At 51.0% G+C, this 107,683-nt stretch overlaps 5 protein-coding genes across 12 annotated transcripts; 1 reads left to right on the plus strand and 4 right to left on the minus strand.

The window, feature by feature from the left end:
* The first annotated feature begins 12,988 nt into the window (after positions 1-12,988).
* On the plus strand, positions 12,989-35,557 carry ZBTB47 (zinc finger and BTB domain containing 47). Its single transcript, XM_050309718.1, has 6 exons — positions 12,989-13,469; positions 23,717-25,090; positions 28,371-28,518; positions 29,174-29,289; positions 29,702-29,846; positions 30,699-35,557. Exons 1-6 carry the CDS (start codon positions 13,467-13,469, stop codon positions 31,064-31,066), a joined length of 2,154 nt encoding a protein of 717 aa, XP_050165675.1. The 5' UTR covers positions 12,989-13,466; the 3' UTR covers positions 31,067-35,557.
* A 2,545-nt stretch (positions 35,558-38,102) lies between these two features.
* On the minus strand, positions 38,103-47,175 carry KLHL40 (kelch like family member 40). The gene is made up of 6 exons (XM_050309761.1): positions 46,030-47,175; positions 42,734-42,894; positions 40,982-41,089; positions 39,758-39,943; positions 39,040-39,186; positions 38,103-38,214 (listed from the first exon to the last, which is right to left on the minus strand). The coding sequence occupies exons 1-6, from the start codon at positions 47,173-47,175 to the stop codon at positions 38,103-38,105; spliced, it is 1,860 nt and encodes a 619-aa protein (XP_050165718.1).
* Positions 47,176-51,439: 4,264 nt separating this feature from the next.
* On the minus strand, positions 51,440-67,025 carry HHATL (hedgehog acyltransferase like). Of its 4 annotated transcripts, none has more exons than XM_050309801.1 (12): positions 66,792-67,025; positions 65,028-65,174; positions 64,438-64,505; positions 63,988-64,101; positions 63,652-63,846; positions 62,435-62,644; positions 59,244-59,415; positions 57,637-57,781; positions 57,299-57,334; positions 56,398-56,599; positions 54,332-54,473; positions 51,440-53,097 (listed from the first exon to the last, which is right to left on the minus strand). In XM_050309801.1, the coding sequence occupies exons 2-12, from the start codon at positions 65,131-65,133 to the stop codon at positions 52,970-52,972; spliced, it is 1,518 nt and encodes a 505-aa protein (XP_050165758.1). In that variant the 5' UTR covers positions 65,134-65,174; positions 66,792-67,025; the 3' UTR covers positions 51,440-52,969. The 4 variants fall into 4 exon arrangements, with proteins under 4 accessions (XP_050165758.1, XP_050165787.1, XP_050165778.1 ...); XM_050309830.1 differs by lacking the exon at positions 66,792-67,025 and adding an exon at positions 65,641-65,704; XM_050309821.1 differs by lacking the exon at positions 66,792-67,025 and adding an exon at positions 65,341-65,623.
* A 3,600-nt stretch (positions 67,026-70,625) lies between these two features.
* CCDC13 (coiled-coil domain containing 13) lies at positions 70,626-100,178 on the minus strand. Of its 3 annotated transcripts, XM_050309732.1 has the most exons (16): positions 100,078-100,178; positions 97,982-98,202; positions 93,837-93,985; positions 91,781-91,923; positions 89,208-89,297; positions 88,832-88,948; positions 88,189-88,293; positions 86,825-86,989; positions 84,883-85,059; positions 83,202-83,405; positions 82,300-82,415; positions 80,309-80,392; positions 79,388-79,516; positions 76,924-77,078; positions 74,011-74,113; positions 70,626-73,817 (listed from the first exon to the last, which is right to left on the minus strand). In XM_050309732.1, exons 2-16 carry the CDS (start codon positions 98,194-98,196, stop codon positions 73,658-73,660), a joined length of 2,112 nt encoding a protein of 703 aa, XP_050165689.1. In that variant the 5' UTR covers positions 98,197-98,202; positions 100,078-100,178; the 3' UTR covers positions 70,626-73,657. The 3 variants fall into 3 exon arrangements, with proteins under 3 accessions (XP_050165689.1, XP_050165698.1, XP_050165705.1); XM_050309741.1 differs by lacking the exon at positions 100,078-100,178 and having other exon boundaries at positions 82,300-82,412; positions 97,982-98,517; XM_050309748.1 differs by lacking the exons at positions 79,388-79,516; positions 100,078-100,178 and having other exon boundaries at positions 97,982-98,517.
* Positions 100,179-101,040: 862 nt separating this feature from the next.
* Positions 101,041-106,846, minus strand: HIGD1A (HIG1 hypoxia inducible domain family member 1A). Of its 3 annotated transcripts, none has more exons than XM_050310030.1 (4): positions 106,762-106,846; positions 104,684-104,791; positions 102,684-102,818; positions 101,041-101,762 (listed from the first exon to the last, which is right to left on the minus strand). In XM_050310030.1, exons 2-4 carry the CDS (start codon positions 104,784-104,786, stop codon positions 101,713-101,715), a joined length of 288 nt encoding a protein of 95 aa, XP_050165987.1. In that variant the 5' UTR covers positions 104,787-104,791; positions 106,762-106,846; the 3' UTR covers positions 101,041-101,712. The 3 variants fall into 3 exon arrangements, with proteins under 3 accessions (XP_050165987.1, XP_050166002.1, XP_050165996.1); XM_050310045.1 differs by having other exon boundaries at positions 106,807-106,830; XM_050310039.1 differs by having other exon boundaries at positions 106,751-106,806.
* Positions 106,847-107,683: the final 837 nt, after the last annotated feature.

The raw sequence follows: 107,683 nt of genomic DNA on the forward strand, positions 1-107,683 counted from the left end.
AGAGATCAGCTGAAATAGGGGTGAGAAATGTTAGATGAGCTCTTGTGTCTCACTGCAGCACAAACCTGTTGGTTTTCATAGGGTGGTTTGGGTTGGAAGGGACCTTAAAAAGCATCTCATTCCAGCCCCTGCCATGGGCAGGGACACCTTCCACTATCCCAGGTCGCTCCAAACCCTGTCCAACCTGGCCTTGGACACTTCCAGGGATCCAGGGGCAGCCACAGCTTCTCTGGGCAACCTGTGCCAGGGCCTGCCCACCCTCCCAGCCAAGAATTCTTTCCCACTATCCCATCTATCCCTGCCCTCTGGCAGTGGGAAGCCACTCCCTGTGTCCTGTCCCTCCATGCCTTGTTCCCAGTCCCTCTCCAGCTCTCCTGGAGCCCCTTTAGGCCCTGCAAGGGGCTCTGAGATGTCCCTGGAGCCTTCTCAACCAAACAGGTTGTTAGAAGTGTTTATCAACCTTTCTTTTAAGAGCTTTTTATGCTTCCAGAGCCGTATTCCCTGCAGAAGCCAAACTCTGGGATCGTGGGGCCGTGCTCAGGAGCTGCCGCCGTGGAGGGTCACGGTGTCTCCTGGAGCCTCACGGTGGCTGATGGTCAGCTGCCTGTGCCCTGCTCATCAGTGACAGTTTCTGATTAAAACAAGCCTTAAATCCTGCAATGGAGTAAAATTATTACTCAAGGGTAAGTGATTTCTGCTAAAAAAGGGAGTTGAAAATGAGATTGGTCTGTAGGCCCTGGGTTGTTTTGGGAACAGTTTATCCACTGCACAGCACAGGGGACACTGTGGAGTAGCTCTGTAGGAGCAAGTGTTCGTCTCCAGTTGCAGGTGAGTGACTCGTCCCCGGTAAGACTATTAAATGAACCATCTGCCTCTCAAACAGCCACTTATAAATCACAGATTTACAAACCCACAGCATAAATACACTTTTCCTACGAGATCCCTGCCCATTCCTTCCCAAACAAGGGCAGTTTGCGTCCTTGCAGCTCGAGGGGAAGCAGCATTTAAAGTGGTTTGGTTTTTTTTTATTTTATTTCTGAAGATCCCTCAGTGTCTGACAGCGTATTAAATGTCTGTTGTGTCTTTGTGTGCTTGTGGCGATCACACTCCCGGCTCAGAGTGGGGCAGAGCTGTTTGGATGACCTTGAGCTGCACCCTGGAATCCCATCTGGTGTCATTTCCAAAGGGAACACTGCCTGGGATTTAAATCACCAGGAGATAAAGCTTTTGCACGCTCCACCCCTGCCTCGCAGCCATGTAAGTCATTCTTTTTTGGGTGGTTGGGAAACAGGAAGGATTTTCCACCTGGTTTTAAAAACACTCCGCTGTGGTGCTTTAAAACTGTTTACAAATTTATCTAAACAGTTAAAGGGGCCCACGCTCGAATTCCATAATGTCCGTGTAATCCCTCTGAAGTGGATGGGATTGCATGCGTGAAATCAGAGGGCCCGTGGCAGTTTTGGGGAGGTTTTTTTAATGAAGGTGATAATTCAGAGCCACAGTGGATGCACAGAGAGGGGGTGGGCAGTAATTGGGTATTAATTGATATTTCTGTTGTATCTGTCCTTGCAGGAGCAGGACAGCCCATGGAAGTTGATGTTCTAACCCTCAGGGTGTTCTAACGTTGCACAGGGGAATTTTGTGTTAATTTTGGGCCCCTCACTGCAAGAAAATCGTGGAGGGGCTGGAGCAGCAGGAGCAGCTGAGGGAGCTGGGGGGGCTCAGCCTGGAGAAAAGGAGGCTCAGGGGGGACCTTCTGGCTCTGCAATCCCTGACAGGATGGGGGAGCCAGGAGGGGGGTCGGGCTCTGCTCCCAGGGAACAGGGACAGAGGAGAGGGAATGGCCTCAAGTTGCACCAGGGGAGGTTTAAGTTGGATAACAGGAAAAATTTCTTCATGGAAAGGGTTGTCAGGCACTGGAACAGGCTGCCCAGGGCAGTGGTGGTGTCAGTCCCTGGAGGTGTTCAGAAACTGTGTGGATGTGTCACCTGAGGACGTGGTTTGGTGGTGGACACGGGAGTGTTGGGTTAACAGTTGGACTCAGGGATCTGGGAGCTCTTTCCCAACCTTAACAACTCAAACACGGAGAGAGAGCTCTGAGCTCAGCACAGCTTGTGAACACTTGGAGCTCCCACCCTGCCATTATATCCTAGTCCTGGCCTCAGGCTGCAAAATTCCTTAATTAATTCCCTCATTCAGCCTGGAAGGGGCTGCCCTCCCTCTGGGGCTTTCCTTTTCTTCTTCCTGCACCCTGGGAGGGAGGACAAGGAAAGGTCCTTCCCCTCTCCCACCGCCTTGGCCACCCACTGTGTAACTTCACCCCAGGTGAATTTTGGCAAATAAGCCATGAAAAGCACGAGGAGGATTGGGAAGGGGAGAAGGTGAGGGTTTCTGCACTTCCAGGAGAAACATCTGGCTCTTTTGGGAATGTACCAAGTGAGATGAATCGATCAGTGGAGGCTCCTGGGTCTTCAGAAGAAGTAACCTTAAGGAAGAATGAAAAGGTAAATACATCCTTTCGAGAGGGCTAAACATCCTGTCCCTCCATCCCTTGTCCCCAGTCCCTCTCCAGCTCTCCTGGAGCTCCTTTAGGCCCTGCAAGGGGCTCTCAGGTGTCCCTGGAGCCTTCTCTTCTCCAGGTGAACATTCCCAGCTCTCCCAGCCTGGCTCCAGAGAGGCTCCTGCCCTTGGAGCAACTCCGTGGCCTCCTCTGGGCTTACTCCAGCAGCTCCACGTCCTTCTGATGTCGAGGGCCCCAGAGCTGGACCCAGCACTCCAGGTGGGATCTCCTGAGAGCAGAATAGAGGGCTGGAATCACCTCCCAACCTGCTGGTCACGCTGCTTTGTTTTGCACCATCCTCTAGTGATGGTTTTAAAGAAATAACACTGAGAGTGGAGAATTCTCTCTTTTCCAAAGATTAAACCTCTCCCTTGTGACACACAACTGTTCATTTTAAGGAGTCAGAAAGCCAAGGGAAGGTTGGATATCAGGCACTTGGTGTTCTCCTCCGTGGTGAGGTCTCTGGCGAGCGGGGAGCGCAGCCCAAGGCGCTGAGAGATGGACCTTGGTTTGTCTGTGCCACCAAAGCCACCACCGTGTGTCACCTGGGGCCATTCCCTGCTCCCCAGAGTGCTGGGAAGATGTGATTCCCTGCTGGGCTTGGCAGGATTGGATATTGCAGAAGTGAGGGCTGTCTAAGGGGTAATTTGGTCAACAGTAGTGAATTTGGGAATATGAGCTCTTAACATCTCCAAGCCAGGCTGCCTCCCGTGCCTCTGTGACCTGGTGTGATTTTAGATTTCAATACACCTCTTCTTTTTTTTATCCCATTAAACCAGGAGGAACATAAAGCCAAAATATATATATATATATATTTTTTTTTTTTTTAATTAAAACCACTCTATGTAGCAAAAACCCACACATTGCTGGAGAAATCCAGCTTTAGTGATGGATTTCCTATCGACTCCCTGCAGGAAACTGCACAGATTCCATGCTCATCTTGCACTTCTATCAATAGCTTCGAACTGACACCTTTCACAAGGAGTTTGTGCCAGAGAACATGGCAAAAAGGGACCTTTCCAGCTCTGCAGTTTCCTCCTTTGCAGAGTCAGGATCAACTCCAGCTGTATAAATCACAGTAGTTCTTATCCAACCTCTCTGTTAAAGAATTGTCAGTGCTGAGAGGGAGCAGCTGAAGTGCCAAAACCAAAATTGCTGAACTGTTCACATTATATAAATATATATATAAAAATATATTTTTTTCCTGGTATCTAAACTAAAGGACCTTTTCTGCCACAGAAACCCATCACTACTTCTGACCAGTTGGAGAGGAAGAGAATGACCTTTTTCCTTCTACTTAAGTCATAGAATCCCAGAATGGTTTGGCTTGCAAGGAATCTTAAAAACCATCCTGTTCCACCCCCTGCCATGGGCAGGGGCACCTCCCACTATCCCAAAGTTGCTCCAAGCCCCATCCAACCTGGCCTTGGACACTTCCAGGGATGGGGCAACCACAGCTTCTCTGGGCAACCTGTGCCAGGGCCTGCCCATCCTCATGGTCAAGAATTCCTTCCCAATATCCCACCTAACCCTTTCCCCTGGCAGTGGGAAGCCAATCCCCCTCATCCTGACCCAACATACTGTAAATATTTAAGTAGAAGGAAAAAGACCACCTTAAATATTTGTAAAAGGGCTGGGGAGGCTCTTGCCCAAACCTGGTCTCTCTCTGGACTAAATAGCTCCGAGTTCTTCAGTTATTTTGAGGGGGTTTGGGATTTTTGGGTTTTTTTTCCTTAAAACTTCTTAGCTCTGACCATCTCCTGGACTCCCCCACCAGCCCTTACCCTCCCCAACTCACCACACCCACATGGGCAACGTTCTCCACATGAGGATTCACAGGGCCATGGGGATTTAAAGCATCACTCCACGTGTCCTGCAGGCGACAACATTCATTCACCTGCCCTTGCCTGAGCTTTGCTGCTTCTGCCCCAGAATGAGGATTTCCAGCACCCAGGCGGGGATGCAAACCCCTCTGCCTTTCCCTGCTCCCCCATTCCCTGCCCAGGCCATGCTCTGCAGCTCCACTCCTCTTACACAAGCAGCATTCTCCCTTTGTTTCTGCTAAATTGCAGCCTGGGTTGGTTGTTTTTTGTTGTTTGTTTTGTTTTGTGTTTTTTTCCAGGCCATTTCTCTACTGCGTCAAGATTGTTTTGAAGTTCCAGCCCATCCTCCGAAGCGCTTCAAGTCCCTCCCGGCTTGGTATCATTTGCAGCTGGGAGGAAGCAAATTCTCTATTCATGCAAGTAATTATTTAAAAAAAAAATATTTTGAGCAGTCCCAGGCCTGGGACAGATCCCCAGGGAGTCCCAGGGCTGTGTATCTCCTCATAAATAACTCCTCCAAGCGACGTTCCCTCCTTCCAGCACCGCTCTCCTCCGGCTTCGTGTCATCTGTGCCTGCCATCTTCCCTCTCCCAGCCCTGCTGGAGCTGCAGGGACGTGAGCAGGGCTTGGCATCTTCATTTAATGTGAACTTCAGCTTGTTTGACCTGAGCTTCTGGATGGTGGGTCTCACAAAACCCGGGCTGAAGGTGCCCAGGTTGCTGCTTTTCTGTAGTTGCCCTCAGAGACTGGGTTTCTAAACCCCCTCTACATTTATCTGTGGAAAAGCTGAGCTGTCCACCCTAAAACATCTCTTTTAGGCCTTCACGCCTTGGAATCGTGGAATAGTTTGGGTTGGAAGGGACCCTCCAAGGTCATCTACTCCAACTCCCCTGCCATGGGCAGGGAACCTTCTCTGCTGAATATACCAGCACAAATATCAGTATTTAGTGTTTTTCTCCAGCTCTGATATAAATCAGACGACTTCTGATCTTCACCCTGGATTTTCTTGTTTGTTTGGGGGATTACTTAACAAGACTTTGTCAGTGGAGGAAAATTCTCTGTATGTTTTCTGTGTGTGAATATTTACTGAATAAGATGTTTTTTTTGGGTTTCCCATCACCAATTTCATGGGAGCACGGAATGGTTTGGGTTGGAAGGGATCTTAAAGCTCATCTCATTCCACCCCCTGCCATGGGCAGGGACACCTTCCACTAGCCCAGGTTGCTCCAAGCCCTGTCCAACCTGACCTTGGACACTTCCACGGATGGGGAATCCACAGCTTCTCTGGATACCCCTTTTATGATGGAAAGGTGGATTCCAGGGGCTTAAAATGCAGGGAGGAGCGAAGGGGCTCTGAAATTATTGCAGTTCACATGTATGTGCTTTGCAACTCCAGCATCTCCCCAGCAGTCTTGAAAATCACTCCCTACCCAAGATTATCTAAGGAAAAAAAAGTAGGAATCTGGTTTGTTCTAAGAAAAGAGGTGAAAGGCAGGACTGATATGGAGGGGGAGGGGGTTGAAAGGTGGGACTTCACTTTGCAGTGCTGCATCCCTGAGCAGCAGCTCCTATTTGGGGCGAAGTTCCCCTTTCTCCCCGAAGACTCTCTCGAATGTAAATGCATCTCCGGGTATTTCCTGTAATTCCCGATAATTATTTCAATCAAGATATCAATTTATAACTTCCTGGCTAATGAAATGCTGCTCCTTGCTGCATTATCCTTTGATATGCAAAGATGCCTTTGAGCTGCAGGCCCCGTGCTGGGAAGGGCTGTGCAGCTTTTCACACCTGGCAGAGCCGGTGCTGCCAACGTGACTCGGGATGGGGGGTGACACCAGAGCCCTTCGGAGCTGCTGCAGGAATTCTGTCCTCAGCTTTGCAGGAGACAGGGCAGGAACTGTTTAATGTGTGCATTGGGTAAGGGCTGCAGTGTGGAGGTGAGAAGCAGGAAGTGCACACCTGGCTGGGTCTGGGAGAGCCTGGTCCAGTAAACTGGCCTGTTTTCCTCAAAGTTTATCAAATCTATAAACCTTCTCCAGCAGCAGCAGGAGGTAACACTCCAAAACCAGGCTGGATGGAGCTTGGAGCAAGCTGGGCTAGTGGAAGGTGTCCCTGCCTTCCAACCCAAACCGTTCTGGGATCCCTGGATCTGCTCTGAGCAATAATCTCGCTTTTACTGAACTCGTGGCCTTCACCATTTGCTGCCCCTTCCTCCTGAGCTCCCACGAGCCTCCCCTGCTCCAGGTCCAAGGGGGCTGAGTTTGTCACCTCCCCTCATGAAGCAGCTGCCCCCACCCCACTGGTCATTTGATTTGTTCTTTCTGCTTTTCCATCAGCACCCTGGGGGAGACCAGGGTATTTCCTGTAATTCCCCATAATTGGAATTATCGGGAATTTGTGCCATTTGTACCACGGCAAAGGGATGCCTTGAGCGCTGGATGTGCTCAGGGAAAGCTGAGAAATAACAATTTCTTGGCTCTTTTTTGGCTCCCACCTTTGGCCACACATTGAGCCAGTGATTTCAGAGAGCAATCCAAGCTCTCAGCTCCAGGTGCCGCTTCCAACCTCAGCACAGCGTGAGCCTGGTCTAGACCTCCTTCCTCCAGATGCTTTCCTGCACGCATTCCTAAACCAAAGCTCATCTGGAACTTTCTTCTCTTGCTTTTCTGGGTTCTTCTGAGAGCCTTTTGGGGTTTCTTGCCATCAGTGTGACACTTGATGACCTTCCAAAAGCTCACCTGCAAGCAGATGTGCTCTTACTCCTCCAGATTGAGGATGAGGATGTTGAAAAACCCTGGACTCAGTCTCTGCTGAATCACACCATGGACTTATTCCCACCCTGAAAAATGGCCACTGAAGCACCACCTCTTGCTTTCTGTCTTTTCCCCAGTTTTTGAGCAGCAGAAGGACCTTTTCTCCAATCCTGGGGCAACTCAGTTTCTTTAATGGTCTTGTGAAGGGCTTCAAAAAAAAAATTAAAAAAAAATATTCTAGAACATGGAATCCATGTGCTTGATCATGGAAAAAGGTTAAATTTTACTGAATCTACACTCATCCAGCGCCCTGAGCACGAGGAGTTAAACTGTTCCTGCAGGGAAGCAGTAGCCAATAAAGGCTGGAGAAAGGCCTGGTGGGAGAACAAAAATATTTCTTTCCCCAAAATGTCGAAGCTGCCAAGTCAAGTTGTTAATAGAGATTATTTCTCCAGTGCAACAGCAGTGAGGACAATTTGGCTGGGGCTGCTTGGCTTGGCTCGGCTTGGCCCGCTTGGTGCACGCACTGCTCAGGCCTCGGTCGTAAAACCTGCCCTGAAGTAACACTCCAAGCAAGCCCCTTTTCCACCCAAAAAGAGGACCTGGAAATGCTCTGCTTCTCTTCTATAATTAATCCCAGGGACAAGCAGGACCAGCTGAAAGATCAGGGTCATGTCAGCTGCCCCATCATCCTTCTAACACATGGACTCCTGCCCCATCCCTGGAAGTGTCCAAGGCCAGGCTGGATGAGTCTTGGAGCAACCTGGGTTAGGGGAAGGTGTCCCTGCTCGTGGCAGGGGGGTTGGACTAGATGTTCTCTAAGGCCCCTTCCAACCCAACCCACCCTGTGATTCCCTGAAAAAATCCTCCCAAGGTGCCAGTTCTAATGAGTCCCACTGCTAATGAGCTGATGATGTCTGTCACCATCAGCACCACACCAGGGCTGTGCAGACACTAAGGCCACTCGGAGTCAGAGTGGGAGACACATCACAGCCTCACCTCCCCCAGGATTTTGATACCCAGAAGGGTTTCCTGATGTTCAGCAGCTGGGCAGATGTTTGGGCTGTGAAGGTACAGCTCCAGCGTGGGTCCCTGCTTGCAAACCTGCTCCAGAGTGGGCTTCCCATGGGGATCAGAGCCTGTTTTGGGCATCCCCCTGCTCCACGTGGGCTCTTCCATGTGCTGCAGGTGGATCTCTGCTCCACATGGACCCCCGTGGGATGCAGGGGAACCTCAGCTCTGGCACCTGGAGCACCTCCTGCCCCTCCTCCTGCACTGCCCTGGGGTCTGCAGGGCTGTTCCAAAACCTGGCCACTGAATCAATTGACTCCTCCAGTCAATTTTTCGTTGCCACTTGGATCTTATCATCACTGCTCTGTAGCTCAGGGGTTGGTGGGAAACTTCCTAGTGTTGGCACTACCAGGTATAAAATAAAACCTGATCGTTGCAAAGTGAGAAGAAAATAAGATCTGGAATCCAATATGAGCTCCTCTGAAAATTAAAACCTGGCTGCTGCCAAATCCAGCAGATACCTGTGGGTGGGCAAAGTATTGGAAGCAGGAAAAAGAAGGAAATACAGAAAAAATACAGAAAACACAAATCCAGGAGCTTCTCTGGGCTTTCTGACGGGTCAGGGTCTTACTTGTGGTGTGGATTCCCCTCCCTGCCTCAGCCAAGCAGAGGGAAGTTATTCCCAGTGAAACTGTGGTCCCTCAGAAGGAAGATCCCACCTGACATGGGGTATTTTTCAGCTCTGTGAGGTGCCTGGGGTAGGATGGCCTTGGCATGGGATGTTGTGCTTAAGAGTAGAGTAAGGACATCTTCTCCAGCTTGGATCACAGCCCTTCCAGGCCCCAGGGAGGGATAAACACCAGCACAGCCTCTGCTCCACTGCTGGGAGAACAGAGAGCATCCTCTCCACGGTGCTCTGGCAGCTGGGGGTGCTTCACCTGCATCCTCAGGCAACCTTTCTGAAGGAGGGTGTCACCTGAAACCAGCCAGCCCTGCCTGAAGAATCGCTCTTCCTTTTAAATTTATTAATTTTTTTTTTCCCTCCCCATTTTGGAGGCTGAAGTGAGAAATCAAAGAGGGGAAAAGGAAGAATTACGAGAAGAAGAGCGAAGAGGAATCGGGGTCACCACGAAGCAGCAGCATTTCAGTCGCCCTTTGAGAGCCCGTCTGTGCTCACACCGTGGGTGTTCTCGCTGCAGACACCAAGAGGGAGACGCTTTCCCTTAGTAGGGCAGGCTCTGGCACCACAGCCCTCCTTGCCTGGCCATAAAAGGGCAGTGTTTTCTGCAGGACCCCCGGATCCTCGGGAAGCTGGCGGGTTTTTGGGAAGGGGCCTGCCCCGCTGCTTGCTTTGGACCTCGTGTTAATTTTGCTTTGGCTCGTTCTTTCCTTGTGCCTTTTGTTTTGTCTCTCTCCTCCTCCTGCTCCTCTCAGGAGGTTGGAGGGAGAGAGGCCAGAGAGCCTCCAGGAATGTTCTTGCTTTCCCTATTTTTCATTCTTTCTCTCTCTCTCTCTCTCTTGGCCTGATTTGATCCCTTCTTTTCCATGACCCATACTCCTGCTCAGAAAAGCAGCTGCTGAGTGCAAACCGGCTGTGAGACGTCCCTGAAGGGCTGATCATGTCCCCAACTTCTGTCCTCTCTTCTCATGGGAGTCTGGAGGGCCCTTCCACCTCCTGCTCTGCCCAAGCCCTGACGTGCTGGGGGCTCAGGAAGGATGGGCACTAAGGGAGCTCATCCCTCCCTTTGGAATTCCAGCCCGGGGGAGATGCCCAGCAGGGCACTTGGTGCACTTGGAGCAGTGAATCCCAGGCAGGCAGAGCCACTGAGAGGAGGTTGTACCTGCCCAGGGAGACCCTTCCAGGCCTTCACAGGATCATTTAGGTTGGAAAAGACCCTTTAAGATCATCAAGTCCAACCATTCCCCCAGCACTGCCAAGGCCACCACCAAACCACGTTTCCTGGCTCCACACCTCACACATCTTAAGTCCCTCCAGGTTCTTGTGAGGGTCCTCACAAACTCAAAGCTGTCTGGGCTGTTACAGGGTGTCAGCTTTCTTTTCCTCCAGTCTCTGTATTGTTGTGGCTGATGTTTCATTTGAGACCTCCTGTGTGACCTTGTGGAGTCCCTGGGTTGCCATTTCATGGCCTAGGGAAGGAAAGGAAGAGCTAAAGCTACAGGAGATGTCCCTTTTGTGGGCACCACACTGCTGGGAAGTGTCAGGGAGGAGACCCAGCACTTCTCCCACGTCAACAAAGCTCCCTCCACATGCTCCTTCTTTACCAGTCTCTGCAGAACTTCATCTTGCTGGAGAACCTGCTCCTTAACTGAGTGAAGTCTGACCAGCCCTCCACGTGAGGGGTGGGCTCAGCATCCTCCAAAAGGCAAGGACCTCACGGTGAGCCCACCAGAGTGGCATCAGGGCCTTGGCCATCCCTGAATGCTCCCTGAGCTACGAGGGCTCCAAGCTCTGGAGCTCCCTGGTCCCCTGTGCTGCGTCCGTGAAGGTGCCACAGGGATTTGGGCTGCGGAGCAGAGCTCAAATCCCCAGCTCCCACCTCCAGCCTCATCTCCCCCTCACCCCCCAGCGCTGGCTGTGTGTCAGCCAAGTGTTTTCCAGGAGCTTAGGCAGCTTTTGGAAAAGTTTCCAGCGTAGCAGACGTGTTGGAAGGGCCGAACACTCATCTCACGGAAAGCCTCCTGATAGGGGAGAGGTGCTGGTGGCACCGGCCAGGAATTTTTCCTATGGAGCAGAGCAGGGCTGGGAGCAAGAAAAGGCATTAAAAAAAAAAAAAACAACAAACCACCCCCAAAATACACTGAAGGAGCCCAGAGCAGGCAGGACGTGGCCACAGAGATGTTATGCAAAGCACATCTGGAAGGAGTTACCAACAAGGCAGAGTCCAAACAAGTGCAAGACGTTACCACAGGGATGTCTGCGGGAGGGAGTGGCCTGGGAAAAGGGGGACAGCTGGGAAGGTGGGATGAAGATGGAGAAGCTCTGAGGGTGCCCCCAGCCCCGCTGTGGTGTGGCCAATGCCCTTCAGAGCCGCTGTGTTTCTCTGCTTTTCGGGGTGGTAGGAGGGGATCCGTGTGCCTTTGGACGGTGCCTGCGGGAATTGGGGGGACAGAAATGGGTTTTGGAGGTGGTCACCATCCCAGAGAGCCTTGGCTGGGCTGCCTTCTCCTTCCCTGGCGGAGCCCAGAGCTGAGGGCAGAGCCTGTCCTGGTGTTGGAGGTGTGGGAGCGCCGTGGGATTGGGTGTGATCCCTCCCCAGACACCCTGGAGCTGCTCCAGATTTGCCCCCTCGGTCCCCAGCAGGAGGATTTTTGGGGATTCCCAGCTGCTGGCTGAGGCTGGGGGATGCTGGGATGATAAAACCCACCCCTCACTTGTCATCCAAGCAGAGCTGGGGGCAAAATAAAGTTTTACTTTATTTTTGGGGGGTATTTGGGACCACTTGTGCCTCACAGATGCCATCCCAGGCCCTCAGGGGGTTTTGGGGGGCCCCTCTCCTAGAACCAAGTGTGCCTTAAACACCCTTCCAGTGGAGGAATCCCCATTTCCTCCAGAGAGTGTGAGAAAAGTCCCCAAATACCATTTTTAAATAAATGGATGTTAAGCCACAAGACCCCAAATTGGGGGGTTTATACCCCAAAAGCTTTGGGATCTTTTTGTGGGGTCAAGGAGGGGAAGGGTCTCTGTGTGCCTCAGTTTCCCTCCTCCACCAGCACCCAGAGGATGCTCCCAATAACCAAATATGCCTTAAACACCCTCCCAGTGGGGGATCCCCATTTCCTCCAAACAGTGGGAGGAAAAATCTCATTTTTAAATGAATCAACATTATGAGATGACAGCCCAAATCAGGGGTTTATACCCCAAAAAACCTTGAGGTGTTTGATGCCTCACTCCCTCCACCAGTGGGATCCAGAGGATGCTCCCAATAACCAAATGTGCCTTAAACACCCTCCCCTCATCTGTCTCTGGTAGGGGGATCCCCATTTCCTCCAAAAATCCTATTTTTAAATAAATTGGTGTTATGCCACAACACCCCAAACTGGGGAGTTATGCCCTAAAAAGCTTTGGGGTTTTTTAATCAGATTTGGGAGGGGGAGAAGGGGCTCAGTGTGCCTCAGTTTCCCTCCTCCAGCACCACCCAGAGGATGCTCCCAACAACCAAATGTGCCTTAAACACCGTCCCACTGGGGGATCCCCATTTCCTCCAAACAGGGGCAGAACACCCATAAATAAAATCCTCATAATGAATAATTTTGTAAATAATTTTTTTTACCCTCCTCCCCCACCACCACCAGTGGGATGCAGAGGATGCTCCCAATAACCAAATGTGCCTTAAACATCCCCCTCCTCCTAGTCTGTCTCTGGCAGGGGGGGACCCCCATTTCCCCCCAAAAAATCCCATATTTATACAAACCAACATTATACCACAACACCCCAAACTGAGGGGGAAGGCGAGGGGGGATTAAAATAAACCCTCGCTACTCCTCAAGACCCCAAATCGAGCTTTTACGCCCTCAAAAAGCCTCGGGGTGTTTTTATCGAGTTTGGGGGGGGGGTGTGTTGCTCCTCGTGCCTCAGTTTCCCCGGCCCAGCGGGATGCAGAGGATGCTCCCGGGGGGATGCCCGCGCTGCGGAGGGGAGGGTTGGGGTGCGGGCAGAGGGGGACACGGGGGTGTCCCGAGTGGGGGGGTGGCGGTGGCTGCTGTCGCTTTAAAGGGGCAGCCTCGGCCCCAGCTGATGCGGAGGCTCCAATCAGCGGCCCCGGGGCTCTTGGCAGCCGGAGCCGCCGCCGCTCCGCATTCCTCCGGCTTCCGAAAAGGGGCGAACATGGCGATGGGCAGGATGAGGTGAAGAGGACGAGGAGGAGGAGGAGGAGAAGAAGAAAAAAAACAGGGAAACAAAAAAAAAAAAAAAAAAAAAAAAAAAGAAAGAGGAGAGGACAAAAAAGAAAGAAAGAAAGAAAGAAGGAAAATATAGGGGGAAAAAAATAGGAAAAGAGGGACGGGGATGCAAGCGGCGCTGGCGCGGTGATTTCCTCCCCCCCCTCCACCACCACCCCCTTCCCTCCTCCTCCTCCTCCTCCAAAAGGAAAAAAAAAAAAAAAAGAAGAAAAGCAGAAATCAGACAGCCAAAAAAAAAAAAAAGAACGAAAAAAAAGGAAAAAAAAAAAAAAAAAAGAAAAAGCCACCAACCCAGCAACCCACCCAACCCACCAATTCCTTGTTTTTTCATGGAGAGCACAAACCCCAGGCCAGCGGAGGAGGACCGGGACTCCTCAGCGCGGAGACCTTTGCATCAAAATGGTAGAGCCTGAAACCCACCCCCCCCACACCTCCCCAAACCTCCTTCCCTTTTCCCTTTTCTCCTCGCTTTTATTTCTCCTTTGCCTTCCCCTTCCTTTCCCCCGTCTCTTCCTCGCGCTCCCGGGGCTTTGCCGACTTCCCAAAGGCCTCGAAACTTGCCCAAATCCCGGCCAGGGCGGTGGAGGTGGATGCGGGAAGGGGGTGGGGGGGTTGGTGTTGCATGGGCGATGCTGCATCCACGCGTGGGGGGGAGCACGGAGGGTGTGTGGGGTGGACCGTGTGTTTTTTAGGGGGCACAAAGAGCGCAGCCCACCCGGGGATGCATTGCCAGCAGCTTCGGGGGTGGGAGGGATTGCATGGGTCCCCCTTGTGCAGGGGAAAACGTGTTGTATTTGGTTTAAAATGGCATTAAACGCGCCCCCCCCATCCGCTTTGGGGTGGCTTTAGGGGGGATGGGGGGGTTTTGGGGGGCGCAGAAGGGGCGTGCGGAGGGGTCTGACCCCCTCCCTCCCCGAGGGGTCCCAGCCCGTCTCAGCGCTCCCACCCGGGGGTCTCCGGGAGGATTTGGGGGACACACACACACTTTTGGGGCCCCCAGGCCGGGGGATTCGCTGAGGGGAGGAGCGGGGGTGCAGGAGATGCCGCTTCCTCGGCCATTCCCATTCCCCGGATGACTCCATCATTTTGCCAATTCCTGCCCCCTCCCCTCCCCCCCCTCGCCATGGCTGGCTCCAGTCGTGGCCCCCCCTTTTCCCGGGGGTCTGGGGGAATTTGGGAGCACCCCGACATCCCAGAGGAGCGAGGCCGCAGGGAGGGGGCAGCATCCCACCCCGCTGCGGGCAGGGAAAGGGATTTTCCATCCCTGCACTTAAAAAAATAACGATAATAATAATAATAATAATAATAACATCCGAGCCGGGGCTCTCGCCTGCGGCAGTGACCTATTTTATCGGCCGGCGGAGTTTTGGGGGGGTCACTCCGAGTTGCAGAGGGCAGGCCTGAGCTGGGAGGATCCACGGGAAATCCCCTGGGATGCGCCGTGACCACAGACCGCGGTTCCCGGTACCCTGGTGCCTCCCCATCCCTAAAAGTGCGGGGCTGTGATTGCCCCAGCGCTGGCTCCGTGCCCGTCATAACACCCCGGGAAGCGTCCGAGAGGCTTTTCGGGAAGGGGAAGAAAGTGCAAGCTTGGAAAAAATAAGGAAACGACGTTGGCTCAGCGCAGGAGAGGATGGACGGGATGGTGGGATGGGGCTCGGCACCCCCCGGCTGCGATACTGGGGGTAAACCGGCTGGGATTGGGATTGGGATTGGGTTCGGGATTGGGATTGGGACTGGGTTCGTGCTGGTCAGTCACACTCGACCTGCAAAATTCCTGCTGGCATGGAATCAGCTGCTGGAACTGCCCCTGCATCCCATCTCCCAGAGGAGATGCTGGTGGACCAGGGGACACACCGGGGTGGTTTTGGGAGTGTTTCACTCCCTGAGGTGGGGAGGGAGATGCCCGGAGCCCACTCAAGCGAGCAGCCCCGCGAGGAAGACAGGGAAAAGTTGGGAATTCAGCCTTTCCTTCCACACCTGGCCTCAGCAGGGAGCAGAGGAAGATTTGCCTTACAGAGCAAAAATTCCTCCTTGGAAAAGATAAAGGGATTTATTATTTTTTATTATTTTATATTTTTTTAATTATTTTTTTTCCCCTGGATCTGTGGTGAAATCTCGCTGGGTGCAAACATTCCGGCTCTGACCACGGAGTTTCCCTGAGGATGCAGGTTGGGATAAGCGCCGCTCCGGGGCTTTTGCCGGGGTCCCCTTGGCTCCGCGGCGGAGCTTTGTTCTCCCTGCGAGGAATTAACGGCGTGTTGGGTTGTTACCAGGAGAGATAAACGGCCTTGTGTTCCCGTCTCCCGTCTGAGGGAGAAGCTTGACACCCTCTCCACAAAAATAACCCTCTGGAACGGGCTCCTTTGGAAAAGGGAGGGAGAAGCGGGAGGCTGCCTGCGAGTTGGTTAAATATTGGTTATTTTTAAGATGCAGGTTTTTCTGCCGGAGGAAAAATGGGGAGGGGGGGAAGGGTGGAGAGGAGGGAGGGGGGAAACCAACCTTTTGTAGGTGAACTGAATGTGTCAAAACATCAGAGGGTCTTTGAAGGTTTTGGGGGAATTGCTGATTTTCCCGTCCTCCCTCCGTGTGCTCCGGCTGGAGGAGGAAACCGAGGGCTCTCCCACACTGCTGCATTTAAGCCTTTATAGGTGGGGATGTGCCGATGGCCGGGGCAAAGTGCTCTGGGAAGGGCAAGAGGTGAAGTTTTTAATCTGCTACCGCGTTTGACGGGCCCTAAAAATGGGGGTACCCGGGATCCTCCTCGTAGTTTGCATCCTGGATGTCCCCTGGCATCCCACGGGTCCCTGTAAGGATGGAGGAGCTGGTGGGGAGGATGAGCTGAGGGTCAGGCTCTGCACCTCCTGATTTTTCCTGTCTTATTTCTAAGGGAACACGTTGTGTTGTGTTGCTGGAGTGGTTTGGGCAGGGCAGGGGTGGCCCTGTTGGGTTTCCCACATGGGGACACTGAGGACTTGTCCCTGTATCCTTCAGGGCTGCTGCCCCCTCTTCAACCAACCTCGGTGTTCATCCGCCTCTCCTGAGGGGGAATCCTGGGATGGCTTTGGAAGAGGGGGAAAGACTGGCCATGGCAGTGCAGACATGATGGGTAAAGGGCTTAATTACAATAAAATACCATTTTTATTATTATTATTTTTATGATTTTATATTTTGCCTGGAGCCAGGGCCGCTGACACCCTGTCTGAGTCAAAGCTCTGCTCCCTGAGGTGCTGGATTTGCTAGAAAAAAACCATGATAAAAATGAGGCATTTTAATACATGTTCATAAAAAAACATTTAAAGTGTGAGGTAGGAAGCAACTGGTGGAACCAGATCCTTGATCTGGGCAACTGGATCTAATGGAATGTGTCCCTGCCCACGGCAAGGGGGTTGGAACAAGATAATCTTTATGCTCCATCCAACCCAAACCGTTCTATGACTGGACCAGAGGAGCACAATTGGTGCTTCCCAAAGAGCTCCAGTCAAGGCTGGGTTTAGGATAGAACTGGAGATGGGACCATCCCTGGAGTCAGTGCCAGTGTTTGGAGAGGATGCTCTGGGATGGAAAGCCCTGCCTGGGATGCTGGGAGAGGTTCAAGGCTGAACAATTTTGTGGTCTGGATTTGGGTTGGGTTGGAAAACTGGATGCTGGTGGTTGTAGGTTTGCTTGGGGGCTGGGTGTGAGGCAAACCTTGGAAGTGGCATATCCCATCTTCCTGTTGATCCATCTGGAAGGTGATGGAAACACCCAAGGGATGGGAACTGTGGTGCTGGGCAGGGGATGCTGCTGTCTGAGGAAAACCTTATTGAGCAGTGCTTGGGAGGAGGCTCCATCCATCCTTCCATCCATCCCTCCATCCATCCACTCCATCCATCCACCCATCTACCCATCCACCCATCCAGCAATCCATCCACCCATCCACCCATCCATCCATCCATCCACCCATCCATCCAGCAATCCATCCAGCAATCCATCCAGCAATCCATCCATCCATCCATCCATCCATCCATCCACCCATCCATCCATCCATCCATCCATCCATCCATTCATCCATCCATCCATCCATCCATCCATCCATCCATCCATCCACCCATCCACCCATCCACCCTTCCACCTTGCTTCCCGGGGATCTCACCGTCTTCCCAGCCATCGTGTGGCAGCACATGGAAGTGGCTCTGGCTCAGGGCTGTGATGCCTCCAGGCTCTGCACAAGGGACACGGTGGCTGCCCCGCTGCACCCTCCATGCTCCTGGCACCGAATTTGGGGGGCTCCTGGGGGGGGGGATCCTATGACCCGCGGGGGATTCGAGCACCGCCTGCCCTGCTGCATCCTCCCCCTCCCTCGGTGGCAGTGGGACATCCACGGGGGCTGGGGGTGTGGGTGATGCCCCTCCCCGGCTCCCCCCGGGCTGGGCAGCGCTCGGAGCCGGCCCCTGGCGCAGCCGCTTGGCCGCCAGCCCGGCTGGGGAGGTCAGCGCTGGGTTTTGTCCTCGTTTCCTCCCTCGATCTTCCCTCCGCCTGTTTTTGCCGGGCAAGGGAGGGAGGGGGGACAGTGGCTTTGCGTGTCTGCGGATCCCCCGGGCTCGTCCACCCGGGCAGTGGCTCCGCGGGAGGTCCTGCATCCCGCAGGCAGGAGGGCAGCATCCCATCCCATCCCATCCCATCCTGCCGCCTGCTCCCGTGCCAGGGTGGCGGCTCGGGGACATCTCCATCAGCCGGGTGTCACTGGCTGTGCCAGGCGCTGGCGGGGACCCCGCGGCTGGGCTGTCCTGCCTGTGTTTGCCAGGAGGACGCCGGCTCTGCCCCAGTCCAGCAGCATCTCCTCGGGGTTTAACTCCAGACCCGGCTCCGGGCTTGGCGCAGCTCTGGAATTACCTGCAGGGCTTCTGCACCACGTGCTGGGTCTGGCTGAGCTGCCCAAAGAAACCCCTTTCAGCCCTGACTGAGGGGACAGGGACAGACAGATGGGTGCATCCAGCCTGCTTTGGTGCCTTCCCAAGGGATTGGGATTTGTTCTGAGCTGGAAATAACGTGGCATTGCTGAAGCCTCAATATTTTTGCAGCAGAGGCCGTGCTTGCAAAGGGGATGGTGCTCGACTTCACATGTGCTGGGATGGACTCCCAGGGCTTGGCATTGTCCTTGCTGTCGCCCTTGGAGGGACGGAGGGATGGTGGCATCCTCCAGGAGCTGTGTCATCTCACTGGACCAGTTTGGGGATGGGGGATGACGGCAGGGTTGGTGTCCATCCATCCTTGGAAGTATCATTGTGACTTTGCAGCTCTGTGTGTGAAAGGAAAGGAGAAAACCATCCAGAGAGGCTGGTGGGGTTTAAAAATGTAAAAAAACCCCATAAAATAAATGAGAAAGCCCCAAGCCATTAACCCTCTGTGGGCTGTGCTGTCAGAAGCCAGTGCCTGCCCCCAGGGGAACAAAGCCTGGTGTTGCTCATCCCACCTCACCCCTCTGCTGAGAGGGAAACACAAACGAACCTTTCCCTCATTTGCAGAGGGAAATGTCCCCTTGGATGCAGGGAGACAGGGATTGGAGAGGGGAAAAAAAAAAGCCTGGGAAGCATTTGACTGTCCCACAGCTGGGTTAATGCTCTTCTTCACTTGTGCAGAGGCTGAGGCTGGGAGGTGTTTTTTGGGATGTCTGACACCCTGGGGTGGGAGAGGCTCTGGGAGCGTCGCTGAGCCCCTTCCCCACATTGCTATAACCGGTTTATGGCTCTATTTTAGACAGACGGGGGGAAATCACCTCTTTACGTGGTGTCACCACCATCCCAAAGGTCATCCCTGGCCTCCGGAGGTGGGATGGGACCATCCCCGCTGAGCGCGCGGTGCAGCATCCCGGTGATCCCGGTGATCCCGGTGATCCCAAGGGCGGGATACCGGCGGTGGGCACTCGGGGCCGTGCCGGGGCCGGCGCCTCGCCAGGCGGGGCTGTGGCCGAGCTATTGTTTTCCCTTCCTGCTTGTTTTTCCGGACAACCCTCTCCTAATTAAACGAAAACACCCGTCGGTCGGAGGAGAAGCGAACAAACCCCACCCCCGGCACTGCCCCGTGCCGGGAGCACCCACGGGAGACATCCCCGGGGAGGGAGGCGGCAGCAGGGCAGAGCAGTGAAGGTAGGGTGTGTTGGGATGTGGTTTATCCCTCTGCCGTGTTTTCCGTGCGTGGCCACGGTCCCAAAATGGGTGGTTTGGCAGCGGGACGTGCACGGGCAGCGCTGCTCGTTCTGGGACCGCTTCGTCTCGGTGTATCCTGGGTTTGGGAGTCGTGGGAAGACACGGGCGTCACGTTGTCCTTAAAAAACCCCTCTGGGCGGCCTCAGAACTCTGGAGAAAGGGCTGAAGGTTTCATCCAAGGGTCTGGAAAGCAGAGGGCAGATTGTAGGAGAGGGAGGATTAAAACAGAAAGCGCGAGTGTTTGGGATTTCTGATGGTACCCCTTTGTATCATTTGAATTAATCTGTAAAAATAGGTTTATTAACATTATTTCGTTCTTCAGCAGAAGTCAGGCTTTGGCATTAAGTAGTCTCAGCCAAGCTCTTTCACCCTGAATTGCAGCCATGTCCAAATCGAGAGGAGGACACGGGGTTTTTTTGAGGATCAAGTGCTGACATCGTATTCAGCTCCTTATTAAAGCACTTTTCCTTAATGCAATTTAATACTGAAGGTCAACGGTGAATGTTTTGGGCGGTTGGAAATGATACAGAAAAGCAGATTGCCTTTTTTCCATGGGCGTTCTGAGGGTGAAAAACTTAAAGAAATCCCCCAAATTTTGTGCTGGGTGGAAACTGGTTCGTGGGCAGTTGGTCTTAACTGCTCTGCCTGGGGGTGAAGCAGGGGCTTGTCACCACCTAAATGTGCGTTTTTTGCCCCAAAATCCCCCATCCTGTGGTAATTCAGGAGAGAGTTACTCATGGTCCTTGATGCTCTGGTCATGAGGGCAATAGACAAGGAAAGAAGGAAAGAGAGAAGGAAAGAGAGAAAGGAGGATGGAAAGGAAGAAAGGAAAGAAAGAAAGGCAAGAGAAATGAGTGGCTGGTGAAGGTTGTAGATTTTTGGGGGGCTGAGGATTTGGATATTTAAATATGGGAGAGTGGCCTGACCTGCTGGTCCCTTGGGGAGGTTTGGAGCTGCAGGAACATTTAGGGATCTGACTCTCAATACATGCCAAGAGAAATAGCATTTTACCATGGTACACTGATTTAAATCCAGCAACACCTTTCAGGGGAGGTGATCAGGTGTTGTTGGGATTGTTTAGGGAAACTGAGGCACGTGTGGGGATGTGAGTGGAAATGGAACTTGGGCTCCACCTCCTGTAGCAGGGTTTTTGGTGGACTTGCTGGAGCGAGGCTGCCCTGGCTGATCCCGGGAGCTCAGCATCTGCTTTGATCACCATTCCTGTATCACTCAGCCTTTCTTTGCATCCCCCACCGTTTGGGCTCATCCAACCTCTCCTCCCTCCCCCTCAAGCGTCCTCCCCATCCTCCATCCGCCCTCCTGCCCCGGTGGCCGCTTTGGGACGGGGCTTTGGCAGCATCACTTGAAAACACTTAAAATAGAGCTGGAGGGCAGGGTCAGGCGGGGAGGGCTGGCTGGAGGCGCCGCCGGCCCCTCGGGGTGGGGAGTTCATGAACATCAACTCCTGAACACGCTGCTTTCTAATAATTTTTAAGGGGTTGTTTTTGGTGCCAAGACCCCGCTCAGAGCTTGGCTCTGCGGTGGTTTTAGGGTTCACTCCAGTTTCATGCACCCTACCAGCACTGGGGAGGGAGCAGGGATGGGTGACCTTCCCCTGTGTTCCTCCTGTTGTCATGGCACTAAACCATCCGAGGTGGCAAAGAGCAAAACTCTGATTTATTTATTTTTTTTTAATATACCTATATATATTTAATAAAAGCACTTTTTTAATATGAAAAAATACACATACGCTAAAAATATTTGCGTTTTCCCAGAGGCAGAGTACCGGATTTAACCCTCCCGTTAATCCCCATCAGCCGGGGCTCCTCCGCTCCAGGGCCGGGAGCTGCCGGAGCGGGTGGGGGGTGTTTTTTTGGGGGGCAAGCCGGGGTCTTTTCTCGGGATCTCGCCCCGGCAGGCGCCTCTCGTCTTGGCTGGGGCTCTGCCTGCGGGCGAGCTCACGGAAAGCATCTGAGAGCAATAAAGAGCAAAAGCCTCCCGCTGACAAGCCCGGGCTGAAGTCACCGGCGGGACGCGGCCAAGACACGCATTGTCCTCGCCGCTGCTGGGACTGATTAGAGCCGCCTGGCAAAGCCCGGCTCTGGGTGAGGGATCAGCCCCTTTTGCCAAAAAAACTCGATCCGGAGGAAAAAAAAAAAAAAATTAAAAAGCACACCCGGCTTTTGTTTTCCAGGCTGGGCCGTGCAGAGGCAGACCCAATCCCCCTTATTTTGCACCCATTTCTCCCCGGGCCGTTGTTCTGCCTCTCCCCATCCTGTACAGGGTGAATCCCAGCAGGAAAACCCTTGAATTTATTGAAATTACTTTTTTTCAGGAGAGAACCTGGCCAACTGCTCCTCTGAATTCTCGCTGCCTCTTCGGCGTTCGATATTTATTGTATCTTTATTTATTTTCTACGTGTCTTGAGGTGTTGGGGGGGGGGAGCTGAGCCATCCAAGATCTCATCAAAATGTCCTTGGCAGTCATTAGACTCGGGAAAGGGGAGGGGGTGGGTGGATGTTCCAGCTGGGATGCAGCATTTTGTAACAAATATACACGTAAAAATTTATGTATTTATGTATTTTTAGATATAAACAGTTTAAATGTGTATAAACATAAATGCATAGAGCATTGAAAATATAAAAAAAAATATAAATATATATAAAATCTATATAACCCCCCCTCTTTTCATACCTCTTTACCCTGCTCCAGGCTGCAGAGCCAAGAATTTGGAGCAGAATTGTTTTTTTTTTTTCCTTGGGCTTTCCAGAGCTGTCAGGACCAAGCAAAGCTGACATCCCTGTTGGTTGGACAGGGTTGGTGGTGGAGCAGAAATCCAGTGAAAATGAAACATTTTGGCAGGGAGGAGGAAGGTTTTGTTTTTTTTTTTTGCTTGACGAGAAAACAGAGAAGAAAACACTCTTTTTTATTATTTAAACATTTTCGTCTGTGTGTGCTTTTGCCTTTGGCTCACAAAAAAAAAATCCCCAAAAAAACAAACCAGAAGACAAACAAAATGTGTCTTGCTGGAATTCGTGTGTTGATCAAGAGCTGCCATTTGCCCCAGAAAAAGTGGGAGCTGAGAAACTCTTCGTGGGGCAGGAGGGGCAGGATAAACCTGGCAGGTTGAACCCTCCATCTCTGTGCCTGTTCTGCACCACGTCCTTTGTCACATCCCACAGTGCTGGGGAAAGAGGGAATTAACACCTCCAGGTCCATCTCCATCCATAAATTGGGTGTTCATCGAGGGAAGCAGAAGGGGAGAGATATATCCCATCTGCTTTTAACACAGGACAAAGGATTTAGGGCGTGGGATATCCCTTGGATTTGGGATGAAGCTGTTAAACCCCTCCTGGGGCTCAGGTATGACCAGGAAAGGTGATTGAACACCCAGGGGGTCTGGGCTGTGCAAAATTCAATTCCCAGCAAAGACAACCTGGGGAGGGTTGGCAGTCCCGTCATTTCCCAGCCTGGGGATGCTGCTCCCTGATTTGAATTTTTCCAGGTAGTGCCTTTCCCCAGGCGATTGAAAACAGGGATAAAAAAGCACACAGATCACCCCGGTGGATATTCAGCAAATATCAGAGGATTGTGGGTTTCATGTAATTATCTGTTCAAACAGGGAGGTGTGAAATCCGAATTTCCTTCTATTTAGGGGGTTAAATCTCAGTTGGCGCTTGAAACTCTCTTCCTGCGTGGGGCAAATGTCCCCCTGGGGTCTCCAGCTGGTTCAGGAGGTCAAGGCACCCCCTCTCCTGTGTGACATTTGCTCTGTGTGAGTGTGGGCAGCTGAGCCTGGCTTTGCACCCGTGTTGAAGGGATATCAGTGCCTGCTTGTATGGCCATGACCTGCCCTTTCATTGGGGTTTCCTGCTTAGTTGAGTCTTCTGGACTCCAGCTGGTGGTGGAACTTCTCATTTGGTATCTCCAAGCTGGGCCTGCTGGTAGAGCTTCTTGGTGTTCCGAAGCTGGGTCTGGTGGTAGAACATTTTGGTTGGAATCCTGAAGCTGGGACGGGTGGTGGAGTGTTTGGGTTGGCATTTCCAAGCTGGGGTTGGTGGTAGATCTTCTTCTTTGGTATCTTCCAAGCTGGGGGCTGGTGGTGGAGCTTCATGATTGGTGTCTCCAAGCTGGGGCTGGGGATGGAGTGTTTTGTTCAGCATCTCCAAGCTGGAAACAGGGATGGAGTGTTTTTGTTGGCATCTCCAAGCTGGGGATGGAGTGTTTTGGTTGGCATCTCCAAGCTGGGGATGGGGATGGAGTGTTTTGTTCAGCATCTCCAAGCTGGGGATGGGGATGGAGTGTTTTGGTTGGCATTTCCAAGCTGGGGATGGCAGCAGAGCTTCTCAGTCGGCATCTCTGTCTCGGGTGGCACGGCCAGGGATGGGTGGCACGGCCAGGCGGGCGATTCTGGGTGGGAAAGATCCTCATTGAACAGTTTTATTTCCTTCCTCCCCACAGCTGATAGTCGAAAAGACGACTGACTACCCTTCTGCTGAGTACTCCCTGGTGGAGGATGTAGCCCTCCACTTCACGTGTTTGATGGACAGACTGAACGAGCAGCGCCTCTTTCAGCCGGACCTGTGCGACGTGGACATCGTGCTGGTGCAGCACAAGAGCATCTTCCCGGCGCACAAGGGGGTCCTGGCCGCCTACAGCCAGTTCTTCCACTCGCTCTTCACCCAGAACAAGCAGCTGCAGCGCGTGGAGCTCTCCCTGGAGGCCCTCACCTCGCAGGGCCTCCAGCAGATCCTCAACTTCATCTACACCTCCAAGCTGCTCGTCAACTCCTGCAATGTGCAGGACGTGCTGAACGCGGCCGCCGTGCTGCAGATGAACAACATCGCGTCGTCCTGCCAGGACCTGCTGGACACGCGCTCGCTCAGCCTGGCCACCGACATGGCCCTGCCCGCCGAGGGCTGCGCGGGGCCCCCGCCCTACTACTGCGAGATCAAGCAGGAGGTGGACGCCCCCACACACCCCAAAATCTACGCCCGGGAGGGCAACGACCCCTTCTCGGTGCGGGTGGAGGACGGCACGGGCGGCGGGACGCTCCCGGCTGGCCCCGCCAAGCAGTACTACAAGGAGGAGAAGGATGGCGGGGCCAGCGCCGTGTGCAAGATGGAGGGAGAGGAGTCCGAGGAGGACCTGGACAGCCAGGGCTCCTACAACCGCGAGCAGATCATCGTGGAGGTGAACCTCAACAACCAGACCCTCAACGTCTCCAAGGGCACGGAGGGCAAGGCGGCCGCCAGCGAGGCGGCCGTGATGGGGCGGCCGGACGGCGACGGGCGCGACACGGAGGAGGACGGGGAGGAGGAGAACGAGGAGGGGGAGGAGGAGGAGGAAGAGGAGGAGGACGCGGAGGTGGGCGAGGAGGAGGAGGAGGAGCGCAGCGAGGAGGAAGACCTGGAGGAGACGACGGAAGAAGAGGACGATGACGACGACGACGAAGACGCGTCGGAGATGAAAAGGGAAAAGGGTGGGCAGCCCCGCCGGGGCGGCCGGGCGTCCAGGGCCACCAAACCCACCATGGCCACCCGCTCCCAGGAGATGGCCAAGGCGGAAGAGGAGGAGGAGGAGGAAGAAGAAGGCCAGCGAGGGAGGAAAAGGAAAAAGGAACAGGATGGTTTGGGGCAGAAGGTGAAGCTGGAGGAGAAGCAGCATTACCCGTGCAAGAAGTGCCCCCGGATCTTCAACAACCGCTGGTACCTGGAGAAGCACATGAACGTCACCCACAGCCGGATGCAGATCTGCGACAAGTGCGGGAAGCGCTTCCTGCTGGAGAGTGAGCTGCTCCTGCACCACCAGACCGACTGCGAGAAGAACATCCAGGTGAGCCAGCCCCATCCCCAGGGCAGGGACATGAACATCCCACCGGCAGGGAAACGTCCCACCAAGGGGTGGAGCATCCCACTGGGGATGGACATCCCACCAAGGGGGAAATACGTTACCATAAGGTGGAGCATTACACTGGGGATGGACGTCCCACCAAGGTGGGACCATCTCACCAAAGGAGGAACATCCTACCATGATGGGACATCCCGGTGGGGGAGGGACACCCCAAACACCATGGAGATCAGCCCACCCTGCTACACCATGAGATGGGCTCATGCTCAGGTTATCCTGATGGGAAGGAACCTTCCTTCTCCCATGACTCGTATTCAGGCTCAGGAGGGTGCCATGGGATTTGTGCCAGGAGACTGTTCATTCCTCCTTGGCTGGTTGGGTAGAAACATGGAGTTAATTTCGGAGGAGTCATTTTGCTTTTGAGTTGATTCAGTTAATCTGGATAAAACACTGCAAGCCCCTGATAGAGACACTTTCCAGCCGTTCCCACCCGGGCTGAACCCAGTTCAGCTTAATGTGAAGATTTGCTGACAGGAGTCAAAATGGTTTTAATCTGCCTTTTGTGCTGGTTTTTGGTGTGTATTAGCAAATTTCTGAAAGCATTTGACATCCCTGAGTGGCTCAGGCTTGGTGTGTCCTTCCCCCCTGTGCTAAAGAGATCCTGTGTTTCAAATTGTCTCCGTTCAGTCCGTGTGGTTTTGGGGGGATAGGGAGGTGCCCCATCAGAGCAGCAAATGTGTGTTCCTGAAGGTCTCTCCATCCCTCCTCCTAATCCACAATGAGCTGTTTTCCATGATGCTGCTGCTGCTGCTAATTAAAAATATCCCAATTTCTGGAGGGTTCATCCATCATCCTTCCAGCCAGTGACCAGATTTTAAGTGATCTCCCAGCTCTCCTGGAGGAAGGGAACACAACCCAAGTGCTACCGGAGTCCTTGGCCAATGGCATCCCAAATAAAATAAGGAATGAGGCCAATTTTGGCATTAGGGCAGGCAGGGAACAGGGAGGCAGGAACAGTCTCAGCTCCAGCACTGCCTGCATTGACCCTTTGGTGCAGATTCCTGGCCAATTCACGGGGCTGAAGTTGCTTCTTTGGGAGGGTTTTTCCCAGGATGGATGAGAGCAGCTCCAACACCCGAGCGGTGGTGGCTGTTTCAGAGCCTGCCATAAAGCCTGGGAAATTAAAAAAGAGTTTTCCCAGGGTGTTTCCTCAGCCTCATCTGCTGCTTTCCAGGTGGATGACATGGGGCTGTCACCTCATTGCCTTTTTTCCCCCCTTCTTCTTTTAATGCCTTTTCCAGGTCATTTCTGAGCAGGATGAGCCACAACTGCCCGAGCGGTGACCTCCTTCTGTGGAAAAAGGGATCATTATCTCTCACTTAATTGAGCATTTTTAATTTGACAAATCGCCAAATTCACTCCCTTTGCTCTGATAATATTGAATGACTTTATCAATATACCATGGAATTATGTCTGCATTGAAAAGGGATTCTTTTACTGACTTTATATGTATAATAGACAGACTTTATTTCTTGGTTTTTAACCAGATCCATAGAGGAACCATCCCTCTTATCCCAGTCAGCTCTGCTGCTTTCTTTCCCTGTTTTGTCCCCAAATTTCATCCACAATGCTTTAGGTTTTAGGCATCATCTCACTCCCTGTGATCATTTCCCATCTCCCCAACCTGCGTCCTGCCTCCACCACCTGAAAAGTGATTCATCCTTTGCTTTGTTGGGTTGTTCCTCAAACTCTCTTTTGGTCAGCTTCAGTATGGTTTTCCTCTTAACCTGAAAGTATTATATTCTCATTTTTTTCCCCCTCATTTGGATGTAAATTCCACATTTTTGAGTGATGATTTTCTGCAGTAACTGAGGACACAGAGCTCAGCCCTCCGGGGGGTTTGGTCTCAGCCTGAGGTTTTTCCTACCTCTGCTGCTTTCCCTCTACCTTTCATTTCAAAATTCCCCTGCAGCCTTTTTCATTTGAAGTGGAGAAAATGGATATTGATGTGCCTTTGATATCAGGCTCTAGTCCTGAATTTGCCCTGAAATACCTCTTAAAGCAGAGATAAAACTGCAATCCATGGAAATACATACTCAGGAACAGCAAAACTCGGAGGATTACCAGTGATGGGGTCTGGGAATGGCTCTGGGACCCTAATTTTTCCCCTTGGGCACCCACATATAAATATATATGGAGAGATACTGTGACTTCACAGCCTAATGGTGTGTCTTCAAAGTTATCACAGCAAAATTTGGTTGAAGTCCATCAATGAGCATCTGTTCCTCTGGGTTGGAGGGGAAGGTGGAGAAATCCCTCCCTGGGCTCACTGGTACCTCTCAGCTCTGTTGTTCTGAGGTGCCTCCAAGGCTTGAATTATTTTCTCAACACATCTGTGAGGAGAAGGAATGGTTTTTTATCCCTGTCGGCCAAGAGGAAGATGAGTTGTGGAAAGATGAAGTGGAAAGAGTTGACCCTTGGAGGAAAGAGAGACCCTGGGCTCCTGGCAGGCTCCTTGCCTGCCATCCCTGTGCTCCAGCAGTGGTTTCTTGTGTGGACATCAGTGTTTCCCTGAGCACTGAACTGCCCTCACATGCTTCAAACAGATCTCACCCAAAAGCTGCAGCTTTTCCCTAGAACTTCCAGAGAAACATTGAACTTGTTGGAGCTGAAGCAAATCCCAACCAGCACTTCTTGGCAAAGACTTTGTGTGGTTCTTCTTGTGCTGATAGACTGGGTTTTTTGGGTCCATTTTGGTCCATTTGGATATCACAGGGTCATAGAAATGTTTGGAAAACTCATTTAGCAGTGAAATATCTGTAACATCTGCTGAAGACTGAAGTTGGGCTGCCCTGGCTGGGGGGAGGATTCCCTTGTTTCTCTATTCTTTGCAGCCTTCTAAGGCACAGAGGGCTGGGATTATTTATGTGATGGCTTCATTTAGGAATAGAATTCCCAGTTGGGAATAGGGCCTTGCTGCATGAGCTGCTGTTTGTGCAAGTCCTAAAACAGCCACCGATGGAGACGCCACGTCCTTCTCTGGAAGGACATTGTCCCTTCCTCATCCCATGGACAGAAATTTGAGGTTTGGAGGTTCTGGAGCGACAAGGTCTGTGTCAGACTTGCTGGTCATTCTGATTGTTGGTATCCCAGCTGTAGGTTTCACCCTTTCAAGGGATGAAGGTGACTGCCCAGCGAGACGAAAATGCTGGCAGTGTTCGGGCACGTTCCCCTGGTTCCCTCACCACCCCCTCTCTCCTTGCAGTGTGTGACGTGTGGGAAGGGCTTCAAGAAGCTCTGGTCTCTCCACGAGCACAACAAGATCGTCCATGGCTACGCAGAGAAGAAGTTCTCCTGCGAGATCTGCGAGAAGAAGTTCTACACCATGGCCCACGTGCGCAAACACATGGTTGGTGAGTGTGGGGGGCTCCGGTGCCACGGGGACACTTCATTAGGGGTCTTCATCCAGCAGTTTGGCTGTGAAAGCCATTTTTTTGTTGCTGTTTGGGTGTTTAGGGCTGGGCTTAATCCTGTGTGAGCTTTCTCACATCAACACCTCAAAATTTGGTGTTTAATGCTGAACCTGTGTCTGCTCGCTGCTGGGTTTGGAGCAAGCGGGTGTGATGATGGGGAACTCCTTTTATTTCATTTAACCAGAAAAAAATAGACCTCAGAAGTGCTCAAAGGAGGGTTTGAACTGTGACCATGCTTCTCTTGTAAAATAGGACCAGGCCACGCCAGTGCTGGGCTTTGAAAAGCAAATTGCACACAGCAAGGGCGGGTCAAGTCCCTGGGCCTTGCAGGGACCAGACAATCCCCCCCCAACAAAGGAGGTTTTGGCAAGAAATTAGGGAAGAACTTAAAATGTTGATGCTGTGCATCTTCCCAAGATGACTTTGGGTGTGCTGGGGTTGGGCACTGGCGTTGGGAGCAATGGCTGGGAAGTGGGAGAGAGATGCTGGAGGTGTGGGGAGAGGGATGCTGAAGGTGAGGGGAGAGGGATGGTGGAGGTGTGGGGAGAGGGATGCTGGAGGTGTGGGGACCTGACCCTGCCCCTCTCCCCCTCAGCACACACCAAGGACATGCCATTCACCTGTGAGACCTGCGGGAAGTCCTTCAAGCGCAGCATGTCCCTCAAGGTCCACTCGCTCCAGCACTCCGGGGAAAAGCCTTTTAAATGTGAGGTAAGGTCCTGGGTGTGGCCCCACTTCATGTCCTCTCAAATGAGGACAAAAACGCTGATTTGGGGAAAGATCTTCCACTTCTTGAGGCTTCCCCCCTGCTTGGTGCCAGTGCAGCTGTAGGGATGCTCCCATGCTCTTCCAAACTTTGCATCCCCTCCTGGTTTGAGGGTTCCACCAACCATATGGTGAAACTTGTCCACTGCCAGGATCTCTCCCCCCAGTACCTGGATCTTACATCCCACCCCAAACCCATCCAGCCTGCAAACCTGGTTGACTGTGGCCCCAAAAAGCCATTTATTTGGGTTCTCTTTTGGGAGAAAAAAAGGGAATTTCTTCACTGCTGGTGACTCGGGGGGAATGTGGGGTTGTTCTGGGTGCTGGTCAGGAGCTCATGCCCGTCTCGCCCCCTCAGAACTGCAATGAGCGCTTCCAGTACAAGTACCAGCTGCGCTCCCACATGAGCATCCACATCGGCCACAAGCAGTTCATGTGCCAGTGGTGTGGCAAGGACTTCAACATGAAGCAGTACTTCGATGAGCACATGAAAACACACACAGGTAACAGCCCCTCACCTTGCCCCAAACTCCTGCTGTCAGGAACTCTGGGGAAAGAGCGATGGGATGGGAGCAGCATCTCTGTGTGGATGGAAGGATGAACACAGTGCCAGGTCCTGCCCTTTGGCCACAACAAGTCCCGGTAGCCCCATGGGCTGGGGACAGAGTGGCTGGACAGGACCAGGCAGGAGTGTGGAGTGACAGGAGCTGAACATGAGCCAGAGTGTGCCCAGGGGGCCAAGAGGGCCAAGGGATCCTGGCCTGGCTCAGGATCAGTGGCAGCAGGAGCAGGGAAGGGATTCTGTCCCTGTGAGGCCACCCCTGCAGTGCCGTGTCCAGCTCTGGGCCCTCAGCTCAGGAAGGACATGGAGGGGCTGGAGCAGGGACAGGGAAGAGCAACGAGGCTGGGGAAGGGACTGGAGCACAAGTGCTGTGAGGAGAGGCTGAGGGAGCGGGGGGGGCTCAGCCTGGACAGGAGGAGGCTCAGGGGAGACTCAGCACTCTCTGCAACTCCCTGACAGGAGGGGGAGCTGGGTGGGGGTCGGTCTCTTCTCCCAGGAACCAGCAGTAGGACAAGAGGGCTTGGTCTGGAGCTGTGCCAGGGGAGGTTTAGGAAAAAGTTCCTTACACAGAGAGTGCTCAACTGTTGCAATGGACTGCCAGGGTGGAGTCACCATCCCTGGAGGTGTTTAAGGACAGGCTGGATGTGGCATCAGTGCCATGGGCTGGGAACCACAGCAGGGTTGGAGCAAGGGTTGGACTGGATGATCTCGGAGGTCTTTTCCAGCCTGGTTGATTCTGTGACGGGGTTTTGGCCCAATCCCCAGCTTCTCATCCACGTTCTCCCACCCTCAGGCGAGAAGCCCTACATCTGTGAGATCTGCGGCAAGAGCTTCACCAGCCGCCCCAACATGAAGCGGCACCGCCGGACCCACACGGGGGAGAAGCCGTACCCCTGCGACGTGTGCGGCCAGCGCTTCCGCTTCTCCAACATGCTCAAGGCCCACAAGGAGAAATGTTTCCGCGTCAGCAACCCCCTGGCCTCGGACACGGCTGCCCCCCAAACCGCCACCAGCCCCGCCCCGCTGCCCCCCGGCCCCGGCGTGTCCCCCCTGCCCCTGCCGCTGCTCCATCCTCTCCCACAGACCCTCCCTCCTCCTCCTCACCTACCGCCGCCCCCTCCCCTGTTCCCCGCGGGGAGGATAAATTCCAACAACAACTAGGTGCCCCCCACCCCGGCCACGCGCCTGCACGGACTGCTCTGCCCTTCGGGAATGCCTCCCCCGCCAGGGGAGACAAGGCTTTGCTTGCTCTCTACCCCCCCACCCCCACCTTCCTCCTCGTTTTGGGGTTGTTTTGGGGTTTTTATTCCTTTTTCTCATTCTCCGCAGAGAGGGGGAGCAGGAGGAGGCCCCTCCGGAGGAGTGTGGGTGTTGGGGGGGAACCGCCGTCCGTCCGTAAGGGTGTAGGTAAAAGCTGTCACTCTCCGCTTCATCTGCAGCTCCATCTTTGTCCCGGGATGCTGGTGGGGCTGGGAAGAGCAGGATGCCCTGACATCCGGTGCTGAGCGAACGAGTTCCTGCCGGTGCATCGATATTTCTGAGCTGAAATCTAGTTAGTGGTGCTTGAATCCCTGTACTGTAAAGCTGGTCTTTCAATTCAGGCTCTCCTCCCACTGGGCTGAGGGGTGGGCTCCATGGAGGAGCCCCGATGTCCCCACTGGGAAGCCATCAGCACGCTCTCCTTAGCAGGCCTCGCCACATCTTCCTTCCCTGTGCCGGGTTTTCCTCCTCCGCAGGCAAAAGCACAAACACCCACGTCGCATTTCGGGGTGTCTGCAGCTCACTGCCGGTTCATTTTTGGGGTGCCCTAAGTGTGCCGGGCTCTGGTGTGCCCTTTCTGCTGATCCCAGTGGGAGCTGTGCTCCTGGGGATGGTCTGGAGTGGACGAGCTGTCCCCTGGGAGAGCTCAGATGGCTTTGGGACTGGCAGGAGGGTGGCCTGGGACAGAGGAGCAGGACGTTGCTGTTCCTTGACAGCACCGGCCTGGAATAGTGCCTTAACAGTTCGAAGAACCCCTGAGTGGTGGGTGAGCTCCAGGCTGGGGCCCGTTGCAAGGTCTGGAGCCAAAGCAAGACCTCGTTCAGCCGGGTGACAATGTCCCATCCTCCAGCTTGTTGCCTGCGTTGCTCTCCTAAGATTGGCCTCTCCTTGTGGGTTTGGTATCCATTGCCCTGCCCTGGTCTGGGGGGACCAGAGGGGACCAGTGAGGGCTGTGGGTGTTTTGGCAATGCCCTGAAGTGTTGGTTAGTTGAAATTGTTAATGTTGGGCCGGTCTTTAGTTTCACTTAGGAATAATATGCCTGGCTTCATGCTGGCAGAGAAGAGGAAGGCTTTCCTGTCATCTTCTTGTTGGACACTGAGGTCCCAGCTGGGTTTCTCACTGCTTTTCTCTGCTCCAGGGTGTCATGCATTGGCCTGACCATGGCTGTGTGGTCTCCTTGACTGGGGAGGTGTCCCCTTTGGGGTCAGAGAGCATCCAGCACAGGCAGAGAGGTGGAGTGTGTGGCAGCTGACTCCTTGCTCCCAAGGCCAGTGTTGGAGTCAAATGAGGACATGGATCATGTCATGGAGGAGGTGATGAGCAGAGCTCTTGGTAGATAAGAAGAACAGAGGTCCCTGAGTGGGCTGCAGGAGCCCTGTCTCATTTGCACCTTGCTCTGGGTGCCAGCAGAGCGCTGGGGACAGTGAGCCACACCGGGCTCTGTGAAAGGTCTTGGTGCTTCACCTCCTGGAACAAATCAGCACAGCACTTGGGCAGGGCTGAGGCTGCCCCTGCACACATGGGAGGAGTCATCCCCCTGCTCAGGGGCTTTGCTGACCAGGGACATGCAGGAGCCTGACAGGGACAGGACAGGAGAGCTTCTGCCGTGGTGCTGAGTGCTCTTTGAGGTGAGGGGTCAGCTGAGTGCTGTCCCCTCGTGCTGAGTGGTGCCCCCCATGCCTGGCATCTCGGGAGAGCTGGCTGCTCTTGTGGATGTTGGCGTTTTGGAGCAACAGATTGCTTTTAATCCCCATGTTGGCTGGGATCCCGTGGATCCCCGGGACCACACTCGGTACCAGTGAGCTCACTCCCATCTCGGTCTGCTTCGAGCAAAAGGAGGTTGCTGTGGCAGAGCTGCTTCTCCATATGGACCTTCTCAGTGGGTACCAGAGGTTTCCTTGTTGTGCTCCATGACCTGGGGCTCCTTAGGATGGTGCAAAGCCTTCCCAAACACAGACCCATGAGGGGTGGGGGCACTCAGCTCTTGGGGCCATTGGCTTTCTGAAGGGACCATGATCCAGACTGGAAGGTGGTTGTTTTAGAGAAGCATTCAGCGATACCCGTGGAGGTGTTGGAGTGGTCCATGCTGTCTCCTCCTCTTCTGCCTCGCAAATTCCCCTCGGGCTTCCCTGTGCCTCTTTCCCCTCATGCTCAGCCCAGAGGCAGGATGGGAGCACTCTGGCCTGAGGGCTTGTATGGTCTTTTGTGATGGAGCCCCTCAGCCTGCTTGGCTGACAGACTCCTCCCCCCAAGTAAACACCCACACCAACACCTGCTCCCTGTTACCGCTCACCTGGAGGTGGCTTTCCCCGTTCCTGCCCCAGTCCATCCTCTCCCAGTGAGGACCTGCCCCCCTTGGACATCTCTGTGAGATGAGAGCCCTTCACTGCGGGTGGAAGCGCAGCGGAGAGCCCGGTGACTGATCCCCTTCGAGAGCCACTTGGAGACGTCGAGATGTGACCATGCACACAGCACTTTGGAGAACCAGATCCCTGCTGCTCCCTCCCCTCTCCAAGGCCTGGGCAGTTCCCAGGAGTCCCACAAGGCCTCCGAGCCCTTTTGTCTACACCCTTACTCGGCCCCAGTGTGTCTCCATGTCTGGTTTTCATTAGAGTACTAAGAGCTCAGACGAGTCGCTCCTGCAGTGCCTCGTCCATCCCGGATCCATCCCAGATCCATCCCGGATCCATCCCAGTGGCACCCGCTGGGCTTGGACGGGGCAGGAGGGTGGAGGAGTCGGGTCCGTTGCTTTCAAGCTTTTTATGTCTTACTTTAATTTTTTTTTTTAATTTTTTTTTTTTTTTAATTGTTAACTCTTGCACCTTAATCTCTCACACCCCTTCTCCGACAGGCCGCGAGGGTGGAGAGGGGCTTGATTTCCACGGCGCAGCTCACGGATAACGCCGCAAACGCAACGTCCCACTCACCTACACCCCACACCCGTCTGGCTTGGGATTTTCTCTTTTTTTTATTTTCCCCCCACCCCTCACATTTGAACTTTTGGGGAGGTTGGGAGGGAGGGAGTTGTGTGGGGAGGATCCTTTTTTTTTTTTTTTTTTTGGTTTGATGTATCCCAGGAGCCCGGTAGCACAGCCCAGCTGGCCTCACCCACCCCGTGAGGCACGGCTGGCCCTACGGACCACAGCCATAACCCCGGCGCGGTGGGACAGACAGACAGACAGACTGATGGACGGGTGGGAATGGCTGTGACAGTGCAATAGAGATGAGCATCCGCTGCTAAGACAACTCCACGGAGTGAACTCTTGGTTTGCCCGAAGCTGGGAGGGAAGGACGGACGGACAGACGGACGGACAGACGCCCTTTGTTCACACGGACGGCGAGAGCTTCCCCACGCGCGGCCCTACCCGGTGACACGGAACCAACCGCCACGGGAGCTGGGTCGGACTCGCAGAGGAAGAAAATAATAATCAAAAAAAAAAATAAAGAAAGAAAAGAAAAAAAAAAAGGGAAAAAAAAAAAGGAAAAAAATAGGAATGAGAACAACCTCAGTAGCATGGAACTTGAAGGAAACGAAATGAAACCCCCAAGCACTTGCCTCAAAACTGGTTTCTCATGCCTGGTGTTCGGCTCTGTATTATTTTCCGGCATTCAGTATCGGTTGCCCAAACATGCCAAGTTAAGAGTGTATTGGTGGCTCTACTAGTGTGAACAAACTAAATGAAGCACTTTATTCTGTATAGATAAGGGAAGGCGGGGAGGGGAGGGGAAGCTCGGATGCTTTTCGGAAGCGTCTTAAGTAATGTTCTAGGAAATGTATTATTATTATTATTATTATTATTATTATTATTATTACTTTTTTTTTTTTATGACCATGTGTAATCAATATATGTTTATCTTTAACTCCAAGTACAGCAATTACTCTCTTTGGGATGGTGTGAGGAGGGGGAGGCTGAGATGGTCGGATCAGTCCATCACCACGGGGCCAGCTGAGGCAAGTCGTTGTCTACCGCAGGAACGGGTGAGCCTTGCTTCGTTGAGAGCTCTACTGGCCAATGTCCAGGAGGTCCCAAGAGGTTCATCAAAGCCACCTTGCAGGGCACAGCTCACAGCCAGCCACCCCCATCCTGAGCCATCTCCTGCCTGGGGGTGCCGGGGTTGCTCTCCGGGCGTCCCACGAGCACGACGAGTCACGGCATGGGGGGCTGGTCTGGGCTGTCCCTCGAGGCCACGTCCTTGGCCACGCTTTGAAACCTGCTTCTGGCCTCTCACCAAGGCACATCTCAGGGCTTGCTGGGCCCTGGAACTGGTGAGAGGTCAGAACTGGGCCTTTCCACTGCGTTCTCCCAGTCTGGAAGTGTTATGACTGTTACCAAAGAGGTTGCAAGTGGAAGGACTGAATCAATAAACGATTTGTCTTTTATAAAAGAAAACCTAAAGCTGCACCCCTTTCTTTGTTACCTTCCTTTTTTTTTTTTTTAACTTTTTTTTTTTCTCTTGAAAGCCTTTTTTTTCAGGCAGTTGTGTGAGGAGTTGGAGACAGGCAGGATGGGCTTCCTATGGAATGTTGACCACTGCCACCTGCTTCCCATGTGTAGACTATGTTGGGCTTGCTGGGAGTTGTGTGTGAGACAACTAAACTGCTGTGGGGCCAACAAAAAAATAGCTTTTCAGGGAAGGGTGGTGAGGGGGCAGTGGAAGGGATTCAGGGATTACAGCCCCTTGGGGTGTTGGAGGGCTGAGCTCCCGTGTCCTGCTGGCTCCACGAGGTTTGTGTGAACTCTGAGCTGGGGCTCTCTGAGCTCCCCTGTTGGCAGTGGAGAAACCAAGGAGCCCATCCAAGAGCACCCAGTGCCTTTATTAGTTTAAATTGGAGCCGTGGGAACCTCACCAGCAACACCAGCACTGATATTGGGAAACTGATGGAAGAGGAGATGATTTTCCCTCACCCTTTGGATGTAGCTACTCCTTTGCTGCTGAAGATACCCACGGGGGACCTGTGCCACTGGAGCTGCTGCATCTGAGCCTGGAAAACACCAGACAGCACCTCTCTGAGCACTCCTGGTGGCATTTCTTCTCTGTGGTTGCCTTTTGACTATTGAAGCTTCTTGGAGAGGTAGAGGAACATCTCTAGGTCAAACTTTTGCTTGGTGATTTTTACGGGGATTATTTTTTTAAAGTTCTTCTTAATTTTTCTTTTCTGCCACAAGCTATTTGGAAGATTCATCTTTAATTAGCTTGGGAGTTGTCCACAGGAATTTCTACAGAACAGGGCAGAAGGTGTTTAATTTTTTTTTCTTTTGCAGTGCATTTTTCACACATTTGATTGTTTCAAAGGGTTTTGTTCCTTTTTTTTTTTTTTACCCTTTAAAGCTATTTTGTGACAGCCAGTCACCTTGGATTTTGTTTTCTTGTGAAAAGACTTCATTACTGTTCTGATGTGATTTTTTTGTCCTCTAAGGAGCTTATCCTGTAACTTTTTAAATCCTTAAAATGAAACCAGGACAAGGCTCTCTCTGGTTGCTTTACTTCTCTTTCCTTCCAAACATGTTTTAGTTTCTCCATGCCTACATTTTGAGGCAGATGAATCAGCCAGGTATGATTTGTAGCACCAGAATCTGGTCCCTATAGATATCCAACTTCCTTCTAGTCCTAGGTAAGCTACTAATCCCTGTATCCATGGAGAAGATCTTTATGGATACAAAGCTAAAGTTTCAGCTCTCAAAGGGGGGAAAATGAGCACAATAAAAGATGGGGCTGGGTGTGTTCATCACAACTTTTGCTTGGTCTTTGGTTGCTGTGAATGTTCCAGCTCTCCCAACATGAAGACACAGGGGATTTCTTTTGAAACAACCACATTTATTTTTAAAAGAACCACTGGTCAGAGGTTTTGGGCATCAGGAGATCTTTGCTCTAGCAGATCTTTGTCCTGCTGCCACTACAGTCGTGTTCCTATCAAAACATCATCACGGATAACTTTAAAATAAATACGCATTTTTCACTTGTAGGAAGCTCTCTTTGAGCCAAACACATCTGAAAAGTAAAATACTCTTAAAAAAAAAAAAAAAAAAAGGGTTGACCGTTAAAAAGAAGAGAGAAACAGCAAAAATATAAAACCTTTCCCTAAAAAAACCAGCACTTGTCCATCCACAGGTGAGGACATTGTTATCTGGGATTGAAGATGAGGAACCCAAAAGGCTGGAGATGAGCACTCAGGGCCTCCCCTGACCATCTCTCCCCCTCTCCCACCCTACTACTTGCCCGACTCCTCCCCTCCTGCAGACTCAAATCCTGGCCTCTCCTCACTCCAAAGTCCAGGTGGAGGCAAGGAACGAAGATTAGTTTATCATTTTCTTCTCATTGCAACTCTCAAGAGCATTTCTGCTGCTCACATGCTGATTTTTTCTGTCTCATCCCAACAATCTTCATCACTCGGGAACTCATCAAATTCCAACCTGGGTCTCTCCTGCACCACTTGACTTTGACCTTTCCTTCTCCTCTCCAAGGGGGGCTCTAGCACCGTGCTCACAGCCTAGGTGGGGAATTATTTTATAGACCCTTTTCCCTGGGGAATGTCGATTTAGTCCATTGGGACCCACTTTGGGCCTCTACTCTTGGTAAGGGAGATGTAACAGCACTGGAAAAGATTGGGAAAAACACAAAGAAGGAATTGAAAATTCTGTTTGTCCTGTCTACTGAGACAGGACTAACTCATTGCTCTGCTTTTCTCAGCCTCTCCCAGCTCCTTCCAGGCTCCAGACCCCTCCTCTAATTACCCTTGAGAGCATCTTCAAATTCCCACAGAGCTTCAAGACCATTTTTCCCCGTTTCCCACCGAAGTAAAAAAGTCCCAATCACAGATGCAATGTCCTTACACAGTATCCAGATGCCACATCCCCGACAAACATCACCTCTCTCCCCCCATCCCTCCTTTCCCCAGACCACCCACCCCCTCCCCGTGGAAAAATGCCCAGTTTTTCACATCTTTGTGAGACGCAGGACGTTGAGGCGCACGGGGAGGAAGGTGGCACCGGAGGCGTACTGGATCTCCCGGAGAACCCCTTCCCACTTCTTCTGCTCCTCATCATACCTGGGGGGAGCGAGACAGACAGACAGAGAGAGAGTGTTACAGCAAGGAAAGTGTCTCCTCTCCCCTCTTCCAGCTGCTCCCTGCAGTGGTGGGAGCCCCCGTGCAGGGTGGGATGTCCCACGGGCGTTATTTGGCCACAGGAACCCGTGGGAGCTGCGTGGGGACTTTTGGCCCTGGTGTGCTGTGGTTTGTGATGCCAGGCTGGGGGTGTGGATGTCAGCACCTGGCCTCACAGGGGAGGGGGTGTTTTTTTCATTGGGAAACGTTTGGGTGGCACCAAGAGGGAACATCCACCCAAGAGGGAAGGACAGCGGGTTCCTGCTGAGGGTGCTGCAGCACCGGCGTGAGGGACAGGAGCAGCTAATGCTGTGTGAGCAGCTGTCACAGAGTGCTTCCTGCCCACTTCTCTGCTCACATGTAAGACTATCTGCTTCCCAGCCAGGACTATCTGCTTCCCATCCAGGACTCTCTGCTTCCCAGCCCGAGCACTGGCTGTTCCCAGGGAGAGGATGCATCGCACAGATGCTGCTCCACACCAAAGGGGAGGCTGGAACCAGCTCCAGGCAAAATGTCAACTCAGCAACAAAGCCAAAGGAACAGTTTTCCCTGGTGTGTTGCTGTTTGAGGCTGGGAGAGATCACTGAACCCCCCAGTGTGCCCTCCAGCACAGCACAGGGTAAAGTCCCCCCCCAGAGACCCTGTGCTGAGCCTGCAGCCTCGGGCTGGGGTCACAACCTCCGTCTCACACTGACGGCACCCAGAAAGGCAGAAACCATCTGTTTCATCACTAACATCCCTCCCATGCTCCCTGGGGAAGACCATCACCTCCAAACGTCGTTGAGCTCCGTTGGCACCAGCTCTCCCGACTCCGTCTCCACCGTGGCGAACCCTCCGAGCAGGTAGAGCACCCCGGACAGGCTGACCAGGCTGACTGAGCTGCGCTCCTGGGGGAACTCTGTGAACGTGTCCCACCTGCCACATTAGGAGAGAGGATGTGTTAGAGCACCCTGGCTATCCCCACCAACCAGGAATCAACAGCTGAGTTCACAGGTTGACTTGGGCAGGTCCACGTGGGATGGGATCATAACCCTGGCTGGTTTTAGGGACAGCTGTTTCCAACATCACTGTTCAGCTTCATTGTGCACTGAGTACATGGCCTGTGAAGCACATTGGGTATGGACCAGAATGTCCCAGTGCTGGGACTGCAGCTGCAAGAGCCACCCAAAATCAGAGGGTTTACTGGGTCGGGTGAAGCTGCCAGAAGGAAGGTACAGCCCTGCAGGGATGGTGAAACCACTTTAAAGACGAGCCTGAGATGATCCACAGCCCAACCACAGTGACACCGGTGATGCCCAGCTCTCTGAGGAATCCCAGCCCCTGGTTTGGTTTGGAGGGGACCTTGAAGATTATCTAGTTCCACCTCCCTGGAGGAACCGGAATCAGGAGTCACAGGCGAACTCCAGAATGGCTGTGAGTTGGTCAGCGTGACACCTGCAGCTGCTCCTGGTGCAACCCCACCCCAGGGTGTGCTCAGTCAACCTACTTGTTGGTGGCAATGTCATAGACCTCCACCGAGCTGGTCAGGCCGGAGTCGGTCACACCGGCGGCCACGTAGATCTTGTCCTTGTGCACGGTGGCCCCGAACAAGGAGCGGGCAGTTTTCATGGGGGCCACGTCCTTCCACTCGAACTTGGAGGGGTTGTAGACACACATCTTCTTCAGGCACTTCCTGGGGAGAGATGGGAGGGGAAAAGGAGCCTCAATCGCCCGCCAAGGGGGTGGTTTTTGCGCTGCAGGGGTTCGGGGGTGTCTGCTGGGAAAGAACGGGGGGGCTCTCGGGAGGATTTTGCTCCACGTCAGCACAAATGGAGGACACTTGGGGTGTCCATGCCTGGCCATGTGGGTGTGACAAATCCCCTCCTGCTGTGCCCACTGAAAGCTCCACCTGTGCTCACCACCCTGGATGTGGGTCCCTGTAGCCAACAGCCTCTCAGGAGCTCACACACAGCCACCCAGGCAGTGCTCCAGAGCTCCTGACCCACCCTGGTGCTGTGAAATATCGTAAGGAACGTCCCCGTCCCCAGACTGGTGCTGTGAGGTGTGAGTGGAGGCACGTTCACAGCTTTCAGATCACAATCCTTCCTACCTTTCCTGGATTATGGCATGTTTGCTCTGCAAACAGTCACCCTCCTGCCCTGCAGCACTCCCCAAGAGAGGCTGCCCCTGCTTGAGCCTGTCTCCTGCAGGAGGGCAGGCTGGATGAGGGTTTTCACTCCTGCTGCAAAAACACCTCTGGATTTGACTCCTGGGACCACTCCGCTCCACAGGCCCAAGACAGGAGAACACCCTGAATGTGAAAGGGTTTCTTGCTCTCCAGTGTGACATTTGTGTTTTTGTGAGCAAAGAGGACTGGAGATCATAAACCAGTTTAAATTGGGAGCATCTTTAGAGCTCATCTCATTCCAAACCCCCCCAGCCATGAGAAGGGACACCTCCCACCAGACCAGGTTGGCTTAAAGCACCATCCAGCCTGGCCAGGGATGGGGCAATGCATTCCCTCTCCTGCAAGGACACTGCCATCTCCCTGATGTCCCTGTGGGGCTTGTGAAGGGCTGCAGGCACAGAGGTGAGCTGGGAGTGAAAGATCCATGTCTCACACCCCACCCAGCCCTCCTTAACCCGTGCTGGGGAGGTACCAGCTCCTGCTCTGCACTCCCACTCCTCTGGGAGGTGACTCCTTGAATTTCTCCTGCTTTTTTTGACTCACTTGTCACTTCCTTTGCCCCCGATGACGTAGACAAGGTCCTTGTGTGACACCACGGCGTGGCCATAGACCGCGTAGGGGAGGGGATCGGCTTCACCCCACTTGAAGGACCTGGATCAGAGAAAGGTGGGAAGCAGAAGGATTTGTGGCTTGCTGGGTGACACTAAATATGAGGTTTCCATAGAATCGTGGAATATCCTGAGTTGGAAGGGGCCCACACAAAGATCGTCAGGTCTGACTTCTGGCTCTGCACAGAACAACTCCCCTCCCAAAAAACCACATCATGAGGTAGAATTCAGTGAGATAAGGCTCATCCAGTAAATTTCCCAGGACCTCACCTCATTTACAAGCATTACCAGCTGCATGATGGAAAAAAATTTGAAACCAAGTCTACCCCTAAGCCATGTCCCCAGGTGACCCATCTACATGTGTTTTAAATCCCTCCAGGGATGGCGACTCCACCACTGCCCTGGGCATCCTGTTCCAGTGCCTGGCCACTATTTTAGTGCAGAAATTTTCCCTAATATCCAATCTAAACTTCCCCTTGTGCCATTTGAGGCCGTTTGCTGTCATCCTGTCCCTTGTTCCCTGGAAGCAGAGCCCGACCCCCACCTGGCTGCCCCCTCCTCCCAGGGAGTTTTGGAGAGCAAGAAGGTCCCTCCTGAGCCTCCTTTTCTCCAGGCTGAACATCCTCAGCCCCCTCAGCTGCTCCTCATCAGACTTGTGCTCCAGACCCTTCCCCAGCTCCATTCCCTTCTCTGAACATCCAGCACCTCAATCGTTCTTGTCATGAGGGACCCAAAACTGAACACAAGACTTGAGGTGCCTCAGAAGTGCCCAGCACAGGGGGACAGTCACTGCCCTGGTCCTTCTGCCACACTGTTCCTTGATCCAGGCCAGGATGCCACTGGCCTTTTTGCCCACCTAGGCTCATGTTCAGCTGCAATCAATCAAAACAATGCTAGAATAATATCAATCAAGTGATACTAAAGTGGCGCTGATCACATCTCCACCAGCTTCAAATGGATACTGAAACCACCCCCTGAGCACTTAGCAGGGGCAGACACACCCCTTTCCCAAAGTCTGCAGGGGCAGATAAATGCCCCTTTCTGTGGAAATGAAACTGGTTTCAAACCTCTGCCTGTAAAATGGAGTTTGGAGCACACAGATCTAAATATAGTCCAAGCAAAGGATTGTTGATGCCTCCTGCTCCACCTCTTTGGGGCAGGCTTTGGATGTTTCTGTCTCCTGAGAGCAGAACAGGATGGTGCCTTTTAATAAAGCTGATGACCCAGCGTGGGTTAGAGCCCACCGTCCAAAAATAATCAGATATTAAGCCTGATATCAATCAGGCTGAGCCATCTGAATATTTGAAAAACCGACTTTCCCGTTCAAACCACTCATGTTGAGAACCCAGTGAATGTCACTGAAACCTTCTAGAGCAGAAGGAAAAACTCCTCTCTAAGGGTCTCACATGGACATCAGCTGATATCAGTGCCTGGTATCATAATATCCCCATTAAAGCTTCCACCCCCAGGAGGTTCAGTCACAAAAAACGGAGCAGCCGGAGTGTGACAGCTCCGAGCCCCAGGGCACAGCTCAAGACAGTCCCTTCAGTCCCAGCACTCGACATAAAAGACTTCAAGCCCTGCCTCTGAAACCTTTTGACCCCTGGAGAGCTGGAGTCATTTTTCAGGCAGCTGCTTCACCTTCTCCTCCAAACCCCCTCCCTTTTCCCCCTCCGTGGGCACTCACAGCCGGTCGTAGCACAGCACAGAGTCCAAGGTCTTCTCCCCCTCCTTCAGTTCTTTCCCTCCGACCACAAAAATAGAGTTTTCCGCCTCTCCCAGGCCGAAGAGGCAGCGAGGGGAGGGCAGGGGGGGCATCCCCAGCCAGTCTGCGTCCAGGTGGTCGTACTGGAAGGGAACACACAGTCATCAGAGTGTGATCACCCGGCCCGCTCGCTTGGTAAAACAACAGGGTCCACAGGCTGAGGGCAAAATCCATCCCCAGGGGCAGCCTGGTCAACCCAAGGCACGGTGTGCCTGTGCCCTTCCACCTGGGGCAGGATGGGAGGTCTTGGAGCAAACCCAAGCCATGTATCACGTGTTGTATTTTTTCATGGTAAGAGACGGGCCAGTGTGAACTTGTTCTGCTCTCTGCACCGAAGCCTTGACTTTACGGAATCCCAGGATCATCAAGGTTGGAAAAGACACTCTGAGATCACAGAGTCCAACCTGTGCCCCATCCCCAGCTTGCCCCCCAGCCCAGAGCACTGAGTGCCACGTCCAGTCATTCCTTGGGCACCTCCAGGGATGGGGACTCCATCACCTCCCTGGGCAGCCCCTCCCAGTGCCTGACCACCCTTTCCAGGAAGAAATTCCTCCTGATGTCCAACCTGGACATCCTCTCATGCAGATTGAGACCACCTCCTCTTGTCCTGGTGCTGGTCCACTGGGAGAAGAGCCTGACCCCCACCTGGCTACAACCTCCTGTCAGGGAGTTTTAGAGAGCAACAAGGTCTGCCCTGACCCTCCTCTTCAAACGTGGGGCTTGGAACAGGCTTGGTTCATCTTTGGGTGAAAGAGTTGCAGGTCATTGCCTCATCTCCCACCAGAAAACAAAAATACGGAATATCTCTCTGGGCACTGTGGTTTGATGGGAATTGCAAACTGGGGCAGAAATTTTTCATGCAGCTTGGTGGCAGAGGAGGGAGGGGATGTCTTGCTGCCAATTTTTTCGGGACTCTGCAAGATGAATCTGTGATGCTGCCCTGCCTGGAGCACTGTTTGCTGTGAGCTCGGGCCAAAGAGCTTCAGCCTGATGGGTTGGCTCCAAAGCTTGGCCTCAGCTGGGTGGAGGAGCCTGTGGTGTCCTTTTAAGCTGTGGGTCCACATATGTGTTATTTGTAGTGCAAACCTGACCAGCTCAGCCATCAGGATAGTTCCTGCTTCTCGATGGACTCAGCATTGTTTACAAGTCATAAATTTTCAAAGTGACAAAGAAAGGACACCCTTTTCCATCTGAGATGTCGATGGAATCGTTTTGCTCCTGCCAAAACCTGCGAGGCCCCTGGGATTTATCAGCGTTTTTATATTTTGGTGCCTGTCCTTAAATCTAAACTATCCCTGACCTGACAGTGCTGGGGAGGAATGTGAAATTGGGGAGGATGGAAACAGTCAGAAGGTGAAGGGAGCTGCTCCACAGAGGCTCAAGGATTTGTCTTACAGCTGCCTGTCTACGTCTGTCATTTTAGCTGGAAAAAAAAAAAAAAAGGATCAAAAGACCCTTATACAGGAACCATGAGCTGCATAGTGGCACTGATGCAATAAATGACACCTTTGCAGACTGATGGCACTCTCCAAGCCCAGGACTCTCCCAAGCATAGGTGCCACAGTGAGGTGTGGAGGGACCACTGTCCCCTTCTCGTGTGGAAGGAGCTAAAAAGGCCCCCATGATGCCCAAAGCCTGTGAGTCAGTGGCAGATTGGGAGCTGAAGGTAGAAATCCTGCTGTTTGCAGCTTAGAACCACAGGATACTGAGTGGTTGAATGGACTTCCAAAGGTCTTTCATCCAGCCCACACGTTCAGGCAGGCTCAGCTTTGGGGTTAGAGCAGGTTGCCAGAGATTTGTGCAGTCAAATATTAAATATTTCCAAGGATGTTGCTGCACTGGAAGTGTCCAAGGCCAGGTTGGATGGGGCTCAGAGCAACCTGGTCTAGCAGAAGGTGTCCCTGCCCATGGCAGGGGGGTTGGAACTGGATGATCTTTGAGGTCCCTTCCAACCCAGGCCATTCTATGACTCTATGCAGATTCTGTGACCTCTCTGGACCCTGTTCCAGTACTACTCCATCCCCCTTGGGAAGATTTTTCCTCACAGCAAGCTGACATCTCCCTTCCTGTGTCCAGTGGCCATTGCCTCTTGTCCCACCTTTGTGCAAACCCAAGGAAAGAATGGATCACTCCTCCATGTCTCCTAAAAACACGGAGCTGCTGGACACCAATGAGATCTTCCCTCCCCCTTCTCCAGGATCATCAGACAAGGCTCAGCCTCTTCTTGTCCCACCAGACTGGTGGGACATTGATCTTAAGGCACAGGTTTGGGCTCAATACAAAGCACACACGATACAGATGGACAGACCTAGCCATGCAACAAGGCAAGGCTGGATGTCTCGCTTGGGAACTACCCTCATTTTACCCTTTCTGCCTGGACATGTTATTTTTTCCCCAAAATATGTGAGCCATAGAGGAGGAAGAAGAGAGGATTTCCTGGATTCTTCAGGGTCAGCAGGAAGGGTGCCTCGAGTTTGCTGTCTATGGGGAAAGCTGCTCTCGGGTCACAGCCCAGGCTGGGGCTCAGGTTGCCTGTACACAGCTCAGTCCAGTCACAGCTTTGGTCACTGCTGAGCTGGAACAGCCACTTTCCTTGTGGAGTATCCCAAAAGATGTCACACTGTGGTTCCCCCCTCACAGGGTGGAAATGGCCAAGGCAGAGAGACAGAGCTGGAACAAACCCACCTCCAGGGGCAGGAGCAGCACAAGAAATGGGGCACATGTTGGCAGGCAGGGACACACCCTGTGTGCTTTGGGTGTTTGCTCCGTGGCTGTAGCTGCTGCTGCTCCTGCTTTTTGGCACCTGGCAGAGTCACTCTTGGGTTTTCCAGGGGTTTCATCACCAGGGAATGCAAAGGATACAAAGCAGAACACAGACCTTGTGACACTAACCTTCTACTCCGTGTGCCCTATGGTAAGCAGGGCTGGACCAAATTCACTGTTCTAAACAGAGCCCTATCCAGGATTTGGGTCAGGAAGGCTTTTCCCTGTTACCTGCTCCTTCAACCCTCCTTCCTCAATTACCAAAAGCACCCCAGAATGGGGATCTTCCTTAAAAATACAGGGAGAAGAATCTCTAGTAAAGCAACTCAGGTGCTTCTCCTTCACTTAAAGCTTTCATTCTAACCTCACATGACAAGGAATATCACTGACAACACATAAAATCTGGTGGGGCTCCAAAGCAGTCCAAGAAGCGACAGAAAGATAAAAGGTAGTACCTGTAGGAAGTAGGAACTCATGGGATCCTCCTTGCTGTCCTCGTTGTAGTACAGCCCTCCGACAATGAAGATCTGATTCTCCCTGGTCACCAGACTGATGTGGTTCTTGGGGATTTGAGTGGACAGGGAGGCAAAATAGCACTCGTTGGCATTGGGGTCATAGGCCACTGCCCCACTGTCGCTCACCATGAAAATGAGGTCCTGGAGGAACATCCCAAAGCGCATGGTGTCATTTAAGATCCCGGGGAGAGCGTCCTCCTCCGTGTCTTCCCCCTCATCTACTGCTCCGTTGACAACGTTGTCCTTCGCTTGGTTTTCACTGTTTTTCTTCACTTTCTTCTTCTTCACCACGGTGAATTTGCCTTTCTGGGCGTCCTTCACCATCTGCAGCTTCTTGAGGAGCTCGGGGCTGGACTTCACCACGCTGTGCTTCTCCACGTGGTCCTTGATGTAGTCGTTGGGCATGAGGCGGAAGCGGATGCTCTCAAAGACGACGGGCAGGGCCTTCTGCCGGCTCTCGCAGTCCTTGGTCCCCACCCACCTCATCACCACCTCGAAGACGGTCTCCTCTTTCTCCACGTTGAGGGAGTCGCTGGAGATGATGGCGATGAGCTCGTCGGGGGAGAGCTGGTAGAACTCCTCGTCGCGGGAGACCAGCGCGAAGCGGTCGCAGATGAAATCCCGGGCGGCCACGGCCAGCCGGGCGCAGTCCAGCATCAGCCCCAGCCGGAAGATGGCCAGGCAGTTGCTGAGGCACAGCCTCTTCTGCAGGAAGGACACGCACACGGTGAAGATGGAGGGGATCTGGAACATGTTGGCCACGGAGAAGATGTCCTGCACGTTCTGCTCCGTGATCTCCAGCTCCGAGGTGTAGATGTAGTGGAGGATCTTGCCCATGACATCCGGATCGACGTCTTCCAAACTTATCTCCCTCTTCTTGCTCTCTTCCATGTCTGAGAGGAACATGGCTCGGAAATAGGGGCTGCAGGCTGCCAGCACCAGCCGGTGGCAGGGAAACTCCTTCCCTTTGACTTTCAAGACACAGTCCAGGAACTTATTGTGGTCCAACATGTCTTTGAGTCCATCCTGGAGGAGAGTTTGCTGGTAGAGACGCAATTCTTCCACTTGATCAAGAGGCAAACCCATGGCGAGGAGCGGCCGCTCGTCCTTTTTCCCCAGTCCTTCTTTTCCAGGGATATATTTGTGGATATTACCTGAGTCCCCGGGAAAGAAACTTGCTCAAAGCAGGGCTCTCAGCCTCCCTTGCTTCCAGACCTCCAGCACACCGGGAATGGGAAGCTCTTGCTACTATTGCAGCTGTCTGTGTACTTCAGCCTCCAGGGCAGGGCTTTATATATAGAGCTGGCGCTGCAGAGCTTAAGGAATCCATAGTGCAGCATATGTAAGCCGATCACCCTTTAATATGACACATTGGACAGGGAGGAAGGGAGGGGGGGCCGGGTCGGGGGTGGAACAGCTGTAATTCCAGCCCCAGTAATTCAGGAAGGGTCTGTCAGCTCGTGAGTCACTGGGGGAGGGCGGAGGGAGCGGGAGCTGTCGCCGCCGTGACACGGCGAGACCCGTCCCGTGCTCGGGGAACAGCCCCCGGGGTGAATCAAACGCCCAAATCCGCCCTCTGGGTCAGCAGAGGCAGCGCTGAGACTTTCTCCAGAACGGCTCTAAAGGGGACTGCTCCGGAGCTGCCAAACCTTTGGCTGTGCTAAAAATAGGCCGTGAAGTCAAAGCTGGGGAGATGCGCTGAGGCAGCGTCTTACGTGGGCTTTGTGGCACCCCCAGCTCCAGCCAGCGCCCTCCCAGGGATGCTTTGCTGCACAGGTTTGTCCTTTGTTCTCCTCTGGAGTCACTTTCCAGGAGTCTGGAAGGGGGTGGAAAACGGAGATGGAGCTGTTTATTTACAGCCCTGTATGGGATACGAGGCCTGTGCTGGAAGTTACTTAAAAAGTCTCGCTAAAGGAGGAGATGTGAGGATTGTGGGAGAGGGATGGTTCTCTTTGCCTGCAGCAGGTGGTGGAGTCACCACCCCTGGAGGTGTTTAAGGAAAGACTGGATGTGGCACTGATTGCCATGGTCTGGTTGACACGCTGGTGTTCAGTCACGGGTTGGACTTGACTATCTCAGAGGTCTTTTCCAACCTAATGGATTCTGTGATTCTGTAATACATGCACGGTGCCCACAGTCTCTGGGCACCCTGTCATCAATAAATTCATCTTTTCCACACCTTGGTGACCGAGAGAGTGTCTGAGGCAGAACAGAAGTAAAGGAAATGCAATGGGGGCCTTCAGTTCATGGATTAAGACATCTAAACACAAGTACCTTCTAGTAAATTGAGGGTGTCCTGCTGAGGTCTTCTGATTCAACACCCCGTGATGAAGTCTGGAGCAACAGCAGGACAACCTGAGCTGATGATCCAGAGCTGATGATCCAGAGCTGGGTCATCAACCTGAGCTGATGATCCAGAGTGGCTGAGTTCTCCGGCAGGTCTTGTGCCCTCCTGGCATGCCTATGGAGGCCTAGGGAGCCCCATGGGTCCCCAGATGTCCAGACCAGCTCCATCTCTTCCCATGGAGCTCACAAAGAAGCAAATTATTTTTGACAGATGTGGGCAAGCAGAGCAGCTCTAATTATTTATACCTGTGGTAAAACTTGTACATGAATCTGTTTTATCTCTTACTATGGATCCTCCGGGCTGGCTGACACTCAGCGAAGGCACAGATTTAATTAATGATTTAATTAAGCCTATGCAGAGATATTAGCCACTATTCTTGGTATATTTAAAGCCACATAACCCCTTACCCTGGCAGGGATGTATTTATAAAAATTGCCATGATGATTATCTGCATAAGTGGGAAGAGGGAGGGAGCTGTACTGGTATGAAGCCCTTTTGTACTGGTGTGGTTCCAGCACCATCTGGGAGGTACCAATATAGCAGGAAAATAATCACAAGCTGTTTTCAGAGCTCACATCATAAGATCTTCTGCTGTGCTGCTCATCTGTGACGGGATCAAACACCGAGAGCTGATCTTTGAACTGGGTCGAACTTCAGAAATCTTTCTCTCTGCTCCCTTGACATCTGGGGCTGGACACCCCCACCCTCCCCTCTGCCCTCCCTCTGCATTAGCTCTGCTCTATCCCAAGTTTAATCCCATGTTGTTGCGCTACCAGCTGGGATTTCCACCCCCTCCCTCTGCCTTTAATCTCCCTTGAGCCCTGCGCTGTTTTCCTTTTCGCTGGGCTGCCATCTGACTTCTGCCTCCATGTTCTGTGCATCACAAGGTGCAGCTACAGCCCCTCCCTTCCCAGAGCAGCTCTGACCCATTGGTGGGTCTCTGGCATCTCTCAGGTTCGTGGTTCACCCAGGGAAAGGACGCTGTGCTGGTCCCAAACCTGCTCTGGGGTCTCCACTGGTTTCAGTGACCTTGCACATCTAACAGGGATACAGCCACTGGTTTCCAGTGATCAATAACCAGTTATTGTGTCCCTAAGTGGGCAACAACCCCCTCATGACATGGCAGCAGGTGAATGCCCTGGTTTGGGCTGACACAGAGTTCCTTTTCTTCCCAGTAGCTGCTACAGTGCTGTGTTTTCTGATTCAGGGTGAGAACAGTGCTGACACCACCCAGACGTTCTGGCTCTTGCTGAGCAGTTCTCACCCTAAGCCAAGGACTCACCAGCGCCTCAATCTTTGCCAGCGAGGGGCTGCACAAAAAGCTGGGCAGCAGCAGGGCCAGGAGAGCTCACCTGAACTGGCCAGAGGGATATTCCAGACCACAGAATGTCATTCCCTGTATATAAAACCACGGGAAGTTACCCAGGAGGGGGCCTGGTCTGCTCAGAGCAGGTCAATTGCTGTTTGGAGACAGGCTGGCTATCAGTCAGTGGGTGGTAATTGTATTATGCATCACTTGTTTCTCCTGGGTTCTGTTACTATTATTATTATCATTATCATCATCTTTTGTTTCGAATATTAAACTGTTCTTATCTCACACGAGGTTTACCTGTTTACTTTTTGTTTTCTTTCCAGTTTGCCTCCCCATGGGGGGTGAGGAGAGTGCAGGGGGAGTGAATGACAGGCTGTGTAGTGTTTAATTTCCAGCTGGGATTAAGCCATGACAGTGAGGATGCATGGAAAGCATCCTAAGGGGATGCAGAGTAGCAGGATCACTCCCTCCCATACAAAATTTTAGGATAAGGAAGGTGAATGCAGGAATTGTAGCCACACCAGGCTGATCAAGAAAGTGTCCAGTGTAGGGCTATTAACTGGGATTTGTCATTGCAGTGAATAATTGGCTTTTCTTGGCTTCTTGGGTGAGTTTTTTGAAAAAGAAAACAATAACCAGATGAGACAAGGTGCTATTCTCCAGGAGAGAGATGAGGAGTGGATCTATCCCACTCTAGAGTGGCAATCAGTGAGGCTGAGGGTCTCCTGTGCAAGGCTGAGCTGGCTGAGACAGCACCAGGGTGCTCCTGGCCCACCAGACCCCCTGGGCTTGTCCAAGCAGTGACCCTGAGGGGACAAACTTCGGGAAAAGGAGGGCAAAGCCCAAGCTCTCCCCTGGACTGTGTCTGACAGGTCACTGGCTGGGCTGGTGTCTAAGATTAGCTCCTTCTGGCAGCTTCAGCAGATGCAGCTGCTGGGTAAATATAGATCCTTAGTGAATGGGCTATTTTCACTGCTGGAGTATCCAAGTCAGGAGGGCAGTGCAGAGTCACTGGGCCGTGCCACGTGCGTCACCCACTTGGACACCGGGAGGTGACTCTGCCTGTCCCGCTGGGCAGCCAAGGGCCTGAGCTGAGCCACCCCCAGGACACAGCCCTTGGCCTCAGCACCCCAGGGTGGTGTCAGCTCTGCAAGGACACCCCCGTGGAGGAGAAGACATTAGTTGCACCCTGGAAGGAAGCACGTCCTGTCGTAGCTGTTAGGGTGGAAAAACTAAATCTGAAACAATGGAGGGGCCAAGAAACACCTTCCAGAAGTCCAGCAGCAGACCTGTGTTAAAAAGGGATGTGCCTGACAGCTAAAGGGGTTTTAGGGATGTGAGGAGATGCCATCAAGGCACAATACCTGCCCTTAATTCCAGCATTTTTGGTCAGGCTCCCAGAAATAACCCCTATATAGCTCCTAACTGAAAACCCACAGAAATGGCAATTTGATGGCCACAGGCTCCAGATATTTCAGCAGCACAGAGGTGGAGCCAAAATAAAGGTGAGAGTTAATCAAGCTGCAGCCCAGCCTCCAACCTGGTGATGCCACCAAGGTGGGTTTCTGCCAAAGCCAGTAATGTCTTGTGTCACAATTTCAGGTGGGAGGTGAGGACCTGTAAAAAGATCCTGGTGATGGCTGGGGTGTCACCTGCAGTACAGCAGCAGAACAGGGATGAGCAGCAGGGACCAGAGTTGTTCAACGTTTATTCACTACATAAAGAAGTGATGTTTATCAGGAACTTCACAAATTACTTTGGCAGAGCTGAAAGCTGGCTAGGAACTGATCCTGCTCCATCCACAGGGAAGCCAGAACACACCAGCACCAATATCCACATTGCAAAGGGGTCCAGATTCTGCCCTCGCCAAACACTGACACATCTCAGACATAAGGCCACTGAAAGTTACTCTAAAGTGCAAGAGAGCCAGAGCTACTTTGAAGTTATTAACCCACCCACCTTTTCCCCAAGGCACCGTGTTTCACACACTCCCACGCTGCATCCCAAAGTCTGCTTCTCCAAGGAGTCTCCCATGGGTTTCCCCCCCAGCCCCGAGTCACTGCCCTTCATCCAGGGTCTTTGTCCTCTGGCTGTGTTTGCCTGGGTGCTCACTCAGCCATGCAGCCACAGGTTTGGGCTGTGCACACCAAGGGCAGCTGAGAAAAGGGGTGGGTGGCTGGAGATGAGTTGGCTACAGCATCTTCTGTCCCTCAGCCATGGGCAGGAATGTGAGTTCAAACCTTAGTCCACAGCGGATAAAAAAAGTATAGAAGGGTGATTTGGCTCGAGTGCCAGGACATGTGGCACAGCAGGGTGGCTGTGGTGGCTGCTCAGTCTCAGAGCCAGCAGTGGAGAGCCCTCAGGGCTTGAGTTGGGGCCTGGGGGCCAAGCAGCTGTGGGCCATGTGTTGTGTTTCTTTGGCATCCTCGCTCCCAGTGTGAGCTGCAGATGATGCACAACGGCTGTGAAGCCCTTTGGCTCCCTCACTCATCAGCTGTGCCTGGTGTTGGCATTAAGTAATTTTTTTTTTTGAGACATTTATCTGTGAAGGGACCTGTGTTGTAGAGCTTGTAACACCCACCCACCACCGTGCACAGCTGACAGAGGTGGGGAGAGAGTCACCTTCCTGGTCCTCCTTCCCTTTGCTGTAAAGCCTCTACTATTAATTTACTATCTCTTGGTAGGAGAGGATCCTGCTGAGCCCTTTTCACAGCCCTCACTGCACAGCCACAAGTGCTGAACCCCACACAGTAAATCAGATCATGTCCTGTGGTGAAGGGAACATGGGATGGAGATGGTCTGCTCAGAGCAGGCTCAGCCCCAGCTAATCCCTTTCTCAGTGTCCTGGACCACCCTAAAACCTCCAGCCATGGGACTTGGAGGGCCTCCTCTGGGAGACATGAGCTACACGTCCCGTGGGAGTGCTGAGTGCCGGTGGACCAAGATGTCAGAGGGTCAGAAAAACCATGGGATGGGCTCTACCTGGCATTAAAGAAATGTCCTGGGAGCTGCCTGGGGAGCCTGTTAAACACCCACTGTGCCTGATGGAAAATCCTTCCTTGCAGCAAGGGGGTGAGCGGTGCCTTCCCGGTGACCTCTACAAGGGTGAGCTACAAGTCCGATTGTCAGGAGGGCCTGGAGAGCCCCAGCCAGGGGCTGGCCTGGCAGCAGGTGGCTGGAAGGGAGAACAAGGCTTTGGGATAAGCCTGCTGATGCCTCCCCTACTCCACCTTTGCCTTGTCACTCTTCTCCTCCTCCTCCTGGATGGCCAGGATGCGCTCGCGCTCTTTGATCAGCTGCACTCCACAGTACGTGATGAACCAGATGGACAAGGTGCTGACAGGGAAACCTAGGAGAGGGAGGGAGACATGGTCATCCTGGTGTGGTTCCATGCCTGAAAAGGACAATTCTTCACCAGCACTGCCGCCTCTCAGGTGGGCTCGGGAGGTCCCACAGGTTCATGAGGGCCAATGATATTTTTCATCCTGGATCCAGCCCCGCAGCTTTGCTGCAGAGAAGAGAGAAATCCCCAGGGGCAGATTTTAGACAAAGCTGTGCCTGAGCCCATCAAGGAACAAGGGATTGCAACCAATATGGGAACATGGCTTTGAGCCCTCTCTTACCCCCAAAACTCCTTCTGCTCCTCAAGTTCAGACGTAGGGGTTGACTTTCTCCCCATTCAACCTGCCTGTTGCTCAACACTGTGACCTTCTGGAAGCTTTGGGGTCCCACTGATGCTGAGGATCAACCCAAGCCTTGTCCTGTACTTCGTGGGGACACAGTGTCCACCCAGGAAAACACATATTTTTGTCACTCACGTCAGTGACTGAGAAGCAGGAGCTCTCCCTCCGCTTAGGAAGGGTCTGACGGCATCTGCCATCACAAACCCTGTATCCACAGCAGAGGGGAGATACAGGGCTTGCTCCTGCTAAAACAGGACCTCTGAAATGAATAATGCAACCAGCAAAAGCCAGCTGGCTCAGCAGGCAGGCACTCCTGGCACACTGAGCCCAGAGCATGACATTATCCGCTCCCCATGCCAGCCCCATCCCAGGGAAGGCTGGAGGACATGGGCTCTTGATGGCTATTTATACCCTGGGCAGCTCCAGAAGACTTCAAAATAGTGCCACCATCCACTGATTAGAAATGCACAGGCTGCAGGATGAGGATTTGTACCTGTCACCTTCAGGCTGGTGCAGGAACAGCTGCCAAAGCAAAGGGGATGAGGCAGGACAAGTAAATCCCTTTCTCCAGCAAGGGGAGCATTTCACAGTCAGGGGCTCAGGCTGGTGGGGTGAGTGTGACCTTTGCAGCGCTCCAAGGAGCCTAAATCAGTGCCAGGCTGTGCCAGGAGCTGTACAAGCACACCTGGAAGGCACCTTGGACCCCAAAGTGCTCTCATAGGGAGCTCAGGAACCACTGCCTGCACTTATTTCATGAGAATTAAGCACATTCAGAGCAGCCACCGTAACAAGTTGGGCCACTCTGGACCCCAGAGGACTCAAAAGTCACCGTCTCCAGCTCCCCTCCCAGTCCCCATGAAGTCAAGGGCCCCTCAGAGGGGCAGGCTGGGAGCACCTCACCCGTCACGAGGAGTCTCTTGGTCACCAGCAGCGCAAAGTCCAGGCTGCTGAGGGCAGGGATGTTGTAGAGGACGATGGCCCAGAAATTCACTGCACCGAAAGCCGCCCGGATCCGCCGAGACATGGCCCCCGACAGCTTGGCCTGCGGAGGGGAGAGGAGCAGAGGAAAAATGGGGCTGCAAGGAAAGGGAAGGCAGTGGTCCAGCTCCAGCTGGGATTCCAGAGGGGAGGCAAAAAGTCAGAGCAGCCTTTAGTGCCTCTGGGGTGAAGAAACATTAGGGCAAGGCAAAACGTCTGCTTGGCTGCATCAGGGGCTCTGGGCTGGTGTTTCAGGGTCCCACGAGTAGGGACAAGATGTTAGACAGAGCTTTATGCTAATTGTAGAATCACAGGGTGGTTTGGGATGGAAGGGACCTTGAAACTCATCCAGTTCCAACTCCCTGCCATGGGCAGGGACACCTTCCACTAGTCCAGGTTGCTCCAAACTGGCCTTGGACACATCCAGGGATCCAGGGGCAGCCACAGCTTCTCTGGGCAACCTGTGCCAGCAACTCCCCACCCTCTCAGCACAAGAATTCCTTCCCAATATCCCATCTAACCCTGCCCTCTGGCAGTTTGAAGCCATTTCCCCTTGTTCTGTCACTCTATGCCCTTGTCCCTCTCCAGCTCTCTTGGAGCCCCTTTAGGAATGAAATGGCTGGGTGAGCCATTCCTAAAAGCAGAAGAATGCTGTGATATACCAGGATTGTTATTATTATTATTATTATTATTATTATTATTAGCCCTACATGCAAATCACTCCCAGGTCCTGGTAAAGATTGTTTCTTAGGAATTAAAAAAAAAAAAAAAAAAGAAGAAAAAAAAACCCCTGATAACTGGTGACAGCAGCAGAGTGAAATTGTCACTGGCACATAATCCTCAGGAGCTGCTGCTGGGAGTGGAGCAGGGATGGGGTTTATATCAGCCTTCAAAGAGCACAGTGAATCCCCAGGCCACTTAGTGCTGAGAATTGTGGTGCCACAGGGAAGGAGATTTCACTGCCTGTGAGAGCCTTAATCTGATTAGAAGTTCAACAAGGAGAGCAAACGGGAGGATTGCTCTCCACTGTTTGTACTCAGAATGGATCTTTATTTAGCCAGTTTAGGATCTCCAGACTTGGGGCTGAGCAAAACAAATAAGGGACATAATTGCTTCCAGGATGGAGTTTCCTGAGCTTTTCTTCCCGTGTGTCCCTGAGACACCTCGGTCTCAAACAAACAGAGGCGGGCTTTGAAATGCTTGGAAAATAATTTTTTCTGGTACCTAAACACTTGTTTTTATAAGAGATTAGATCAAAACCACTCAGAATGCCAAGACGTTTTGCGGAACAAGAAGAACAAATTATTTCCATGTGGAAACATAAAACCATTTCCCCCCAGAGTCACAGAATATGGATATTCCCCACAGAATATTCCCATGTGTGTCCAAGTGGGAAATATTTGAGCTTTTCCCCATGGACAGAGCTCAGATTTTGTGCCCCTCTGTGGTACTTTGATGCCTCATTGGAGCTGCATTCCTGCTTCTCCTGGACTTCTGTTTTCCCTCTGACAGCTCCACCCCAACCTGAATTTCCCAGGAAGCATCACAGGGGCAGGTGGGAGTTTGCTCTGGGTGGGTGACAGAGAACATAAAATGCAGGGATACAGAGCACCAGGGCTGTGATCTCAAGGATGCTCCAGGGACAATCCCTGGAGATGTTCAAAGAACATGTGGATGTGGCACTGGAGGACACGGTTTAGGGGTGAACATGGTGGTGCTGGGCTGAGGGTTGGATCTGATCATCTCAGAGGTCTTTTCCAACCTTAATGATTCTGTGACCTCAAAGGCCGCAGGAAGGAGCTTCAGGAGGCCAGGACATGGATCCTCAAGGCACCATCAGGGACTCTGCTCTTTAACCTCAGCTCAAAACGCACCTGACTCACATAAAACAAGTTTGAGTTCCCTAAATTCACGCTGTTTTCCAGCACCAGAGTTCAGCCCCAGACCCACTGGCCTTCCCCCCACGCCCTTGCAGCCCAGCCCCTCACCTCCAGTTTGGCAAAGGGCCCCAGCTGGAAGAACTTCTGCACCCAGAGCTCGAAGTTGAGGCCGAAGCAGTTGAGGACAGACCAGATGTAAACGACCTCACAGGGCCCCAGCCACAGGGTGGTGACAGCAAAGGTGGAGACACTGGCCACGAGCTCCTTCAGGATGTTGTCGTGGTTCTCTCCAATGTGATCATACACGTACCTGGTGGCCAAGGAAAGGGGTTGGTGCTGCCTGGAGTCGGGGAATACCCTCTGGAATCCCTTTTCCCACACCCCCCCACCACAGGCTCCTCACAGGCAGGTCAACCCAGAGCACCCAGTGGGAAAGGGAGGATGTCCTGTCTGACACATTCTGGATTTTTGCCTCATCCCAGCTGCCTGTGGCTCGTGTTCCTCACAAAATTATAGATCCTTGAGGACAAAATTCCCCCCCTTTCCCCCTCTGGCAGGTAAATGGTTGATAAAACTTCGGGATCTGTAGAGCTTCAGGCTCTCTCAGACTTGTTGGTGCTCGGGATTTGATTGCAGAGCAGCCACTGCCTTCACAACAGGTTTGCTGGTGTGCACTTAAGGGAGATGTAGATGGAGTTACCTGGGCTCAATTCTCTCTTCTCCTGGTGGAATATGAACCTTACTCTTCTCCCCTCAAGGGAATATTGAACCCACCAGACTTAAAGGGATTTCTGGGACAGGACTCCCTTATTGCCAGCTTTGGAAGAAGGGGTTGTTGCTCTTTGTGGCAATTAATTCAACAGGTCTGGGGTCAAACAGACCAAATAGTTGGATTCACCCAGAAGGAGGGACAGCACAGTTTTGGGATGAACAGCATTTGATGCTTCACTGGTGTGTGATGGAAGAGAAGACCCCAAACCAGGCTAGAGGTGCTCGAGCAGACACTTACTTGCACAGCCAGTCATTAATCCCTCTGTCAAAATGCCTGAAATGCAGATGACAAAAACATGTTAAAACACACAGTGAAGATGATGAAATGCACGTTCAAACACCCAGTCCTGTGGCAAGGCACCCCCTGGATCTGGTTTAACTTCTCCCTCGTTCCTGCCCAGGAACATTTCCCTGGGCTGTGCCAGCCCTGACTTGGAGGTGTTCACTGCAGGTGGTCTCCAGCTCTCAGCCCCACCTCCTCAGAGGAACAGTCCTGATGTTCTCCCCCCTCCCTGCACGTTTTTCTCAGCTCAGAACCACCGTCCCTCTCCCCCCTGGCGAGTGTGGGGTGCTCACGTCTCTGCGAAGATGTAGAGCATGGTGATGCATTTTGGGGGCTGGGGCGGGTCCAGGTGGTCCAGTCTGGCGATGGTGTTGATGACCCCAAACATGACAGCGGCTTTCACCCAGTCATACACCAGATTGGAGTAGGCCAGGCCAGCTGGAGCAAAAAAAAATGAGAGTCAAACTGTTGAAGAGGAACATGGGATGCATCACCCTCAGGACTTCCTGGGGACATCTTTTCCCACGGGAGCATGAAGTCTGCTGCAACAAACATAACATCAAGGGGGCAGTCTAATGCTGCCTTTGACCAGCAAAACTTTTAAAACTAAGCTTTTTAAGAAGCTTGAACCAAAGGATAGTGTCTTCTTTCTCAGGGTGTTTGGGAGCAAACTGTTAATTGGCCTTGGTAGTCTTAGGACATTCTGTACATACAGTCATTTATTCCATCACAAGATTGTTCTTTCCCTCTGGGGCTTGATAACCCACGGTAAAATCACCACGGTGACTTCATCAGCTCTGCCCTCTGAGGTTTTGTTGGCACCTCCATCAAAATGCCCCCTGTGGCCGTAGAAGTAACACTGGTGCTACAGCAGAGCCAGGGCCAGAACCTCTGCCTTGGAGAGGAGTCTGACACGGGGAGACAAACCCTGCAGGACCAGACACTAAAGAGTGCAAATTCCTGTGCAAGCAGGAGGTGAAATGTCCCTATCCTGGTGGGATTCAGCTCTCAGCTCGAGGGCCATGCAGTGCCTCGATGCTCCCACCACGGACCAGCCAGATGGGATGAGGGCAGTCAGAATAGCTCAGCTCCCTCTGGAGTCACACATGCAAGGTCAGTCCCCCCAACCACAGTCTCTTAGGACACTCTAAATCAGTGCTAGTGCCATTCCAGCTGCATTAGGATTCTATCCTGCCCTCCAGTTGCCACTCTGGAGAGATGTGGGGCTCCTCCAGCCCCTGCTTGTCCTCTGCCTCGTGGGTGGTGCCTCAAATGCTGCCCTCAGGCGTGTATCTGACCGGCTGAAATCCAGCTGCCAGCTGAATTCCAGCCCTGCCACCACCCATCACCCTGGGAGTTTGGCTTTTGGAGGTCCCTCGTCCAGCCCTGCTTAGAGAGCAGCCAACTTTAAATGAAGATTACCCTGCTCCAAACATTTTCCATTTCAAAATTAAATATAAGTATTTTGGGATAATCTGTAACCCCTCTGGGCCCCTATTCCAGTGTTTGATCACTCTATGAACAACATTCCTTACATGCAACCAGGCTTTGCCTTGCTGCACGTTCTTTGCTGTGTCCTGGTGATTTTTTTTTTTGGAGGTGCTGAGCTCCCTTCCAGTCCAGAAAAAGGCAACAAGAATGTCTCGGTGTGCTCAGCTTCTTAAAACCCCAACCTAAACAATTCACACTGAGGGGGTCACACCAACACCACCTGCTCTGCAGGGCTGCCCTGCCCCAGCTCTGTGCTGGAAGAAGGGCGGGTTTTACTGGGTTTTACTGGGTTTTACTGGGTTTTACTCCAACACAAGGGCTCTCAGTGGGGGTGGGTGCAGGTGTGGATCGCTCACCACTGCCCTGGAGCTGAGGACAGGCGTGAAGGTGCCCGAGCACGGCCACTCACCCAGGGACCAGTCCGAGAGGCGGGTGACGAACTTCAGGTCAGAAGGGAGGGTGAGGATGTAGAAGAAGTGGAAGAAGATGTCCACGGCCACCACGGCCCCCGCGTGCAGGAGGGCGTTGACCCGGATGCTCCTCATCTCGTCGTCCCTGCGCCTCAGCTCCCGCCTGCTCACCTGCCGGGATGGAGGGACCAGGACAGGGCTGAGCTGAGGCACAGGGTAGGCAGCCTGTTCCTCTGGCCAGAGGGACACACTCCAGGTCCCTCATCACCCTCCTCTGAAATCACACACGGACTCCACGGCCCAAATTTCCAAGGGTTAAGGCAGACCCAAGGACCAGCTCAGGTGGGCACACCCAGGAGGAGCAGGGCACGTCCCACTCACAGCATCCCTCCTCCTGTTTCCATCACTGGGGAGTCCAGGAGAGGGTGAGACACAGCAGGGACAGCTCTGGTTGTGCCACCCTAGGTGGGGTGAAATCCATACTCACCAGGGAACTCCCAGGGTTTTATGTTCTTTCTGCTCAGAAAATCAACTTCATGCTTGAGGACGGCCCCTTGCAAAGAGGGAGCAAAGTGTCCGTACCCATCACATCCAAAGGATGGGATTCCAGGCACAGAATCCCACCTGACAGCTCCACCACTACATCATTTTGGCCAGGGTCATTTGGGAGCAGGAGGAGGTGAGTGATGATTTTGGATCTCCTGCTGTAAATGAGAAGGTGAGCTGCTCGAGGGGCTGTCCTGAATTGGTGGGACCTGATTGATGGGGATTTCACCTCTGCTGTGTCTTGTGCGAACAGGGGCCAGGCTTTGCCTCCAGGAGCTGTCATATCTCTGGTCCTTGTGACATAAACATCATCAGAGGGAGCTTTCAGGATTACACCGGGCAGAGCCATGTCCTTGCTTCCCCGCACCGCCGTGAAATTGCTGCTGTATCCAAAATCCTCTTATGTTTATTACTTTCCCTTTATTCCCTGCGAGAGGTGGGAGCTCTCCCTGCATAATCCACAGACTGCCTCACCAGCCCTGTTGTCAAATCCAGATGATTCTCTGGAATTAAAGCCTTTGCCAGATTTTTTTTCCGTGCCCGTTCTAAGCCAGGTGCTTTAAGGATACGGAGAGGTCGCTGGACCCTGGGCTGCAGGAGGAGCTGAGGGAGGACAGGCTGTGGCATGGAGACACAGAGCCCTCCTTCCATAGGGCCACAGAACCATTTAGGTTGGAAAAATCCATTAAGATCATTGAGTCCAACCACTATCCCAACACTGCCAAGGCCACCACTAAACCCTGTCCCCAAGTGCCACATCTACAAGTCTTCTAAATCCTTCCAGGAACAGTGACTCCACCACTGCCCTGGACAGCCTGTTCCAGTGACTGGCAACTATTTCCTTGAAGAAATTTTCCCAGATCTCCCAAGCTAAACCTCCCTTGGTGCACCCTGAGGTTGTTTCCTCTCATCCTCATGCCTGTGTGTGGTGGCATCACTTGGCCACCATCGCCTTGGGGTCAGGGCTGTGTCCCCCACACTCCCAACCCTGTAGAAGGGAATTTATTCCCTTGATTTTAGTGAGGAAGATGCTTCTCAGCTCAAATTGGGTTGGCCAAGCCCTGGTGCAGATGAATTTCTATCTCACAGCGGGGTACAAGAGCTCCACCAAGATGCAGGGCCAGTAGGAGCCAAAGGGACAGATCTGCTCCCTAACGGGGCCATACACCCCACCCTGGGGAAGGGTTCTGTCTGCCTCCTGCCCTAATTGCTCTTGGGCAATTAAGAAGTCACCTCTGCAATCAGTTGCAGCTCCAGCAGTGCAGGGGGGATGCAGCCAGGAGATGGCAGTGGTGGCCAGGCCAACACAGGACCCCTGGCTGGGGCACGGGAAAGGGGCTGGGGATTTAATCCCTGTGCCTCTGGGGTGAGCATTGTAAGCAGAAGAGGGGAGAATTGCCCATTAAGTGGCTTTAGACATGCCAGTTGGGGGCTGTGCAAAGGAACAGGAGATAAAACCTCCCCCCAGATCGAGCCTGGTTGGAAGGGTGGGAGTTCAACGAGGAGTTGAATGTCCCAGTTTGTGGGTACCTGGCTGCATCCCTTAAGGGAGCAGACCTCATGATCTTCAGGGTCAAATGCTCTAAAAACCCTTTTAATAGGTCCTGCAGGACCTGAGGGCTCTTGTTCCTTTCAGCAGGCACCACGAGGTTGTGAATTCCCTGTGGGAACAAACCAGCAAGGAGCAGGACTCGGATCAAGGCTCATCCTGGAGGAAACAAGCCCAGTGCAGACCCTTTCTTAGGTGACCAGTGCCAGCCCCACATTGGAGAGAAGATGCTGGGCTGATGGGTTTTTGGTCTCCTCACCACGAGGCTCTGGCTGTTCTCTCCTGCCCTGGGCTATTTTTTTCTTCAGAATTCACAGAAGTTTTTCCAAAATGCTTTTACACCCGGACATCAACTGGGGTCCAAAAATTCAGTGTAACTGTTTTTCTTCAAAATGAACCAGAGGGGTGGCGGGAATCCCCCTCAGCAAGAGGTCCCTCCCTTGGCCAGCAGCACCAGTTTGCTTTGAGAACCAAGAGGACGTTGAGATGGGAAGAAGAGAGGAGGGAGAGAGAGCAACCACTGCTGGTTTCCTTGATCCCTGCCTGTGGAACAGCTCCAGAGGTTGGCTGGACCCAGCACAGGCTTCTGCTGAGGTTTCCCAGTGCTCTCTGAAGTCTGCTCATCCAAAAGCTCCCTTGGTTTTGTGGTACAGGCAAAGATTTGGGGGCATCAGGATATTTCATGGAGCAGAGAGGAAGCCCCTGATTGTTGAAACACAACCTTCCACCCAATCTTAATATTTCTGGAGAAAGAAGTCCATGTCTGGCCCTCACTGTGGCCTCCTGGCACTGCTCAGTGGGGCAGCAGGAAGGTGACAACACAAGGACATTGGGGCACCAAGCAGGAGGACATGGGCTGGACAGTCCCTTTCATCATTTCCCTCATGAAACAGCCAAAAACCCAAAAAGAAGGTTAAACCCCCATCAGTTTATGCCCTTTCCCACAAAAATCACAGCATTATGCACAGCCCAGACCATGGCCACAGGCTCTAGGTGACCACATGAAGTTCTACAACCACTTTCACCTTCACCTTGGCCAGAGGTGAGGGAATTAAACCCAAGCAAATAAACGTCAGAAGCCTCAGGAGCACTCACCTGGGCATGGAACTGGTCAAAGGTCATGACAGGCCCAAAGAAGAAGAAGGGGAGGTAGAAGTTGTACTTGAGGAGGTCGAAGATGGAGTAGATGCCCTCTTTCCTCTCAGAGCTCTCGAGGGCAAAGCTCATGCAGCGCATGATGGTGAAGGTGCTGCCCCCGTAGAAAAGGACGTCTTGGAGATCAAAAGCTCCCGTTACAAACCCGCTCTGGATGAGAAACCGAGAGTTACCACCGGGAATGTGGTGTCCTTCCTGCGCTCCTCTGCTTTGTGGGGGGCAGCAGAGAATCACAGATTGGTTTGGGTCAGAAGGGACCTTAAGGGTCACCTCTTTCCAACCCCCTGCCATGGGCAGGGACACCTTCCACCAGCACAGGTTGCTCCAAGCCCCGTCCAACCTGGCTTTGGACACTTCCAGGGATCCAGGGGCAGCCTCAGCTTCTCTGGGCAACCTGTGCCAGGGCCTCACTATCCACACAATGACAAATTTCCTCCCAACATCTCATCTAACCCTGACCTCTTTCAGTTTAGTTTTCAGTTCAGGCAAAACCTCTAATTATGCTCTGACACCAATTGTCTCTGGAGTGAATGAGCTGGAAAGAGGAATCTGGGGTTTGATTTCCCAGCTGGCTCCTGCATCCCAGAGCAGTCAGGAAGTGTTGGATCCTCTTGGCCATGTGGTCACCAAGCAGCTGTTGGTCACACAGGCTTTGGTCTGGGGTGGGTCCCTGTCACAGGGGCATAACCTTCCCAGCCAGCTCAAGGTCCATGGAGAGGGACTGAGCAGCTTGATAAAGTCCTTCCTGAGCTTCACTCTCCATCCACCAGGGAGACAAAATCTTAACTGGTTTGTGACCTAAGACATGGACTCCACTGAGTCCATCCCAGCTCTGTCTCACAGGTGGGGAAACTGAGGCACAGGGCAGGAACATGTCTTGCCTGGTTGACAAAGTGTTGCCTGGGCAGCAAGAAGGACTCAGGTGTCCTGCAGCTCTGCATCATGAAGCCACCAAAACACGATATAGTCCCCGTGGGAATATTCCCAAGCTCAGCTGCACAACAGCCCCCTCCCTCTCAATCACTGTGGGAGCTCTGACTCCAGGAGGAATGCCAGGGTCTGGGGGTGTCCCAGGAGCCCTCTTTGGAGATAAAGCTGAGGATATGGACAGAAGAGGACTGGAAATGAGGCAGACACAGGGCCAGGCCAGCACCCACCTGCCACGAGCCAAACGGCTCCACCTTGAAGGAGGCGAGACAGCAGAGCCCTGCCACGTAGCAGAGCCACTTCTGCTTGGCCAGCGCCACGGAGTAGAGGACAAGGCAGTGGGAGAGGATGATCATCAGGTAGACCAGCCCCATGCTGCCCAGCACGGCCAGGGCCCCGTAGATCATGTACATCACAGCCCGGTGCTGCGGGAGAGAGCCGTGCCTGGGGTCAGCCTGGGGAAAGCACCAACCCCAGAACATCCCCCCATCTGCCTCCTCCACATATCCCAGCTCCCCCTGGTGCTTTCACACCCATCCCACCCTCCCCCCAGAGCCCTGACTCACCTGTGGCACCGTCATGGAGCAGATCTTGCCGAAGAGGACGTGCCCCGAGAGTGCGAAGATGATGACGTTCCTGAACGAGGTGAACCACATCACCCACTCGAAATCGGCCACGTCCTGCGGGAGCAGCACCGGGGCAACTCACTCCCCTGACCCAGCCACGCAACTTTCACAGCCTCCCCTTCCCGTTTTCCACCCACAGGCTCTCCCAAGGGCTTCAGCTCGGATGCAAAAGCCCAGGAGAGACGCGCAGAGCTTGCTCGTCCGGGCGCACACAAAGCAGAGCGTCCCCAGCCCTGCAGGGCTGGTCTTTTCCTGGTCACTTTAGGGACAAAAATACAAGTCACGTGGACTTTGCAGAAGTGTGTCAGCAGCAGAGAAACGAGCTCTGCTTCTCCAGTGTCCAGCACTGACCACGTGGTCTAGAAAAGGCCGAGTCCTTCCCCTACTCACCATCTTCCTGCCGAAGTAGTGCCAGCCCGGCTTTATTCCATCCCGAAAGGCCTTTCTGTTCATGCTGTCTGCAAAAAAAACCCAACCAAACCCCAGAGTTATGGGGAGAGAAACAGCTCTGGGAAACGGGGTCTGGGTTCAGGCAAGGCAGGGAGGCTTCATCGTGGTGATGAGGAGCCATCAGGGCTCAAACACCCCCTCCCAAATTGCCACGGACAACCAGCAGCAACCACGGATGTTTCTGCAGGAACTTCCAGCAAAGACTTTTTCCCAGTGCACACGTGGCCTGGCTGATCCCACGAAACTTGCAGGTTCAAACAAAAAAGTTGGGAGGCATCCCTGTGTAGGCAGGGTGGTTGCCTGTTTGTCTGGGCACTGACTGGAGGGCTGGGACATCCCACAGCCTCCTGCCCTGAGCCGTGGAAAGGGGCACAAGGAGCCAACCAAGCAAAAAATCCCTTTGGAAATGATTTCCAAGCTGGTTTTCTGCGAGAATTAAAGCCAGGGATCTGCTGCTTGGTACTGAGAGCTGGAAAAGCAGGCACCTCGTTATCCATCCCCCCTCCCAGGGACGTGGTGGGAAGTGTTACCTCTGGATGCTTCGAAGATGCCGCTGCCGCTGTAAACCACGGCACAGGTGACCACGAGGGCATAAAACCCCAGCTCGTAGTTGGGGAGCATGGTTTTAACCCCCATGGTGGCAGGTCACGGCTCCAGCTGCCACACGGGATCCACACCTGGGAAAAGGGAGAGAGGAGAGGGAAGAAAACCAGGGGGGAGAGCTCACCTGCCCTCCTACCCCCCTCAAACACCCCGAATTCCTGCTGCTGCTCCTCCTCAGCTCTGCTTTGGGGGCTTCCCGGAAGGCTGGAAGCTGAAGGGAAGGACAAGGTGGGGTCACACCTGAGGGTGTGAACTCAGGTGCAAAGAGAGGAGTTGCTGCGAAACCCCACCCAGGAGCCAGGATTTGGGGGTGGCTCAGCCAGGTGTTCCTGATAAGGGGCTCTTCCCATTCCTCCCGGTTTTCAGAGATGCTCTGGGATGCCAACTGTCCAGGATGGGTGTCCTCCAATGTGCCCCCCTTAACTCCTGGTTGGATCCTTGGAGGGGTCCAGGAGACAGCAGTGGTGGAGAGGATGTGATGGGATGCCCCAGCTCCTCTTCCCTGGGTTCTCCTCGCCTTCTGCCGAAGTTTTGCCCAACCTCCAGCTCTTGGGGGGCTCCAAGAGCCCCGTGGTGCCAAATTCCTCCCAGCCAGGAGCCTTAGGACGCCGCAGGCACATCTGAGCCTCCCGGCGGCATCTGCAGCGCTCGGGGGACGCCGACACCCAGCCCCGCAATTAGTGCTGGGCTAATTACTCCCGCCAAGGCTAATTAACCCCGGCGCGACGTGCCGTGCAGCTCCGCAGCCTCCCCAGCGCCTGTCCGGCAGCTGCCAAAACACGGTTCAGGGCTGGAGCAGCGGGGATGCGGGATGCGGGATGCGGGATGGGGGATGCTGGGGGACAGGAACCATCCCCGCGTGTGGGGGCCCCCTGAGAGCAGCGAAAGGATTACGGAGTAAAGAGAGACCCGGTCACTCTCTGCTTCGGCACCCGCATCTCAAAAGCTTCTGTGCGATTATTAAAGTAATTAAATGCAAAATTCAAAATATTTTTTTTAAAATATTATTTTAGCTTTAAAGGTTTATTTTTATTTGGTCACTGAGGTTTTTAAAGGCGGGCGGGGGCGGGGGGGGTGGTCCCTGAACAGCGATGCGGGGTGAGCCCATCTCCCCGCAGCGTGGAGCAAACGCGTTTCCCGGGGGAATTGGGATTCAGCCCGGGGGGAAATCGGGGCTCAGCCCGGAGGGAAATTCTGGGGTCACCCCGCGGCCGCTCCCGGTGCGGGGCCGCTGCGGGCGAGCGCTGCGGTTCCCCTGCGGCGGGAGGGTACGCACGGACGTGCCTTTAAAAAGCTTTTTCCCCTTCTTTTCCATGCCTTCCGAAGCTTGTTTTTTTTTTTTTTTTTTTTTTGGAGGGGGAGCAAGGCCACCCCGCAAAGGAGCCGGCGGGAGGCGGTGAACGACCCTTTTGGGGGGCTGGCGGGGGATCCCTCGGACAAGTTTAACTCCCAATTGCTCCCGGGATGCCGAGTCAGGTGTACAGAGGGGTCCCCAGTGGTCTGAGAGGCTGTGGGGCATCACCGTCGTCATCACCATCCTCATCATCCCCCCGCTCCCCTCCGCCGCCCCCGCACCCCCGGCCGGGCGCTGGGGACAGGCAGAGGTGACAAAAAGCCCTGGAAGTGCGGGGGCAGCGTGTCCCCACCCCCAGCGTGGCTCCCCCAGCCCCGCATCGCTCCCCACTACTGACCTTGAGCCCCGGGGCCGCGGGGGGAGGCGGGCGAGGGTCGGGGATCCAGGATCCAGCACTGCGACGGGGGGGCAGGAGGGGGGAAAGAGGGGAAGGGAGGGGAACTTCAAAGGGTTTTTGGGGCCGCTGACTTGCCCTACAGCATCTCTCAGTCCGGCTTGGTGGGGCGGAGGGGCGGGGGGGGCGTGGGTGTATTTTTGGGCTGCCGTCCCCCCACCTCGCCCCTGGAGGAAGTTTGGCTGGGAGTGGAGCGGAGCAGGCGGGAGGTATTTTTATTTTAGAGCAGCACTGCAGAGGGGGGTGGCTCGGGAGCTGTCTGTCACGGCAGCTGCTGGGAGAGGACCTGTGCTGGCTGCCAAAGCTCACCCCGAGCCAGGGGACACGGCCCGGGGCCGGCCGGGGGAGCCCCGGGGCACGGCAGCCCCCAGGCAGGGACGCGCTCCTTCCCAGAGCAGGAAAAATTTTGGGTCCCTACTTTATAACTCTGTAAGGGTGAGAGAGCAGCCCCCCATCACCTTGTGTGCTCACATTGCACGGGGATGGGGAAGCTGAGGCACGGAGCCAAAAGGTGCAATTCCTCCCTGGCTTGGAGGAGTTTAAATCCGTGCGGGGCTCGGAGGTTGCAGCATCTCCTGCTCCCGGGTAACGAGCGTCCTGACAAGAAGAAACGACCCCAAGATGCGCCAGGGGAGGTTTAGGTTGGATATTAGGAAAGATTTCTTCACTGGGAGGGTGGTCAGGCATTGGAACACGATGTCCAGGGAAGTGGTGGGATCACCATCCCTGAAGGTGTTCGAAAACCACGCCCGGGGTCGTGGTTTAGTGGTGGGTTTGGTGATCTCAGAGCTCTTTTTTACAACCTCAGGGAGTTCACGATCTCTACAAACCACCCTTGGGGTCTCCTCCTCAGCTTCCAGCATCCCCAGCAGAGGAAGGGAACACCGGGAATACCAGGAAGGGGCTTGGGTTGTGTTGTGGCCTCTCTTAATTCAGGATTGGCGAACCAGCTCAGCCAAGAGCAAATCCACACGGCGTCAGCTCCATCCCCCTGCCCTGGGGCCAAAGCTTTCTTCCAAGTCCCTGTGAGGTCTGGGGAGAGCTCACACTGGGGCCACCATCCCTGATCATCTCCTGAGCTGCCTTTAAGGTCAGGGGACAGAAACCAGGCAGAGAACCCCGGATTTTATGAATCCCTCCCCGGCTCTCCTGGTCTGGGGTGAGATGATGCGTTCTGGGCTCCGCAGGGGGGGATCTCCAGGACGGGCAGCCCTCGGGTCCGCCCGGCTTTGCTGTAGCACTCCCTGCGAACAAAAGGGCTTTTTAGCGTCATTTTTGACCTGGTGAGCACAGAGAGAGGCGCTCCTTGGTCACGGCTGTGTGGCCAGCACTTTCAGCACCTAATGAGCCACTTAATTTGTCGCAGCCGGGGCGGGATTCGGCCCCTGAGATGCCCCTTAGCCCCAGCCTGATTCCTGCATCCCGCTGCTGCAGCTCCAGCGCTGCCCGGGGACGTGGCTCCCGACCTTGGCATAATTGACTGCGTGCTTAGAGGCGAAGTAATTAAGAGATCGGTGCAGATAAGCACAGGGACACAATTCCTCACGCTCCCTCCGCCTGTGGCAGGCAGGGAGGGGTTTATGGCCACATCCAGGAGGCTCAGCAGGAGGGAAAAATCGTGTTTGTGGATGCAGAGGGACATGGGCCACCGGGGACTGACAGATCCATGTCACCCATCTGGCTCCCAGGCACGCTCACCCCCCATCCCAATCCATGAAGAAGAGAAAAACAGCCCACAAATCCCTTTTTTTATCCTCGGTCTGCCGGTGGCACAACGAGCCCCGTTGTGGGGCCGCGGGAATGGAGGTGATGGGATCCCGGATTCGTGGAGGTGAGGGATTCCGGGAGGGCTCCTGGGTCACAGCCCCATCGTGCTGCTCTCATTGGGCACCCACGGAGTTTCAGGCCAATGATAGATTTTCATCCCCTTTTTTTTTTTTTATTAATCCCCAGTAATTTGTGATCCTGCTGGATCCAAAATGCAGCACCAGTTTGGTGGGTTTGCTGGGCAGCACTTCTTTTATCAGGCTTTGGGAACTGTGGTATTAAAAATCACTCAGCTTTAATTTATACATATTCTAAAAAAATTAACCACACACCCCCCCTTGATTTCTAATATAATGATTTATTTTTAATGTAACCAGCTTGTCTTCCTCAGCACAGGTGAGTCCTCTGTGTTTTACTCTCCCAGTGTTTATGGCTTTGAGATGCTTCAAATGGTGTTTTTTCAAACACTGGGTGGGTTGCTGGAAGTTGTGGCACAGGAGCTGAGGCCCAGCCACTCTTCAGTGTCTGAGAAAATGAGTGGGAAGGTGGTGGAGGGGCTTCAAGGAAAAGTGCTTGGCTCTGTCCCAGCGAGGCATGGCACGAGCTGGAGATGTTAATGGGGACACCAAACAACCCTCCTGTCTGCTGGAACAGATCTTTGGATGGGAGGGAGAGAGGGTTTTAATCGTAAAATCCTAGAATGGTTTGGGTTGGAAGGCACAGTTGGAAAGTTCCAGCCCCCTGCCATGGGCAGGGACACCTTCCACTGGTCTTGGACACTTCCAGGGATGGGGCAGCCACAGGTTCTCAGGGCAATGTGTGCCAGGGCCTTCCCACCCTCACAGCGAAGAATTTTTTCCCTAATATCTCATCTAACCCTGCTTTATTTCAGTTTAAAGCCATTTTGTCCCATCACTCCATGTCCTCGTCAAAAGTCCCTCTCCTGCTCTCTTGTTGGCCCAGCACCGATTGTTTCCTGCTGCCTTGGGTTGTTCCATCGGGTTCCTCACCAAAACACATCACTGGGAATGTGCCAACCAGGACCTCAGCAGGTAGGGAATGTGTCCCCCATGCAAGGTCCCTCTCAGGACCCCTCCCAGCACCCCCAGAATGGCTCTGCCCATCCCCCATGGCCCACACCAACCCCATCAGTGGTTCCAGGACCTCCTGCCACCCCAGGGAAGGACTTTGAAGGAGGCTCCCACCACCTCCTCCCACCCACCATCAGGTCAAACCCCACTGCCTTCAGCTCCTCTCCTCACCATCCCCTCCCATTGCCCCCAAAAATGGCCCAGTTAGACCAGTGGCAGGCTGGATTGACATCCCCTCATCCCTTGCTGCCACAAGTGCATCCCACAGATCACTCCCTGACAAATGAGCTGCCCTGAGCCCAGGGCTCTGGATGGTTTGGGAGATGTAAGTGGAGACTCCAGGGACTTAAGTGGCATTTGTGGAGTGAGGCCACCCTGTCCCATGGGAGCTGGGCTGGGAGGGGAGAGGATGAAGGGAGAAACCCAATACCCCTGTTGGCTCAGTCAGGGCTTAATTTAGAGCACAGGGGCTCTGCTGTTTTTCCATTTAAAGCTGAACCTCGTTCCTTTTGTCCTGCATGGGATGAGGGCCCTGTGGCTTGCAGGGCAGTAGCAGCTGCTGGCTGGGGCTGTGTTCCCCTTTGCCACCAGCTTCCTCACGTGAAGGACTGAAATCCATCTCCTCCTCACACCTCTGTCCTGCTCTGGAGCCTTGGGAATGAGCCATCCACAACCCAGGGCTCTAAACTGGAGCTGGTACAGTGGGATCAGCTTTGTGCCACCAGCTGATCCTCTGCCCCTTGTCCAAGTGGATCCCAGGGCAGGGAGAGCTCTCCTGTGTCAAAACCATCTACATTTAACCACCCTGATGCAACTTAATTCATGTTACAGCCACTTTGGAGAGCTCTTCACAGGTAAACACCTGGCACAGGCCCAGAGGAAAACAATGATGATACATCAAAGATCTTTTATTCCCAGGGGTTCAGCTGTACTTTAAAATGGGATGCATCCATCAGGCACTTGATGGCTGATTTATGGGAGGGCTCTGCCCAGCTCCAGGGCAGGATAGAACCTCCAAGTGCTTGGAGGACTCCTGTTTGGAGTTAAAAGCTGCCCAGATCCCAACAAGGAGTGTCCACAGCCAAATATCTGCAGCAAAATTAAGCTTAACTGTATCCACCAGCCCGTGCCAGGGGTGTCACCTCTAGTCTGTCACCACCTTCTGCTACAGTGAGAGACTGAAAAAACTCAGAGCTTATCAAAAAGCTGCCTGTGACACAACTTGTCACTGGATGAAGGTTGTCCCAGGGAGGAAAAGCTGGGGACTCACACTGCTTTTAGCTAAGAGAGGGACAAACATCATAACAAAGGCTGGTTGCAAACTGAAGCCAGAGAAATCCAAATGAGAATGGAAGCACAGGATTTTAGCAGGAGGAAAAAGAAAACCTGAAACTCCCCAGGAAAGCAGGGGGTTATGGGGGTTTCATATCAAGTCCAGCTCCATCCCTAAAAGAACTGTAGCTCAAACAGCACATCCAGGGTGCCAGAGAGAGATCCCAGGATTGAGGACCAGCACCAGGGGGTTTTCCAGGCAGGGAGAAGAAGATTCTCATTGATTTTGTTCTCTGAGTGATGGGTTGGGATCCATGGAGCTGCTGCTGCTGCTGCTTCCAAGGTCTGCCAGGGTTTCTTCTGTTCAGCAACAAAATGACATGTGCTGCAAAGGAAATTGGTCTCATCCCTTGAAAACTGTGAACCAGTTGCTGCAAGAGTCAGCACGGAGAGAATTCAAAGGCAGGTCACTCTGTGGAAGTGCAGAGGGAATTTATTTCAAAATGAAGGTGAAAACTGAGAAGGCCTGGACAATCTGAGCTGTGTTCAGATCCACCCCCCCCCCCCACTACGTGATGGGAGACAGACTGCACATTTCCATGAGAAACAGCTACTCACAGGTACAGGCTCTCTCTATAAGCTGGTTTATAGTGGTTTAGTTCCTTCTTTGTCAAGGCTCTGTGCGTGTGTGCAGGAAAAAAAAGGGGAAATGCTTCTGTGCAACCCCAAACAAGCATATGTTTAAAGCAATGAGTGTTGCAGCACTTGCAAAAAAAAGGTCTGCAGCACGTGCTGGCGAGCCAGATGTGTTCTGTAACATCCCAGTTCCTTCCCTGTGCTCCAGGGGCTGACTCAGAGGTGTTTCACTGGAGAGTGGGTTGGTTTCCACTGCTGCACCAGGACAGGAGGCAAGGAAGGGTGGCAGATTGCTCTGCTCCACTGCTGGGAAAATCGGATGGATTGACACTCCTGCGTAAGCGAAATCAGAATCTCCAGCCGCCCGGATTTAGCTCGGCAGAGTCTCCACAGCCCTGCCCCGGCTCAGGCAGCTTTTTCAAGGGGATCTGCCCACTCCTGCAGGTCCTTAAAATATCTGCCAGAGGTGGGGGATGATTTCTTCCTCTCTACATAATCATCAGGATGGAGCTGAACAGGAACAAGGCACAGCTCACTTGGATGAAACTCTCTCTCTCTCTCTGAACCCAGGATTTATTCCTCAAGTTGTGCAGGGACCATCACAGGTTGCAAGATGCTTTTTCCTCTGATGCAACTGGCAGGGTGAGCAGGGAAAATGTGGCAGTGAAGTGTTTTGGCCCTGCTTTTTGCAAGAGAGGCAGCTGACAGCTTTGCTGAGCTATAGGGCAGTGCTGGGGGAACAGAGAAGGGCTGGGAAGTACAGAGAGAAACTCCCAGAAGCTGAGTTTATCCTCAGCTCTTGTGATTTCCTCCATCAGGGACTCCATGAACTGTCTGAAAAGAGATTATCTTTGAATCTAAGCAGGAAAAAAGGCACGGGGACAACACACCTGGAGGAACTCCTGCTCTGCTCATTTTCACTCTGCACAAGGGGAGTCAGGATGAAATTCCTGTGCTGGGGAAGGGAGCACAGGGAGAGGGAGTCTTTCCTCCACAAAAAATCCGCTTTGCCATGGGTGGTGCTGTCCGGGGTTAAAGCCTCACAAACTTCAGGCTCAGAGAAAGAGAGCAGAAAAAGAAGAGCTTTCAAGACTTTGAGCTGAGAAACAAAAGCAGCACTGTACAAAAATGACTGGCTCTCCATTTGCCTGGAATCCCCAAGGCTGCTCTCCCTGGCAGGATGCATGTTAATGCCTTATTAGCTTGCACTCCGTGTTCTCACTGTGCTGCAGGAGGGAAGGACAGGGCTGGCAGCACCTCCAAAAGTCCCAAAAGAGCTGCAGTGAGGACCTGCCTGTGTTTTGTGGCATTTCTTCCCAGAGAGAACAAGATCTGCCTGATGGATGGATGGATGGATGAATGCAGAGACCCAGAAATAGGGAATTCATAACCTGGATGGTGAATCTGGTGTGGAAGGAGCTGAGTTTAAGGCAGGTCTGACTCACTGCAGGGGGGAGCTGCACAGGGCAGCTTTTCAGTGGAAACTCCACTGAGTTTCAGAAGCCTCTTCAAGCAAAGAAACAGGCTGGAATGGTGAGTGGAGCCACCCCAAAATTCAACTTGCAGACATTCACAGGCCAGGCTAACCCTGTCCCTCAGCACTGCAGTGCTGCAGAAAGCCTCAGACAGACAGGTAGCAGCGTGCTGATAAAAACAGAACTCAGTTTGTTCCAAGGAAGGGGGCTGGCCTAACTTTTGTTCAGCAAATTCCTTCCTGAGCTGATAAAGGCACATTGAATATGGAGCCCTCTCAGGGAACACTGTGTTGAAACCAGAGAGGTTTTGCCCAAAATCCCACCGTGGAATTGCAGCTTTCTGAGTGCACCAACTCCATCCTGTGGAGCCCTGCTTGCCAACTTACAGACAGAATTTGCTGACACGTGAAACCTCCACTTTTCTGTATTTCATCTCTTGTTTCTCATCCTCTCCTGTAAATGCTGAAGATCTGAGGCTGCAAAACTACACTGCCACTGCTCCAATTCCCGGGCACGATGCCTGGGCTCCCTCCCTGCTCTGCAGCCCAAAGAACTCGGGCTATCTCCCTTAACTCTTCTCTTGTTCCTGCTGCTGAATGGCCTGTAAAAAGATATCCCTCACTTGCTCCATTGTGTCTTGATACAGTTTAAAATCTTCCTCTTTCTTTCTCACAGTTGATTCCAAAGCAGCCTGCAGAGCTTTGTTCTCATCCAGCTGGATTGCGAGCCTAGGAGGAAACAAAGGGGAAAACTTTCCTGTGAGCAAATCAAAACAGCTCTTCTGTTTTGGGGACGAGGCTCTGAAACACAGGATTTCTGGTGATTTGGTGACAGGCGTGAGAAAAAGCAGAGTTTACGCTTGTTCCCTCCCTTTTGGAGGTGGGAAAGGGTAAACACTGCTTGGAGGGAGGGAAAACTTACCTGGTGCTCAGCTCCTCTAGCTCTGATTCCAGGGGCAGCTGGGACAGGGGGAATGCAGGGAGCTCCTTCCTGTCAGGGAGGCTTGAGTGAGCCACAGGCTGGGCTGTAGAATTAATCACAAAATGGGGTTTTAGTAACACAAGCAATTGTTTTTAATGAGTAAATCTCAAGAAACGGTGAATAAATACTAAGGAATCCATTAACTTCTATGTATATCCGTGGTAATATTGATAATGATAATATATGTAAATATATCGGGCAGACTTTTTTTTTTTAAATCTCCTTTCAGCAAAATTAGAACATGATGAATCTGCATTTCAGGGCTAAATGCAGTAATACAGGTGCCTACATATGTAGAGAGGAAAACAATCCATAATATTTAAAGTGAGAGGAAAACAATTAATCCATAATATTTAAGTGAGAGGAAAACAATTAATCCATAATGTTTAAAGTGAGAGGAAAACAATTAATCCATAATATTTAAGTGACCAAAACAGTAAGTGACAAGCAACAGTTGAAAAGGATTATTTTGATGTTAACCTTGCAATTGTGTTTCAGATTATGACAACTGTTGCTTCCTGAGTGTCTGTGACAATGTTTGTGGGTGGCACATATTGGAATAGCTTTTGTAAAGGACTTTGACCCTCAGCATAAAAACAGTAAGTTAAATGTACTTCACACTAAGGTTCTAAATTAATTTAGGATCATCCACCCAAAAGATGAAGCTCCTGTCATTTCAAAGGGACACGGAAAGTTTTTTCAGGGTTATAGAGAAAATATAATTAAAAAATACAATCCAAGATTTACTCCTGGGATTGGAGAAGCCAAAACACTGTGATTCTACTGTACATTGCAACTGCTGTTTTGTGCTTGTATTGCCATTTCAGTGCACTGCTGTATCACTTTTCCAAAGTCACATCCCTCAGAACATCAAATCTCTTCAAATAAGTAAATTTGGTATTAGAACACTAAATGTGGAATATCTAAAAGGACCTGGTTGGAGGCTGCTGAGCTCTGACAAAAACAAAGGAGAAGAAAAGGCTGTGTTGTGTAACCAAGAAGCGCTTTTGATCTTGGGGCTGTGTTTTACAGGGCTGAGGAAAACCTGCTGTTACTTACCTGTCCTCCTCTGGGATTATTCTTTGATAATTTGGAATTTGGATGAGACAGGAAAAAAAAAAAAAAGGCAGCATGGTAAATGAAAAGCCTGAGTAATTTTAAAAACACAGCTGGGTTTTTTCTACCTACTTAGCATCATTATCTTCTTCCCTTGAACTGAGGAGACCAGAAACATTAGATAAGCAATTAGATCAGCTCTCTCCAATTTGGCACTCCCAGAAAGAAAAGAAAATATTACGTTAATTAGCAGGTTTTCTTCCTCTCTGTTTTATATTCAAGCTTTTAATTTCTTATTTCCTCAACTCTCTGCCATGAAAGCAGTCAGATAACCCTCATGCTCTGCTGAAGAGGTGAATTACAGACTTGCAGACTCAGTTTTTGTACAAACTCCGCAGAGTTTTGGCACATCACAAGGGGCTGAGCTCTCATCAAAGCAGGGTAGTGAAGTAGATTGTTACCTACTCATCTTATGGATTTAGAGAGGATTTCTTCTTATTAGTCTTACTGCCAATCCTTTTCTACTTTTGCTTTCAGTCCTTAAGCGGAGAAGATTAACGAACTAAATATTTAGTGAGAAGGAATCTGCCACACTGGTAAGAGCTGCTGCTTCCTCTGGCTGTGAAATGCCAACCACCAGAGGTGAATTACATTATTACAGCACAACAACTTGACCAAAATGGCTCAGGACCTCAAAGTTTATCCCGTTATCTCTTGGGGGTTGCAAGGAAAAATCTACACGGAGCACACGTATGACAACAGAACAGCACATCAACGCCTCACCAGGCTGTATGAAACTCTGAGCACCCAAAAACTCACTTAAATTCTCCAAAAGACAGCACCAGAGTGCTCCCATACTGTTTAATCAGGAAAAAGTGTATCGCTGAGAGCTGTATTCCCACAAATCTCTCCTGGCTGCTACCAGTCCCTACACACACCCTGATTTCTTCCTCTGGGCGTCTGCAGATGAGCATATGAGGGTTCCAAAGCCTCTCACCTTATTCAGTCCCCATTCAGGATAAAGGTTGTGGTCCCTCTGGTCACCCCAACTCAGCCTGACACCACCCCAACATTCACCAAATTGAAATTCCCCTTCCTGCCATTCATCTCCTGACATTTAAAGCTTTTTTACTTCGTGAAAATAGACATTAAAAGCCAAACCCCTGGAAAAGTTTCCTTAAGAATATGTGCCATTTTATTGGTTTAGACACTTTACAGCATCAGAGTCCTTAAGCAATAAAAGGACCTGATCAGGGAAATAAAAATTTTAACATCCACCATGAATTCTTCTCCTTTAACTACGCCGGGGAGGCTTTCATATTTATAGCAGGAGATTATCACGTTCATGGGATAATAAATTACACCAGATCTAATTACTTCATCACCAGCACCAGTTTTTCACAGGCACTGACAGGCCTTAAATTGGGATGCGTCCTTTAATCCTGCTCTTAACCTTCAGCTGGGTCCCTCAGGCAGAAGAGCGAAGGGAGCACAGAAAGTGGCTGTAGGGGCAACACAGAGCAGGGGCAAGTTTTTTTTTTTTTATTCTGGAGACTGTCACATCCCATGTTGCAGAAATCCTGTTCCCAATTAAATCTGTCTCAAAACCCCTCCTGAATTACGAGGGGCTGGGGTTTTCCCTCCTGTGTTGTTCCCCTGGAGCTGGGCAGGTCCCGGGCACCACGTGCGAGGTCAGGCCCTTGTCTGGGTTTGACAGATGGAGCCCAAGTGTTGTTGCTGTCTATTAACACAGAGGTGAAATGGGGGGCAGAGCTGGGGCTGAGTGTTCCACCTCACCTCTTCTGCTCCTCAGGGGTGCTTTCTGTCCAGTTGTGTTTTTCCCTGGATCCATTTGCAGCCGTTCCAGCTCCTGCTCCAAAATGACAGTTTGCCACTGCTGTTCCTGAAGCATCTTCTCAGCTTCCAAGACTTTATTGCTGCTTTCCTCCACTCTGACAGGAAAGAAAAAACCAAAAACCAAAAGGGAGTTCAGCTTATTTATGTCATGTCTATGTCAAATCACTCTTGGTGCTGAATCCTGCTTCATATGCTGCATAGCTCCCAGCAGAGGGAAAAGAATTTTCCATGCATCCAAAGGCAGAAATCCCAGTGAAATTGTTTCATAGGACATCTTCCCAATATGCAAAACAGAACTAACTGATGTGTACAGTTAGAAATGATGGGTTTGTTAATGGAGGTTGCTTAGATCCTGTAGATCCCTTGACTTGTGTGAGTTCACCACAGGCATGAGTGGGAAAGCTGGGGATTGCTGAGGAGAGATCTTTTATTACAGGAATAATAAACTGCGTTTTTTTTAAGCACTCTGGGAAAGTCTGGAAGGAAAACAGTTTATAGAAGCACTGTGCAGCATTTAACTGGTTTGTGTCAGTTATCTGCAGGGAAGAAGAGGAGCTTGATGTTGCTTTTAATAAACTTGGCCTTGGAAGGGAGTGAGGGGAAGAACAGCACTGGAGAGCAAACTGCCTCTACTCACCCCACACATGTTAGAAAATTAACTACAGAAATCTAATGTGCACCCACAGACACAGTCACTGGTGCATCTCGTAGGGCAGTGACTGATAGCAAGTGATTTACAGGAGTTTAAAGCTGGAGAGAAACACCAATTGCCTCACTGCAACGTGCAGGATAAAAGAATTCCCTTCCTGAGCCCACGGGGGAGGCTGATCACTCTCTGAATCAAGAGATTTGATTAGTTTATTTCCCTCCTAGCTGACATAACTAAAAAGAAATAAAATAAAATAAATATTACAACTATAATAAAATTATATCACTGTCTTAAAAACCCAGCTGCGGGCAGGACTCGACCTCCTGTGGCAGTGAATTCCCAGGCTGGTGACGTGCCCTGAGACATTTCCTTTCTCTCAGTGGCTCTGAATTCACTACACTTTCAATTGACCAGGTGTTCCTATAGCATCCCCATTAGAGCAAAAAGTGGAGGAAAAATGACAAGACTACTTGTTTTTTCAATTACATGATTTGCCAACATGAATAATTTAACCCGAAATGCTGTAGAAAAATCCCACTCTTCACCATTCCCCGTGCTCTTCTCTTGATTTCAGCATTATCTGTGTTACCTGAGCTTTGTTACACTCCAAAAGGGGAGGGAGAAGGAGGAATGCCTGATTTATTTGGTTTTTTTTTTTACATACATTGATGTTGAAATCTGACTGGGTGCTATATTATCCCAGAGTTATTGCCCACAGTCTCACAAAATTTATGTTACCTGCTTGATAAATGTGTGATAACTGTGGAGCTGCTGAATCATCAGCCTATGGTGCATTTTACTGTGCATTTCATCAGCTCTGCTCTTCATTATCCCACACTGCTGCTGGCCCCATCTCCCCTATCACACCTCCATCCTTACATCTGATTGCAAAGCTCTGTTAAAGTCACTGGGCTTACAAACATGAAAAAAAGGTTTTCCCACCATATATATCTGCAGGGTTTTACCCTTTAAAAGCATCTTTTCCAAGGTTCTTAAAAATATATATATATTTTTTTTTCCTGACTGTGATTAATCACATAGGATAAGTTAGACAGGTGAGAATGATAACTACTGTCGAATAAAGCAAGTAAACAAACTGTGCTTATTGTATTAACAAACACACAGACAAAAATATGCTTCCTATTTTAGAATACAGGTTTGGGAATCAAATAACACACATTCCCTAACTGGGGAAAAAAACCCAGCAGTAGCTGAAAGGTGTCCAAAGAGAAAAGACTTTGCTTCCCTTGTCCACCTAAAACATAGCTGGCTTTTAACATCATCTTACATCAAATTAAACAACAGAAAATGAAATTTAAAATAAAAATCAATGCTATGCTTCAGTTAAACCAGAAGAAATTCATTTAGGAAAGGAAACAGTGAAACTTAAAAAAGAATGTGAGAAGCTTTGGAACCTAAGTCAGATTATAACTCTAATTACAGTATTTACTACTGCTGAGTAGTATTGCTGCCTAAATAACTCCATGAATGCATAAATACAGGAATTCTAGTTTTGTCTTGGTGCAGCAAGCTTGAAGATGGCTCCATTTTTTTCTGCCCTTTGTTCTACAAGGATAATAAAAGAAATGAATCATCAGCCAGGCAGGGGAAATTGAGCAGAACAAAAAAAAAGAGGTAAAAGCCCCTATTTAAGGAAAGGATCCCACTGTACCCATGTGGTGTTCTGCATTTTAGAGACTCTGAGTGTTCCCAAACCACAGGATCCCACAAAGGACAGGCAGGATCAGGCTCTACCTCTTCTGCAGCACAGTCACCAGCTCCAGGAGCACGTCCCTCTCCACCTCAGCAGCCTGGCACAGAGCCCTGTGCTCCGTCATCTGGGTCTGCAGCTCCTTCCCCTCTGGAATGGCAGTGCCAGGGAGCCTGAAAGCAGCACAAGCACAGAGAGGCTCTTTCCCATTCCAGAGAGGAAAGAAGAGAAACAAAGGCAGGATTTGAAAACCATACCCAAATAACACCTGTCTGGAGGTTCAGCCAGAAGGCAGAGCCAGGCTCGCTACCCCCCCCCCCCCCAGCATCAATGTCTGGAATACAATAAACACAACAGAAATATTTGGAAATAAAGCCCCTGAGAGTCTCATTAGAGAGGTGTTTCCAGGGTGCTTCACCTTCCCATCACCCCCAAACTTCCACCTCTGAGCAGTTCATTGTCCCTGACTCTCCTGCCAAAGAGGATTCTATCTCCAAAGTGCTACATTGCTACACTCAGCTATTAAATGCCCTGCTATTGATTTTCTCCCTCTGAAAGGCTTCAGGCAGCACTTCTACAATGGCTGTTCTTGTGCCCAACATGTGATGAAAGGAAGGGGCAGTTTTCCCAAGTATCCCATTATTATGCACTTCATTACTCCTCTGACCTCTCTGCATTCAGGATTGTCTCCTTTAGAACGAAAAGCAAGAGAAATCTTGGTGGCTGGCAGTAAAAATGGAAAAAAAAATGGTTTTATGTGCTGTCAAACCAGCAATCAATTAAAAAATTAAGATAGCAAGAAGATGTTAGAGCCTGTGCCAGAGCTCTTGGGCAGCATCAGGTAGGAAGGATGGTAAAAGGAGCTGTTTGTTCCAGAAACAAGGCAGACAAGGACAAGGTTTGCCAGCAGCTTGTGGAGCGTGGCAGGACACCTCTCTTGCTGAAGATGAAGTTCATGTCCTTACCCTCCAGGTGGGATGTCATCCCTAAGAAGGGAAGGCCTCGTGGCTGCTGATTCCACAAGCAGGTGGCCCATCCTGGACACTGTGCTGAGGGGAGAAAAGCTTTGTCAGGCAGGATTCCAAGAACTCCTGGCATTTCCCGATGTCTGGGGTTATCCCTGCCTTGTAGGGAAGAGCACTCCCATCTCACACCTCCACCCAGCTGACTGTGCTCCTCTGATGGTGGTTTTATGGCACATATTTCCACAGCGAGATGAACTCCTGCTCTGCAACAAGGTCCACAACTTGCACTTCCAAATGCCCTTGAAAAATACGCTTTTCTGAACCCTTCTGCTTTGTGAAGGCCCTCATGAAGATCTGTCAGGTTTTAAGGAGAAGAGTGAACTGATCACACTGGAGTGTCACTTCCAGTCTGGATGAGTTTTATACATCATGATATGTGTGTTTGGGACATCAAATTTTGGTGTGTGCTTGTTTTCCCAGCATGAGCTCAGCTGCCTAAAGGCAAGCCCCTGTAAATTGAGCCCATGTTTCCTTGTCTTTAGGCTGGAGATAAGAAGAGGGTAAAGCCTTAATATTGAGGAACAGGCAGAGCTGCCTTCTAGGCTAGGAGTGGTTAATCCTAAAATCAAATTGATAATGACAGACTTGGCCCTGTCTAAAAATGCAGATTTTTTAACTTCACCATCTCCGAGGGGCTCTGGCTCCTATTTATAGCATTTTTCATTTCATCTTTCCTGATAGGAAAAGATGATTCACTACAGTAAAACAGAATGGGAGAGTTCATCAGCATATTAAAGTTAATGGAAGGAGTGAGCCTTGCTGACCAAGTTATTAAGGGCTCTCACAGCTTTTTCAGGATCATTCATTGCCCACCTGACACGTCAGCTCTTTCCATGGCAGAGCCTTGAGCCACGTCCACAGGCAATAATTTATGCACTGCACTTAGTGGTTTCTGCAAAGCCATTACCCAACCTCCTTTTCCTGCTTACCATCAGCAAACGTATGAAATAAAAAAAAAAAGGGGGGGGGAGGATAAAATACAGGTTTGCTCCATCAGAGCACAACAACTTCTGCAGAGTTGGAAGTGGGAGAATAAAGGCAGTCCAGTGGTACAACAATGGAGATGCAGAAACTTTCAAATTAAGGGTGTCTGAAGAGAATTTTTCTTTAATTTAATAATAATATTCCATTAGACTCAGGGATACAGCTGACCATTTTAAAGCCAAATTCAGCGTCTAAAATAACGTGGTAGGAAATTGCAGAGACAAAAATCAGTTGCACTTTGATGAAAAATTTCCTCCAGCCCCCTAAGACCAGTCTCAAATCCTCATTGTCAATTAGACCATGAACTCTTTAGCCACAAACCCAGCACTTTAACAGGAAAGGATGTAACTTGCTCTGGTGTCTTTACACAGCCAGAGTGACCCAGAGTCACATCAGTGTAAACAAAACCCAGATTTATTGCTGTTTTAAGATTAGTGTAGTTTACACACTCCTCAGCCAGGCTTCAAAAAGGGTGTTTGTTAAGGAGAAATGATGTGGTGTGTTTTCAACACTGCTGCATGTAAATCCTACTCAAAGTGTATTTATTGATTTAAATAATGCACCAGTGATTTAGTGCTTACCTAAAATGGCATTTTGTTTTAATTCAGCACCCTGCTCACAGAAGTCTCCTCACCAGAAGTCCTGTTTCCCATAAGAGGACTCCCAGGCACTTAAGCTGACCACATAAACATTATGTGAGCTGGAGAGAAGGAATTAGCTGCACTACCATCATGCCAAATCTAGTAATGTCTGCAAGTCTGCATATCCTTCTCTGTTCCAGGACAAAAGTCCAAGAGATAATGGGATTAGAGATTCCCATATACTGCAAACAGGCTGCCACAGCTGCTGGCAACAAAGCACTTGCGGTTTCATAAAACTGCCTGGGAAAACCAGGCTGCTGAATTACTCCCAACAGATTTAAACGTTGACATTTGGGGTCTTCTTACCGGGCAGAGTCAGTGCTTCCAACCTCGCTGCTCCCTGATGCCAGAGGTGCCTCCGAGTGCTCACAAGGTGGTGCATCAGCAGCTCCTGAACCCTCCCCTTGATGGGCAGATTCCTTCTGGTAATGTTGGAGCAGGTTATAAAACCAATTACACAGTTCAAAGGCAAATAGCTGCATCAATGCCTAATCAGCAGCTTATAATTATTGCTAAAAGCATGCCAGAGCTTTTTGATTTACAGGACCTCCTCAGAAGCTTTTCTTTCATTCCTATCCATTGCAGGATGAAAACAGAGCAAGAGTCAGTACAAAAAAGGGCAGTTTCCTATGAAATCAAGGGGCAGTGGCACTGGAGAACCCACAGGGCTGCACCATCCCTGCCAGCAGAGCTGGTTTGTGTCCCTAACCCAGGTTTTATCCTGGGTTCAGTGTTCCATTAATGGGGTATTTGGCACAATCTCACCATAGAACCCTATGGATGTTTTAGATCACTGGGAATTGGATGCCTAAGTATTAACAAAACTTGACTATAGAATCAGCAGCCTGCTGATGTTGGTTTAACATATTTTGTTTGCTTCCTTCTCTCAGCAGCCAAGGATTGTGAACACTGAGAGTTCCCCACTGGAGCCCCAGCCCTTGCTGTCAGCCAAGTGACAGCCTTGACATGGAGCCACTTGTGGATGGGATTGATATTTCTGTGTTTTCTTGCTGCTTAAACAGCTTGAAGAAAAGTTATGTACCAATAGGAAAGGAACTGAGGAGTCACAAAAGAGGATTCCTGCTTTATTATTCCACCAGGAGAGACTGGCAGTAGGACTGTCTCGAGGTAGCAACCACCTCAGACAACAAGGATCTAGACCTCAAATGATGACACGGGGTGCTTCTCTGGTTCATTTATTCTCCTACCTGAAGGGTGAGTTTCCCAATCCCCACTTCCATCATTTGAGCCTTTGCATCTCGTTCAGTCACCATCTCCCTGAGCTGCTCTATGAGGCAGCTCTGCTTCTGAATCTCGTTGTTCAAGAGGCGCCCTATTTTCCGAGACTCCTTGTTCTCGTCCTCCCTCTGGCTCAGGTCCTTCAAGATCTCCTGCATTTGCTTCTGCTGGCTCTGACCAAATAGAAACAACGAGTGAGACCTTCATTTTGTACACAATGACAATTTACAGCACCCAAACAAATCTCCATTTAGGAATGGGAGGACAAGCCCCTGCCCTGTCAAACCCATTCCTTGGTGGGAGCAAACTGGTGTCACCAGTGCTGCTCTGGGAGTTTGATTTGTTGTGGTGACCTGAGCAACTGAGAGATTCAATCTGCAGCTCATTGATTCAGTGGCAGCTTTGCTACCCAGTGCAACAGAAAACAGAGCAAGCCTTGGACAAAGAAAGTGAATTAAATTTTCATAAACTGGGATGAAAGTCAAGATTTCAGTGTGCTTTCTGTGAAATCAGACCACGCTCAGATTGTGTGACAGTGACATTAAAAGATGGGGGTACTGTGAGGTGACAGCTGTGAGTTCAGGCTGCTTCACCAGTGAGTTTTGGAGGTTTTCTTTCACACTGACAAATCTAATACCTGTCAGACAGTTTCTTCTGTCAGGCCAACAAACTGCAAGGAAAGTGCTTCCTTGATATAAGGGATAAAAGAGATCAACCATCCCTTCCCAAATATACTTGCATCTTTCTGCAATAATTTTCGTGAGAATGTTCAGACCTGGCAAAAATGACAACTGTTATTTGGCTCTCCTAATCTGCTGCTCAGCACCCAAGCTCCTCACAGTGCCTGGTGTGAGAAGGGTGAATTCCAGCTCAGTTATAAACATGTCTTAGCTAAAATCTGTGTACAGAAGTAAGGAAATCCAAGTGGTTTGAAACTTGTGAGGAGCTGGATCAGGAAACACAGAATTAACCCTGCTAAGAACTGCCATATTCTCTAATATATATATTTTTTAGTATTTTAATTGGGAAGGCTGTTTAGAATCATGGCAGGGCTAAAGAACTCTGCAATATCATGACAGCAGCCATTTATTTCTCTTTCAGCATCTTGAGTCTGCTGAAACTCTTGGTTTCGAAGGGGCAAAACCCTCTCACAGCTTCAGCTGCTGCAAGTGAATGTGCACATGGTTTAGAACTCACAGTTCAGCTTGGGTGTTTTGGGCTGTTTAACACAACAAATGGAAGCTGTGTGACAAACAAAGGAATTCTTGCAGAACTGCAGGCATTCTAAGAAAAAAATAAAATCTACCAAAGGAGCTGCAAGTAGAACAGACAATACAGTCCATCTCCATGGGTCAGCAATGAAGCTCTTCCTCTACCTACAAGGCAAATCCTTTTTCAATCCTTCTGCAAAACGTTTCTACCAATCCTTGCAGCTCTGACCGCGACTGTCACACCTGGTGCTGTCTTGCAGCCTTCACATGACCTGACCCAAAATGCAGAAGGGCTTTAGCTGACTAGGAAACCTCTGGCTGTCACAGTTGGAATCATCAGGCTCCTGTATTCCCTAAGGTTGTCTGTGCCATTGAGTGACATCACGTTTCATCACTCACAGAAAGAGAGCTGGGACCAAGAGATAAAGTCAGACCGTACCAGCAAGGCATCTATGAGCTCATCGTCGTGTTTTCCTTTCTCCAGCAAGGTTACAATCTGTGCCTTCAGGATCTTCAGCTCACCACACAGGATTTTGTTCCTGGCTTTGGATGCATCGAGTTTGTTTTTCAGCTCCTCGTGGCTTTTCTGGAGGGCACGGTGTTCCCCAGCGAGTTTCTGCGGTGATGCAAACACAGCACAGGACACAACAGTTATAACCCATCACCAGGCCCCAGGTGCTTTGGGGAGCAGAAGGAATCACACCTTACCTGGTAGAATCTTAAAAAAAAAAAATCTAAAAAATGGGACTGGCATATTGCATCATCCCTAAGGAAGCAGGAATTATAAACAGTGCTGCTCACTGCCTGCTCGCCAGCAGCAAAAAAGGGTCTGTCTGCTCAGGAATCCCAGGGGATTAGGTTGATTCTCAACTTTATTCAGTTCAAATGGAGGGAGGTGTGAGGGGGATCACAGAATCACCCAGGTTGGAAAAGACCTCTGAGATCATCAAGTTCAAACTTGACCCAACCCCATCTTGTCACCCAGGCCATGCCACTGATGCCACATCCAGCCTGTCCTTAAACACCTCCTGGGATGGGGAATCCACCCCCTCCTGGGCAGCCCATTCCAATGGCTGAGCACTCTCTCTGAAAAGAATTCCTTCCTGATGTCCAACCTAAACCTCCCCTGGCATTGCTTGAGACTGAACCCTCTTGTCCTACTGCTGGTTCCTGGGAGAAGAGACCAACAGCTCCCCCCGACTCCCCCTCCTGTCAGGGAGTTGTAGAGAGTGATGAGGTCTCCCCTGAGCTTCCTCCTCTCCAGGCTGAACAACCCCAATTCCCTCAGCTGCTCCTCATAGGAATTGTGCTCCAGTCCCTTCACCAGCCTCGTTGCCCTTCTCTGGACATTCTCCAGCACTTTAACAACCCTCCTGAACTGAGGGGCCCAGAGCTGGACACAGCACTCAAGGGGTCGTTCCACCAGTCCCCAGTCCAGGGGCAGAATCCCTGCCCTGGTCCTGCTGCCACACTACTCCTGAGCCAGGCCAGGATGCCATTGGCTTCTTGGCCACCTGGGCACACCTGAGCTCATGTTCAGCTTCCTGTTGATCAGAACCCCCAGGTCCCTTTCCTCCTGGTCACTCTGCAGCCACTCTGTGGTGCTGCAGGGGGTTGTTGTGGCCAAAGTGCAGGACCTGGCACTCAGCCTTGTTAAACATCATCCCCTGGACTCAGCCCATTGATCCAGCACATCCAGGTCCCTCTGCAGAACCCTCCTACCCTCCAGCAGATTGACACTCCCACCCAGCTTGGTGTCATCTGCAAATTTGCTGATGGTGGACTCAATCCCGTCATCCAGATGTTGCCTAAATCAGTAAAGATAATAAGCAGGACTGGACCCAGCACTGATCCCTGGGGACACCACTGATGATGCTCCAAACTGGATGCAGCCCCATTCCCCACCAGTTAAGAACTGGCCACGAGCATAGAGTGCCCCTGTCCAAGCTGTGGGCTGCAGCTTTTCCAGGAGTATGCCCTGGGAGAAGGAGTCAAAGGCTTTGCTGATGTCCAGATAGACACATCCACCTTCCCCTCACCCACCAGGCGGGTCACCTGATCATAGAAGGAGATCAGGTTGATCAGGCAGGACCTGCCCCTCCTAAACCCCTGGTGGCTGGCTCTGATCCCCTGTCCATCCGTGGGATGTTTGTTTTTAACGCTGCATGAAGAATGCACACCTGGCCAAGGGCCAGAGGGATGCTCTGGAATTTGGATGTATCTCTAGCAGGGCTTGTCTGTGGAATGTGGCCAGAACTTCCTCCAGCAGATCAGGTGGGTTTGTGAGATGGTCTCTGGGTTGGGTGTAACACACAGCCTGTGAGGGAAGTCATTACACAGCACCCCCCCAAACAGGACTCTGCTGGTTCACAGGTTTTTACCTCCAAAGCTTCTTTCTTTTCTTTCTCCAAGTTGCGAAGTTTCAGCAAGTGCTTCTCCTGGGCTGACAACCTCCTTGGATCATCAAGAGCCAGGAAGTCCTCATCAATCTCCATCACTGATCTTCTGCTCTTGTTTTGACCCAACTTACCCTCCAGCTCTCGAACCTAGGGGACAATAATGGTGACTCATCCAGGGGTTTGTCACAGAGTTCCAGCACCAAAGGGACACAACCAAAGGCAGCTCAGAGTGCAACCTCATGTTAATTCTTGATAATATTAACTACCACAGAGCAGTGTCTGGTCTTTCAAATTTAAATTTAGCTGCTCACAAACCATGCAGACTTTAGAGCATCTGTGCAGGAAGGAGATATGACACCAGACCTCTGGTTGACTCGGGACACATGGGAGATCTGTTCCTTTTTGGAGCCACATGTGGAGGCCAGGCAGGCACTCCAGAGCATCTGAACTGGGTGTAGGAAAGTGAACTCAGCCCCTGCTTTTTACCTACTCACTGCAGACTCCTTTTATAGTCAGTAAAAGGAACTGGGCACTGCCACAGCTCAGTTCCCTCTGCCTGTGCTGGATCCAAGATGAGATGGACCTGCCTCACTTTTGATCCAGTGACTGTATTTACAAGATCCCCACTGACTACAAAAGGGGCCTGAGGAGACTGGCTCAGAAAGAAGTCTCTGCATTAGAGCAGAGAACAGTATGTACAGTCTTCAGGTGAACCCCAGGCAGGGGGTATAACAGAAGGAAATGTGATTTGATCAAGGGAAAGCAGAGGTTAACAACCCCAGTCAATCAGAGTGCAGAAATCACAGTTTGATGGCATGTCATTAAATAGCAGAAAAGTAGGAAATTATGTATCAAATTGCCTGAGAGAAGTTTTATTTAGATGCAGACAAAGCTGCCTCCCTGTCTCCAGCTGACATTTCAGCCCTTCAGAAGATTCAGGAGTTAAAGATTTTACTGAAGCTCCCTAAGGAACAACTTGAAAATCTTATCTGGCCTCAATTCTTCCCATCTGACTTTAGGCACTGAACAAAGGTGTCTAAGTCAGAGCACAGGCACTGACAGGGCTCCTTCTGTTCTCAGTGGAGGGAGGCACCTTCAAAACTCCCTGGGGTTTTAACTGGGCTGCCACAGCTCTCCAGGGTCACTCAACTCACTCCTTTGACACAGATGGGAAAGACTCCCAGTTAAATACCCAACCTTGCACGGTTGCAGTAGAGAAATCACTATAGATATTAAGAATTAATGAAGAACTAACAGTATCTTTACCTTAAATTGAGGTGATATCCATACTTAGAAAGAGAATTCCAGTTCCAGCTGATGTGGCACCACCCAGGGTCTTAACTCACCTTGTTTTGGAGAATGAGGATCTGCTGGGCCCGTCCACGCCAGCTGCCAGAATTGGCCAAGAGACTCTGAATGTTCACATCTTCCCCAATTTCATTGGCCAAAAGCTGTGAAAAAGGGGATTAACATCAACAAATAGAGGTGTTGGGGCTCTCCCTAGCAGTAAACACAAGCATTACTAACAGTTTTCAATGTACACTCTTATTTTTGATATAATGAATATTTAATCGTAATTAAACAGGGCAAGAGTGGAGATATTGTCTAAATACTCCCCCTTGCCATCATGAATTGAGCCCAGCTCCCTTCCACAATTCTGACACAGCTAAACTTAGTATGGAGAGCATTTAAATTATTTATAAAAAGGTCAGCAGAGTTCTATTTTTAGGACCATACTCTCTACTCTGATCTGCATTGCAGGTCTCTTACACAAACTAAGGAAACCAGGGGAAACAGAGCACACAGGAACACTTAAATCCACCCTGAATCAAAGAGGGAAAGGTTATTCTGGATGTCACTCCAACAAACTGTTTAAACACCTCCTTTATTTCCAGCAGTCTTTAATCCCATTGATTTCCACGGGACTGAAATCTACATTAAACCAAAGACCTTATTAAATGACAATTTAAATGCATCCTGAAACGGTACCTTCTGGGTCATCTTCAGTTCCTGTCTGGAGGATTGGAGCTGGTTCCGATATTCCATGGCTTTGAAGTTGGCTGTGTTTAATTTTTCTTGCAGTGCTTTCACCTCTGGACTTTCAGCCTGTGGAGAGAAGAAAGTGCTTGGTAGGAACAGAATCCTCAGGGAAAAACTGAAGTGATTAAGAACCATCAGGATCAGATTTATCAGGATCACAGAATCTGTTTTTCCAGACCCATTTCCTCCCTGATTTTTGGGGTATTCAGGAGGCATAAACTGAACATGGTCACAAAACCATGGTGACAGGGACACATCCCTGTCCTAAGCAAAGGACTGCACTGAGTATCAGCTTCTGATTTCCCTCTTCAGTTACAATTCATACCAAGTTTTCTTCCAGCATCTTCAGAGTTGACTCCTTGATTCCACCACCACCACCACCAAGGGAATGTATTTTTTCTACAGCTGCCTGTAGCTGGAAAAAGAAAAAAACCATTGTTATTGTAGAATGGATACAGTGAAGAGCATCCCTCTGTGGAGTGTTAATCAGTAAAAAAATTAAAATATGAATGTTTATTTACTCTATAAAAAATAATTAATTTTTCCTTGTTTTTAAACACAGTCAGTAGGAAAGAATTTTTTTTCCCCCCTGAAATGCTTCCCAAAGAGTCACGTGTTGTTTTATTGTGGAATAACGTCAACAAACTTCTCTGACTTGGTGAGATGGGATCAGATTTCATGTACAGAGATTCCTGGGGCATTTTATCACCACTGGGACATAAAATTAGTGTTTATATACATAAATGTAAACCCTGCCCAGCCCAGGATGTTTCATAAAAAGCACATATTCTGCTCACCAGAGGAATACAAAAGGAGGAATGACTACCTGATGCCCTACAGCTGAGATCTAATGGTGTTAAGGCTCTTTTTCTTTAGCTGACAGCTCTAAGGTAGCATTTTTTAACCCATGCTGAGGTTGCAAAGACTTCTTGCTGGATGGGAGTGCAGGAATTTGGAGCTGGGAAGGCCAGGAAGTGTTGCTTTAAAGGGTTGGGACTCCATTCTTTGAGGTGGATGGAAAATATCAATTATTTGCCTGAACAAAAGAGCAGCTTTTTCATTAAAGTGGCATCTGGGGAAACACAGAGCTCTAAAATCACCCCTTCTTCTGGGTTAGGGCCACCCTTTCCATCCAGCTCATAAACTCATGTAGTCAATGGACTGAGAATGAGGAATTTCAGCTGGATTTGGCAGCTTTTGGCCCAAATTCTAAGGAAGTTTTCTACACACATCCCTCTGCAGCCTTACATGCACCACCCCCTGCCAAGGAAGGCCACACCTTCCATTCTGATTGGGGGAACATAATCACGTTAAAACACTCACAATTTACAGTCTTTCTCAGTTTTCATGCCAGCAAAGAGCCAAAAATACATAAAATAACAATGTTTTCTATCTATCACTCAACATTTTTGATAAATACCTCCCACTGTCCAATATTGCTTTAATTTTACCCATCTTCTACATTTTCATACAGTTCCACTGAACAAGTACAACCCACAAACTCAGCCAGTCACCATTAATTTAGAGCAGAGACACCCCAAATTAGGTGGGGAGAAAACACAGACCACGGACCAGGGCACGGTTTCAGTGGGGTTCACCTCAGATGAGGCAGGTTATTGGATTTAGTTTTCATTTTGATTTTCCTGGTGTCTGGGGACAGATTTGTTCATATATAAAGTGTCCACCCCTGCTTTGATCAATAGTTACTGTTTCTTGAAAATTTTCTTTTTTGTTTTGAGTTATATTTCCTTTCCTGAAATGTTCCTGGTCCTTTCTTTTTGGGGTCAAAATCTGAGAATATTTTATATATATATTATATATATCTGAGAATATTAAGTTTGAATATTGGTCATCACACTTCTGCAGTAGGGGATTAGCACTAAGCTGGTTTTCCTTTAAATTATTCAGGACTTGCTCCACTACTTGTGTGATTTTTTAGGTCCCAAACTACACCTGATGCTTCTCTGCCAACCTGCCAACTGTTTGACAAGACCTCTCTGACCAGAACACTCTGGATTTATGCAGGAATTCTCCAAAATTTAATTTAATCTACGACTTCTTGATCTTTCAGGTACCTGGGGTAAAATTCAGAGAGATGCATGACTTATGGTAATAAGTGACTGTGAAAGATGGAGTCAAAATGCATCTGTCAGCACGATAAACATTATTGATCCATTTAACTGATGTCTTCTAAGGAAGCAAAGTTCAGAAAAAACACATTGAAAAATATAAAAAAAAGTCACCAATATTGTGTAAGGAAGAGGACAAAGTAAAGGACAAAGTAAACATTGACATCAGGGCATCTAATTTTCATTTCAGCAGTCACCTGGGGAAAATTATCCCTGTGAAAGGTTGGCCCATATAAAAAAATCATAGTAAACCAGAAAAATCAATCTGCCTGAGCGAAGATTCGCTGTCTGACATGATATAGTTTGTTGATGTCTCAGTTCTATAAATACTTGTGCCAGAAAACAGCTTTATTTATGTGGATGAATGAAGCTTAGATGAATAGAGTACAAATTCCTGACTGGTATTAATGAGGTAGGAATCTAAGACATACTGGGATGAAATTTGCTCCTCCTCACACACACACACAAAAAAATAATCAGAAAAACCTCTGTGCTTCAAATACAAGTGAACATTTCTAACTGCTGTTTAATAAATCTTTGGCTCATTATAATGTAGGGATATCCTTTCCTGGCTCCTCCTTCAGAGGAGCAAACAGCTGAGGGCACACCCCCCCTCTCTCCTATCACGGACAGAAATGGGCAGAACCCAAAGTAAACACGGACATAAAAGCAAATTTAACATGTGAATATGACTCAAGCCCATTTTCTATCCCAAAGATAGGATTTCTACGTTTTAGGATGTAAAAAGAGAACAAGAACAACGCCTCACTTCTCTCTCCAGCTCCTTGACTCTGTGATTCAGCTGCTTCACTTTGGCTCGTTCGCTCTCGGCCTCAGCAGTTATCTCACGGTTCTTCTTGGCCAATTCCACTATTTTAGTGGCTGCAACATCTCCAGCTAACCCAGAAGTCCCTGAAAAGGACACATAAAAGCAGAGGTCACGTCTTACAGGCAAGATTCAGAATAGATGACGCTTTTGTTCTCTGCCCGGCGCACAATGGACTTTTATTGTCCAATCCATTCCTCCCAGAGCTGTGCCAGGCACTTAAATGAACAAGTGAGGGAAGAGACATCAGTGATTCCAGCTGGAATGCTTGGGCCTTTCATTCAGCATCACACCAGGGCCAGCAAAGCCACATTGCACACTTCAGCAACAGCCACAGTGTCCCAAGGCCACAGCAGTGGCTGCAGCGACATCACCACCTAGAAAGGGTGGAGGTGTTTTCTCCTCGCTGCTGGGAAGGACGGTCATGAACGGGATTTTTTGGACTATCACAGAAAAAGACAACACTGTCCTTTGCCTGGTTGTTTATTACAGGAGCAGCTGCTGAAACAGAGGTGTGAACACTTTCTAGACATCTGTCCCCAAAGGTCAGGCACAATATTACAGCTGGGTCCTGGAGAAGGTCCAGGAAATTTTCATTGTGCCTATTTATATGTCCCCTGTGATTATCCCCGGAGCCTGACTGTATTACTCCTTTAATTGCCCTCTTCAACACACACGTCATTCTCTCCCTCCTCACAGGGACTGGGATCAGTGTCACAAATAAAGCAAACCCCAGCACTGGCTGTTTAGTGGCACTTGGCTTTCCCGTCACACAGGTGAAGGAAAGCTCCTGCACAAGTGCAAAATCGATGTAACTGCAAACAATGTCCACGGGAACCTCCAGCTCAGCAGTGAATGAGAGCCTGCAATGACAAATCCTTGGTGGGGGGTGTGAGGGCTGAACTTGGCTGCTGCCACTCCTTTTAACTCTTCCATCCTCCTTCAGTGCCCTGAAGAAATGACTTTCCTGCTGACATCTGGGAAGATTATATCCAGGAACTGGGGTGAGATGAAGGAGGTCAGACCACCCCTTAGTGAATTTTGAATCCCATATAACTACAGAGACATTAAAGGGGCTACAGAGAATATTGCTGAGAGCAGAATATCACTACTATAAACCTTGTAGAGAGCATAAATTTACAGTTTCTAAAAGCCTTCATTAAAAAAGCATTTAAATAGCAACTTATTCTTTTTAAAAGTATTTCCACCGTTCTTACTCCTTCATGTGATTTGTGTTCCCCCTCCCATCTAGGAGCTACTTTTATCTTAGTTTTCATGGCAAATAATGGCTGTTAAGGATCACAGTGAGTCCTAAACTTACCCAAGCCAGGCTGGGGCTTCACTGTGATGGTCTCCAAATGAACTGCACACACTTAATCAAAGCTTTTCATTCCCAAGCAATGTGGGGAGCCTCTTACCAAACACAGATAGGGCTGGCATTGGTCAGCCAGAGAAGCTGCAACAGCACATCTGGCTCCTGGTCCTGACCAGGAATAGCTTATCATCTCTCCTATGGACAAACTGCAGGGAGTTTTTAAGCATTGAGATGGAATTTGATGTTGTGTAGCTCTGTTTGATGCTGCTTTCCCCCTTCTCAAACAGCCTGGCCATCACTGCTGTCCTGACCAACAGTGGCACCCAGTGGAGGAGGTGCAGCCTGCACAGCTCAGTTTTCCAAGGCCATCCAAGCCACTTATAAGCTGGATTTTGAACCATGTGCCCTGTTCAGGAAAAAAAAAAAAGGAGCCTGAACAGGGAATTTAACCCTGCACAGCAGAGAAAGCTGCGACACAGCTCTCTGACATCCACAGGAAGTCTCCCAAAATATGATTTCTATAAAACACCTTTTTTTTTTGGTGCCAATAACAACAAGTTGGCAGATCTGTGGGGAACAGAGATCACTGTGTACCCTAAAAGAGCACTACACATCTTTTAAGGGACATTTTGCTGCCGCCAGCATCCAACAGAGCTGGTGAGAATACGAAGTTACTGTGTTTACCCGCCAAAGCCAACCTGTCCTCCTGCACTTTTTTCTGGAGTTGCTTTATTTCAAAATCCTTCTCTGTCACCAGTTTGTACAATCTGCAGTTCTCATCTCGGACCTCTCGAAGCTGATCCTGCAGCTGCTCGTTCCCAGCCTCAAGGAACCTGGGGAAAAACCAAGCCATAATGGCAAAGCTCAGTGTGGTGTGCTTCAAATACTTCCAAAAAATAAAGTAATGAACTGACTGTATGGCAGAGGAGCTGAGCTTATCAGGAGTGAGTTTACTGAATTAAGTAGAATAGCCTAAAACTTACATGAGAACACAAGCTGATGATTTGATCTATTCAGTTAACACCTTCTTAAAAAGTTCTGCACTTCCTTGTACAGTCTGGGGCAAAACATCACAGAACAGGTACATTTTCAGTGCTCTAGAGGGTACCAAACAGTGTCATCTCAGTCTCACTCACCTGGCTCTTCAGAGGGAATCAGGCAGCTCAGCATTCAGCATGTGGGACGTTCAGGCTTTATTTTTCTATGCTTAACAAAGCCAACAGAATCCAACAGAGCATCGACTACAAAAGCTGCTCCCGGGGTCCTTTCTTTAAAAAATGAATGTTTTAGAGCAATTCATAAAGGACCAATTCTCTATGTCCTCACCTGCTTCTCTTGGAACCCCACCAGCACAGCCTGGCGTCAGTTTGTATTGTTAATGGTGCTTTTTGGAATTCATTTGGAAGCACAGAATATCAAAAAAAGCCTCTGAATGGGAAGATACAGCCCTGCTTCTCCTATTCTTCAGGACATTTAGTAACATTTAAGGGTTTCACCTCTCCAAGACATCCAGAGAATTAATAACTTTAAATCTCTTTGCTGCCCTTACGTGATGGGTCCTCCAAATGTAAAATCCAGGAGCTGTGGCCTCAGGGGCTCAGTTCCATTGCGGGAATTCAGGATTATCAGATCCTCCTGACAAAGAGTCCTTGGGAAAAACTTGGGACTCCATTCAGTTATCCCCACACTGGTGCCATTTGGGGTCCCCACCTGCTCCAGCTGCTGCTGGAGGGTGCAGGTCTCCTGTGCTCAATCCAAGATTCCCATGTGGAAATTCCCAATGCTCTGCAGCATCTCAGGTACCATTACACACCTAAATCCTTGAATTGACCCCTAGATTTTTATTATTTACAGCGTAACCCTGAACCTCTACAGTCTGGAGATTTGATCTGGATAAAGCTCAGTTGTTACAGTAGGTACATGCAGACACAGCCAGGCAAGATCTCTCAATAATCACCTCAATCTTTTCTATTCCCAAGTTTTAGCAAGCCTTTTGCACCCACTAGGCTTGAGTGCTTTCAAATGCACCCTCCAAATGCACTTGCTGGAATAAATGACCCCTTAAAGCACTGCCATAAACAGCACAGCGAGTTCAGGAGAGGATTCACAATCTGTAATTAAGAAATGCACTTCTGTTTCAAAGCTCCAAATCAAAGGGAGATCAAAGGCAGCTGTTTACAAAGGAGAAGAAAGCAGGCAGCAGTGTGAGCTGAGAAATGGCACAACTAAAGTTATTCCCACATGTACCACTCACAGAAGCGAGCAACAGAACTCAGATCCAATTAGAGACACAGGGACAAAGGGATTTTTGAGAGTTATGGGATTAACATGAAAGGAAAGTTCTAAGCTCTTAACACACCTGATCAGGGATGTCTTGCTCAGAGCTGGCTTCCAAGTCTTGAGGAAAAGCCCAGAAATCCCCACTGCACTGAGCTGGAGTCTCCTCTGAGAAACTTCCCATCCCAGAGTGACCCCACATGTTACACAGGGGCAGGAGATTCCACCCAAGTGCCTCAGCTGCAGAAAGTCAGCCAAAAGAAACAGGCTGCAAAAGGTGACCCTTTTCACTTACTTCAAGGAAACAGAGGCAGGTGAAGCTTGTGAGCAGGAATTCAGGTGATTTCCCAAATTGTGTGCCCCTTTTAAGCAAAAAAAAAAAAAAAAGAAAATTTACCCTGAAAAAGGGATTTAACTTTTGTTAAATTGTGTCTTTCCCAGCTCCATGGGATGCGGAGAATCACTTAAACACACAAACAGAGCAGGGAGGGAAAAGTTACAGAAAGAACAAATCAGAAGGGAAGAAATGTCAGCTAAACACTCCCTTAAACAACATGTGGGAGTAGGACGGGAGGAAGGAAAAATGAACTGCCAAGGCTCAGAGGGAGGGAGACTTCTGAGGGGAGAATGTTTTCCAAGTGCTGCTATAAACAACACTGACAGGCCAAAATCACTGCCCCTGCAGCACACATGGAGTGCTGCTCCTCTGGAACAAGTTTCTAACGTGTTACCACGGGAATACTGCAAAGCACATCCTGGTGAATGCCTGGTGAATCTTCCAGAAGCAAATCCTGTCTGGATTTGATACACTCATAGCCACTCTTTTGCTGAATGCAGACGTAAATAAGCAAAGGGCAATATAGATAAATCTGCTGTCTCAAATGGGGACTTTAAACAGCCAGTGCCACTGAAACAGAGGTAAATGATAACTCTGGGATTACTCAGGCTCAAACTACTGACCTGTAACTAGCAGGGAACTGCTGGGACTCTCCCGTACTCTGCACCTCAGAGCATGCACATTGCACAGGGTGTGCCATGGCAGCACCCAAACCCCTTTCCTCCACCAGCCAAACACCTGAACTACGGGAATCAGTCTCCCAAAAAGCTTTAAAAAAATCAGATCTCCATCACAATCTTCTAAAGATTACCAGGACAAAATGTTGAAGGGAAGAGGACAGGTGGTAGAGGTCAGGTCAGGAGCACAGCTTGGCAAATCAGACAGCCCTGGTGAGGGACCAGTGTGTGCGAAGAAGACAACGATGCAATGGTGAGAACATTAATTTCTAGAAGCTCAGCTCCCTGTTTCCATCAGATTTCCTTTGCAGCACGAACAACACGTTCCCAGAAGCACCTGAAAGGTTCAGTGGTTCACTCCAGGCTTCCCTCCACCTTCACAGCAGCTCTACTGCAGCACTTGGGTGCTCAAGCAAGCAACTTTCAGAAACAGCTGAGCAGGGTAACACAGAGGGAAGATCAGCATTTGGGAACTAAAAACCTTAGTTAATGGCTGGATAAACCTTGGGAGAGGTGCCCTTCCCCAAGCTGGATTCTGGGAGAGGGAATTCTCTCAGAGGTATATTTCTAACTGTGGTTTTCCACCCAGGAGCTGCTGGTTTTTGCAGCTTCCAGCTCTTCTTTCCTGCCCCTGTATCACAGCCCATCACCCCATCGTGGTGCCAACAGAACAGTCTGTGGGGCTAAAGCTGTAAATTAAATCACTGAAATGACTTGAGATAAAAGTACCCTTGCCCAAGAGAGTGTATCCACTTTCTAGCAAACAGCTGGCTCAGCATGGAGCAGAAGCAGGAATTTCTTCAGCTGGCTTCACCACTTACACAGAGCAAATCCCTGAACAGCCAACACTGCAGACACCTCGGGGATGTGCCCAACTTCAGACCTGTTCTAGTTAGTGAAAGGGTCAGAAGAAGGCTGATGATTTACTGGGAGGAAGAGAAATTATCTGAGCAGGGGTTTCAGATCTCTGCTCCAGTAAAGTCAATTATGTACTCAGCTTAAAAAAATCCCAACAGCCAAGATTGAGGGAGATCCACACCAGAATGCGCAGTGTCCTGGGAATGTTGTGATCCTCTAAATCAGGATATATTGCAAAGACAGCCTGGGGAACACTTTTCTGCACTGCAGGCCTTTGGCTTGCTCCCTTTTGCTGCTTTGCCTACATCCATCTTTGGGAATTCCTCATGCAGGGAACCTGTTTGCTTAAAGGGGTTAGGCAGGAACTAACCAAGCAGTGCAGAGGCTGTCAGCGATCCCAAACGACTCGATTTTGTCAGATGGAATCTGGCTGCCCCTCACATGTCACCCTCACCCCCTCTGTCCTTGCACCCTTCCTTTGTGAGACACTGATAATAAATGACAATAAATAATCACAATGCCCTGAGGGTAAACATGTTAGGGAGAGTCGTCTCAGGATAATGAAAGCCCAAGACGTGAGGGCAGACAGTGCCCTGTCAACTGAGTAATACTGATCATAAGATCTTATTTCATAAGACCATGAGCCAAACACACTTCTGTGGGTTCTGCTACACCTTTACCTTTTGCTGCCATCTTCGTTTACAGGTTGTCCTATTTCAAACAGGTTTAGATCATCTGGAGTTCTTAAAGTCTCCCTTGTGTTGCCATTATCCTTCTGACTGTTCTGCTTCTCCTTCTTCCTCTCCATCACATTTTGCAGCCGCCTCTGCTGTTGCTTCTGATAAGCCTTAAACTGGCTTTTGAAATCTTGGTTCGCTTTTATGTCTGACTCCATTGTTTACTAAAAGCATAACGAAATAAAAAGTGACGGGGAGCAGAGATCAGCATTGCTTTGAAAAACATCCTCTTCTGGCAGCTGCTTTGCAGCTTTTCCTCACTGACCTCTGCAGAGTCTCCCACCACCTCCTCCTCTCCAGCCCCACGGCCCTGCTTCAAGTGCCTTTCTCCTTAAATGGCTTTTAAACAGGCAGGTCTTTTCCACTCCAAAATTCAGTGCTTTAAAATGTTCTTAAACAGATCTGTTTAAATAAATATTTTTACAGAAGAGCAGGTTGGGGCCAAATCCAGGCGAGCGTGGCAACGAGGCTAAAAGGAAGGAACATGGACTGTTTGGGGTCATCCAGCCCTCCTTGACTAAAGGAGACTTCCCATGTTCAGGACAGGTGCAAATCCCCCTATTTTTGGGTGTGTTTCTTGTTCCCTTTGGGCAGTAGCCACCAAGACTGTGGTTTACACCTTTCCCCCAAATTTCTAAGCACTGAGTATTCCAGCCCCTTCTCCTTCCGTTTGACATTTACTGCCAGCAAAAAACCCTTGTGCACCTTCAGTCTGGGAAAACAAATCCCTTAATACTTCCAAAGGCACACCCTGAACTGAGTAATTAATGCACTGATGAATTGCCCAAATGCACCCTGTGCTTGTGTGTATCTTGTGGGCTGAGACCCACTGGAGAAGGTGCACTAAGGATTAACAAGTGCAGAGAGCAGAGTCCAGGGCCTCTGCACAGCCCACAGGGCATTGGGTATGGAGGATCAAAGAATGATAGAAACCTTGATTGGAAAATCGATTTTAATTGATTGAGGTCGGTTCTGTGATCGGGGAAAAAGCCTGTGGAGATAAGGAGTCCATTTACTTAAGGACACTGCATTTGAAATTCAGACAACCTTTCTGGTTTCAGTGTCCTTTTGATTGGTAACTAACTTTACAATTAGATTAGACCTCACTCAGTTTGATAGATTTAGCCACTGACCTTACAGATAGTAAAGATAAGCAAAAACATTTTCAGCCAGTAGTTGTCTCTGTTCTGAAAATATCCTAGAATTCTTAGCAGAGTAGCTATTTTAGACCTTAAATCATCTTCATAATTATTCTCAGAGATGTCTTTACCACTTACACTACATTATTAATTAATTGATTAATTAATTATCTGTAGGCCAGAAGTGTGCAGAGCACTCAAGCTGCAGCTATTTCACACAACACTTCAATGGAAAAGCCCCCTAAGGTCATCGAGCCCAACCATTAATCCAGCACCATCCTTGAGTTCACCACTAAACCATGTCCCCAGGTGCCACTTCCACACGTTTTTTGAACATTTCCATAGGTGGTGATTCCACCACTTCCCTGGGCATGCCCATTTGGTGACAAAATATTCCCTAATATCCAATCTAAACCTCCCCTGGTGCACCTTGAGGCTGTTTCCTCTTTATCCTGGTGGCGTGGGAGCAACCCTTACCCTTCCCACCTGGATACCGACTCCAAGCCTGGCACAGAGGGATCTGCTGTGTGGGGAACAAAGTTCCCTCTCCTCACAGAATCCCGGAATAGCTGGAGTTTGAAGGGACCTCTGGAGATCATCCAGTCCAGGGTCACCTGGAGCAGGTGATGGAGGAACGCGCCCAGGTGGGACCGGGGTGTCTCCAGAGACTCCACGCCCTCCCTGGGGAGCTGTTCCAGCGCTCTGCCACCCTCAGCGTAAAGTCCTCCCTCGTTTTTCTTGTGTTTTAGTTTTATCAATCGCAACTGTAACCCTACAATTGTAAGCGTCACCGCCCCGCCTCGCCCTGTGACCTGATAACACCTGACAGGACCCGGCAGCGCCGCGCCCCCAACCCCTTGGGCCGGCTGCCCCTTCTTCCCGCACCGCCCTCCGTCCTACCCGAACCGCCTTTCCCGGCCCCGAGGGCACCGCGAGAGTCCTCCCGCGTCTCCCCCTTCCCTCCTGGGCAGAGGCGGGAGCGGGGGATGCGGCTCCGGATCCCGCGGCCGGTCCCGATCCCGCTCCCCGTCCCGATCCCGGCCCCACGCGGTTCCCATGGCAACGGGCACGCGCCCGGCCCCTCAGCGCGGCCGCCATGATGGCCCCGCCCCGCTCCCCGCCCGCCCCCGCCATCCCCACATCGCAATTCCCGGAATTCCCGCACCAATCCCGGCCCCTCGGCGTGACGGAACAAAAGGGATCCGCTCCTCCTCCCGCCCCGCGCTGGGGGAGGAGGAGGGCGGGAGGAACAGGAAAAGGCGTCAGCGCGAACCCGGCGCCCTTCCCATGTCCATCCGTGCGGGAGCAGCCAAGGGCAGCAGGGCTGTAGGAAAGGGGAATCAAGGACAGCGGCGGCGGGGAATGTTCTTTCCAGGAGCGCTGCACCCCCCTCGGGTGGTTTTTGTACAGGTAGAGCAGCTCACGCCATGCCTCTAGAACGGGATGAATGTTCCCCCCACACACACACACAAATCCATAGGCAAACACTTGTTATCTCCAGGGCTCACTTTTATTCGTATTTAACCTCCCCCTGCTCTGTACAACACGTCACGGACAGGTGCCGTTTGTAACTTGTGCTATTTCTTACAGAGACACCTGTAACATCTGATACTGCCACCATGGAATGTATGCTAACAGGAGAAAATTAGGGTTTTTTTTATAAATTGGCTTTTATTTTTGTGACTGCTGTTGGAGGTACAAGGGGTGTTGAGTGTAAAATAACTCACAGGGAAGGGTTTTAACACCTCAGAGGTGATGGGACTTTTCAGATTTAAGTATTTTAAAACTTCCTATGGCGAACGATACTGCAGAAACCAGAGCTGGGTCGAACACTTTAAAAGCATTAGGACACCAAATCAAGGCTTAGTTTTCACAATATGTATTTTAAATGTTACATTTAGATGTTATTCAGAAGAACACTGTAAATAAAGTTACAAAATACAGTAATCTCAGGGTCTGATACAGCAAAAATAGGGAGCCCGTGTCTTCGTTAACAGTGAATAAATATAACATTTAAATAGCTGCGACATACCAAGTACTTATCTCATGCCTTAAATAAAAAAAAATAGATGTTTATATAAATCTCTCAATATTTTAGAAGTCATTTAGTGCTACTGGAAGCTTCTAAATTACAAAGTTGGAGGCAGAGGATAAAAAATGACAGCAGGGCACTCTTGACACTCTCTGACAGAAGCCAGTTCGGAATTTGTGTTTTTGGGCAACAACAGCCAAAGAAGTCACCAATTTTAGGACTGAGTTGAAGGGTAAGATAAAGGGATTGTAGTCCACTATATCCCCTAAAAACTGGGATGTGGTGGTGTCAATCAGAGAGAACCAGACCCCAATACCCACTCCCCCAGTGCACAATCATTTAAGCCTCCAGCTTCAGCACAGTGTACCATACACAAATAGAACAAATCTCTAATGCCATGTATTATTTTTTTCTTTTTTTTTTGTTCTAGAAACCCTTGGTATGAGGTTTGGAGCTGCAGTGCACAGGCCACCACCAGGACAGAGGCTTCAGACAACTCTCCATTATTCCTTGGGCTTCACCACATAATCCCGGAACATCGAATACAGCACACCTACAAAGAGAGAAACAAAAGCACAGTTAAGAGCTAGGTGAAACAGGAAACAATGGGGTTAAAAACCTGAACAGAAACAGGTATTCTCAGCAGGAGAAGTAATGTTTCCCTTCCTCCTCTGCTGCATTTTTCTAATAGCAGTGATGGCTGCAAAACTCTTCATGTGCAGAGAAACTGGTTGTGAAAATAGAGTTTATCAACATGCAGATTCCAACCCAACTCTGGTCTGCTTTGCAGCCAAAGTCAGGCTTTCCTGTTGTACCTCCTGGGAATACAGTATGGAGAAACAGTGTCTCGAGGGATACAGAATATCCACACGTACACAGCTGCAATGCTTAGATGAGACTTGGGATGTACAAATGACTCAGGACGTTCAGGGACACAAGTCCAGTCCTGAAAATATATATATCTAGAGAGAGATAGATACATACATATATATATGTAAAATATATATAATATCACAGGCTATACAAGCTGATTTTCCAATGCATTAAATTCAGAAACAGCAACAGGGGAAAATACTCGTGCCAGGTAAGTAAGTTTTTTCTTTGCCTCTCATTTCACAGGCTACACAAGCTGATTTTCTAATACATTAAATTCAGAAACAGCAACAGGGGAAAATATTAATGCCAGATAAGTGGTTTTTTTCTTTGCCTCTGATTTCCCCATCTGCAGAACTTCACGTGCCACATCTTGAAGTATTCAAAACCACTACTCTCAAGGTCAGTGCAGTTTAACAGTAAATACTTGTACTTAACAGATAACTCCAGAAAGGCTGAGCAAACACCAGTAAGGAGCACAAACATCCTGAAATAAATGTTCTGGATACTTCCATCCTAAGGACATGTCACACACCCTGTATTATCCCAGAGGCTCTCCGTGGTTTCCCACTTCCCAGGGCAGCTCCCATTCCGTACGTACCACACGTTATGGCTCCCACGACGAAGCCCTGGGCTGCCACTCGCATGTGGATCAGGTGAAGGGACATTTTCATCTCACCTCTGTGCTTCAGCCTGTACAGCCCGTACCCAACCACGGCAGCAAACCCAGCCATCCCTGCAAGGCAAGGAGAGCATCCTGCTCAGGGGACATCCAGGGCATCCAGAGGAGTGAGGGGACCCACCTAAACAAAATATCCTGGGAATCGTAGAATCCTTTAGGTTGGAAAAGACCCTTTTAACATCGAGTCCAACTGTTCCCCAGCACAAGGCCACCACTAAAAAGTCCCCAAGTGCCACATCCACACGGCTTTTAAATGGCTTTTAAATCCCTCCATCACTGCCCTGGGCACCCTCTGCCAGTGCTTGACAACCGTTTTTGTGAAGAAATTTTTTCTAACATCCATTCTAAAACTCCCCTGGCACAACTTGAGCTTGTCATCCTAAAATAAGCATGTTTCCCTCTGGTTTTGTGTGTGTAGTGGCAAGTCCTGGCCCATCTCCTGTTTCCACTCCAGTGCCACCTCATTCAATGCACAAGTCAGTGCAGGGAAGAGCAAGAGAATTCCACCAGCATTAAAATGCCAAAAGAGCAGGTCAAGGTGTCAGAATTCCTTGGATGTTTTTCAGACAGAGCCAGGGCTCCTTGCGCCCCCTTTCCTGGAAGGAAGCTCACACCCAACAATCCCACTCTGCTGCTCAGTCCCTCAGCGTGGGATGCTCCCTGACGTACCCCTACGCCTGCTGAGGCTGCTATTCTGGGTGTTGTCACATTTGGCCAGGTGCCACCGGGACAGGACAAGTCACATGCTACTGTCCACAAGCTGTGAGGAGGGAGACTCAGCAAGGGCCCTTTTCCCAGGGACAGAGTCCACTGAGAGCCCTTCAAGAGAGCAAACGGCGCCAGCTTTGCCGGCTCCAACCACAGCACCCCGATGCTCTCACAGAATGCACAAACTTCTCCAATTCCACCCATTTCATTCCATTTTCAGGACGATTATTTACACAGTTCAAAGGTGGCTGCCGAGTGTTAAGTGCTGTGTATATTTTAGTGACAGGAGCACAAGCAGTTTGTCTCCCTGAGCCTGGAGTATTACCAGCTCCACTGGGAAGCCATAAGCCCTTAATTCACGTGGTACCTTCATTAAATACCAATTAAGAGTTTTAGGGCCTCCAACCCAGCTCTGACACAGATCAAAGGTGAGTTCTGCCAGTCTGTTTCGAGGAACCTGAACTCATGGAGTTCACAGTACGCCTAAGCAAAGGGGAGACAAAGTCCTGTGACCTCAGGAACCAGTGACAGATATCTGCTGGCAAACACTTAGAACAGTTCACCCCGAGTGACCCAACTGCTCTTCATTTCACGAGGCTGGAAATCCAAACATGTCTGGTGTCAGAGGAAAGCTCTCAGGATGAACACGACCCATCTCTGCTCTCCTCAGCAGCTTTTGGGGCTCTCAGCAGAGAGGCTGAGAACTCCACTGGCTCTTCAAGCTGGGGTACCATAAAAACTACTACAGGAATGCATTTTAAACTAGGGGTGGCAGCAGAGGGGTGAAATGTTTAGCAGACTGGCTGTAATTTAAATCCTTCTAGTTTGTATTTTGTTAGCTTTAAAGTCACTTATTAGTGATCACATAATTCGCAGAAACCCTGCACAACGTTCCTTACCAGACAGCATCACTTAAACACATTTTCTATGCTCACCTAAACATTTCAGGGTTTGTTGATTTGGGTTTTTTCCTTGTTAAGTCCTGAGTTTTCTATTTAGGGTAACAGACCTCATTAATTTCCCTCTTTCTTGCAGGACAAATACCACTCCAGGCAGAAGGATTACTGCTGTCACCAAGCCTAAATGGGGAAGTAATTTCTCAGTAATTTCCTGCTCAGAAGAGGAAGGTGAATAGTGATGTTGTTGACATCACATCGATTGCCCATGAAGAGAAAGGTTTGTGCAAACACATTTCCCATCTTTAAACTCACCGATGGGCACAAATGGAGTCTCCTTAAATTTCCTTATCAGCTTCGAGGTCTGGCTGCTGTCAGTCTCATACTCAGGGTAAACGGATTCCTGGCTGGGTGACATGGTGGCTGTGAAGACAAAGAGCCTCCCTTCATGTTTTAGAAATCCCAAATTAAGAGAATCTTTAGAGAAAGAAAAAACCCTCGTGGTATTCCCCCCAAGTCACAAATATCCAGGCAGTGAGATACAAGCACAGGAGCTACGGACAGGTGATTTAATTCCAGTGAAGCCTTGGGAAGCAGGATTGTTACTTACCAGGATTGGTAAGAGCAGGACAGAACAGAAAAAAAAAAAAGAGTGGGGAAGCAACAAATTTCTGCCACGTGCCCCCCCACACTCACAGGCAGCGAGAAGCCACAGAAAGCTTTGGCCATTGCCCGCCTTTCCTTTTAGGAATTCCACGCCACACCACTTGGCTTTCGCAGGCTGTTCCTTTATGGCAGCTCTGACCTCAGCAGAGTTCACATCTCCCCTCTCACTCCTTGCCAAGAACAGCAACCACAGGGAAGCAGGAGCTGCTGCACAAGGTCAGCCCTGCCCAGTGGCTCCTCAGCTGCCTGTCCCACCTCAGTGTAATTCCAGGTTCCTGGAGAACACAGGGATGTACAACAGCCACTCCTGAGGAGCTGGAGCGAGTCCTGGAGCCCTCCATAGGTGCAGACTCGTGTGGGGACACATCAGGAGGAGGAATCATGCACAGGTGATTTCTCACCTGCCTCTCAGGAAAATTAATGCAGTGACAGCCTTGAGAAAGGCTCCACTCAAAGAACCATCATCACCAAACCAGTGAGACCATTCTCCAAAAAATCCCAGCTTCTCATGCTGGGAATTACATGGATTACACCCAGACCTGTTCTGTCCTCAGTGCTCGGCATAAACACCATTCAGTGAACGATGATTTCTGCCCAGCGACACCACAGGGGCCTTTGCTAGAAAAGTCTCCACTGTTATTGTTCCAGTTTTGCCACCAACACACTCCACAGCAAAACACAGCTCAGGGGCACATGGAAGCACTCCAAGCTCTCAGAATAAACCACCAGGAATTCCATTTAAGCAGGGGCCAGTAACCCCCGGCAAAAGAGACATTTCAAAGGTGGCTGCGCTCCCTGGTTACGCAGCACTTCCTGCACACCCGTGTGAGCAGACCGACTGGTTCTCAAACTGAAGGCTCAGACCATTTCCTCTGCCAGGACAAAGGATTTGATGTCTCTGTGCCTGCTACAACCACCCTGGTTTGCTAAATGAGAGTTGTAATTTTAGCCTGACTCATTTGGAGGAGGAAACAGGAGCACTCGGTCATTCGGGAGAGGGGGAGGCAGCCAGGGGTGGGATTTACACAAGAAAAGGGCATTGAAAGTGAATCAATTCATCAGTTCCACCCGAGAGGTTTCCACGACCTTCAGCTCACACAGGGGTGGGCCCAGGGCAGAGGAAACTGTGTGAAACACACCCTGACTGCCCTGACCTTGCCGACACCCAGCAGGGAGGTCTGTGTGACAGGTGTCACCCACAGGGGGAGCAACACGGGTGGGAAGGTGACAGGATCCCTCTGTGAGAGGTGTCACCCACGGAGGGAGGCACATGGGTGGGAAGGTGACAGGTCCCATCATCCCTCCCGGCAAGGCGGCGGCCCTGAGCACCACCAGGCTGCCTTCCCCCTCCCCAGACCCACACAGAGACCCTGTCCCGCTCCAGGCCCAGGTCCCCGTGCCCCACGCGGGTACAGGGCACCCCACTTCAGCCCCAGGCCCTGCGACCCACACGGAGACCCTTCCCCACTCCAGCCCCAGGCACCTTTACCGCACTCCGGGCCTCTGCCCCGCTCCAGCCCCAGCTCCCCCTACGGGGACCCTGTTCCAGCCCAGCCCCACACGAGGACCGTTCCCCACGGCAGCCCCAGGTCCCCGCACCCCACATGCGGCCTCTGCCTCACGGCAGCCCCAGGTCCCCGGACCCCACACGGGGAGCCGCCTCGCTCCAGCCCCAAGTCCCCTCCTCCTCCTCCGCGCCTCTGCCCCTGGATGTACCCTGGGTGTACCCCAGCTGTCCCCCGGTGTCCCCGTCCCCCCGGCCCTGTGCTCACCGCGCTCTCCGGTACCGGCCGCGTCTGCCGCGCCAGGCCCCGCCCCCGCCTCTTATAGGCCGGCCGGGCCCCGCCCCCCACCGGGACCACAACTCCCAGCGCACCGCGCGGCCGCGCGCCCGCCGCCGGCCAATCAGGGGCGGGGCCGCAGCACCGCTGCCTCATACGGGCCGGGGGGCGGAGCCGGCCGTGACGTCACTCGGGGCGCTCCGCATTGCGGCGCGGTCACGGGGGGCGGGGCCGCCGGCAGGGGGCGCTGAGCGGGGCCCGGGCGGCCCCTCAGGGAGCGGAGGGGGGTGCGGGCTGTGGGCTGTGAGGGTCGGGTATGGCCAGGGATGGACGGGCCGCTCGTGGCACCCCGAAACGGGGGTTAGCCCGTCCTAAACAGGCTGCGAAAACAGCCGGTGGTGTCTTTGCAACCTGTCGGCTCGGCACATCAGAAACTTTCCGTGTCGGTGTTATAAACCCTCACTGTGACATGGAGTCAGTGCAAGGGCCGGGAGGGGCAGGACAAGGGGGATTGGCTTCAAACTGCCTGAGGGCAGGGTTGGATGGGATATTGGGAAGGAACTGCTCCCTGTGCGGGTGGGCAGGCCCTGGCACAGGTTGCCCAGGGAAGCTGTGGCTGCCCCATCCCTGGAAGTGTCCAAGGCCAGGTTGGACGGGGCTTGGAGCAACCTGGGATAGTGGAAGGTGTCCCTGCCCATGGCAGGGGTGTGACTGGATGGGCTTTGAGGTCCCTTTCAACCCAAACCATTCTGGGATTCTGTGACATCAGGTGGAAGCTCTTCAGCAAAGGGCGAAGTCAGAGCCCAATTTTCACAGAATCCCAGGTTATATTTTGAGTTAGAAGGGACCTTAAAGATCATCTTGTTCC

The sequence above is a fragment of the Myiozetetes cayanensis genome, unplaced genomic scaffold (assembly GCF_022539395.1).
Source record: "Myiozetetes cayanensis isolate MyiCay16 unplaced genomic scaffold, myiCay2020 scf1, whole genome shotgun sequence".
In the NCBI taxonomy this organism is placed as follows: Eukaryota; Metazoa; Chordata; class Aves; order Passeriformes; family Tyrannidae; genus Myiozetetes; species Myiozetetes cayanensis.

Excerpts from the sequence above, each read along its gene's own strand:
- ZBTB47 (XM_050309718.1), top strand. Across the intron at positions 28,519-29,173 it reads CGTGCGCAAACACATGGTTG|CACACACCAAGGACATGCCA; the intron begins GTGAGTGTGGGG and ends TCTCCCCCTCAG. Across the intron at positions 29,290-29,701 it reads AAAAGCCTTTTAAATGTGAG|AACTGCAATGAGCGCTTCCA; the intron begins GTAAGGTCCTGG and ends TCGCCCCCTCAG.
- KLHL40 (XM_050309761.1), bottom strand. The coding sequence starts at position 47,175 with ATGGGTTTGCCTCTTGATCAAGTGGAAGAATTGCGTCTCTACCAGCAA. Across the intron at positions 42,895-46,029 it reads TGAGTTCCTACTTCCTACAG|TACGACCACCTGGACGCAGA; the intron begins GTACTACCTTTT and ends GTTCCCTTCCAG. Across the intron at positions 38,215-39,039 it reads GAGCTCAACGACGTTTGGAG|GTATGATGAGGAGCAGAAGA; the intron begins GTGATGGTCTTC and ends CGCTCCCCCCAG.
- HHATL (XM_050309801.1), bottom strand. The coding sequence starts at position 65,133 with ATGGGGGTTAAAACCATGCTCCCCAACTACGAGCTGGGGTTTTATGCC. Across the intron at positions 57,782-59,243 it reads CCTCTCGGACTGGTCCCTGG|CTGGCCTGGCCTACTCCAAT; the intron begins GTGAGTGGCCGT and ends TTTTTGCTCCAG. Across the intron at positions 57,335-57,636 it reads CTCTACATCTTCGCAGAGAC|GCATTTTGACAGAGGGATTA; the intron begins GTGAGCACCCCA and ends TCTGCATTTCAG.
- CCDC13 (XM_050309732.1), bottom strand. The coding sequence starts at position 98,196 with ATGGAGTCAGACATAAAAGCGAACCAAGATTTCAAAAGCCAGTTTAAG. Across the intron at positions 93,986-97,981 it reads AACGAAGATGGCAGCAAAAG|GTTCCTTGAGGCTGGGAACG; the intron begins GTAAAGGTGTAG and ends GTTTTTCCCCAG. Across the intron at positions 82,416-83,201 it reads TTGGGAAACTCACCCTTCAG|AAGGAATCTGCCCATCAAGG; the intron begins GTAGGAGAATAA and ends CAACATTACCAG.
- HIGD1A (XM_050310030.1), bottom strand. The coding sequence starts at position 104,786 with ATGTCACCCAGCCAGGAATCCGTTTACCCTGAGTATGAGACTGACAGC. Across the intron at positions 102,819-104,683 it reads GACTCCATTTGTGCCCATCG|GGATGGCTGGGTTTGCTGCC; the intron begins GTGAGTTTAAAG and ends CTTGCCTTGCAG. Across the intron at positions 101,763-102,683 it reads CGTGGGAGCCATAACGTGTG|GTGTGCTGTATTCGATGTTC; the intron begins GTACGTACGGAA and ends CTCTCTTTGTAG.